Raw genomic sequence first — 144,179 nt, 5'->3', positions numbered from 1 at the left:
GAAAGTCTAGACCTCAGGCTCTGGGGAGCTACACAGGGAGCAAGAACCCAGCATGCTGAATGCCTTTCCTGTGTGGGTCAGTCAACCATATTATTCTGCACTTAATGGAATTTTCTTGCTCCTCTAGTAGAAAAATACCAGTAGCTCAGATGCTGCCTACTACCATAGCTGATAAATCATTCAAAGAGAAGGAAGCAGGAGGGAGAGCCCATGGTCTGGGTTTTTTTTTTTTTTTTTAGATGTGTGTGCTTTTGTTGTTTTTCACCTAAAAAATTTGCTAGGGTCACTTCCAATACTAATCCCAAGATTCCAGAGCCTTCTGAGGTTAAACTCAAGAACAAAGAAGTATTTGTTTTCCAGATGTGATATTAGTGAGCTAAGTTTTGACTCTTGACGAAGGATATAGAATTTTGGGTTCACCTAGTTTTTACTTCCACAATTCCCAAACTTGTTCAGATCCTGGATCTTTAAAAAACAAAACGGTAAAAATAAATAAATAAGCAAATAGTTCAACAACTTGCTAAAATATATCTCCCTCCTCCTTCCATTTATATTCCTGTATAGTAATACCTGGTCTAGCACATAAACTTTTGAGCATGCTTCTTTGCATAGGAGCCTGTTATACTTTGGTATATCACCTGGAACTGCCAAGTTTACATCTGTATAATCCTGATGTTCTCCCATGGACATGCTGAGAGCACTGGTGACTCTAGACTCCAGCTGTCATTTGGGACTTTTGGGGCCAAGGAGAGTTGTCTTGTGTAATATCCACAATGTAGGACCTGTCCCTTGTGTTAATCCTGGACTCTAGCTCAGTGACAGCTTCATTGGCAGTGACTGAGCAGGCTCCCCTGCCAAGCCTGGCCAGATGTTAGCCTGAGAGTCCTCTGCATATGGACTCCTCCTTTCTGGGGAATCCTAATAATTCTTGAATATGAGCACAGCAAGTGGTGTGGGCACGGGCTGGGACTCCACAGACTCACAATGAGTTTGCACAGACATGGAGAACTCATAGGAGGATAGTGCATTATCTCGTAAAGGAAGTGATTTGGACAAGCTCCTGGCTTAATGCTAAGGGAGAGATGGAACTTCTTGGTGCCCTGGCATGAAAGTGCTGCAGCAGGGTACTTTTCTCCCAAAACATCCTTCTTTACCTGACTCATACCAAGAACCAACCATTTGTCATGCCAGGTGTGACAATACATCCTTGACTCACTTATTTTTTATCTTCTCACCACACCTGGAAGGTAGGGAGGGAGACAGCAGGGTGACTTCTTCCAGGCACCATATTTGCCCACCTCTTTCCAAACTAGGCACCCAAAGGACCTGCCTCCTATGGTTCTCGAATGTGAGTGCAGTGTGAGGTATGGACACATACCTGTCCTCTTTGGGTTGAGCCCGTGAACGGAGATGTCACCACTCTGTGGGAGCCATGGTAGAACACGGCGTTATGAAAACAACATGGCTTTTGGGCAAGAAGGCGAGGATAAAAATGGAGTCATTTTCTCTTGCTGAGTCCCCTCTTCCTCATCTGGAAAGCAGAAGATGCCACTCACTGCCTCTCAGGACACTGATGAAGGTCAAGGAGACCTTGTGGATAAAAGTGCTTTGTCAATGTCAAGGACCCTGTAGACAAGGATGATTATTGTTCTCTGTTGAGAGTGGGCACTCTTAGGCAGCATTTAGCAAAACATAGCATCCAGTGAGGAGATTAGCATCTAGGTGAATGATACCCAGGGGAGATGCTGGTACACAGGGAAGGGAATGGTACCCACTGAGGAGGCTGTGCCTAGTGAAGAAGGTCTACCTAGTAGGGAAGTTATACCTGGGGAAGGTGATGACATCCAGGGAGATGGTACACTGGGAAGAGCATGGTACCTAGAAGAGATGGTACCTAGTGGGGAGGCTGGACCTTGGAGAGGCTTATCACCTGATTTGGGTTTGATAGGGACCTAATGCAGAAGTCAAATGAGAAAGAAAGACAGCCTGTATAATTGTTCACATTTAAATAAAAAAAAAAAACAGCAGCATGTCTAAAACCTACAGTCCTCTGCCCACAATTAGGTGTTGTGAGCATCCATTTGTCCACATTGGTTTTAGATTTCTGCCAAGGAACACTAGTTAAAATTAAAGTCAACATTACTGGATCAAACTGTTCTCATATTTTTCCTGCTGGAAATACCTACAATTCCTTTAAGACAATGTTTCAATTTACCACAGAACCAGTGGCATGTTAAAGTGTAATAAAAAACCCAGCATCCTTTTCCTGCCTCCTACTCCTAGTGTTCTGGAAAAGATTGCAGAACACATATGGACCTTTAGTCAAGAGGGATGACTCTTCTTCTATTTTGTGAACCTCCGTCTTTGCTGAAGCGAAGTGCTATGATAAACCTATGGATGCTGAAACGTGAGAAAATGGCAAGGAAGTGGTTGAGTCACAGGTGAATGAATTTGTGGTGTGCTTTCCTATCAAGCTGATATGTCCCACGCTTAAATTAAATGGCCTGTTATTCATGTGGGATCTGGAGTCTTTCATCCAGCCTCTACTTCCATGAGTCTGCATTTGCATCTGTGGTCACAGCTGATATTTGGCAGGTGCATTTCAACCTGTTTAGATACTGGACCACCATCACAAGAGTTGCCAAACACTCACTACGTGGACCCCTCTCGACCTCCCCAAGGGCCTGTGTCCAATCTGATATTACTGATTGCTAAATAGTTGCTACCCCAGTTTGTGGGATAATTAAAACAAATTCTCACCCAACAATGTGGGGACACATATCCTTCTCCTTGGTTTGGAAAAGTTCCCCTGATTCTTTTAGGATGAAAGGGGGCCTTAACTACTATCTTTGTTTGGGTGATTGAGAGGATCAAGTTTAGAGATGATACCCTGTTAACATGATACAAGGATTACAAGAATTAATATCTGCTATCTTTTTTGATACCAAGAAAGTTCCTGGAATAATTCAATAATACAGATATGTGGCTTTAAAAAGAAGTTTGTAAATAGGACAGATGTCATCTGTTCAATGAAAATGGTTTCATTTCCTTTGATCAGAAATCCCTGAGTTTGTGGTCTACTTTTAGAGTCTAGAGACATGTTTGAGGCCAAATTCAGAAAGCAATTCTAATTTGGAGGTTCTCTTAGTCTATTTTTTGATGCTATAACAAAGTACCTGAAACTTGGTGCTGCATAAAGAAAAGATATTTACTTAGCTCATAGTTTTGGAGGCTGAGAGCCCCAAAAAGGGTAGTTTCATGTGTACAGCCTCTGGAGAGAGCCTCACACCAGATGCCATCATGGTGAGAGTGTGTGTGAGAAGGAGAGATCAAATGGTAAAATAGGAAGCCAGAGAGATTTAAGGGCCAGATTTACTGCTTTAAAAACAATTCAGTTTCAGGAAATAACTGGGGGTCTTTGAGAGCTTCACGAATCCCTTCTAGGAACAGTGCTCTCAATGACCTACTCAACTTCCACTAGGCCACACCACTAAAGGTTCCACCCTCACTGAACAGTGCCATACCTCGAACCAAGCTTCCATGAACCTGTGGAGTACAAACCGCATCCCAACCATGGCAGAAGGTCTCACCCTAAACCCACAGCTGATCACTACCCACCCTGGAAATTGCTCATTACTTTCCTTTCCCTTTAATCACATATGGACATTGCAAGAAAACATAGAACGCCTGATGTTACAGTGCTGCATCTTAGCCACCGCAACTCTTCCTTTTGCCTTCCCCAGAGAGACTCTTCTAATGGTTTGGAGTGCACCCTTTCCAACATCTCTAATGCCAACATGTAGAAATAAATTTCAGTGCTTAACATATATAGTATCTCTACTCTGCTTCTTTCTGCTTTCTATACAGTAAACAACTTCTGTAGCAGATGCCATGGTGTGTTCCCCAGGCCCTGCTTCAGAGTGGAGGTGCTCTTCCCCAGTTGTCAGGAACTTGACTGTCATCACATCACATTCAAGCCCCTCCCTTAGTTGAGCCCTTAGTTGAGGTTATACCTTCTCCCACTGGACAGGTGACATCCCAGGGATGCTTAATACAGAGCACAGGAGTTCTGTCCTTACCTGGAAACTGAGTCTCAGTGTTCCAGTGGCCTCAGCTGAGACCACTGTTCCAACTGCACCTCACATTAACTTCTTCTTCTGTCCTCTCCTGCTGGCCTCCACCTAAGAGTCTGTCTCCCAGGAACCAGTCCAAGACAATGACCCTACTTGACAGTATCTCTGGAGGAGTCCACTGTGCAGGCTCTCACAGACAAATATGTGCAGCCTTGTTCTATAACCATGTCTTTTATTCTTTCTAATTTTCAGTGAATTTAATGTTGCTTTCATTTACCAGAAGAAATGATTTTCTTTTGTACTTTTTTCCTTCTAGATCAACACAGAAATCTATTAGAGTCCAACAGAAATATATTAGAGTGACAGATGTAATTTAAATTTTTCTAGCATGACTCATTGAAGATCTTAGAATTCTGTTCAACACAGTTATTTTTAAAGAAATAAATAAATGAAATTAAATTTAATATTCCATGATATCTAATCCAACAGAGCCAAGATGGTATCCTTTCAACATATAGTCAAAATAAAAAATATTGAGATATTTTGAATTCTTTTCGTGTGAAGTCTTTGAAATTCAATGTATATTTTAAACTTAGAGCACATCTCAACTTACACTACCTACATTTCAAAGATTCGATAGCCACGTGTCTGGTGGCTACCATATTCCAAAGGACTGAAAGTCTCCATCAAAACCATATTGTGGGGGGGAGCGGGAGGAGACAGGGGAGGTAAGGGAGTGGTGAGGTGAAGGGGGGAGAAATGACCCAAACATTGTATGCACTTATGAATAAAAGAAAAAAAACCTGTATTTTAGGACCTTTACAAATTGTCTTCTTTATAAAAGCAACAATGGCATTAGCAAAAAAAAAAAAAAAAAAAAAGTCAAAATCAACTTTTACAGAACTCTGGAAATCAATCCAAGGTTCACAGCTATCTGGGAAAACATTTATACAGGAAAGACAGCTGGATCTTGGCAAGAACATGGAGCTTGTGGCCCTGTGACATGCTGTGTCCCGTACCTTCTCCCCAGCACCACAGTTTCCCTTGGAGTCAACACTATATGATCATGACGGAAACCTGTGATCAGTTTCTGCTGGAAGGGACAAAACAGGGTTGGAGTTTTTTCCATGCCTCATTCTTTGAGACTCCTCCTGACCTGGCCTGTCTATTAATCACTGGAAAACCCTACTTGTAAGATTGTCTTTGCATGAGCTGATCCAGGGCTCAGCCAGTGCAAAGAAGTCTTTGTCCAGGGACTTTTGTTGGAGACAGAGTAGATCGTGGAACATTACAGCTGCCTGATGGGAAGAAAGTTGGGACAAACAATAGTCTAACCAAAAATCTTAAAAGGAAAAGCAGGGGGATGAGATGGAGTTAGAGCTGCTGCAAAAAAATCCACCTTTCCTGGGAATCTTAAGGCCGAACAAATGTATAGGATTGTGCACACATTAAGAGAATGTCTGAGAAGGGCCTAGCTCTCACCTCTGGCCGACCTTGAGCACTGCTCAAACAGGAAGTGAAGGTTCAGATAGATTTACAAAGCGCTTAGCAAAATGTTAGAGGTGTCCTCCGAAACATGAAGAGAACTTCTTGGCAAAGACTGGGAGCTTTATTGGTTCTGGTCATGTAAGGAACTGTTTATTGGGTCATTAAGTAACCACTAAGCTAACTGATCAGACTTTAGTGGCTATATTTGTACTCTATAAAATAGACATTTTTATAGAATTCATTTGGAAAAGCCACTAAAGGACAACAAACAGAAATAACAACAGACCCAGGGTAGGATCTGATTTCTAGATTCTCCATGTTTTGAAATTTAAATGTCCAGGTTTCAACAAAAAAATTAAGAGACATACATAGCAACGAAGTATGTCTCACATGCAAGGTGAAAGTGCTCAGTAGAAACTACTTCTGAGCAGCACAGACTATTGGGTTTACGAGGCAATGACTCAGCTATGTTCAATGTAAGTGAAAAAAGAAACTAAAGAAACCATGGTTAAAGAACTGGGGGGAGGGGAAGTCTTATGTATAGAAAATCCTAAGGCATTTACAAAAAAAAATCAATACGCAAAAATCCATTCCATTTCTATATGCTAACAAGGAGCAATACTACGACAAAATCAAGAAGCAATTCCATTTACAATAGCACTCCCAAATACCTAGGGATTGGCTTAGCCAAAGTATAAGATGCTTACACAGAAAACTGTAAAACGCTGAAGAAAGAAATTAAAATCCAACATCTTGTGCTCATGGATTGCAAGGTGCTCCTGAACTGGTTTTCAGGCTCAGTGAAATTCCTATCCAGGTGCTGGGGTTTTTCTTGTTTGTTTGGTTTTTGGTTTTTTTGCAGAAATTGATAAGGTGATAAAATTCATATGGAAGCACAAGGCATTCATAATAACCAAAACAATTTCGATAAAAGAAAAAAGTTAGAGTTAGAGGACTCACGTTTCCTAATTTCAAAACTTAAGCTGTTGTAATCCAGATGGTGTGGTTCTGAACATAAGGGTAGCCCTTGTCTCAAAAATGAGCCAGGTGTGGTTGTCCAAGCCTATAGTCCCAGCTACTTGGGAGGCAAAGAAGGATGATTGCTGTCTGAGGCCATCTTGGGCAAAAAAAAGCAGGAGACCCTACCTGAAAAACAAACTAAGAGCAATAGGATTTGGGGCGTGGTTCAAATGGTAAGGATGCTTGTGTAGCAAATGAAGAGCCCTGAGTTCAATTCCCACTACTGCAAAACAAAACTGAACCATGCTAAGTGAAACATGGCTGATTCTATTTACAGGAGATGTCCAGAATAGGCAAGAAGTAGAGGCAGAAAGTAGAGTTGAGGCTGTCAGGTACGTGGGGAGGGAAGAGAAGGCTGCTAATGGGATGGAGTTTCATTCTGAGGTACAGCTTCGTGACTGTACTAAAACATGCTGGGTTGTATACTTTAAAAGCTAATTTTTAACCTTAAAGCGACAGAGGTCATCATGAGAGGGGGATCAGTAACCAGTGTAAAGATCAGTTAGAGATGAATCAACATGGGTCATAACACATGTGTACACGAAAGCAGTGCTAGGAATATTTCTGTATAGCTTTCCTCAACTCAACTAGCAAAAATGCTTTGTCTTCCTTATTAGGCTTGTGTTTTTTCATCAACAAAATGAGTGATAAGGGCAGAACAGGACCTGCCTGGAACTGAGGCAGGGAGGAGAGGAGAGGGTGGGGAGGGGGGCAGGGGGGAGAAATGACCCAAACAATGTATGCACATGTGAATAAATGAATAATTAAAAAAGGTAATTTTTGTGGTATGTAAGCATACCTCTATTTTTAAAACAATTTTTTGAAATAGGAGAAAATATTATATTCTTTTAAATATTCTGTTTTTAGTGAACCTATTTTAACCCTCATTTCACTATTGACACCAGAATTAAACAGCATAGAACGTCACTTCCCCTCTTTCTTTTTCACAATGTGAGAAATTCAACAGACTTCTCTCTTCCCACTGTCTCTGCAACCCAGACTTTGTTGTTGATGACTATGCAAATGATACACAATTACTACTTGTTGAATGCTAAATTCATGAGCTGTGTTTGTTTTAGATCTTTTTTTTTCTTTCATAAGCTTTGATCTGCTACTTCAAATGATCTCTCTGTTTAGGATTTCTCTTAAATATTATGTCTTCTATTTTAAGCCTCCTTTAAACAATTAAGCGGTATAACCGCACCATTAGTGATTTTTTCATGTGTTGGTTTCTTAATTTTCCTCCTCTTGGAGGTTCACTCTCATTTTTTTGCTTGATTATCCTTTCCATCTTAACTCCTAAATATTGGAGGGCCCCCAAGGATGAGACCTCAGACCTGTTCTCTCTTTATGTACGTGACACCTTCGATGATCTCATCTGGTCCTCATGGCCTTAAACACCACCTCTCACAGGTAATTATCAAATTTATGTCTCCAATCCTAGCCGTTTTCCTGAGTGCCACCCATTAACTTGGCATCTCCATTTGGATGTTCAACAGACATCTCAAAGTTACAATGTCCCAAATCCAACACTTGATTCTCTTCCCATAGCTCTGGTTCTGGCCTTGTCCCTCTCTGTGAATGGCGTTTTAGCGGCCCAGTTACTTGGGTCAAAGAACTTAGAATCAAATTTGTGTCCTCTCTTTTTCTCATATTCTCCAAATGCAATCCATAAAACACCTGTTGGTTCTTCCAGTTCCTCTCCTGATGACCTTATCCAAAGCCCTGTCACATTTTTCCTGGATGGCCACGATAGACTCTCAACCATAGTGATTCTTCCCCTTTCTTCCCTGCATCCTTGTCTCCAAGTTGAAGATAGAGTGATCTTTCTATCGTTTCCCATCTCTCTGAAACACGACCAGAAGGCCTTCCCATGGTCTACAGACCTCAGGAGATTTGTTCACTGTGTGCCTACAGACTGCAGATGGGATGATGATAGGCAGTTTGTCTGTTTTACTTGCTCCTGTAACCCTAGCACCTAGAATAGTGCTGAATGGGTGGTGGTGGTGTTCACCATTTGAGTGGTGAGCAGCCCTGACACTCTTTTGGCTTGTAACCTTAAGCAAATTATTCTTGTCTCAGTTTCTTCATCTATGTAATGGAGATAATAATAGTAGGTAGCTATAGTAGTACTGGAAAGATTAAATGAGATTTTTTTTTGATGTTTAATATCTTTAATCTCATTTTATATTGTTAAACATTGGAAGGTATTCCATAAAGAGTTTGCTTTTAAATTTAGGTCTCCCTTCACTCAAGTGTTAGTTTGGTACATTGGCAATTCCTGGTAGATAACTTGTGACCAAATATCATTTTTGGACCTTTTCTATTATTGTAGTACTGAGGTTACACTGTGAAAGATTAAATGAGATTATAATGTGTTGTTTCAAATAGTATCAATGGAAGCCCTCAATAAATGTTGGCTATTATCATTACTGTTATGTATTAGACTTCTTGATGTTCTATTTCAGATTCCTTTTTTATTTGGTTAGAGTACATCCCTGAGTGACGTTCTTAGAAAAAGTAAAGGGAATGATGGATATTCTCCATTCTTGCATTCCAGGTTTTTCCTGTAATGATAACACATTTGATCCATAGTTAGTGCTTATTATAACACATACTATGTGTTAGCTATTATATTTAGTATATACAAAGTCTTCCCTTTCTTGTCATCCTGATTCATTTTCATTGGATTACTTTTTTTTTTTTGTGGTACTAGAGTTTGAACTCAGGGCCTCACACTTTTGCTAGGCAGGTGCTGTATCACCTGAGCCACCCCCACTCACTTTTTGCTATGGGTTGGCCTTGGTCAGGGATCCTTTTACCTATGCCTCTCCACAGGTAGGAGGATGACGGGTGTGCCCCACCATGCTCAGCTTATTGGTTGAGATGGGAGTCTTGCTAACTTTTCTCCCTGACTGGCTCTGAACCAAGATCCTCTTGACCTCTGTCTCCCCTATAGCTGGGATTACAGGCATGAGCCACTGCACTCAGCTTTGGATTACTCTTGAAGTAACTTCTTCAGAAAAAATATGGGATAAGAGTTAAGCCTACAGTATCTCATCCACTGCAAAGCCCATCTAAATAGTCCTGAAGCCAATTTGATTATCCTCAATAAAGTTGGACTTATCATTCAAAAAGAAAGAATACGGGAGGTATGCAATCTGAGTCTTTGCATATTCAAACATGTTCCCCTTTATGACACACGTGAGTCAGTCTGGATGAGTTAGAGTTGTAGAGTTCCTTCAGAATTCTATCAGTCTTGCTTTACTCTTCTCACATTTAATGAGCATTTCACCCTGTCCTCCATTTCAGTTCTTTGTTTTCTTTCACTTTTGAGATTCAGAAATTTCACCACGACGTGTTTTGCTGCCATCCTCTTTAGTATTTTGCTCACCTTCTGTTTGGTGGGTCCTTTGATGTGACTATTCAAGTCTTTCTTCAGTGCAAGGAAACTCTGTATTATTTATTGGGCTATGCCTTCTCCTCCAAGTGACTGTCTGTTATAACTCATTTAAGTGCCTAACTCAAAGGTCTCATATTTTAGTCTCAAAATGTCCATTTATTTGGCCTTCATTTTTTTTGGACATTTTTCTTGTTATTCCTTCATTAACTTTTAGTATGGTCACTATTAGTGTTCTCATTGAAGTTATTTTGATGTACTTAAAATTTTTTTCATATATGTACTTCTGTAATATTTATTTCTATTATCTTTCCTTTCCCCTGCTCATACCTGTGAGTGTTCCTCCACCCCAAAAGCAGTCCCTCTTTTATGATCATGACATATTACTGTTTTTTTTCTTGGTCTAGATTCTGCATATGAGTAAAAACATATGATATTGGTTTTTCTGAGCTTGGCTTATCTTAAATGATGATCGCCAGTTCCATTCATTCTCTTGCCATAATTTCTTCTTTACGACTGAATAATACTCCATTGTATATGTGTACTGCGTTTTTTATCCAGTCACTGGTTGTTGGGCACCTAGGCTGGTTCCATATCTTGGCTATTGTAAATGGTGCTGCTATAAACATGGGTGTGCAGCTATCTCTCTTGTATATTGATTTACATTCCTTTGAATATATGCCCAAGAGTGGTATAGCAAGATCATATGGCAGTTCTATTTTTAGTTTCTTGAGGTATCCGGAACTGGTAAGTCAAGGACATCAGAAGTAGTTATGGCAAGTCTTAATGCTCACAGATAGTTGAAAAGATGGTGACATGCTGCTCACCAAAACAGAGCTAGACCAAACCATGATGAAATGGTCCAATCCTCCTTCACTCTTTTTCTCTTGTAAAGTTTACAAAGTCCTTCTTAGTCCTTGGACCCTGATAGTGCCTAAATTCACCATCTTTACACTGGTACCTAGTAGAAGAGCAGTTACTGTCCCCTCAGTCCTGTTAGCTCTGTGACATCTACTTGTACAACATTAGCTTCAAGATCTTCTCCCCATTCAGCAAGACTGTCCCATTCTGGTGGAAGATTTTGATAAGCAGGATGACATGGAGCATAAAATTCTGTCATCCACTCCTTGAAGCAACTCCTCCATGATGACGAATCCGTCATTGTAGGCGTGGGAAGCTTCCCTGAAGCAATAGCACCAAGACCGCAGGGAAACCAGGAGACCAGAGTGCCACGGTGGCTACTCTGCTGCCTACTTCGATGTACTTAAAAGATCCAAGATATCTTCTTCATGTTCATAGGTTGTTTTGAGGATGTGAAATCTTCACAAAACTCAATGAGAATGAAAACTAGAATTTTTAAAAGTTCTCTTATGTTTTCTGCAGTTTTTCTGGTGTTTTCCTCATTTCTAGTGACTCTCCAAAATGTGTTTTCCTGTTCCATTGCACCAGACTTGTGCACTGAAGAATTGTATGAGGACTTCTGGAATTTTTTCAAGTTACTCCACACTGCATCACATCTGGACAGGATTTGTCAGAGTTTATAATAGAAGGTTGGGGCTTTTCTTAGTTCCAGTTAAAAGTAACTTTTTTTTCTATTTTTATTTCAGTTTGTCTATTTCCTCTTCTATAGTTTTTATGAACTGTAACTTCACAGTTTCACTTTTACTATGTAAGCATATTAAAGTTACACCTTAAATTTTATAAGAGACTCCAGTGGAGGCTGGTGTAAAAGGCTGATGTTCTTTTGTTACTCAAGTGTTGATATGGAACAGTTTCAATTGTGCTTTGACTGTTTTATCAAAAACCAAAAACCTTTTTTCTTGGACTGAGAGCCTGGCTCAAGTGATAGAGTGCTTGCCTAGCAAGTACAAGGCTCTCAGTTCAAACCCTAGTATTGCCAAAAACAAAAACAAAAACGAAACAAGCAAGCAAGCAAACAAAAAAACCCCATCTTTTTTCTTAACCTCTTGCTTATGACATTTTTCCCATTAATTTTTTTTATTAGGATATACTTGTTGTACAGGGGAAATTCATTGTGACAATTCCAAATAGGCTTATATTGTACATTGGTTAGATCATCCCTACCACCTCTTTGCCTCTACCCGCTCCCTGCCCCACTTACAGCAATTGCAAGAGGTTTCATTGTTCTATTTCATCAACCATATTCCCGCACCTTAATCTATTGTATTTGCCCTTTCCCCTTGTACAAGTTCTCCTCCCCCACACTGAACCTATTTTATAGTCCTGTCTTTTGTTATTAATATCTAAGTCAAGGTGCAAAGGGGTGTCTCAATGTATTCCAGCTGCGGGTGTACTTTACTTTGTCTGTTCAGCACTTTCCATTACTCTCCCTTACCCCTTTACCTCCCACCCCTCGTTTTTCAACAGTTTTCAACCTTATATTCTCTACCTTCACATCTTATGGTATGCGATATTACTGATGCTCCATCATTCTTTTTTCCTTTCCTGAGTTCCACAAAGTAGTTCCACTGTTACAAACTACATCTGAGTTTGTGTATGACCATGCTTGTTTTTGTATATATGTTTATTTTTTGGATCTGTCTTTCACATATGAGAGAAAAACATGTGGCCTTTGTGTTTCTGATCCTGGCAAACTTCACTTAACATGATGTCCTCCAATTGCATCCATTTACCTTCAAACCACATATCATTATTCCTCATGGCTGAGTAATACCCCATTGTGTATATGTACCATAATTTCTTGATCCGTTCATCAGTTGTAGGGCACTGGGTTGTTTCCATAGCTTGACAATTGTGAACAGTGCTGCAATGAACATCGAAGTACAGGTGTCTCTACTGTATCCTGTTTTATGTTCCTTTGGGTAGACGCCCAGGAGTGATATCATTGGATCATATGGCAGTTCTATCTTTAGCTTTTTGAGGAATCCCCATACTGCTTTTCATAGTGGTTGTACAAATTTACATTCTCACCAGCAGTGTATAGGGTTTCTGTTTCACTGCATCCTCTCCAGCATTTGTTGTTCTTATTACCTTTCTACCATTCTAACTGGGGTGAGATGAAATCTTAGTGTGGTTTTGATTTGTGTATCTTTTATAGCCAGGGAAGTTGAACACTTCTTCATGTATTTGCTGGCCATTGGTACCTCTTCCTTTGAGAATTCCCTGTTTAATTCATGTGCCTATTTCTTCTTTGGGGAGTTGATTCTTTGAAAGCTGGGTTTTTTGAGTTCCCTGTAGATTCTGGCTATTAGTCCCTTATTGGATGAGTAGCTGGTGAAGATTTTCTCCCATTCTGTGGGATGTCTCTTGAGTCTAGTGACTGTTTTTTTTTTTGCTGTGCAGAAGCTCTTTAGTTTGATGTAGTTAGATGCTGAGCCTTTTGAGTTTTATGTAGGAAATCACTCCTTATGCATATATGTTCCAGTATTTTCCTACCTCTTCCTGGAGTTGTTTCAAAGTTTCAGCCCTTATATTAAGGACTTTGATCCACTTTGAGTTAATATTGGTACAGGGTGAGAGACAAGGATCTAGTTTTAGTTTTCTGCATGTAGATATCCAGTTTTCTCAGCAACATTTGTTGAAGAGGCTGTCTTTTCTCCATTGTGTGTTTTGGGCTCTTCTGTTGAAGATCAGTTGACTGTAGCCGTGTGGGTTTGTCTGGGTCCTCTATTCTAATCCATTAGTCTTCATATCTGTTTTTGTGCCAGTACCATGCTGTTTTTATTGTTATGGCTCTGTAGTACAGTTTGAAGTCAGGAACTGTGATTCCTCCAGCATTGAACTTTTTGCTCAGAATTGCTTTGGCTAGTCACTGTCTTTTGTGTTTCCGTATGTATTTTAGGATTGATTTTTCTATCTCTGTGCAGAATGTCATTGGGATTTTGATAGGCATTACATTGAACATGCAGATTGCTTTTGGTACTATGGCCATTGTCACAATGTTGATTCTACCAATCCATGAGCATGAAAGGACTTTCCATCTTCTGATGTCTTTGATTTCTCGCTTCAGTGGTTTATGGTTTTCATTGAAAACTTTATTGCAAGGTACTTTATTGTTTTTGAAGCTATTGTAAATGGGATTGTTTCCATGATTTTTTTCTCAGTCTGTTCATTGTGAGTATACAGGAAGGGTACTGATTTCTGTATATTAATTTTGCATCCTGTTACTTTGCCAAAGGAGTTTATGATTTCTAATAGTTTTTTCGGTGGAATTTTTAGGGTCTTTTAGGCATAAGATCATGTCATCTGCAACTAGGGCTAGTGTGATTTCTTCCTTCCTTATTTGAATCCCTTTTATTTCTTGCTCTTGTCTTATTGCTCTGGGTCGGAATTCCAGAACTATATTAAATAGGACTGGGGAAAGTGGGCACCCCCTGTCTTGTTCCTGACTTTAGCAGGAATGGTTTCAGTTGAACTTATATGTATATATTGTAAGATTAATTATTTAACTCCAAATCATGATTTTTTAGATAAGGTTTTACTATGGAACCCAGGATAGCCTCAAAATGGCTATGTAGCTGAGGTTGGCTTTGAACTCATGATCCTTTTGCTTCTGATTGCTGAGTGCTGGGATTACAGGCATGCACCCTCACACCCAGCTCAAATTATGTTTTCTTTTTGACTGAGACATTCTATATAATTATCACCATCCAAGTGGTATGGTAAGTTTGGAAATGTCTTTTTCCTTTCTCTTAAAACACAAGTAGTTTAATCGGGGTGGAGAGATAAAACAATAAAAACTGTGCATAATTAAGGACAAATTGGGACATAGAGATAAAAATACATATGTCTGGAGGAGAGTCAGTGAATATAGGACAGTTGTCAAGTTCTACACGGGAACCATGACACCTTGTTCAGGGCCTTGGTTGAAAGGCAGTGAAATGTCTTCTGTTTTGCCAGATGACAGAAACTACAAGAAAAGGATTTTTGTGGCAGTCAGGCTCTAAGCCTGATTAGATTTAAAGTAGACCAGAGTCAGAAATTTAGAAATGAACATCACTACAGATTCTATAGCTATCCAAAAGACAAAAGGAGATAATAAAGCAACTTTATGCCAAAGATGAAATGGGAACAGAAACGGGAAGTTCTTAGGAAACCTCCACTTATCAAAACAGACTCAGGAGACAAATTACCTGAATAACTTGTAGGAAAATTTAACCTATTTTCTAGAACTTTCTCTCAAAGAAAACTATACCTTGGAGTTTTCAGCAAAGAATTCTAACAAATATGTAAAGAATAAATTATACCAATCTTATATAAACAGTTACAGAAGACGAAAAAAGAAGTATCCACTGGGCACTGATTGCTCACACCTGTAATCCTAGCTACTCAGGAGGCAGAGATCAGGAGGATCCTGGTTCAAGGCCAGCCCCAGGCAAAAAAAGCAAGACCCTATCTTAAAAATACTCAACACTAAAAAAGGTCAGTGGAGTGACTCAAGTGATAAAGTGCCTGCCTTGCAAGCTTGAGGCCCTGAGTTCAAATCCTAGTAATGCCAAAAAAACAAAAAAAGAGAGAGTCCCCAAAATCTTCCATATGAGGAAAGTATAACCTTAATGGCAAAACTTGCCAATGATGTTATGAGAGAGAAAGTCAAGTCAATCACTCTTAGCAACCATAAGCAAAATTCCCAAACGCCAGCCAATCAGATCCAGCTGTGTAAAAGCTAGCATCCTGACCAAACTAAATTTATTCCAGAAATAACATTAGAAAATCAACCAATGCAAGTCAGCACATTAACTAAATAAAGAAAACTGTAACTATCCCAGAGATATAGAAAAATTTTTTGATAAAAATTCATCAATCAGGATAAAAATTTCTTAGAAAATTAGTCATGAAAGAGAATGTCCACAATCCTCTAAAAGGTTATCAAGGAGGACAAATAAAACAGTAATTAACAGCAAACTTGATGGCGAAATGCTGAAAGATTTCCCTTTCAAAATGGGAATGCCTAGGTTCTTAAGGGGCTTACTGTGTGTGTGTGTGTGTGTGTGTGTGTGTGTGTGTGTGTGTGTAGGAAGTGGGTGGGAAAGGAATGTAAGCAAGTAAAGAGTGTCACCACACTGTGTAGTAAACAGAACTACAGAGGTAAACACAGGTGCTGGTGGCAAAGAGGAATGACAGGCAAATCTGAAGGAGTTGGGAAAGGGTGTTTGGGAGGTTCAAAAGTTGCTGAAAATGCAGCTGAGTTGGGAAGGATATACAAGGTTGGGAAAGTAACTTGTCAAAGGCAGGGAGGTGTAGTGCTTTGGGGGAACTGCAAGGCTGTGAGCACAGATGTGTGTGTGGGCACAGGTGTTGATGCATCAAGAGAGACTAAGCTGGATGTGTATGGATGAGCCAACTCCCACACAACCATGAATATTATTGGATATTGCTTCTCCATATCTGCTCTATTTCCCGAAGTAAGCACAAGTTTAGGAGGTTTGCAAATTTTTGGCATACAGCCTGAGTGTTTGGTGGTGCCACTCATAGACTAGAGGGCATGTGACCTACAGGGATGACACTGGCCCTATCTGACTCCTGAGTCTGAATGGAATTTGGAACATGCAGGTAGGAATGTGTACTAGTCACTGAAGATCTGGAACTCAGGAGGCAGGTGGATTGGTAGAAGATAGGAACTTTATCAGGGTCTAGGTAGTGATAGAAACCAAATAGTGCACGAATAGCTTACAGTAGGTACTGCAGTGCTCTTGGGAGTAAATGGAGGAAATCAGCAGGGGTGACCCAATGCTGGTGACTTCGTGATAGTGGAACCAGAATTATGGCTTGGAGGAGCCATTGTCAGATGCAAAAAGTACCTTGACATTTTCACTTTGTAGGGTGAAAGAGTGACCAGAGTGTTGAACGATAAATAGATGAAACCCAGGATAGAATAAGAGGAGAGGAGCGGGCTGAGGCAGGTGGATTAGAACCCAGCAGGAAGTGAGCACAGGAACTCTTTTTTTATATGGTGCCCTGGATGAGGCACAGGGTGGGGTGGCCACCAGGAACCATGAGAATGAGGCAGTTTCTGTATTTGAGTAATTTTCCATACTACTTCCCAGCTTCTCCTTTAAATATTATGCCTCTGAGGCTGTGGCCTTCACCTGCCCTTGCCTGCAATTCTCCAGCCTGCTGTGTCCTACCATATGGCAATTGAGTGATCAGTTGTGTGGTACTGCTGGAGGCCCAGGCCACATACATGTGGGCAAGGCCATGTCTGGATTCATGACTCAAGTTCTTTTGGCACAGAGCCCTATACGATTCAGGCATTTCTAGTCGTCACTATTTCCTCTTCCTATATCTTTTAACCTCTTACCCTAGAAATTTTATTGCTGTTTTTTTAGGTACTGAGATTCAGGCTCAGGCTTCAGTGTTCCCTAGCTCTGGGGTCTGTTCTATACTGCTGGTGCTCTTTTTGGGAAAAACAAAACAAAACAAGACATTGTGGCAACAGAAGATGTTTATGCGAGAATAAATTGTAAAAAGGAAGAATGGAAAAGTGTGTATTGAAACGTCCAAGAGTCAAGGAAGGATTAAGTAGCATTTCTCCTGCAGAAGTTTTAAATAATAGTTGTGGAGGTTCATTTAGGATGTGACATCCTGGTGATTATATGTCAATGGGGAAAACATAATGCAAGATTGTAAAAACAATGTGATTGTAATAACGTAATTAAGAATATGGCTATCCATGACAAATCGAGAAAGAAACGTCTGAAATGACAATAGTGGCTGTGCTTGGAAGGTGGAATTATAAGCAATTAAATAGAAGCTGTAAAGTTTTCACACAGTGAAAGAGCAGGGAAGCTACCAGGCTTATAATTATTATTATAACTTTTCATTTCCTACATTTTCTATAATGAGATTATATCGCTACTACAGTAGAAAAGGCCTATAACAATCTTTTAAACTGCCAAAACCTAGTTTGATAGCTCCCTTCTCTGACTTTTAAGCACTGGGCTCTTTGTCCTGTTCCAACCCAGGCTTCCTGCTCCCTCTGACTCCTGGCACGTATCTGTTTATCTGGGGAGGTTCACAGAGGCTTGGAGCAGGGCCTCCTCTGGGAACCAGACCCCCTCCCTGGGGTGGGGCAGGCAGGCCTCTATCTTGGGATGCTGGCTCTTAAAATGAACGGAAGCAATTAAATAGAGGCTGTAAAGTTTTCACACAGTAAAAGAGCAGGGAAGCTACCAGAAAGTTCTTGAGGTCTATTTCCCACAACACGCTCCTGCAATGTGCTATGAAAACCCCAGGGTGGGGCTCATGAGGGTGGGACACTCAGACTCCTGGGTCATTTTCAAGACTTGCTGGCCACAAGGAACAATGCCAGCAATACTAGGGGGGTATGGCATTAGGAGGAGTCCACTGAGGGTGGCACATCAGTGAGGTAGGCACCTTCCCTTCCTGATAGAGTTTAGGGGCTGGTGTCATAGCTAGAAGTTCTGGCAACAAGAGGGAGGAGAGGGAGAGGACTGGATGACATAGTAAAACAGGGACCTAGACAACAGGAATCCAGCCAACATGTGTCATAGCTAACTCCATCAGTGTGAAGATGTCTGGGGACATAGCTTAAGTGGTAGAGCTCTTGTCTGGAATGTACAAGGCTGTGGGTTCAATCCCCAGAACTACAAAAAAAAAAAATTGAAATCAGGGTGAAGAGGTCCCTCCTAAGGAGAAGGCCACTTTTTCCTGGACAATTCCCATGATGTCGTGCCTCAAGCTGCCTTCTGTCACCCTACAGGGGGTGATGCTGAAGGGACCTCAGGGGGAAAGGAGGTGGGGGCAAAAGTGGTAAAGACCTGTATCCCAAATGGAACCCATGGTCCTGAAGCCTCCTAATGGGTTAACTTTTCTCTTGCAAACTTGATTTTGTTTTCTTTACCTTTGCCAGGCATTCTACATTCTAAAGAAAAGCCACAATGACCAAAAGCCCAAATGATAAAGATATTAATGCTAAAGTCAGCTATTTCAGGAGAAAGGAGTCTTTCTTTAGATTTACAGAACCCAGAATATTTGGTGACGTTCAGAAAAAATTAGAACAGGTGTCAAAGACATGGACCATTGCAGGATTAATGAGGACTCTCGTACTCTCCTGTCTGTCTTCACTGGTGGTTGTTAAACACCATGGTCCTTAGACAGTAGTCCTGACATTACCCCATCAGGCCACTCATTGTAATAAAGTTCTTTCTCTACTACTACCTTGCCTGCCAACTAACTGGCTTAAAATCATACGGCGAGTAGACTGAGGCTTTGCTCTAGCGTTGGGTTAGAGCCCCTTCTCCTCTCATCTCCCTCTCTAGGGATTCTGCCTAGTCAAAGGCTTTAGGTACTACCCTATAGTAGACTCACAGGTTGATAACCTCCACTCAGAGGGTACAGCCCACCCTCTAGAGGAAGTCCCCACTGAAATCTGCCACCAAATGTTTATCAAACAGCATCTCTATGTCAGGGGTCAGGACCCAACTGTGAAAAGACCCAAAATCCAACTCTCTAGAGCTAACTTTCTGTGGTGTTTCTCTCCAAGTCACCTCCAATCTGTTGTGTGCCAAAGGCTAATCTTAGGCCTAATCATAGACACTGTGTGTTTGTGAACTTATTTCGCCTTCACAATAGCCTTTGGGCTAGGGTTATTACTTTCCTCATTTTAGAGAGGAAAACTGATAGAGGGTAAGTGACATGGCTGATGTCACACAGCTGGAGAGCACAGAGATGGGTGGGACCTGACTTGGTTCCAAATACCTCACTCTCTACCAGAATGATACACTGCTCACAAAAAAACCCTTCAATTTCCCTCTCACATTGTTTCCCTGCATGTCACCAGTGTGTGTCCAGTGACATGAGCCCAGAAGTCAGTATTGATACCTTCTATCTGCTGTGGTTTGGATCTTCACTGTCCTCCAAAGGCCTATGTGTTAGTCTTGGTCCCTAGCTTAGCACTACTGGGAGGTGGTAGAAACTTTAAGATATGGGGTTTCTGGGTTCAAGCCCAAGAACTTCCCCTAAAAGTGGTGGGGTCTAGTGATAGGTCTTTGGGTCATTGGAGGTATGTTCTCAGAGGGGAATGTAGGACTCTGTTCTCTTCCTCTCTCTCTGTTTTGTTTTCTGACTGATGAAGAAAGCAGTTTTGCTTCACCACACACTCCTGCCGTGATGCGTTCCTTTGCCACAGGAAAAAGCAAGAAGGCCAAATGATTGTGGATTGAAAGAATCCTCTAAACTGTGAGCCAAAATAAACACTTTTCTTTAAAAGTTAATGATATGGTTTGGATTAAAAGTTTGATCCCCAGTCCATAGTGTGATCACAAAGTGGTGGAATTTTTGTTTTGTTTTCCTGCTGGTGGGGATGGACCCAGGGCCTTCTGCATGCTAGGCAAGTTCTCGAAAACTGAGCTACATCCCCAGTCTGTAGGTGGAAACATTTTAGAGGTGGGGCCTCTTGAAAGGGATTCATGCCCTTGAAAGGGATATTGGGACCCTGACCACTCTTTTTTCTCTTTCTCTTTTTGCCATGAGTTGAGTTTGCCTGCCACACACTTCCCACTATGATGTACTGCCTGGTTACAGGCCCCCAAAGCAACAGTGCAAACTGACCATGGACAAAACCTCCAAAGTAAACCTTTTCCCTTTGGAAGTTACTTATCTCAGGTATTTGATATAGTGCCACAAAACTAACTACAAACCAGTCATCAAGCCTTGCTGATTTTACCTGGAAGTTTTTTTCTCCATGTGGCAGCCATGGTTTTGGTCACCAGTGTGTCCCAGTTCCAGGCACATGGAGTGACCACTCCAGGTGAGTGACTCAGTGAACTTAGGCTTGGCGTGGAAGGATGGGATCCCTGCCCTCAGATGCATCTCTTCAGAGAATGAGCATCTTGGGCAAATCATTACTGAGATGGAATCTCTCGTCAGGTTCAGTAGGTCAGAGTCAAACCAATGATCTATTTTAGAAGATAAAATAAAGAAACACAATAATCCTAACACTTGAGGTGGGGAACAAGTTCATGTAACCTGTATCTGTGTCCTTGTCTGTAGTTCCAATTAGAATGCAAGCTCTCACAGGCAAGGATCATCTTCTTCCCCTCAGCCCTTCAAAGAGTGGCAAGAGGACATTTAATTGTTTCTGGAATGATTGAATGCATGCATGCATAAAAAAGTGTCCTCATCTGAGGAGTCACATGGGAGTGGTCTTCAGCAAGTGGGAGTTTGGAGTCATATCACACTTGGATGTGAGGTTTCTTTCCTCACTGCCCAGTTGGGTAGTTTGAGAACAAAATGCTGAATTTTTTTGAACCTCACTCTTCATTTTTTAAATATGAAAATAAGGATAATTCCCACTTAACTTATTGTGTGAGGATGGGAGGAGGCAGTGTGTGAAAGTGTCTGCCTACCCCTGCACATAGGACCTCAGCCCTTCTGCCCACCCTTCCTCTCAGGAAAAGGTCAAAAGTTATTTATCAGATATGCCCCTTAAGGTCAAGGCCTGGTCAGCAATAGGATGACTTATTGCTGAGTCCAGGGAGCCAAAACAGAGCTCCTTAAAGATCATGTATTTAGCATAGCCAGCTTTTTCTCAGCTTGTAGAGTGCCACTGAGTCAAGTGGAGTCAAGTTTCTCCAGCTGTGGGAAGAAGGGACATTTGGGGAACAATAGTCAATAGGGTTGACAATGTGAACCAATTTCTCCTTTAAAAGGCTGGACCTCTATAGATTTCCTTTATGGCAATATCTGCAAATGGTTCCTAAATACTTAACCATAGAGCAGGCAGGCTTCCTCATGCTTTTCACGTGCTGTGTGTAATGCTCACCCCAACACTATGACTTACGTATGTGACAGACGGGCAAAGCGAGGCACAGAGAAGTTTCAGTTACTTGGTCAGGACCATAGGCAGTCCGACTTTGGCTCCATGCTCAACTACCAACCTCTAACTGCTCTCCAGCAGCCACCTTTAAGAACTTCTCTACCTTGCAACTCCCTAGGACAGCTCTTTCTTGGGAACCACGCATTTGTACTTCATCACCATACTCTTATGCATTCAGGTGAATACCAAAATAGATGTTCAATGAAATTCCTTCTCTTGATCAGAGATGATCAGTGTCTGTGATCACTTGAACTTAGTATGCTTGTCTTAAGGGGACTTACGCCAAGGGCTAGTTGGCTTCCATGGTGGGCAAGGAGAAGCAGAGAGCACTGTCTCCCAGGAGAAAAGATGGAGTGGGGAAGGTGGGGTGGTATCACTCTTCACTAGCACAGTGGAGACAAGATATATACTGTCCTAAGAAGCCAAGATAGTCCTCTGGAGTCCCCAGAACACATCTTGTACCTAGATTCTAGGATTTATTTCAAATCCTATGATATATCTCTGTGTTTGATTTTTCAATGTAAAAAATTACAAAATGATGCTCAACAGGATAGGCCAAAATGTAAAATATAAAAAGACTGTTACAGAGAGCTTTCAATTAACCCTAATCTTACCACAAAGAGATTAGCTGTGGTGTTATGAGAGTGTGCATGTGTTTGTAAAATTTTCCTACACAAACAAGTAATAAAAAGTTGGCATAGGTTTCAATTCAAATTGACAAAAGATGAAACTTGAAAGTCATCCAGATAACACATGATAAGCTGTTATGAAACTAAATCCCAGGTGAAGGGTATAGGCACTTGGGTCCTTTCTTAACATAGCAGACATATTCCAATTAGACTACTCCAACTTTAGCATTCACAGTTGCTCAAGGAAAATCATTCTGGAAGCACCAAGCACCTTGATTCAGATCTGGTCTTCATTTTTCTACCAAGAGCTTAAATCTGTAACTTCATCAAGGACCTGAATCTTCCAGTATGAGTCCAGTAGACTCATTTAGTAAATCTGCTCTTGGTTGGGTGACTGTAACTCCAGAAAAAAACGTAGGGATCAGTGTGGAAGTAGTGACAAGCTAAGTCAAAACCAAAGCATCTCCATATTTTATTGATTCTAAGGGCATGGTGTTTTATATTTTAAAACATTTTAAAAACAATTGTATCAACAATTGTAAATGATAGTGTTTCTTATACTTTAGTGATAATAAAATAATGCTGCAGCTTACCTCTTAAATTCAATGAAATACAGTGCTGTGCCATGATTGAATGTGTCCCCAAGAAAGCATGTGTTGGAAATTTAATCTCTAATGCAATAGTGTTGGGAAATGGGAGAGGTGATTAAGCCATGAGGGCTCTGTCCTCATGAATGGATTAATGCTGTTATGGAGGGAATAGGTTCCTTAAAATACAGCAAGCTTAGGGCTGGGGGTATAGGGGTTGAGTACTTGCTTTGCATGTGTGAGGCCCAATTCAATCCCCAGCACCAACAAACAAACAAAGGACAAGTTTGCCCCCCAACACTTGCATGCTTACATTCTCCCCAACCCCTAAACCTCTACTCTTGCCCTTCTGCCTTCTGCCATTGGATGATGTAACAGGAAGGCCCTCATCATATGTCAGCTCCTTGATCTTGGAGTTTTCAGCCTCCAGAATTTTGAGAAATAATTTCTCTTCTTGTAAGTCACCCAGTCTTTAGTATTCTGTTATAGCTGCCAAAACAGACTAGGATACACTCCTCTAAGTGTATCTTAAGGGTACACTTAAGGTTATCGTAAGGTTAGGGGTAAGTTTTTAGTCATCATTATTATCTATGTATTATTTAAAGACCTTGAAATTAATGTCAATCTAATATATTAGATTTGAAACATTGAAGAGGACGTAATTACTTAAATTTACGGATAGACTTTGAAAGCTGTATTATTGAGGTACAGATTAACTCTATGGCTCAAAAATGATAGAAGTTTATTTTATCCTTATTTAACAGTCAGATAGTGAGTGGTGCAGAGCTGGACGTCAAATAGCTTTGATATTTGAGATCTTCTAAAGAATTGGTTCCTTCTTTCCTGTGACTCTTCATAGCCTATGGTACCATCTTCATCAGCTTGGTTGATGGTGGTTCACCACTACATTCAAGGGAAGTGAAAAGAAGAGAGAGTCCATGAATGGCATGTATATTTACAGAGATGACCTGCTTACAACACACATCATATTTGATCACATTCCATTGGCCCAAACTTAGTCACATGATCACAGATAGCTGCAAAGGAGCCTGGGGAATGTACTCTGTGGTTGGATGGACAAAAGTTCAATTAAAACTCAGGGATTTTAGCTAAAAGAAAAAAGGAAATGAATTAACACTACAAAAACACTTGGAAGTTACCCACCATGAATCCTGAGAAAATTTCTTTCATTAGATTTATTAAATTTAAGTAATTGCTTAAAGACTTAGAAAGATCTCACTTGTCAGGCTTATAAGTTTGTCACGTCAGGTGTTTGAAGCGTTTTAGAGAATCAGATACATTTTAATTTTAAATGTACTAAAATTGAGTAATAGTTTTATAAATAAAGTTAAATATTTAGGAGGATTTACTATGTCAAACTTTAAGAGTTATTTAAATATTAATTACAGAAAAATAAAAGTGATTCATCTTATTTTTTATATAGAAATTTTAGATATCAGAAAGGCTAAGATATTTATTTATATATTTATATTGAATATAAAGGCACTGAAGAACCAAGGTTTTAAACAGTGTGGCTCTAACAACTTGAGTATTAAACAAAACCAGTATTATACCACAAAAAGCTTCTGCAGACATTAAAAATCTGAAGTGACATGTGAAGGGCCTGTCTTAGTCTGCTATGTGCTGCTATGACAGAACACCTGAGATGGGGTCATTTATAATCAGCAGAAATTGATTTTCTCACAGATCTGGAGTCAGGGAAGCACATGATCAAGGTGCTGGTGGGCTTGGTTGTGTGGTAAAGATCTGGGCCCTACTTCAAAGGTGGTTTCTTGGATGCTGCATCTATAGGAGGGGAAGAATGTGGTGCCTTCACATGGTAGGAGGCCAAAGGCAAGCAAAACCAAACCCATGAAACCCTTTGAAAAGAGCATAGAGTCTCTTTCACAAGGAAGGCGCCCTCATAGCCTAATCACCTCTTGAAGGCCCCACCTCTTAATATCATTACTCTGAGTTTTGTAGGACAGAGCCGTTAGTAAGTTTCTTTCATGAGCAGCAAAGCCTGAGGGGGGCATAGTTTCTTACTTCTCCTCTGACCCCATAATCTCATTTGTTTGTTCATATTTGGAGACAGGCTTTTCAGTAGCTCAGGTTGGCCTTGAACTCACAATCCTCTTGCTTCAGCCTACTGAGTGCCAGGCATGTACCACCTGGCCTGCCTCTGTTTTATGTTTTTCTGTTTCAATGTCATAGATCTTATATCTACATTTCTTTGTTTTAATTAGCATATGATAATTGTACAAAATGATAGGTTTCATTAGATGTTTTCACACGTGCATATAACATCATTTGATCCTATTCAGCCTCTACTACCCCTTCTTATTCTCCCTTTTCTCTCCCCTGACCCCCTTTCTCTCCCTAGTAGTTCCTTTTCTAATTTTATGTCCTTTTTAAAATCTAGATTCCACATACAAGAGAAAATATGGCAAAAATTTAGAAACTAAACTTATGATAACCCTCAACACTTGCATGGGTGCAGAAGATATCTACTGGCCTGTCTCTCTAGCCTCTGCTTTGCTGCAAACTACTTCTCCTTACCCATAACCTCCCACATTTACAGATTTTGGAGGTAGATATTGGCAACCATAGTGGTATGATTATGACCTACCCTTTAGACTTGGCTGATTGGCTCAAGGGTGGGAAATTAACCAAAGTTAGGCCCAAGTTAGGCTAATCAGAGTGGCAATTGAAGGAAAACCTCTGAGTATTTTGCCATGTCAGGTGTATGAAGTGTTTTAGAGAATCAGATATATTTTAATTTTAAGTGTATTCAAAATTGAATAATAGTTTTATTATTTGGGAGAATTTACTATGTCAGACTTAAAGTTATTTTGACATTAATTATGGAAAAATTAAAGTGATTAACCTTATTTTTATATAGAAATTGCTAGATATCAGAAAGTCTAAGATATTTAACTAAATATAAAGGCTTTGAAGAACCAAGGTTAGAAGGATTATATGTAGACCAAGGAGCTGAGAATGACTGTTTTTTATTATGTAGTCTGGAAAGCAGAGAAAAGGGCTTTTTACAGAGTCAGAATTAAACTGATAGGAAAGGAAACAAATAGAGGTGGAGAGCAGTTGTAGTCAGTTGGTTGTAATCAGTTCCAAAGACCCAGTCTGCTGCATAGTGCCTTGAGTCCCAAGAGACGTTTCATACACTTATATTTCATTCCCTCTTAAACAAGCTAAAGTCAGTTCCTATTATGTGTGACCAAAAGAATTCTATCTAATCTACATGAAAATACATTACTCATTGTGTGAAGCAAATTCATGTGTTTTGCTTTCAAACGAAATAGTTACTTGGTTGTCTCAATGAGTGGGAAATTCCAGTGTAGATTTGACCTTTGAGTCATGTGCCCTGGTAAGCTCATGAAATAAAATTTACCTACACCCCAGTTCTTTCAGTAATTCTAGCCTGATAATCACTTGTAAAATACCCAATGTATTGATTGGCGATAGCCAATCAATGATGTGTCACCTGTGTAGCATCTCATCACAGTTGTAGTAATTTATAGAAAGGTATTTAAATCAAAGCAGAAACTGCTAGTTTGCCATCTTTTCTCAACTAAAGTTATATTTTCCATCTCCTTTTGAAGGTAGGGCAAAGCCAGAAAAAAGAATAAGATCTGAGTCATAGAATATGAGTAGAAGTGATGGGTACAACTTCTGGGCCACTTTTATTGAGAGCAGAAACAGCCATGCTAGACCACAAGATAAAAGCCATGTGTTATAAATAGAGAGGTGCTGGAAAAAGCCTGATCCCCAACCCTACTTACATTTAACCCTTTCCATGAGAGAGAATTAAACGTTCTTGTTTAAGTCACTGTTACTTTAACTTTTATTTCAGTAGCTGAACCAGTATCCTAACAGAGCATTGTCTTTGCAGTGTTTCCTACCAAAAGGTATTGTAGCCAAAAATAAGACTCCCTTAGCAAATACTGGGTTACAAAGGCCTGACCATGAACAATTGAGCATCCTTGGAAACAAATATCTAAGCCGGTGAGGCAGTGCAGCCTATGTGAGATGAAGAGTGCCCAAAGGAACATGGGACACTTAGCCAAGAAATGAAGCCTCAGGATAGGCCAGAAAGTTGTCTTCAGACACAGGAAGAGCTGATGTGGAAGAAGGGATAGACTTCAGGCCCAGAGGACTGAATGAAGGCCAATGGGTCATGCAAAGAACTGAAGCATTAAGATTCAATGAGTTCAGTCAGTCAAGTTTCTTGACTGCAAGCAACAGAAACAGACTCTGTCTAAACAAATATGAAATGTATTGTAACGATATGTGGGAGAATCACAGAATTGGCTGGGGGACTGCCAAGGAACTAAGAATCACCTGGAGGTTTGGGTACCATGAAGCATAGCCACAGCTGTGGAGCAGGAAGGGTCTGGTCAGCAGAGTGAATGACCCCTAGGTGTTCACATTATTGTGTTGTTCACTTAAGATTAAGAGTCTGGTTGGCTGCTCTTGGGTCATTTTTCCTTCCCTTGAGACTTGTGTGGCATCTCATTACAGTGTGGAGTTGACTCTGGCATGAGAGTCAGGCACTGCCTCCAAGAAGAACCAAGATTCTTGAGACAAATTTCCTGGGCCACCTCCAAAAACCCTTTCAGAGCCCATGAGTTTGTGACAACCATCTCAGGAATGGAAGGGCCTTGTCTCTTCAAGGAAGTTATTTTCTTTACACATGGTCTCCCTTCCATAGACGGTCATAATCTCTGCTGAATGATTCCAGTGAGACAAAGCTCACTACCTCCCAGGCACTTCTTTATGTTAAGATGAAATCAAGGCTGGGAAGTTTAGACACTTTGCCTGGGATTCAAGACCCTCCTCCTCTGGTCCCACTTTGGTAGAGTCTCCTAGAGAAATCTTTCTTCCTGTGAAACCTATTCATTGAATGTCACCATTGTCTGACCCACCAAATCATCTTGTGCTTAGTCTCTTTTCTACTGTCTACCCAAGCACTTCCACTGTTCACATTTCAGCTCAAATTCCTTCCCATCATGCATGGAACATTTGCAAACCATCCCAGCCCAAAGTAATCTCTTCTTGGAAATTTTGCCCATACTCTTCACTAAATATTAATCACTCCCTTTTTATGTGTTTTCTATTTTTTAGACTTGATTCTGAAATCTTGTTGGACAATTTAACTGTGAACACATTTATGTCTTCTCTTGCCTAGAATATAACTTCTTGAGAACATGGGCTATTCCTTATACATCTTTGCATCATCTGTAGAACTTAACAAAATTCCTCCAATGTGGGCCTTTTTTTTTTTTTTTGGCTTCATTGATTTGAATTCCAGAGGTTGGTGTGAACTTCACACCTTATTCAAGAATTGTGAGAGGGAAACAGGGACACTGAGGATAGTTATCAGGCAATGACCTAAAATGACTTTCCTCAAAGAATAACAATGAAGTGAATGATTTACATTTTCATAGTTTTTGAGGTATAATTGATATATAATAAACTGTACAAATTTAAAGTATACAATATGATATTTTGACATATGTATATATGCATGGGATCATTGCCCTAATTAAGATGATATGTGGTACAAATATAATATATATATATCTCCATCATGCCCTCAAAGTTTCCTCATGTCCCTTTGTAATCAATCTGCTTCACTCCTACAGCAAGTACCCATTGATTTGTTTTGTGTCACTGCAAGTTCACATTTTCTAGAATTTTGTATAAACAGAATCATTCATTATGTACTCTTGTCTGTTTTCTTTTACTCAGTGTAATTGGTAGTCATCCATGTTGCTGAATATATCAATAATACATTCATTTTTATTGCTGAGCAGCAGTCCATTGAATTCTTATCCTTTCACCTGTTGATGGTCATGTGAGCTAATTCCAGTTTTTGACTATTGCAAATAAGCCTGCTATGGACATTTTGTACAGATCTTTGTATTGGGTACATGCTTTCATTTATCTCATGTAACTATCCAGGAGGAGCATGGCTGGGTCAGACAGCATATCTAGGTATAACATTTTAAGAAGGTACTAAAATGACGATCACTTCTTACATTCCCATCAGCAGTGTATGCGTGCTTCAGTTGCTACATCTCCTCCCTAACACCTGGTCTTTTGCTTCTTTTTTAATTTCAAGCATCCTGATAGGAATGTAGTATACCTCGTTACAGTTTTAACCTGAATTTTCTTGCAATTAATGATGTTGACTATCTTTCCATGTGCTATGTGACATCCACAGCTGAGTTATTTGCCATCTTCTTTGATTATGTGTCGATATTTTTTGCCCATTTAAAAAACTGAGTTGTGAGAAAAGACAGCCTCTTCAACAAAAACTGCTGGGAAAACTGGTTAGCAGTCTGCCAAAAACTGAAACTAGATCCATGTATTTCACCCCATACCAATATTAACTCAAAATGGATCAAGGATCTTAATATCAGACCACAAACTCTAAAGTTGATACAGGAAAGAGCAGGAAATACTCTGGAATTAATAGGTATAAGTAAGAACTTTCTCAATGGAACCCCAGCAGCACAGCAACTAAGAGATAGCATAGATAAGTGGGACTTCATAAAACTAAAAAGCTTCTGCTCAACAAAAGAAATGGTCTCTAAACTGAAGAGAACACCCACAGAGTGGGAGAAAATATTTGCCAACTATACATCAGACAAAGGACTGATAACCAGAATACATAGGGAACTTAAAAAACTAAATTCTCCCAAAACTAATGAACCAATAAGGAAATGGGCAAGCGAACTAAACAGAACTTTCTCAAAAGAACAAATTCAAATGGCCAAAAAACAAATGAAAAAATGCTCACCATCTCTAGCAATAAAGGAAATGCAAATTAAAACCACACTAAGATTCCACCTCACCCCTGTTAGAATAGCCATCATTAGAAACACCACTAACAACAGGTGTTGTCGAGGATGCGGGGGGGGGGGGAAGGAACCCTCTTACACTGCTGGTGGGAATGTAAACTAGTACAACCACTCTGGAAAAAAATTTGGAGGCTACTTAAAAAGCTAAACATTGATCTACCATTTGATCCAGCAGTACCACTCTTGGGGATGTACCCAAAAGACTGTGACACAGGTTACTCCAGAGGCACCTGCACACCCATGTTTATTGCAGCACTATTCACAACAGCCAAGTTATGGAAACAGCCAAGATGCCCCACTACTGATGAATGGGTCAAGAAAATGTGGTATCTATACACAATGGAATTTTATGCAGCCACGAAGAAGAATGAAATGTTACATTCACTGGTAAATGGATGGAATTAGAGAACATCATTCTGAGTGAGGTTAGCCTGGCCCAAAAGACCAAAAATCGTATGTTCTCCCTCATATGCGGACATTAGATCAAGGGCAAACACAACAAGGGGATTGGACTTTGAGCACAAGATAAAAGCGAGAGCACACAAGGGAGGGGTGAGGATAGGTAAGACACCTAAGAAACTAGATGGCATTTGTTGCCCTCAATGCAGAGAAACTAAAGCAGATACCTTAAAGCAACTGAGGCCAATAGGACAAGGAACTAGAGGAAAGATTAGGTCAAGAAGAATTAACCTAGAAGGTAACACATATGCACAGGAAATCAATTTGAGTCAACTCTCTGTATAGCTATCCTTATCTCAACTGGCAAAAATCCTTGTTCCTTCCTATTATTGCTTATACTCTCTCTTCAACAAAATTAGAGATAGGGGCAAAATAGTTTCTGCCAGGTATCAAGGGGGTGGGGGGGAGAGGGGGGGGTTAGGGAGGGGGTGGGAGAAGTGGGGAGAAATGACCCAAACATTGTATGTACATATGAATAAAAAAGAAAGAAAGAAAGAAAATAAAAAACTGAGTTGTTTTCCTACATTTTTTTTTCTTTTTGCAGTACTGGGGCTTGAACTCAGGGCCTTGTGCTTGCTAGGCAGGCACTCTAGCATTTGAGTCACTCTGCCTAACTGCTGAGTTTTAGTCTCCATATGTATTCTGGAGACAGCATCCTTCTTCAGAGCAGCTCTGTGTGTGTGACAGAAATGAGCCTGGTTTGTACCTCTATTATACCCAGTCATCTATTGGGAGCAGCCTGAGGGACAAGTGGCCTCAATCTTAAGGAGAGACAGCAGCTGGGGATATGAGTGGCCTCTTTTCACATCTGTCATGTCCATGTAATAAGGTATGGTTACTGTGATGATTGAGGAAGAATGCTGACAATACAGACAAGGGATACCTGAGCCATCTTTCAAGATTTGAGAAGGCTTTTAAGGACAGTGACCAAAACTGAGAATGGGCATTAGCAAGATCCTATACACTGATCCTGAAAGTGCAAACTAGTACCACTACTTTGGAATACCATTTGCTAATTATCTGGAAAAGTAGCAGTTATGTGTCCCATGGAAGACAGATTTCCATTCCTGGACCCCGGCCTAAGAGGGATTCTTGCATATGTATCTATAGATATAGTCTGCATGTACCAGAATGTTCCCAGCAGTATTATTTGTAATAGATACTGCCAAAAAAACCAAAACACATCTCTCAGTATCGGAATGGGTAGTGGTTTAGTTGTATGATATAGTATCAACAATGAAAATAAGTTGCATAACTGCATGAACCTCTTAAATATAATGTTGGGGAGGGCAAGACATACAACATTCATAAAACAAGCAGGAATAAGGTAAATAATAAGACTACACAGGAAGGCAAGAAACGAGGGTAGGAGAGAGGTGTGTTTTCATGGAGGTATGGAAGAAGATTCTGTGATGTTTGCTAAATAATTATTCTTTAAACTCCTGTTTCACACAATTTCTCCTTATATGATATAGCTCATAATAAAAAAAGAAAAAGAAAATCAGAACAGGCAAGGTAAAGGGAAAGGTGTTGTCTCCAAGCAGAAAGCAAAGGCCGAGGGAAAATGTATGCAGAACTCTGAAGACATGAGAACATGACGAAATGGTGCCATGAGGAGTGGCCAAGGGGATGGAGCAGGAGGGGCCCCTATAGAAGAAAGGGCCTTACAGACATCATGAAGGAGTTTGGACTTTACCCTAAGGACAATGGGAGCCACAGCAGTATTTAAGATGGGAAGACACTGAATCACATTTGTATTTTCAAAAAGATCCTGTGGTCATGGTAAGCAGGTGAGTGATAGTGAAGTGGGGGAATAGATGGAGGGTAGTCTTGGAGTATGGGCACTTGCCCAGGGCTCTGTCTGAATCCAAACAGAGCTCTGGGTCTACAGCTAGAGTCAAGCTTAGCAGCACTACTCTCAAAGCCTATGGTTGGTTTTTTCATCTTCAGACCCATGGCCTTGCAGTCATGCCAGATGATACATTAGCCTTGCTCATGCTGCATCTGGGGACTTGTCACTTCTTAATCACTGACTCATTAATGACGGGAGGAGAGTCTCCTGTCTCATCGCTCTCTAATGTCAACCAAGCTAATATTTGATGGAGGAGGAAGGTGTCATCTCTGATTCCAGACATCATCTCATTTAGATTCTGAACTGTTTGGAGCAAAGGAGGAAAAAAAATGGATTTGGGGGGTTTTCAAACAATCTGTTATTGAAGAAAGTTAACCCTTTGTAGAAATCATTGAATAGTACTGTATGGAATGACGCTGTGTCTCTAAAATGACTTGTTCTTTTTGCAGTAATATTTTAGGTGAACATCGGGTCAACATGGTCCTTTAAAGTTTTCTTAACCATGTGAACTTCGTTGGGAGCTAAATTCCCAAGATATTTCCTGCATATTCTCCTAAGGACTTAGTAAACCTTGGCTGAAAGTTCAAGATGATTTATTGTGGAAGGTATCATCTGATAGCTTCCAATTATCTTGTAATTTTAGTTGTACCTAAGGGACTTTTTTTCTTCTGGCAGCATACATAGCTGCTGCTATTGTTACCGTGAAGTTTATTTTTAAAAATATGAGCAACTTGAAAAAACACATGTACTACATATGTTGAAATCTTGTTTACTGGCTGGATACATTCTGAACCATAAAATCTTCCTCAGACTTGCTACCCCCTATTATTCAACAGCTTTCAGTACCTATCGTTATGACGTCTACCTGCACAGGTGCAATGTATTTTGATATTGTTGACTTCCTATCATTCTCTTTTCCTTTCCTTCCTCCTCCCAGTTCTATAGAATAGTTTCACTATTACAAACATGTTCTCTATATAAATGTATATATGATCATATTTGTTTTAGTGTGTACATTTATCTTTTGAGTCTATCTTCCACATATGAGAGAGAACACACAGCCTTTGTCTTTCTGAACCTGGCTTACTTCACTTAATGTGATGTCTTCCAGTTCTATCCATTTACCTGCAAACAGCATAATTTCATTCTTCTTCATGGGTGAGTAGACTCCATTGTGTATATATACCACATTTTCTTAATCCATTCATCATTTTTAGGGCATCTGGGCTGTTTCCAAAGGTTGTCTATTGTGAATAGTGCAATAAATAAGGGTGTCTCCATTGTATCCTGACTTACATTTCCTTTTGTATATGCTGAGGAGTGGCATCACTGGATTATATGGTAGTTCTATTTTTAGTTTTTCCAGGAATCTCCATACTGCTTTGCATAATGGTTGTACTAATTTACATTCCCAGTAACAATGCCTGAGGTCAATCTTGTTTGATCATGAGGGTCTTCTCACCTGTTGGACAACACAGGGCCAGGACTAATCAGTCCCAGCAATAGCGGATGGGATGATCTTCATAGAGATGGCCCTTAGAGACAATTCTGATACACTGACCTTTTTACCAGAAGTGCTGACTGGCGGTCATGATACCATCTATCAACATTGCTGGGTCTCTGGATCATTTAGGTGATGCACTAAGTGCAAGCTGTGGGACTACCCTGTTTCTTGCCTTGATTAAAGTCCTGAAGAGAGACTACCTAAATAGTATATCAAAAGATTATAATCTTGCCATGACAATTTATGAAGATGAAAACTCCAAAGAATGAATGAATTGAATTGTAACATAAGTCTTATGAATTAGGAGATGAGGAAATACCAAATGTGGATGTGGTGAGAGCCAAAACTGGTTCAGAATGTTTGAGAATAAACCCATGACCGAAGGATGTTGACATTGAATCAGTCCCCAAATCCTACAGATTGGGTCTTCTAACACTCCTTCCTTCAACCTGCACCAGCACCCATGATGGATGCCTTCTTTGGCTTGCTGCAACAACCTGCGAGGAGGGGCTGTCTGCATTCTGCATTCGGATGTCTCCCTCATCTCCTTCGGTCTTTTCCCCTCTAGCCTTAAAATCCCTTTTTGTGGAGCAGGACTGGCCAGGTGCACCCCTGTGCTGCTGCACCCGAGTAACTGCCCCACAATTTATTTTGTACGGTTCTCCCGGGTGCTTTTGTCTAGGCCTGGCCCAGGAAGCCCCGCCATCTGAGTCCCATGCCCCCATACCCCCCTGCACCTGCCTACAATCCTTTCCTGCTAGTGGCTTTTGTTCCTTTTACTAAATCTAAAATACTTCTATGTGCATTCTTTTGGATTTTGCAGTGGTGGAGAAAGAACATAAAGGTCTTTCCTACCCCAAGTGTTATTGATATAACTTTGAGAACCCTTGTGGGCCTGTGACAGGTTGTCAGGGGATACTTTATAATAGTGTTAGAAGACAAACTAACTCAGCAAGTGGAAATGCAGGAAGTATTTTGTCTTTTCAAGTCATAAAGTTAAAAAAATGTATTAGGGCTCTTTTGCTAAAAATAAGCAAAGATGTAGTGATAAGGAGAATATCTCCCACAAACATTCAATAACTTTTTAATTATGAACAGGGGAGGATGAGACAGGTGAAAATCAGGGAAATTATATTTCAAAGACCCTTTACTTTTCCTTTTTTCTTACAAGTGGAGGGCAAATTTGAATCCCTCTTTCCCCAAACCTTATTTGATCAAAAATTTAAGAATGATATAGAAATTCAAAGACGTTTAAAGGGCTCCCCAAATGCCTTCCCTGAGAATGTATGTTTCATACAGTGTTTCATTCTGCAAGGATGGCAACCAATAGCACATGCAAATGGAGTCAGGTAAAAATTAGTCTAAGTAGTACCTACATGCTTACTGAGAAGAAGAAAAGAATGAAAGGCAAGTGGGCATGACCAAAAAGGGTCTGGAAAGGTGGGCTAGAGGACATATGGGGGTTTAAGAATGTCCAGTGAGTTCACTGGTAAAATAGTTAAAATAAATTTGCAATCTGTGATTTCCATCTGGGTCATTGACTGAGAAACACAGGCAGAGACACCAGGCTTTACAGGCGCAGGTCCTGGGGGGCAGGTAGATGTAGAATAATGCCAATTCTCAATGAAGTGACATTCAGGAGGTGGCATGCCCTTTGACACTAATGGAGGCTTCCCTTACATGTGGGGGAAGATGACAGGCAGGCAAGAGTGATGATCCACAGGTTAAAACATGACTTAGTTCTACTGCAGGATGTTTTTCTCCATTTACTGAAAACTTTCACATGTCTTCACTTTCTGAGGGGTGTATTTAGAGACACAGGCTCCAGGAGCAGCCTTTGTGCTTATCTTACTGCTTCCTAGTGATATGCAGAACTCAGTTTTGGAATACAGGATGATCTGGCACCCTGTGGATTAATCCATTAGCAACAGTCAAAGGGACATCAAAGCACAGAGCACAGGGATAGAGACAACAATCTAGTAAACAAAGGGTTTTTTTCCTGAGTTGTGTCAGCCTAGGGATAGATAATTTACTTCTTTATCAGATTCCTTATCTACAGACTGGGAGATCACTCATATATACTTTCAGCTGCCCATCTGTACTTTTGTTATGGTAGACTAGGATCCTGGAGGGAAACTTCAGAACCAAATTCCAATGCACTTGAATGATAGGAACTCATGTTATGTGAGTGTCTTGCCTTAACTCTTTGGATGCTTTCTTACTTTGGAGACAGGGGCAGGAAGGAAAAAAGCAATCATTAAAGGGGGCCAGAACGGCGAAGGAAAGTTCCAAGAGTGGATGGCAAAGAAGAGACTGTCAAGATTGCAGTAGGGATCTGGAGATGATACCTGGGAAAAAGCTACTAGCAGGGTGAGTGGGAGACCAGAGGTGACGGTGTGGGTGACCCTGTACTGCAAAGGCTGGGAGAAGTCATGGTTAAATGAGGCTGTAGGAAGAAGGAAAGAGAATGACAGCTTGAGAGGGTTAAGAAGGGCTTTTTTTTTTTTTTTGTTTCCTACTGAAAAGAGACATATAGCTGTTAGAAGGCAGAAGGGACAGAAGGAAGAAGCCTGTGCAAAGGGACAGTTGGGCATCCTAGTGAAGACAAGTTGTATGGGTGCTGGGAATGGGGTTTGTGATCACATGCACAGGGCATATAGTTGGGCCTCAATAAAACTTTCAGTTACTCAGTCTGCACTGGTTAGTAAACGCTGGGTGGGGGGGTTGGTTAGGAGTTCTGTATGACTTGGGAAAAGTTACTGAAGATCTATTAAGTATCACTGTTTTGTGTGTGTACAATGGGAGGAGAGGTAATGCCTATCTTTATGGTGAGACTTGAATGTTAATACACACCAAGCACTTAGAATGCTTCTGGATCCTAGTTAGGTCTGGTAATAATAATCTACAAAAACAGCTAAATTTGAGAATTAACAGTGGAAAGTTCAAGGTCAAGTCTCATTATACAGCAATAGAAAATAAGAAGGTAAAATGGTAAACTGACACAGGGCATATGCTGAAGTTCTCTCTCTCTCTTTTTAAAAATAAGACTGGATTTCAACTGCTGTTCTTATTCTTCTTTCCTATTCCGTGCCCCCCTTCCCAATACTTGAGTATTAACCAAAACTTCTAGTTAATCAAATCTTAAACACCATATTAAATGTTTTGTAGACCCTAAGAAGTAATCATTTTTATAAATTAATATGTTGACTATACATAGCATAAAGGTAAAAAATTGTTTTGGAGAATTTAAATTTGCAGTTTTAGTTGTAGGACATTAAATTTAGACCAGTATTCCTCATGACTTTAAGAAAAAAATTTTGTTTAAAAGAAGCCATCAAGAGGGGGTGAATTTAATGAAGATACATTGCAAGCACTTTTGTAAATGTCACCATGTCCCCCAATACAACAGTAATATGATAATAAAAAATAAACGAAAGCAGCCATCAGCAAACATTTGAAGTTTGAAGGAGAAAAAAAGTCAGGGTGGCTGCCCTCTTTCCCCTGTAAGAAATGGAAGAGTCTGTGGGTGGCCAACCGCTTGGGAGGGCTTAGGGGTTCTGACTCCCTAGTGAGGCATTATGCACTGAGTCTAATTTCCTTACACCACTTACTAAATTAGTGGGGGTGGGGAATAGAGAAAGAAGCCAAATCCCCACTCATCCCTGGGAATTAGTTGAAGTCAGCGCATGGTAATGCCTTGGTGTTTGACTTGCATCTAAATCCTACATACATATTTTCCTCATTCTCAGACTGGGCCATGTAACTGACAACAGGAAGGATACTTAAAGTGGGACGTCTTAGACAAGCTGTAATTAACTTCCTTTTTTTGGCGGTACTGGGGTTTGAACTCAGGGCTTCATGATTGGAAGACAGGCGCTCTACCACTTGAACAACTCCACCAGCCCTGTTTTGTGCATTTTCAAGATAGAGTCTAGCAAACTACAGGGCTGGCCTTGAACAGCGATCCTTCTGATCTGAGTAGCTAGGAATACAGGTGTGACCCACAGGTGCCTGGACTTTGATCAACTTCTGATGGTCCAAAAATTCCTTATTTCCTTCTGTTTCTTGCATTAAGTATGCTAGTCTTTTACATCAAAGGTGAACGTAGTTTTACTATTAAAACAGGTAATTTGGATTACGTGTTTGGTTTGTTTAGGACATGAGACAAGTCTAAGAACACAAAGTATTAAAAATCCAGGTATCATAAAAAGTGTGTGTGCAAACATCCTCATCTTATATGGAATATGGAGTTAGGAGGTGAAGGTCTGTGGGTAGGATGACAAAGATGCTCTGTATTTGTGGTTTACATGGAGTACATGGCTAACCCATGGAATAATACCAGCGTCTTGATCTGTTATAGGAGCCCAAAAGTGTAGTGTAATATGGTGCCTAAAACTGGCAGGCACAGCCTTCTAATAGGCTGGATCCAAATTTCCACTACTGTGTATGTGACCTTGGACTAGTTACAGTCTTTCCATGTCTGTATTTCCTAATACCTAATTTCGGGTAGTACTCATCTCACAATGGTTGTGAGGAGTTTAAGACACATACGTACCTAACAGCCTTAGTGTGGTGCCTGATACACAGGAAGTGCTCAATAAATTTTTACCAATTATCATTAAAGTGCTTGAAAGTTACCAATCATTTCATTTTCAGCCCCTTTCAATGGGACAAACAAGGGGCAGAAACAAGTAGATGCAGGGGACTCAATCTTTAAGGAGTGAAGCTAGAGAAAATAGCGCATTTCATACAACCAGTGGCTGGAGGGAGAGGGGAGCTCTGTGCCTGGTTCTGGGGTCAAGAGGGACCAGGTTGTGGGCCTCCCCCAACTCACCATCCTAGACGGCTGCTAAACACAACCCATCCTTCAAACAAACATACGCGCAGAGAGTAGTAGATTCAAAGTACCAGCCTGCTTTTGACTAACACGTTGGTCAGGCCAGGCGCACACAGCAAATGCCCATTTCGCCCCATCCCCACTTAGTGTGGACCAGGCACTGTTCTTCTCGGTTGAGGAACATCAATTCACTCAAAGGCATCCCATCTTCCCGTTCTGCAAAGTCAGCCTGAGCAAGGTCACCAGTCACCGAAGGATGGAGCTGGACCCGACACCGCGCGTGGCGGCCCCTAGCCCGCCACCCTTTGCGGGGCTGGGGTGGGGTGGGGAAGGGGCCATGGTGGCCGCACCAGGATTGCAGGCTGCAGACTGGGAATGAGCCGCACCCCTGGCCGAAGCCGGCGCGGGAAGAAGGAGAGCCCCAGGTCCGATCGCGACCCCACCTTCCGCGGGAAAAGTCCCCTCGCGCCGGGGAGTCGCGGGCGAAGGGCGCGCGCGCAAGGCCGAGACCGCACCGTAGCGCACGCGCACACGCTGGCCCGCGGCCCAGGATGAGACGGAAGGCATGGAAAGTTCCAGCCGGTTCGAGAGCCGTAGGTAGAAGGCGCGGCGGCGGGGGCGGGCCGCACAGCGGCGAAAGCGGGCCGAGGGGGTGTGTGTATGTGCGTGTGCGGTCTGGCCGAGTCTCCCGTGACCGCGTCCGCGCGCCTCATTCCAGCGGCAGGCGCCGGGGGGGTGGGGTGGGGTGATCCCGGCGGGGTCAGCGCCGCGGGGAGCAGGGCCGTGGGAGGCGCGCGGGCGCCGCGATAGGGAGGGGGTGTGGCGTCCGCCTGCGCGGGGGCGTGGCGCGTTAGGGGGCGTGGCTTTCCCTCTGCGCAGCTGCCAGAGTCTTTAAGCCCGGGCTCGCGCGGCTGAAGTGTGCTTTCGCCGCCTGGGAGCTTCTCGGCCCAGTAACCCGCACTTTCCCTGCCTGGTTCCCTGCCTGGTTCCCTGCGTCCCCGCCCCTCCGTGTCTAGGGACCCGGCAGGCTCTGCAGCCGTGCGCCCTGGCGTTCGGGCATGCCCCGCTACGAGCTGGCTTTGATTCTGAAAGCCATGCAGCGGGTAAGTGACCTTCCCTCCCAGCCTGTCTTCCCGCGCGGGTGTTCCCGCCGCCGCTAGGCCGCCGATCCGGGTGGCGGGACCGGAGTCTTCCCCGCGCGGTTCGGTGGGGGCCGGCAGGGAGGGTGGGCGGGCGGAGGGGGCGCGCGTGGGCTGGTCGTTTGGCCCGGCCGTGTGCGCGCGGGAGGCGGGGGTGTGCCTGCGCGTGTACGCGGCCGCGGGCCCTGGGGAAAGACAGGGGAGGGGGGCGGGGCGGCCCTCGGGTCCCGGGCCGCGGGACTCCGGTGGCAGGTCCGCGCGAGGACACGCGTCCGGCCCGGCCCCGGTGTGCGGCCGCCGCTCCTGAAGGTCGTCGCCGGCCCCCTCGCTTGCTCGCCCGCCCGCCCGCCGCCGCCCGCAACGTCCGCGCTCAATAAAATAACCCTCCAAAGCGTGTGTGTGCAGTTACCTACCCCACTCGCTTGTAACCGCTCTCACGTTAAAAAACAATCTTTGACTTCTCTTTTTTTGACTTCAGCGAAAATCCTGCTCCGGGTGCCCTTAGCCCAGTTTCATTCATCCAAGTTGTGGCCTTGCTTGCGCCTCCTGAAGATACTTTACTGCCTGCTTTTGATTGATCTTGAAGTAGGGGCTTTCAGGTTTGGAGGGATGGTGAGAGAACCTGCACCCGTTCACTTCAGGTGATGACGAGGCCGAGGACAGGGGCCGGAGGCAGCTCTTCGTCCTCTGTCTCCTGGTTCAGGCACTCCAAGTCGTCGCCGAAAACCCCCATTCTTCCGAGAATTCGGTAACGTAGAGTGAGTGTGGTGTGTACCCCCCCCCCCCCCCAAATCAGGTATAATAAAATAAGCATTGTACCTCGTCTGAACTTCGGGAACAGCTTTCTACAGCGCTGGGGATGTGGACACATTTTATGTTTGAATAAGCTTTTGTCAGCTTCTAAGAGTAACTTAAGCCTGGAATCATGGTCTAGGCTCTACTGTACAAGTAACAGTCATGGAGCATGGCATCTGGCATCGCTAGGTGTGCTTTGCACATAGCCGGGAAAGAACACCAGAGCGGCTTGAGCGGGTCCGGAGAGGTTGGTCAGGCATGCCATGTGTCCCCAATCTTGCTCTCCCTGCATTTGGAGAAGTTAAGATTGTATTTTCGCCTCTTAATACCCCTCTTTCTCAGCCCAGCTTAAAAAGGATAAGAACGATGGTGGGGGGAGGCAGAGCCCAAAGTATTAAAAAGAGAACACTTCTCATCAAGTGGGATTTTTTTTGGGGGGCCTCCCTTTAACTGTCCTTTTTAGGCAAAGGTGCAGAAGCTGGGAAATGTGACTTCTTACCTTCCTTGTCTTGGAGGTCGCAGATACGTATAATAGTGTTCATTCCATAAACCTGTGAAATGAAGATTTGGCACAACTCCTTGGTTGCAAGTATTTAGCGACAACTCCTTGGTCCCTAAATGTATTTTCTTTGTCATTCTGCTTGTGTATATATATGTGTGTGTGTGTATGTTACGTGTTTATTTTGATATTCTGTAACACTCAGGATTCGCAGTCTTTGATTATGGAGCACAGTTTTTGCTCTAAATAGGTCTAATATAGTTTCACTAAAAAACTTGGTCAAAATCCTTGCCTCAGGGCAGGCTGCAAAAAACCCTCAGAAAGAATTTCCTAGATGATAGTGGGGAGAAGGGCTGAGGGGGAGAGGGAGGAGGTACATTGTAACAGCATGAGTCTTGTTGAGGGATCCTTGACCTAAATAAACTAAGATTAAACAATAACAAACCCACTTTTTTTGTTCAAAAACTTCTCTTTAAGTAGGTTGTAAATGTGTAACAGAATGATAGTTTTTAGACAGTTTTGCTTTCAATTTAGGAAAATTGGATTCTAACAGGATGCATATGTGGAGGGAAAATGAATGGAAAAGTTAGCAGTAGGTTTGTGTAACTGTGAAGTGCCACTGTGGGCTTGCCCTGCTTTTACAGGCTCTGGGAAGCCTCAGTTCCAACCTGGGCAGTGTGTGCTTCTGCTGCAGGAAGGCGTTTGTAAATCCTCAATTCTAAGTCACGTATCTTTCATATTGGTAGATTCTGGAAAGACTACTTGTATTTTAGTTTTGTGGCCCTTTTATATGATGGTATTTTCCCTTCCCTCTTCCCCCTTATCATTTTATGTGTCTTGGAATTGAGGAAATAAGTTATGTTAGTCAAGCTTTGTAGCAAATAAGGGAATTGAAGGACTTTAGCTTTTCCAACCTTATCTTAGACTCCTAGGGCTGTTTTCCTGTTAGTTTTTGTGCCTGGAGAGCATTACTGGTTTCTTTTTTTTGGGGTGGTGGTGGGGTGGTGAGAGTTATTCTCACTCTCAAGTAAATCCTATTTTATTTTATCCTAGTTGATCTCCAGCCTGACTCCTTAAAATTGAACTTAGAGATTTTAAATTTAATGACACCATGTTGGGACTCACATATCTGTTGTAGCAAACTCACCTTTGGAAGTTACCGTGGGATAAGTACTTTCTGAACTACATAATGTGTGTAGTCACTTGAAAGTTCTAATGCCATCTTTTTCTAAGTTTGTGGTTGGGAGTTGACTACAGTGAGTACTTCCATTATAGTGTTGTACTTCCATGTTTATGTATTTATGAGTATAGATGCCAGTCCTCCCACAAAATGCATTTACAGTTGCCATTTAGCTTGACTATTCCCTGTACCTTTCCAGCTGAAAATTGAACCTTGTTCATGCTAGGCAAGCACTCTACCATTTGGCTTGAACTTTGTGTGTGTATAAAAAACTTGTGATTTCTATATTCTCCCTGCTTTGACTTTAGCATAAAAAGTAGGTAAAAGTGTGGTTAAATTCTGGAAATATGACACACCATATTAGTGAATGTTGTGAAGCTAGGGCTTTGAAGGTGATGATAAACCATTTGAAAAAGTAGTGGCTTGGACCACTCTTAGACCGTAGTTAAGTACTGTTTCCCCATGTCAAACAGAGTAAGAAGAGTTTGATTCACTTCTAGAGAACACAGTTTTCAAAGGCTGTAGTGTGGAAGGACATAGCTGCAGAGGGAAGACCAAGGTTGCAGATTCTGAGGCAGTCGCATCCCAAGAAGAAGATCTTTTCTAACAACAAAAGGATGGCCTGTGAGGTGGTAGTCACTTTTCACCTTTACATTGACCCTACCGTGGCAGTCTTCAAGTAGCCAGTAGAAAAGGGGCAGTGTGTTGCGGGTGAGCTGACACTGATAACGCTGGGAAACGGCTGATGTCCTTTGATTTCACTTTGCATTTAGAGTTTTGAGATTGGTTTTTAATTTCAGTTTGGTTAAAATGACCTGCCCAAACATGGATGATAAAGCCACATACTGTGGAGTCTAAAAAAGCTGTAGAAAACTTTGTTCAAATATTTTACACCTGGGATGGGTGTGGAAGAGGAGTTTTGAGGATAAAATGCAGTCCATATTTTTTGGGTACTTAGTTTAGGAACACTGTGTCATGCCTTATTCCATTTGTTCAGGTGCTGATCACAGTTGTATAGTTAGATTTGCAAAAGCCCTGGGAAAATACTTTACCTGAAATCCTATCATCACTCAGCAATATTTACATGAGGATGGTTTGATAATAAATAGCTGAATTGCTAAATGAATGTACAATAAAATAACACTTAATATCTTGTATCTTTTTTTGAAATAGGAATAAAGAACTAGACATTAACACATAATGAACTTCATTAACAGATGAAGTTGTTTTTATATTCAGTATTTCCCCCACCCCCATTTTTGTTTTTAAGGTAGAATCTCCCTCTGTGGCTTAGGCTGGCTTCAAACTCAGTTCTCCAGCTTCAGCATCCCAAGTGCTGGGGATTACAGGCCTCATTTATTTTTAAATTAAATGAAAAGCAGATTGTATTTTACAGTAACTCATTAGTTTGTAGTTGTGTGTGTGTGATACTGGGATTTTGTGCTTGATAGGCAGGTGTTCCACCATTTGAACCACGCCCCCAGCTCATCTAATGTACTGTAGAGTTTTTAAACTTATGACCTGGTTATATTTCAATACAGAAAAATTAGTGATAATGCAGTTTCTAAGATGTAGAAAGCAGTAGGGTTTCTGATGGTGGGTTGAAGAATCTTGTTTTTCTTTATTCAGAAGCCTTTTTGATTAGACAACGTCCCCCGAAATTTTCTGTGTTCTAGAGTTGTATCCAAATTAGGATATTCTGAAGGTAATAAATAAGAAATGTTTGTATTTTAGATACCTTTTGGAGGTGTAGAGTGCTAATGAACTCATGTATGGGGCTGACCAACCCTATGCCATTGTAGCTTGGCTTGCTTTGACAACATTTGGTAACTAAGAAATAGTAAAATATCTATTAGTTGGTGGGAAATTTCCATTTGAATGGAAGCATCTAGCTGTCAGGTAACCTAGTCAGTTTTTCCCCCTCCCTTCTAATGGGCCCTCCCTGAGTTTACTTTGTAAAATAATGATCTCTCTTTGTGCTTTGTCTGCTTGAAAGTATACAGCTTGAAATAGCTTTGTGGGCATTTTTATACTTTGATTTGGTATTAAAGTTTTCTTGGGTTACAGCTTATTGTCACAGCAAGTGATTGAAGAAGGAGTCCTGTTCCTGCCCCTGAGCTAGAGCTAAGGTCCAAGGAGTGGCTTGGGGGTAAGGAGTCCTTCCTCACCAGATGTGGTTTGTATATATGAAGACTGCTTTTCAGAAATTGACATTTTGCCCTGATTTAAAAAAATTGTTCATGAATTGTACATTGATTTCTGATGTTTAGTGTAGGTTTAAAAAATCTAGTTTAAATCTGTATGCTGATTGCTAAGGAATGTTCTCACCTTTTAGATAATAAAATCACCTTCAGAAAATGTTCAAAAGCAATAAATTCTGAAGTAATGATGTTCACCTAGTGCTATTGCTGTTTGTAGTACAGGTAGATCTCGTCTCAAATCTAGAATACACAAGTTTGGTTTAATACTAAGGTGGAAGGAAGGATAGAGAGGATGATACATCGTGTGAAAATCTGTTGGAATTTATTATCAAACTTTTCCCAGTTCACTGAAGAAGACTTTTCTCCTTTGATTCCTTTCTTCCTCTATATATTCCATACTTTTGGCCATAATAAATGATACGCTGATCTCAGAACAAACTGGTAACTGGTATTTTCCTCTGTGTTCAGTGCTGTTTTAGCTTCTTCACTGTCCACTTGGCACAGCAGACTTAACGAATTGAATACTCCCAGACTTGCGTCTGTTAGTGCTTAACATTTCTGTTTATCACGTCTCCATCTTCTGTCATCTGGGGCTGAGTAAATCTTTCTCTTCCTGTAATCTCAGTGTCACATAGCCTCTTTTCTGCCTTGGTTGAACTGTGCATTTTTCTGACTCTTGCAGTTTCTTCTAATACAGTGCGTGGGGTGGGGGGATAGCTAATAACCTTGAATATACTTCTTAGAGTGCAAAAATATTTGTTCTTGAGATACTTTAAAAGAATTAAATTGAGTTGTATTTTTAAATAAGGAAAAAGTGGCATTGAATAGTGATGGCTGATTTCCATACTAGTTGATTGTGTCTACACTGTTGTGAAATTAGGGCACACTTAAAGACATTTAGGATGAAGTCTTGGCATCCGTGGCTTCCTCTGATATCATGCCACCCTTTTTTCAACCTTACCACTCTTATTTATTTCCATTTCATATGCCACGTAAACAAAGCTGTTGCAGATCTTTATGTAGACCATTCCTTTTCATGTTCTTTGGTGCCTGTATCATGTTGCTTGTCTATTTGGAATGCCTTCCCTTTCCACATTACCCCATTTCCTCCATGAAAAGCCTATTCAGGTTCACTTTTACTCACTTGGTTCCTTAAACAAATACCAAGGAACCTACACCATTAGGAGTATAGACCATGATCTTTCCTTTGAGTACAGTGTTTTTCCTCATCACCAGCTCTCTATCTGTTTTGTATTAACAATTAATTGGTGAGTGTATTTTACCTTCTTTGCTGTATTGCAGTTTTCATTTCTGTCTTCTGCTGTGCTTTGTGCATATGATGGATGCTCACTTAGCTGCCTTGTGGGGAGTATTATTCTGATCTCATAACAATTCTTTGTTATGATATAACATGCTGACCTTCTGTGCTAGTAGGTCCCTTTCCAAGTCAGTTCATTTTCCTTGGACAGGGGTGAGTTGTATACTTCCCAGAAGTTATATTGATTTCCAAGACTGTTTTATTGCAGGTAACCTTGTTTTTAAAATAATTTGAATATCATGCAAGCTAGTGAAATTAGTGGAAATTTTTTTCCCCCTGAAAACCAAGGTGAATTCTTTGGAAATACTTGATAAAGGTGAGTCACTACAATAACTGCTGTAGAGTGAGATGTGGCTTGAAGTAATAGGAAGAGTAAAAGTAGTCCAGGGTTCTTTGTATAGATTGCTTTAGGAGGGTCTCTTCAAGCTTTCCATTTCAGTGAAACTGAAGCTGGGAATTGTAGCTGATGAGTTTGTAGATGTGACTTAGAACAAGCTGAAGGACCTTCAATCAGCAAGAAACTTCATGACTGAAGTTTGATGCAACAGTGTAAATCATCGACACCATTCTCCAAAGACTTTTGGCCCCCATGTTAAGGTTGGAAAATGAGTGTACATTTATGTGACAAACTTAAGTAACATATTTATGGTATGTATGTATGTTCTTTTTTAAAACGAATATGATTGGTTAGGGTATAAAAACTTCTGCTGTTTTTTGTTTTTCTTTTCCCAAATGAATAGAACATATCCCAAATGAAGACACTGGTTATGTTGTAGTGGAACAAACAAAGAACTGACATGGGGAGACCAGAAGGAGTGTTAGAGGCAGATGGATCTGGTTTGTGATCCTAGCTCCTGCTTCCTAGTGTTTTTAATTGTTTTGGACCCTCAGTTTCTCATCTGTTGAGTGGGAGTAATACTATTGGAGGGTCTTTGAAGATAAAGTGGGAATGTGACCTTGGAAGTAGTAGGTAAGTTTATTTTACCAGAATCCCAGAATGAATCACACCTGAAATGCAGTTCTTGCTCCCTCAATGAATATTTGATTTAGTGATGTTGGCACTTGACATTCCACTCCAGTTTCTTTGTGCTATGTGTGAGCCTGGTTTCACCAACTCTTTTCTATCCTACTCCCCACAAGAAATCCAAATTTTACAGGAAATCAGATTTTTAAGATGGTGGTCAGATGAAATGTATCTGTAGGTCAGATATAGCTTCCATTGTGTAATTTCTGGTTTAGGTAATTAACTTTATATGGCCTATTTTAAATCTCTTAGCATTTATATAGATAAAGCCCACCTTGTTAACTGGTCTAACAGCTAGTCTAACTGGACTAATAGCTACTCAGTAAATAGCACGTGGTTCTTAAAGCTAATAGTAATCTGTTTCAGACTGTTGGAGTATTTGTGTCTATTTAGGCTAAAGTGCACGGAGTTTGATACACCTGTGTAAGCTGTTAGAAATTGGTATTCACAGTCACTTTTTCTTTGAATGTCTGAGTGGATTGCTTATTTTTAGCATGTATTAGTACAATTTGATTTGTACCCATTGTATTAACCTCTTAGGGGTTTAGAATACTGCTTCTGGGCAAAGATTGCTTTGTCAAGAAAATGTCTTTTGCTCAGCTTGTATCTTTACAGCTCACAGTAGTTGATACTACCTGTCATATAGTCATACTTGGAATGTAGTAGTGCTAGGAAGCAAAATTCAGGTGTTTTTGTAATCAAGAATATAGAATAAGGGGTTGATAAACTTATTTTTGACTGGGTTACGTGTTTCTATAGAATAGAAGCCAAGTTATATCGCAATTAATTTTTTTTTTTTTTTTGTCTTTTACCTTGCTCCCACTCCAGATAACTTGCATCAAATTGCAAATTAAAAACTTCCAGTTCCAGGTTGTTCTTAGCCTATCTTTTGACCTACGGTTCAGGTGATTATTTTGCTTCCCCTAATAATGATTACAGGGCCTCAGTTAGGGGAATCCTTAACCACAGCCACTTTGGGGGTACCTGAATAGAGGCTGGTATATATAAGAGCTTAAAAATGAAATTATAAGTGAAAGCATACACTTAGCAAAACCTCTTCATTCATAAATGTAGCTGCTTTTGCCTCAGAATCAAGAATTCCGGTTTTATTTTTGTTCAGACTTCACTTCTTAAAACATTCTCCTTGACAGCTACTGGCTATAGAATGCTTTAATTTTGTCAGGTGAAGAAACCCAGGTGTAGCTATGGCAGCCAGCTATCTGTATATGGTCCAGTTTGAGAACATTACACTGATTGGGAAAGTAGTGCTGCACTGGAATTTCAAGTGGGAAGAGGCTCCCTGAGTTCTTGTTTCTGTAGAAAAGTGGAGAATCGGTTCACATTGCCAGTGTCTGTTGTCTTCTTCTTTGTTCAGATGACCTTGTATGTAAATTCTTAATATAAAACATGTACTCAGTGATGATTTTGATTCATTTATAAGGTGAGTTTCTGTTAAAAGTTAAGTTTGAGGGCATGCTGTTTACCAGGTATGTTATAGGATAGGTGTACTATCAGTCCTTTCAAGTGTCTGTGGTCCTATTTTTTACTTCCTTCTTGAAAAATTTTATATTCTCCACACCTTGGGGAAAATTACAGCATTTCTAAATTTTCTAGCCAAAATTGTCTGAGGAAACATCCAGTTTGAAAATTTGTTTACAACGTGGCTTTCTGGGAGAGTTAGAATCTGGTCTACCAGGAAAAGGGCTTGTGATTATATTTTCTGCCTCAGTCACATGGAAAGTAAGGAGAAAGTATTCAGTATCTATTCTAGAAACAGTTTTTCTAGGAATGTAAAATTGGAACCAGGTAGGATGAGAGCAGGAAAAACATGAAGGAGAACCACAAGGTTGACTTGGTTGGATGTTTGACTTCTTTAAACCTTATGGTTGTTAAGGATAGAAACATGGTAGCAGCACTTAACCTTAATGTGGGGGCAGGGTGGGAGAGAGGGCTGCTTGTGTAAATACGTAATTAACATACATGCTTTTCTCTGTCTTGAATCCTCAGCATCCTGAGGGTTAGAGCATTTTATATTTTACAAATGCAAAAATTGAAGCAGGAAGGTATCTGGGGTCACAAAGCTCAGTCAGTGACCAAACCAGGATACTAAGGCAATTTCAAGTTAGAAGTTGTGCCTTTGATTACTGCATCTGTAAAAAAGTATACCCTATACTTGTTCAGTTAAAGTCCCATTGAACTGAAGGATATGTTTCACATCTCTTGGGTGTCTTCTGGGTGCCCACGCCACCATGTGTTCGCGGAATATAGTGGTGAAAACATAGAGTTCCAGTGTTCATGGTGCTTTGAAGCTGGCATCGATGGCTCACGTCTGTAATCCTAGCTATTCAGAAGGGAGAGATCAGGAGGATTGCGGTTCAAAGCCAACCTGGTCAAATAGTTTGAGAGACCTTATTTTGAAAAATACCCAACCCAAAAAACAGCTGGAGGAGTGGCTCAAGTGGTAGAATGAGACCTTAAGTTCAAACTCCAGTACTGCCAAAAAGAGTTGAAGAAAGTCAAAGCATGGGATAAGGAGACGATTTGAGCAATTTCCATTTTAGTTTGGGTGCTCAGGCAAGGCAGAAACTAAAGTAAGAGTGAGCCATATTCATTAACTGAGGTAGAAGAATAGAACATGTTCTTGAGGTAGTTACATTAACATGGATTCAGTTCAGCAGACTTTTTTTTTTTAAGGCTCTTTGAAAGAATTGACAGGGCATATTGTTTAATGTTTTTTCCCTCCATAGGACATTAGTACTCTATCTTGATGGATGTTGCCTCAAGGTGCATATTTTCACGTTCTTACAAAGTGTGAATTAAGACTCCAGGCATACATGAATGTAAATAGTTTAATTTAGAGTCTCCGTGACATACCCATCATTCAGCTCCAATAGGTTGAACAGTATTTTACCAGTCTTAATTATCCATATCTCCTTCCCCCTTTTGGAGTATATATTTTCTTCTTACAATTTCAAGCTATTACAAGAGCAGTTCATTTAGTACTTGTATACGTTTTGCCTAGGTCACTAATTGTTAGAATCCACTGTATTTTATCATGTTTTTCAGATGCAACATTTGAGAGTTACAGACCTACTTTTCTTAGGAATATGGGCCTTCTTCCAAATCACAACACAACCTTTACACACAGAATTGGCATTGATAAAATAGTACTACAAAATACTCAATTTATAAAGTAATCAGTTTATATTGAAATTTATACTGTTATTCTCATATATCTTTTAGTTTTTAAAAATATTATATTAAATCCAGGATCATGCATTTAGTTGTTTTGTCTCCTTGAACAGTTCTAAAGCCTTTCCCTTGAATGACGGTGGCACTTTGAAGAGTCCAGGCCCACATTTACAGAGCCCCTCACTTAGGATTTGTCTGTAGTTGCTTTTTCATGATTAGAGACAGGTTAAACACTTTCAGCAGGAATATCCATAGAGATGTCAGTGCATCACAATGGGAGGCATGTGTGTTTGTCTGCTGTTGGAGATATCAAGTAGTCATTTGGTTTAGATGACAGCCACCAGAGTGCTCCATTGTAAAAGTACTTTTTTTCTTTTGTAATAAGTGTTCAATAGAGTAACAAATTTGAAACTGAATATTTTGTTGTCCAACAATCATCCACTGGATTTAGCATCTGTTGGTGATTCTGAATCAGTTATTGCTACAGTGCTTTAAAGTAGACACAGGTATACCATTTTCCTATAAATATTTACTGTGTAGCTCAAAGATACAGTCACAGCACCTTTATCACACCTAACCTCAATTCCTTAACATCTTGTATCCATAATCACATTCCATGAGTTGTCTCTACAGGTGTTTATTTGAATTTAAATTCAAACAAGATCCACAGGTTACATTTACTTGGTGGTCTTTTAAGTTCTAATTTTGCAGTAGCTTTCCTTCCTTACTTTTTGGACTTGGTATTTATGTGTTCTATTTCAGGCGTTTTCTGTACAGTGATAGGTAGAAATTTGATTAAGTTCAGGTTTTGTTTTCAAGAGTACTTAAGTGATTTTGGGGATAGCATCATATCTAAAGGCATACATGACTACCTGTAGAGATAAGATCAATTTTGTAGATACCCATCCATTTAAGTTCTTCAATAAACTTTCACCTAAGGGTTTTAGAATCCCGTATCAGTTGCCCTAGGTGTTTTTTTTTTTTTTTTTTTCATCACTGCATTTTGAACTCTGGGCCCCATGCTTGCTAGGAGTCACTCTGCCAGCTCTTTTTGGTGATGGGTTTTTTTCAAGATAAGTTCTTGAAAACTTATTTCCCTGGGTCTGGCTTTGAACCATGATCCTCCTGATTTCTGCCTCTGTAATAGTTAGGATTTCAGGTGTGAACCACAGTGCCTGGCTGTAGGGCTTGTTAATGGTGATTTTTCTCATTGTGTCATTCCTTTTTGAATCAGTTACGTACATTTTTCCTGATTCATGTTTATTTCCATTTTTTCTATATATCTTCTGAAAAGGGTTGTAAAAGAATATATTTTTCATTTCTACTCCAGAGGAAATGTTCCTGTCCATCAGTGATCCTCTAACATGTCCTCAATATTTTTTTGCTTTTGATGGTACCAGGTATTGAACCTAGGGCCTCATGCTTGCTAGGCAAGTTCTCATTGAGGTACATCCCAACCCCTCAATTTTCTTATCTGTATGTAAATCAGGCACTGTTATGCCTGCCTCTTGCAATTTTTGTGAGGATTAGAGGAGCGCCTACACACGGTGTAAAATGGTGCTTGGCATGGTGTTGGTAAATACTCATTTAAGGAAAGTTTAATGAAACTCCAAACATTTCCCTAGCATGTGGTATTGGGGTTCCATCCCCAATACCAAAATAATAATAATAAGTAACTGAGTTCCTCATGATTTGCAGCTTGTGTGGAGTGAGCTGCAGGTAAGTGCTGCATGCCCGTACCTGCTTGTCCTTTAGACTGTGGAAACAGCCATCTGACAAGAAACACATGCACAGGGAAAGCAGCAGTAAAGTCTGGAACACATCCCAATATGGAGTTAGTACAATGAAGGGAAGTGGGCCCCTCTTGAGGAGGGATGGGGAAGATGATGGCTCCAGATACAGGTTTTTACTGCGTCATGGCTTGCTGAGGATTTTACTCAACAAATTGGAGCTGCTCAAGATGGGGAGTGAGGTGTTCTCTTGCCTCTTGGCCTTTGTAATCTGCCATCTCATGTTGCTTTAAAAAACCCCAAAACTCTTGGTGAGTGATAGTTGGGTAGGATATCAGAAGTATAGCAGTCTTGAAGTGCTTAGTTGTTGATATTTGATTCATTTATTTATCAAACATTTGAGCACCTACATTTTGCAAGATGGTGTCTAGACACTGAGGCCACATCCGTGAGCCCTACAGATAAGATTCTCTGTCCTTGTAGTGTTGACATTCTGGTAGCGAGAAGACAGGAAACATAAAAAGTCTGTAGAGTGTTAGAGAGCTTTATGGAAAATAAAGCAGGCTAGGAGAGATTGAGGTGGTCCAGGAGTTACTTTTTTGAGCAAAGACCTAAAAGAAGAGGGGAGCCAGTCTTGTGGAAATCTGGAGGTGCAGAATGTTGCCTGAAGAGGGAACAGCTAGGCTCAGAGGGGTGTTTGGTACAGTGATTAGAAGAGGGAAATGGCTTGCTCTGTTAATGCTCTGTATGTAGTGGGCCAAAGGCCCAAGACAGTAGCATGGAGACAAGGTAAGAGGCCAGGACAGGCCAGGATGAAATGGAATGGCAATTTGGACCAGGGTGTTAGAAGTTGGTATGATTGTGATAAGTGATGTGATTGTGGATATATTCTAAAAGTATAGCCAGTAGGCTTTGTCAATGGGTGAGTTGCATGTGGGTTGACAGCATGCAAGCAATCAGGGATGACTGATGGTTTGGTCTGAGCAACAGTGAGAGTGACTGACAGGTTTTAGGGAATGAGGCCAAATTATACTCTAAAATAGAAGTCACAAAGGCTTTCCTCAATGATTATGGTCCTTTGGTTTTACTGTGATGCTCACATCTCTAGATCACATATATCTGTAGATCCCTAGCTTATTCTTTTAACCTAATGCCTTACAGATAAGAAGGTTAGCAGGCAAAGATTAGTGTGGATAGGTCCATATGACTTGTAACTGGGTCCCAGGTGTAGAATAGGCCTTGAGACATAAATTTTTTATTCTTTGGTAGAAGGACTAATTAATGCTTATACAGAAAATGAAGGCCAAAGGCCTTTGCCACCCTAATCTAGCTGACTCGTCACTGTGCCCATGCACTGTGTTTACTTACCCGTTGCCTATGCCTGGGATTTCTTTTTGTTAACCTCAGTTTCTCCAGCTATGTATCCATTAACATGTGATCACACATAAATTCTTCAATTGGATTTTTATCATAGATGCTTTTGTAGTCTTTTTGTTAATATTTGTAATATGTGTAGGCCCAGACCGGCCTCAAACTTGTGGTCCTCCTGCCTTAGCTTCCCAAGTGTTGGGATTATAAATATGAATACCATACCTGGCTTGCAAGCACAGACTTTTACACATGCATGATATTGAGTAGTCTTACTGATTTATGTTGTTAATGTTTCTTCTGTTGGTAAAGAAAGGTCCTTCTTACTGGGTGCTGGTGTTTCATGCCTATATAATCCTACCTACTTGGGAGACTGAGGATTGTGGTTTCATATCAGCCTGGGTAAAAAAGAGTTTGTGAGACTGTCATCTCAACAGAAAACTGAATGCGGTGGTGTGTGCCTATCATCCTAGTGAAGACAGGAAGTGTAAAATAGAAGGACTGAAGTCCAGGCTGGCCTGGGCTAGAAGTCCAGAGCAAAACAGAGCAAAAAGGGCTGGAGGTGTGGTTCAAGCCATAGAATACTTGACTCAGTATTGTCCTCATCCCCTCCCCCACCAAAAAAAAGTTTCCTCTCTAGAGCATCAGTAATATCACATATCATAAGATGTAAAGGTAGAGGATATAAGGATGTATTGAAACTGTTGAAAAATGGGGGAAGGGAGGTAAAGGGGTAAGGGAGAGCAAAGTAAAGCACATCCACAGTGGGCATACACTGAGACACCCCTTTGAACATCAACTTAAATATTAATGAAAACCAGTACTGAAAAATAGGCACAGTGGGTGCAGGGGTGGGGCTATTATTGGGAGGGGGAGGGTGAAGGAAGGAGATTAAGGTGATGGTATATGGTTTATGGACTTCATATACCTATATGAAACAGAACTAAATAACCTTGCAATTGCTTGGGAGGGGGCTGAGGGGGAGAGACGATGGGGACAATGTAAATAATGTACAATATAGGTCTAATGGGAATTGTCACTACAAACCCCCGTGTGTAATAAATATTTCCCAATAAAAATTTATTTTAAAAAAAGATAAAATAGTTTCCTCTTTTTGAAGGTGGTATTGCATTATAATTAAGGGCAGACAGATGTTCAGACAGATGTGAGTGCAAATCCTGATGCAAATGCAACTATATTCTGGGGCAAATTACCTCTTTAGTTTCAGTTTTGTGATAGGTAAAATGGCCAATAATTGTCCTTATAATTGCTGTGAGTATTCAAGTAATGCACAAAGCACTAGACATCAGATGTCTTAGTTCAGTAAGGTCAGATTTGCTTTTTTAATCTTATAACTCACTTATCTTTGATAGTCTTTTATAAGCAGATAGTGCTGAACATCTTGAATTCTTCCCACTAAGAGTTACATAAATGTTTCATCATTGAGGTTACTCTTTTAGTTCATATGTTCATTTCTTAAGAAAATAGGTTGTTGGAATTTTCTACTTACACATCATCTAGTATCCACATACAAGTTAAAACCAGTGGTAGTTTCATGGATTTTTCTCCCCATTCCCGAAAGGTCTTATTTCTGAGACATCTTAAAAAAAAAATCAGTTATGAACCATCCTTAATATTGATAAGAAGGTTAAAACGAATATATTTTGAGGGGATGCATGTGGATAAAATGATAAATGTGATTTTTAAACTTAACTTTTCTAGGTGAGTAAGATTTTATTTGAAGAAATGGTTATATAGAAAACAGTCCACCTTTTTCCCCCTTGTGAAAAGTAGAGCTGTTCCGGCTGTGATGGTATTATGGGAGGGAGCTGAAATTACTGAGTGCTCTGCCTTTCCTTCCACCAGTCATGGTACATGTGGTACATGAGGAACTTACGTAAACTCAGTACTATTGGAATATCATTTGAGACCAGTCATAGTTTCCTGTGCCTAATGTACTTTTAAAAACCTGAATAGTCAAAGTTGTAGGTGTATTAAAAATGTTTTGTCAGAGATTTAAAGGTAAACACCTTGAATGTTTAGGGATTGCTGTACAGTTAACCTTTAGTATTGTGTTTAGTGCCACTTGTCATTTAAAATTGGCTGGAGTTTATATCAGTTGTATTAGGAAAACTCATTTTTGCTTTCAAGTGTCCCTGGTAAGCCATATCACATCTGTGCTCCACCTTTTTAAAGTAACAAGGGTTGAGAACAATTGTATTCGCGAACTTAATGATTAGCATCAAGTGTCATTAATTTCCGTTAGTGGACTGTGACCCACGATGACAAAAGTGAAAATGTGTTTGTAAAGTCTGTAAGAATTTATATAAATTTTGTTTTTAGGGTTTTTTTGTATTTTATTCTGAAGTGATGTAAGTAGGAGCCTCTTTAAAATATTTGAGAGATCTGCATATTGAGTACATTACTTAAGTTCTTTTATGTATATAAATACCATTTGTGAAGATCCTCATATACCTGGCACACAGTTGACCTTTAATTTGAAAGGACTGATGTCATCACTTCCAATTCATTCAGGTTGTGGAGAATAAACTGACATTTATTGAGCCTGCTATACTGAACAATATTAGGATCTCTCTGTATGTTAGTCCTTATTCAGTTATTAGGAACTAGGTAGTGGTTGAATTTTACAGGTGAGACAGTTGAGATTTCTAGAGATAAGTTGTTTGCTTAAGATCTTGCAGTTAGGAAGTAACAGCTTAGAAACCAGCTCTTTAGAGTGACTGCTCTCTGGTGAACCAAATGTACCACTTGCATCTCTGTGGTAACCTTTACCTTCTTCCCTTACAGAATCATGGGAATCTGGCTGTAGTGAGTGAGTGCTTTTGTCTTTTGCTCTGTGGGAGAGAGGAGGTGGGGGGGAACAAGCCTTGGACATGTCTGTGCTTTTTCTTGGTTTTTGGTAGGTCACACAAAGTCGATTATAATTTGGGCACTTAGGTTTTCAGAGGTCTCTGTTCTAAACCCTTAAATTATTAGATGGTGTATGAATATTTGGATCAGTGTAGGAGCTGGGCTCATCGAGCCTACCCATGCAGATTGTCGCTTGAGTGTGTGTGCTGAAGACATTTGGTCACTTTTAGGGTCACCATATTTCCACTCTTTGTTAGACCACATATATTGTTGAATTTATTATGACATGAGCACTGAGTCCAGGGATCATTTTCCTTGTTTCCTGTTTGATTCTTATTACAGGTGACATTTCTTTTTAGATACACACAACTTGGATTTTATGGATTGTTCCAGAATGATTTCCAGGTTTGGTAGATAAATAATAGGTCACCCTGGCTGTTAGAAGGGAGATTTGGTCATTATAATCAATCTTATTTTAGTAAACATGTCTTATGTCACCTGAAGGAGTTTAACATCTGATTTAAATTTTTTTTTCCTCTTTCTAGTTGGTCAAACACAGGTATTTATGTATACTTTTCTTTGGATTCTTCATTTGTAATTTAATTCATTCAATTACATAGTGTCAATTGCATTGTAATTCTGTGCAAAATTCCATTAAAACATTACTTTCTGAGGCTGAGTGCCAGTGGTTCATCTGTATCCCAGCTACTCAGAAGGTAGAGATAAGGAAGATCATGGTGCAAATAGTTTGTGAGACCTAATATTAAACATTGCCAACAAAGGGCTGGATAGGCTGGCTCAAGTGGTGGTAGCTGGCCTGCCTAAGTGAACGTGAGACCCCAAGTTCAAACCCCAGTTCTGCCTAACAAACAAACAAACAAACAAAAAATCACATTACTTTCTGAGAAGGAAGTTCTTTCTTTTGGGGGAATCCATTTCCAAACACCTTTGTGTTTGAAGTTTGACTAAGTCTGCTCATTACCATTGGGGAACAATATCTTTATTCTACAAATACTGTTCTTATTGTAGAAACAAGTTTTTAAAATAAATTACCAAGGAGCCAATCCACCTGAACTGTGAAGAATGGAAATATACTTATAAAAATACACTTTAAAAAGCTTCATGTTAGATGAAGAAAAGATTTTTTTTCTTGTGTGTTCTTCTGTAAAATAAAGGAACGCTGGACAGTGTTTATGGTATTTCTGTTAAAGAATGCTTACACCTTTAAAAGAAGAAACTGTACAAAACTTACATTGCCTATTTTATTTGGAACCATTTTGAAGGAGTGTGAAATGAATGCTGGAATTCAAGGCTTTGACAATCTCATGACTAGAGTGTGAAATTTAGTTGCATTGTATTGTAGTGGGTTTTTTTTTGTTGTTGTTGTTAAAGTCTTTCTGCAAAGCAAATTGACCCATTTTTGGTTTTCTTTTTTCTTTTACAGTCTTTAGTAGATACTGGTCTCTGGATATATTTTATTAAGTTGGAAAAGTCTAAAACCTACCCACAGGTGGGTGTGGTGTCCAGTGCCATTGAGAAAAGCGGAGGCAGAAAGTTGAGTTTTGAGCTAGTGATGGGCCACCCCCACCACCTCCCCTGTGGGTAGAACATCTAAGGAAGTTAGGGGTCAGGCCTTGCATGGGAATTTCAGCAGGGAGCAGAATATGGCTTAGATATCTGCCTTACATAAATCATACTTGACAATGAGAAACAATGTTATTGATACTAGCACTGCTTTCTAGTGATAGCAGAAGGAAATGCTTGTTTTGCTTCTTAGTGCTTTGTCTCTGAACAGATAAGCTGCTGCAGCGGCCATAGACACAAACCCAACCTGGCCTTCTTCGAGACAGAGACTGGGTGTTTTCTCACCCTTTGGGAAACTCATGTGGAGCCCCTGGTATTGAGAAAAGCTTACCTCAAAGAAATTCTCTTCACCTGCTTGGAACCAGGCTTACCTATGTAGGGAACAACTGACTAGGGTGTACTTGGCTCTTGGGTAGCAGGGAGAGCTCTGTCAAAGGCAGGATTGCTAACACTTCCGATTGTAATTGAGGACTATCCTTCAAAAAAAAAAATTTAAAAATTTAAAGGTACCCTTTTAAACTAAGTTAACTTTTATTAGTCATCTTCGCTCTTACTAAAAATTTAGTGGTTCTTAAATAATTTCAAAGTATTTCCTTAAAAACTTGAAGGTTTGGGGGAATGAGGAAGGTGGTAATAAATATGACCAACTTTAGTATTGACAAGTATGAAGTGATGATATCAGTTCCAATTTTTTAGGTATGTATTTTGCCTTTGGCAATTTTATATATGCTAACCATTGAGATTGACTTTTAGGAGACAGAATTTTAATTCATTTTCTTAGCATAATTATTGTCCTTAAAAAGTAAAGGTAGGATTCACATTTTCACCTAGGCAGCTTTATGAATTAGACCTAATAACCTAATTTGCCAAGGCGTTAGTTTCAGACATGACTGGCTTTTCTTGCCAGCGAGAAGTGTGTTTTCAAGTTTTTAGTACTATAGTCTGTTTTGAACAGTTTTGAAAAGAGATGGTCTTAGAATCATTTAAAAGATCTCATGTTTACTGTTGATTTTAAAAAGAAAACATCTAGATTTATTAGAAAGCAACCAAATTTTCAAGCATGGAAAAGCATTTATTTTCTGAGTTGACTTAGTAAAAAGAAGAAATCACATAGAATTTAGCATGTGGTATTAGTTTTTATGGTAATGCTTTTCTTTATGATCTGTGAACTGCAATTATAATTAACTTTGAAGATTTAGAATTTGTCTCTATACCAGGAAGAAAACCATCAAATTCGAAAATTTGATTTTAGGTAAATTTAAATGTCTTGCAGAGGGATTACTTTAATCCAGGACTAAACAATTACCAGATGAGTTTTTTGAAAATATCAGTTTTATTTAGGTTTACAAGACACAACAATCAAAATTTTCAGTCTTCCAGAAAACTTTCTTCTCCCTCCTTTCTGCTTCTTATATCCTTAACAAAAAGATATTAAAAGGAAGAAATAATCTATAAAATCAAATCTGAAGTCAGATTCTCTCAGAAATAATGCCCGAAGAAAAGGAAGGGAAGGGAATTAATCTCCCTTTATTTTTAAATCTTTTCCAAGAAGATAAAAGGGTTGTTTTGTATGTTTCTAGCTTTTTGTAGGTTACTGTATAACTATGTATGCATTTTCAGTAGGAATTTAGAAAAGTTTTACAGCAATAGTTTTGTATAGACTGAGCAGTATTTGGTTTTCTGTGTTTAAATTCTCTTGAGTAGATGCTAATATCTAGTAAACACCTGCTGTTCTGTCCAGGACCCTAATTGGCCATACAGTTAGCCTGCAATACTCTTAGGATTTGTAGAATTTGAAGATCTGTTTTTATATCCTTATGAATAATTAGTATTTTTCCCCCTTTAGGATGCTTTAAGATCATGAAGCTGTTCCATACTGAGACTGCCACAGTAAGATAAGAAAGGACAATGTCATGGTGTAGGTAGTTACTTGCTGGAGAAATTAGACCATTTGGTTATGAGTCTGATGATTTTTGTTGTTAGTTGAAAATGATGAATACTATCACTGACTAATTATTAGCTGTGACAGTATGGATTGTTCTTTGCTGTGGAACTAAAGTGTATTTTGAAAGCTTTTTTTCTTTTTATAAAGAATGTCTTGTTGCGCCATGTTTGCTCGATTGAAAAAGTTTCCTCATCGCTTGGTGAGACCCTCCTCTAATTCAATCTTTGTCTTTTGTCTTTGCTGCCTTGCAGGGTTGGTACAGTAGGCTTCACTAGACTTAGCTGCAACTCAGAATTTCTCCTCCAGCACCTGAGTAAATGCTGATGGTCTTGTGGAGAGTGGATTAAAAGTACGAGCTAAGTTCTCAATCCCAGTTAAGAAGCGGAGGAAAATTTAAACTGTCTCCTTCAAAGTTTATCACAACCACCACCATCAAGACAGCAAACCAAAGGACAAAGACTTTGACCTGCTGTGTTACTCTGTGTAGTCCAGTTCACGTATGGTTTACAGACTTGGCTGGGGTTACTAATAAGTAAATACAAAATTGGACACTTCTATCATTTGGACACTTGTATTCACAAGTTACCAGAATGAGGGCTGTACTGGAGACAGCAGACATTGCCATAGTGGCCCTGTATTTTATCCTGGTCATGTGCATTGGTTTTTTTGCCATGTGGAAATCTAATAGAAGCACCGTGAGTGGATACTTCCTAGCAGGGCGCTCTATGACCTGGGTAGCAATTGGTGCCTCTCTGTTTGTGAGCAATATTGGGAGTGAGCACTTCATTGGGCTGGCAGGATCTGGAGCTGCAAGTGGATTTGCAGTGGGCGCCTGGGAATTCAATGCCTTACTGCTTTTGCAACTTCTGGGATGGGTTTTCATCCCAATTTATATCCGGTCAGGGGTATACACTATGCCTGAATACTTGTCCAAGCGATTTGGGGGCCATAGGATTCAGGTCTATTTTGCAGCCTTGTCTCTGATCCTATATATCTTCACCAAGCTCTCAGTGGATCTGTATTCGGGTGCCCTCTTTATCCAGGAGTCTTTGGGTTGGAACCTTTATGTGTCTGTCATCCTACTCATTGGCATGACTGCTTTGCTGACTGTCACTGGAGGCCTTGTTGCGGTGATCTACACAGATACTCTACAGGCTCTGCTTATGATTGTTGGGGCACTCACACTTATGATTATTAGCATGATGGAAGTTGGTGGGTTTGAGGAAGTTAAGAGAAGGTACATGTTGGCCTTACCCAATGTCTCTTCTATTGTGTTGACGTACAACCTTTCAAACACAAATTCTTGTAATGTCTACCCTAAGAAAGAAGCCCTAAAAATGTTGCGGGATCCAACAGATGAAGATGTTCCATGGCCTGGATTCATTCTCGGGCAGACCCCAGCCTCAGTGTGGTACTGGTGTGCTGACCAAGTCATCGTGCAGAGGGTCCTAGCAGCCAAAAACATTGCTCATGCTAAAGGCTCTACTCTTATGGCTGGCTTCCTGAAGCTTCTGCCAATGTTTATCATAGTTGTCCCAGGAATGATTTCCAGGATACTGTTTGCTGATGATATAGCTTGCATCAACCCAGAGCACTGCATGAAAGTGTGTGGAAGCAGAGCTGGGTGCTCCAATATTGCTTATCCACACCTGGTAATGAAGCTGGTTCCTGTGGGCCTTCGGGGCTTGATGATGGCTGTGATGATTGCAGCTCTGATGAGTGACTTGGACTCAATTTTTAACAGTGCCAGTACCATATTTACCCTGGATGTGTACAAACTCATCCGCAAGAGTGCAAGCTCCCGGGAACTAATGATTGTTGGCAGAATATTTGTGGCGTTTATGGTAGTGATCAGCATAGCATGGGTACCAATCATTGTGGAGATGCAAGGAGGCCAGATGTACCTTTACATTCAGGAGGTGGCAGATTATCTGACACCTCCAGTGGCTGCCCTGTTCCTTCTGGCAATTTTCTGGAAGCGCTGCAACGAGCAAGGGGCTTTCTATGGTGGAATGGCTGGCTTTGTTCTTGGAGCTGTCCGTTTGGTACTGGCCTTTACCTACCGTGCCCCAGAGTGTGACCAACCTGATAACAGACCAAGCTTCATCAAAGACATCCATTATATGTATGTGGCCACAGCATTGTTTTGGATCACAGGACTCATTACTGTGATTGTTAGCCTTCTCACGCCTCCTCCCACAAAGGATCAGATTCGTACTACCACCTTTTGGTCTAAGAAGAACCTCGTGTCAAAGGAGAGCTGTTCTCAGAGAGATGAACCGTACAAAATGCAAGAGAAGAGTATTCTGCGATGCAATGAGAATAGTGAGGCCTTGAACCACATCATTCCCAATGGGAAATCTGAAGATAGTATTAAGGGCCTTCAGCCTGAAGATGTTAATCTGTTGGTGACCTGCAGAGAGGAGGGAAACCCAGTGGCTTCCTTGGGTCATTCAGAGGCAGAAACACCAGTAGATGCTTATTCCAATGGGCAAGCAGCTCTGATGGGTGAGAAAGAGAGAAAGAAGGAAACAGAGGATGGAAGCCGGTACTGGAAGTTCATAGACTGGTTTTGTGGCTTTAAAAGTAAGAGCCTCAGCAAGAGGAGTCTCAGAGACCTGATGGATGAAGAGGCTGTTTGTTTACAAATGTTAGAAGAGACTCCACGAGTTAAAGTAATACTAAATATTGGACTTTTTGCTGTGTGTTCACTTGGAATTTTCATGTTTGTTTATTTCTCCTTACCAATTTAAGAATATGGTGAGATACTTTAACTTAAGAAAATACTGGTCTTTGAACAAAAATTATGTAACTGTTGCATCTCTCAGGCATTGTTTATGCTATAGGTTTTAGCCAAATTTTACTTAGCAGAAAATCATCTATTTGCAAGACTTTATTTTCCCAGAGATGAAGGAAAGTAGATCTTCAACTTAAGTGAAGCAAAACAGACTGAACTGTGCAAAAATGAGGTTTAAAATTTTCCATACCAAAGTAAGGAGAGACCAATTATTCTCATAGATTATTGAGAACAGAATACATGTTTAAGGTATCATGAGTAAAGAATGTTGTCTGCACTACTAAGTCTTGGTAGATCTTGTGCTGAAGGAGATTTGCTCATTTCTAAGTTGTTTTTTTTTCCTTTTCTGTCTCTGCAATCCCTACTACCATTAAAAACAAAAAAGAAAACAAAACAAACAAACAAAAAACAAACCCTGAATTCTGAGGCATTGTATGATGAGTTGTGTACTGAAAATCTAATGTCCTTGGTAGTTCAGGACAAGTTAGTTTGCCAGGTTTGGTTTATTAGCATGGGTCTGTGAATTCTGATTGCCAAAAGAAAGGAAAACTATCTTGCTGTAGATATTTTAGTACCACTTACCTATATGTAGAATGTTGGGGGCTTAGTTCCAGTACCTCCCCATTTTTTTTTTCTACTTTCACTGATGTTTAAGTGAACCATACACAAATGACTACCAAGTCTGTCTGTAAAGTTCCTTGTCATTGTGTTATTAAATGATCATGGGGGGAAGTGAAATAAACGTTGCTGATGATCCCCACATTTTTGACTAAATTAAGGTTGCTTTTAAATATAGTTTGAGAATTAACAGCTCCCAAGCAGTGTTTAACCTAGGCTAAACAGTTGATTTATTATACCCTGTCAACTTTCTAGCTTTTTTCTTGTCATTTGATAACCTTCTTTATCAGCCAAATGCCTTCCCAAGTGGATTCAGTTGGGAGATAATATCCAGTATCTTGAAGGAAAATTGACACTGCTTTTGTGCTGGGTTACTCTCCTTACTTAGATTATGATACATTGAGGGCGACATTTTAGAGGGAAAATTTAATTCTGAGATATTTCATTTTTTTTTTCACAAAAGATTTGCCATCTGCACACAGCCTGTACATCTTTGTTGTTATAGTCAGTGTAGAGCATGGGGATGTTTAAAGAAAAAACAAAATACCATCAGTAACAGAAAACTTAGGAGTGCACGCTTGCCATTGGTAGATTATAGTCTTCTGTAAGATGGATAGCATGTTCAAAAGGTGCCATGACAAGAACTTCTGGGTGTAGTAGTATGCTTGTGGAGGATATTGTAGGACTTAGGTAATTATAGGACCCTTATCTTGACATGGTTTGGTGCTCAGTTGCAACATCCCTGGGTAGGAAGGTTTTTCACAGGTGGTTTTTCCTTCGTGAGGACAGGGTACGGATAATATAGTTCTGTGTCCTCAACACTGTTCTTTGTCTTCCACGAAAGATGAGAAAGCTAATTACGTACCTACTTTATTTGACTTTCTTTAAAAACTGATACTTTTTAAAATTGCATGATTTTATTAAGCCTTGTATTCTTTAGGGGAAAATTACTTTTATAGATAATTTTGTAGATTTTGAATCAAAACTCAGTCCTGATGTCTAAATTTTTTGTACTATATAAATAGTTTGTTTATGATGGACATGATTAGTCCAAAATTGATTTTAAGAATTATCAGGTAACATAATGTCTTCCTATCTTCAGGAGGCTTTCTGATGGGCTGAGTCTGTAGATGAAAAAATAATTCATGTGTGAATAGCATGTATTTCTGAGAGCTTAGAGTGCCTTGTATAATTTTTCTCTTCTTAATTTCATTCTTGAGGTTTATAACCTGGAGGCCAAATAGATAGGGACCATCCTTTTCTTGAATGGAGGTTGAGGTTGTGAAATGTCCAAGGCTTCAAAAACTATTTGGGAAGAACAGAAACCAGGTCTCCCAATCTGACCTCAGAGTTTGTCCAGATATGTCTGAACAAATGGCTTGTCCATGGTTTGTGCTATTCGTTTCTCGAAGGAAGCATTCTTCCTTTGAATAACCATTTGGTATAAGGGAAAGTAATAGGGTCTTGGATTTTCCAGATTGGCATTCAGTTTTAGGAATCAACATTTCTTTGAACTCTGAACACACTGCTGTGTAACTCAGCAGTGAGAACTGGCACACTGGCCAGGCAGCCTTCCTATTCCTTCTGTGTATAGCATAAGTGAGTAGGAAGTATTTATGTGGATTTTCTCCCCTTTATTTAATGTTCAGTCCTAATAGTTTGGAGTATTAGGGTCCCCCTACCCTTCTTTCTGCTGTTGTCTTAGTAAGATACATAAGTACATCATCTTGTGTCCATGGGTGTGTATATAGCAGTAGGTCAAGTTTAGAGTACTAATGTCTGTAAATAAGAAATGACTATTAGCATATCCATTAGAATTGTTTATTCTTACCAGTATAAACACCTTTTTATTTAGACTGAAGTCTGTGAAGCTTGTCTTTATTGTTTTTTAGTAACAGATACGTGCTTGAAGCAGTATGTGAATTGCTGATGGCAACTTCCTTCTAGGGGAGTAATCTTCAGTCTATACTTAATTGGAATGATTCTTCCTGGATGATACATGGACTGTCTTAAGCTAGCAAAATGTTCATACTTTACACTAAGTAAATGAATCCTGAGAGATGACATTGATCTCAAAACATTAACGTGTGTTTTTATGTTTGCTCAAGCTCAGCTTCAGAATTGACCAAGAGTGATACTGACTAAATTAGTGGCTAAAAGTCAAAATGAGGTGAGATGAGGACATTGGTCTACAAAGGTAGCAAAGAGTACCATCTTACCAGCTCTGAATGGTATCCTTAGCACCTCAGTTTTTGTCTTCTCAGGCAGTAGTCATCTCCAAATATGATGAGAAGGGCTTATTACACTGGTTTGCAGAATGATTGCTGGCTCTTTGATTGGCTTCTCTCAGAAGACTTGTTCATCTCTCAGGAGATTGTGTTCTACCATCCCACCCCAAGAGTAAGCAGCTTAGCCACTTTCTCCCTCAGCTATCCGTTCCTAGGGAGGTGATCACTTCTTTCTTTGGAGAAGCATCAAGCAAAAGAAGTGGGTGCTGTGTGTGTCTTTTGGCTCCAGTTCAATATATCAGGGCTCCAGCGCTTCCTTTTCACTTGGCCCAAAGGATCCATTGACTTTTTGCACAAAGAGGCTGGCCAGGTTTGTGTAGCCATAGCTCTTAGGGGTGGCACCACAGGACATTATTCACAGGAGCTCTGTGAAACCTCCCATATTAAGAATTGGGTGGGAGTTTTGTTCTCTAACCCAAGGCTAAGCAGTAAATTAACAATCTTGTCCAGGGCATTCAGAGTCTTGAGTTCTACATAAGGAGTCTGGTGGCTTTTTCCTCTGTACCAGATACATGGTCTTCCCTCTTTTTCAATATCATCTACTGTAATCTATGGGTCATTCTCATTCTTTCGACCAAATAAACCAGCCATTAAAGGATTAGGTCCTCAACATTCCCACTTGGCATTATTAGGGTTACTTGATTATGTCATGCTTTACTCCTGTCTCATTTTCATCTGAGGCATTTGTCTGGAAAAGGGACCACATGTAGTGATGAGTCATTATTCCTAGGCTTGTGCTAGAAGCAGGTGTGTACAAGACAATTCCTATTAAGTTGTGTGACTGCAGAGCCTTTCCGGTGCACAATTTTCCTAAGAAATCAGAAAAACAATGAGATATTGACAAGTACTTGGGTCATAAAAGATGCAAACAAGTAAGTAAAAGACAAGCATTAGTTTAAAATCCATAGAGACTTAAGTCATTATTTCTTGAATTTTAGAACTTGAAGCATCTGGTTTAAGCCTCTTTTCATATAAATTACGGTTTCAGGGAATAAGATCCAGCCTGCTGACTCCTACTTTAATGTTAAGTATTGTAAAGTATGAATTTTACAAACTAGAGGTTAAAGTGACTGATTTGTTTTTTGGCAGTATTGGGGTTTGAACTCAGGGCCTCATGATGGCTAGGCAGGCCCTCTATAGCTCGAGCCACACCTCCAGCCCAAAGTGACTGATTTGATAGTGATAATTTAGTAAAAACTGTGTTTTTAGGCTTCAGTATTTGTAAGAGTTCTTACTCTCCTAGGCAAACCTTACAAATGGTATACATTGCTATATGTGTGTGTCTCACCTGCCATTCAGGGAGACTGGTCTTTTCTGTCTCCCTTCATATAGGTTCTTGGTGCTTCACCTGTTCTTTCAACACTTCCAAATTCTTGTTTTGCTGGTTGGTCAGTTTATTTCACTTTCAGGCATATTGTTTTGATGTTCAGAAGTACTACTTTGTCCTGTTACTGAGGACTTAAATCCAAATAATGATTCATTAGAATAGAATTAGGTTTTAAGTGTGCTAAAATTTTATTAGGCTAAAATGTTAAGAGAATAAATGTTTTGAGAATAATTTTCCCAGATTTTTTTTTACTAATAATAAAAGTATTAGTAGTTCAGTATTCTTAAAACTCTACTTTCAAAATTAGGGAGAGAGCAATAGTGAAAATTCATACAAGTCCCTTTGAAATGATGGTGTCAGAATGTAGAAGAGGTAGTGGACTTTGTTTTGCCAGAAAAGCCTTGGTTTTGCAGTAAATAAAGGCTAAAAATTTGAGGGTAATCAGTTGGCATAGAGAGAAACCGTAGACTTGGTTGACTTGGGGCTGTGGACCCCTTTCCTCATTAAGATTATCTTTCTTAATTTGGTATGCTTTTGTCAGACTTTTTCTGTTGCATGCTGTAGCTGCTCAGCTGCTTGGACTCCTAGTAGAGAATTTAGCTAAGGCTCTGAGTAACTCATAGGCTCTGTCAATGCTGAGTCCTACACCATTATTCACTTAGCCATAGAAATGTTTTTATTTAAACATCTTTCTGTCCAGTGCTGGAAATAAGGCTCTACGACTGATGTCATCTTTTAAAATACATTGTGAAGTTGATGTCATTTGTATTTCTGTTTCAACTGTTTTAAAAAGTGGGGTTTAGTTCATTTTTGGGTAAGCACCCAATTTTCCTGGTAATTAGCAGCCGTAACCATTGGCATATATAGCCTTACTCAGAAATGAGTGGAAAAGATTTGGTGTATCTATCATTACTGATGTCATGCACTTTACTTTTTAGGGTAGCATAACATAATCTGTGGCTGTTGATAACTTACCAATGAATTTGGTAAGCTGGATTCTTAGCCTTGCTGAAGAGAGGCATGGTAGAACAGCAGCTGAAGAGCAAGTCAGCACAGTCCATGGTGGTTTCAGATTTCTGCAGGTGCAGAGCAGTGGTTTTGCTATCCTCAGAAAGGCAGAAGAGCACTGTCTGTAACTTGCCCGTGATAATGAAGCCTCCTGTCCTCCCCCCACTTCCAAAGGATTTCTATTCAGTGAACTCCACCGGTAAGGTACATACTACAGTGATTTCAACAGCAACAGATACCTGCAACCTAATGGTATCTTGGTGAATTCACTCTGTTCCCTAGTGCTGCTGGATAAAGGAGTTAGATTTTTTTAGACAAATTAGGTAAATTTTCAATTTATTAATATAGCCTAGACTTCTATAGTAGAATGTTCATATAATTTGCTTTTTTGTTATGATAATTGGAAATTGAAATTAGGCTTCCTGCTGTCATTGAAATACAAGTTATCAAAGGCCAGTATATATGATGTCCATCGTATAGTTTTTGCAAGTTCTGTGTTTGGATTAGTGCCTTCAGGTTGCCAGTATTGACCATGCTAGCTTGCACCTTTCCCTTTCTTAGTAGAAATTTTTTATTTCTTTTTGTTCTTAAATTTTATTATAACTAGTGAAGGAGGAGGTTAAAAGATAAAACCACATATTTACAGACTTTTATGTGTAGTCTTTAGGTTCAAGGAAACAAGGTAGTTCAGTGTTTGTATTGGCAGCTTAATGTTATTTATTTGTCTTTATTTGCTTTTATATCCATAGTTGAAATTTAAAGTTATATAAATCTGAATATTCTTTAATTTTATCATTTTTTTCATTGTAAGTTTGATAAGTGTATCTGAGAACACGTTTGTAACAGTTCATATTCCATGAGAAGGAAAAGGCTAAAGTGAAAGTCCATAGAAAGCACAAAATCGTGTTCACACGTGTGTGTCTCCACACGTACAAAGCACAAGTGCCAGTCATAAACCCACCAAGTATTTTTCTCAAAGCTGTTAGGAAAATCACAGTATTAAGCCCTAGATAATGAGGTTTCTCAGTTACAGGTGAATCCTCAGCGATAAGGGAGTAAAAGTACTCTTAAGTATGTACTGCTTTGATGGAGAGAGAGAGAGAATACAGTTGACAAGAATTTAGTGATTACATTTGGAGTTAAATTGGGGTGTGGGCTCATTCCCAATCTAACAAGCAGGGGACAGACTTTAAGGTTTTTGGTGGGTAGAGCAGGTAACAACCTCCTTTAAGCTGTAGAATCACTGGAATTGTTTTTTTTTTTTTTTTTTTAAATCTTGGCTGGGAAATATTACCTCATCAACAGTGTTCTAAAAAACATGAAGAATTTCACATTTTACTAGGGCAAATACTATTAGTTTTTGTGTAGGTTTGTGTGTGAGATGAAATTATTTTTATTTTCATCATATGCTTGACTGCACTTCTTTTTAATAGAGGAGAAGTGTTCTGGGCATCAAAGTAATTCTGAGATAGATTTGCCAAATGAACTGTGTTGCTTTTCACAGTGGCACTTTGACGCTACTGGATTCTTTTTTACCTGTCTCATTGTCCTCTTCAAGACTAGCTTAGTGGAATACTAAATGTGTATGCAAAAGATGAAGATGTGTTTCTTACACTCAACATTGCGCTTATCCTACGCCTTATTCTCTTCACCTTCACATAGTCCATGTTCACCAAGAATGAATACATAGCTGTCTTGAATTTTGTCCTATGTCAAGATACAACTCTGAATAGCAGAGAAGTGACTACTTTTGTTTCTACTTCTCTGTTTTGTGCATTTATCTTAGGGAAAGCCTTGGTAAATTCTAATATGAAGATTATAGCTGGTAATAGAAGAACACTTTGAGAGAGTGATTCCTCCCTCTGGGAAAAAAGCAAGGCAGATGTTTAGCTACAATATAATTTTAGAACCTAAAATCCTAGGTTTGGATGTGAGGGCTGAGGTGAGAGAAGGCAGGAAATGTAGCAACCTGGAGAAGTTTGAGGAATGTCTTTGGTTTAGCAATATGTGATAATGCAAAGCAGGTAGACTGTTAGTCCTATACAGTATGTATTTTGTACCTTTAATATAGTTGTAAGAGCTTTATGAAAGAATGCTTTTGAATATTTCTCTGGGAGGAACAACTTTCATTTGTAATTCCATGGAAAACTGCTTTAATTAGCCTAGGTGAAAAGTAGTTCTAGCAGTGTAAATATGTATAATTAGAAATTTCTAATTTCACTGTGAGATCTCAGACTTTTGAGTGGCAAACAGATCAACAAGTCTTTTGCTCATGGACTTTTCTGTGGGGTTGTTAAAATGCAAAAGCTTTATTTTTTTTAATAATGACATATTACATTAGTGTCAGATAATGGTATGGAATCTGTTCCTCTGCCTTCCCTTGCCATTGTTGCTTCAGTTTATAGATTGTCAGCAGAGTTTCAAAATAGAGCAGGGATTTGCCTGTTCTTTGCTTGGACATTGTGTTTTCTGTGTCCAGACCTGTGTTGGCAATCACCATATGAACTGTGTCAGGCTTCTCAGTGCTTTTTTTCTTTTTTTGATAAGGTGGATATCAAAAATAGTTGCTGTGCAAAAGTTAGTAGTCTTCTTCAAGAAGAAAACCAATTCCTTTTCTAATAATAGTCCTGTGAAATTGCTTCATTCATTCCTTTATTTTTAAGCCAAATGTCAGCAGGATAACTGCTGCTTTTATCTAGTAATTTTGATATGTAAGTATTAATGCATTTTTAAAAGATCTCCACATTTTAAAATGTTTTTCCCAGTGTCCTGCCTATTATGCTTTGTTCAGATTTTCTGTAAGAGACCAGTCAGTACACTGGGATATGTATGTGTACATGTAGCATTTTAGCTAGGCATTGTAAACCAAATGTGATTAATAATGAAATTGATGAACATTAATTTGTTATTGGTGATTTCAAAACTGATTTCTAATATAACCTTCATTGTCCAGCTTTTTTTGTTTGTTAAAATTTGAGTAATCAGTTCCATCTCATTGATTGTTAAATGTTTCAGTTGCAAACCGAAAGTAGAATTTGGTATAAACCAGGTTACTTCCATATTGAAAGGAAAATAGTTGAAACTGTTTAAACTTGTTAACCATTCATGACAATTCTAACTTAACTGTTCTACTGTATACAATCTGATTTTTTAAATTGTAGACATGTATGATTTTGGTTTAATGTGTTTTTAAGTGTTACTGTTTAAAAAATGAGAAAAAAAATGAAGCAAATCTGCTAAAGAGCTGTCAGTTTTCATTACTGGCTCTGTAAAATACACTGTTCTTTGTGTACTGTGTGTTATTTTGCCAGCTGCTGCATTAGCCTTCAGAAGTATTTGGAAACTTAAGATGAACTACATTTCTTGCAAAGTACATTCCTTTCTGTGGTATTTTGTCCTGTAACTGAAGTACAGTAATTATTTTATGGAGATGTTAGCACTTCTGTACCAACTTTGAATAAAATGAAAAATTTACATTTCTGTGACTGAGTACTTTCAGTATGAACACGTCTATTCCCCCATATTTACAGTGCCTTGTTTCTCAGAGTTGAGGAGGTTGAACCATAGTTTCTTACTTTCTTGGCTCATGAGTGATTTCCAGTGAGTTTGTCTCTACTGGACATTGTCACTTTTAACCTTTGTGAGCACTGACTTACAGTTATTGCTAGGAATAGAGTTACATGTAAAATATGGAATACATAAAAGTATTAATTCTTCTAATTTTGAAATGATTTCAAATGACAGGACAGTTGTAAGAATAGAAGGAAGAATTTTATGAGCCATCTTCATCGAAATTCACCAATAGTTAACATACTGCCATATCTGCTTTGTCATACATTTTCTGAACCTTTTGAGAGAACCATTTCCCCATTCCTCCTAAATTCTTTGAGATACATAGTTTTGAACATAAGGACAGTCACTCATAATCATCAATCTGGAAAGTAACCGATTTTTAATCCAAAGACTATCCAAATGTTTCTGGTTCCAAAAACATTTAGCAACTTAAAAACAGCAACAACAACAACAAAACAGAAAAGCATTTCAGAAGCCAGAGTATTACATTTAGCTTTAAGTCTCTTGTTCCCTTTGATCTGGAACAGTTCCTTGGCTTTTCTTTGTCTTTCATGATATTGGTGTTTTAGAAGTATACAGGCCATTTTGGGAATGACCCTTCTCAATGTGGATTTGTTTCCTCATGACTGGATCTAGACTGCATTTTTGGCAGGAATACAACATAAGTGATGATATGTCCTCAAAGCTTCACATTAGGGGTGTGTAGTGTTGTGGGCTTCCGTTATTGTTGCCATTAACTTTGACACTCTGTCAAGGTAGTGTTTATCTGGTTTCTCCACCATCAAGTTGCTGTTTTCCCCTTTTGTAGTAAGTAATTTGTGAGTGATAATTAGAGGTTTTGTAAGCAACCCATTCCTCATCAAACTTGAACCTCCTAGTTTTAGCTCCTATCAATAAATCTTGTCTAAGTTGTTACTGTGATGATAAAAATGGCTCTCTTCTTAGCTTTTTTTTTTTGGCTGCAGTGAACTCAAGCTTCCCTTTTCTCATTGGTCAGTATGAACTCCAGGATCATTTTAATCAATGGGTTATAGTCCATTTCTGTCATTTTGTTCAAATGTTTCCAGATACAGCTTTTCAGGGTAGTTTTTGTGTGTCCTTTTTCTTTTTTGGCACATTAGTTTTAATGTGCAGGTACAAAATGACACATACAGATTCATAGCATTTACAAGAAGTCATTCAAATAAACTTTTTTCCACAAAACACTTCAGTCAACAAAAATACTTACGTGTAGACCCTACTTCAGCTGTTAGAGCTAATTCAGCAGTTCAGAACTTAATTGATTTATATAGACAACATCTGCATGTGGATGAGTGAAAAGGTTACCAAAAGCCTTGCAAAGCAGTAAGCAAGTCGTCACACACAATGAGTTTTAATATGTACAAAAAGGTCAATTTTTAAATTTTACGGAATCAAAAGGAGACATGTAAACGCAATACTGGAAAGTATGTTGAAGCTAAATAAATTTGCATAAAAAGTGTAAATGTCTGCGTTTCTGCACAACCCAGACTTTTTTTTTTTTAATATGTGTGTTTGTTACATGTTTCCATCAGTTTTTTGAGTACTACTTGTTCCAGGCTCATCTGTGCTTTCCTGTCCCGTTTGGGTTGGGTGTTTAGTAGGGAATGGTCTGGTGTGCTTGCTGCTGTCACGAGGTCCTGATTTTGCCCTTTCAGTACACAGCCAGGAAATCGATAAACTCACCTACTGACTTAGTTATAAACCACACCAGTGGTTTAATTTTGGCCTTCCCTCATTCTGTGTTCCTACTTCCCTTCTCCAACTATGAAAAGCTGATAATACTTACACATTTTTTTTCAACCCTACAACTCCTTAGAATTAAAAAAATTTTTTTTACATGTCTAAAAGTGTTTGGCTGAATATATAGTTCTGGTTTGAGAAGTACTTTCAGAACACAAGGACTAGAAGCTACAAAAATACTAGAAATTTGGAAGCACTTAGACTAGATTTTCTAGCTGCTAGTCTTTTTGCTCCAAAAGTTTCAAAAGACACTTTGAAAATTTGTCTTTCATTGTTCTGGCCCTCTGAGAGCTCTTTGAAGATGGCAACTCAGTAACTTAGTTCTGACATCATGGTTCTCTTTTGTTTAGTTCTTGGACCTCCAATTCTTTTTCTCTTTTCGTCTTTTTTATTTTTCTAGCTGAGTTTCTAAACTTTATCTTGAAACGTTTCTATGGAAAACTTTTTTTTTTTTTTTTTAAGTATAGCCCAGGCTGGTCTTGAACTTGTGATTCTTCTGCCTTATCTTCACTTTGTTGGGTGTTTATCACCACGACTGGCAGTTTTGTTTTGTTTTTTTTTAAAACTATTTCTGTCAGGGTTTTTAAGAATTCTTTTATGTCCTGAATTTTTTTTTTTTATGGATGCTATATCTTGTTATCTCTGACACTAGAGTTTATTCTTCCAACGTTATTTGCTCCAAGACAGTTTCTTTCTGTTCATGTTGGTCCTTGATGGTAAAGGCTTTCCTCAGGTGTGTGCTGATCCCTCACTGTCTACTTATTTTTAAAAAGGTGAACTGGGACACCCTCCAGCTCCAGTGTGTGGTGGAGCTTCATCAGCTTTGAATGTGTGGCCTTCATGGGTAGGTCTTGCAACATTTTTAGAATAAGTCAGATTCTGCAAAGAAAGTTTGAGTAAGGCAGGCAAGGTGATGTAGGTAAAACACTTACCTAGTGTATTTGAGGCCCCGGGTTTCATTCATAGCATCACCAAAAAAACCAACCAAACCAAGAAACCTGAAAGGTAGAAGGCCTCCTGTCATAATTCTGAGATCCAAGTGGGGAAAGAGCACAGGGGTCTCAGCATTCACTCTGCATTTTTACCTTAATCCCTTTTTGGTATGGCACCCCCACTCGGAGCTGTGAGTGTGTCCTCCCATCCAGTCATCTCCCTCTGATGTATCTACGCTAGAAGAAGCCTCCATATACACATCTAGCAACCCAACTGCCCCTTTGACTTTTGACCAACTCAATGTACTTTAGTTTCTTACTTAACCTCCAGTTTCAGAGGTGTTGAGACAGTATATTACCAAATATATATACACCAAATATATATAGTGTTCATGGCCAATTCTTGGTTTTCCCCATGGTTACTTTTTCCACCTACTTCTTTTCTTCTCTAATTTTAATGCTGTTGTCCCTTCCTACATTTTTACAGGGTTACACCTTTAAATAAAATCCTGCACTATGTGTGTCAGAATATTACATTGTATACCTTGACTATATACAAATTTTGTCAGTTACATCACAATAAATGGGAAAGAAACTCTTCATAGAAGTCCTAGTGAGTTTTCTGGAGCATAATTAGGTGCTCTATTGAATCTTCCAACTTGCCTCAAAGTCCTGATATCCACTCTTGAGTTAGTCTTTAAAGGGTGAAATTTCAGAGCTTGCCCATTTCTGCCCTTCCCTGAAAGAATGTTAACTACCAAAAGCAAAGTGAGAGTTTTAAAATTCTATTTATCTTTTAAGTTCAAAGCCACAAAAACTTCATATTTCAAAGGGGCCTTAGTAGAAGCTGTATAGTTGATTCTTTTGTACAGTGCATAAATCCCACCCATCAAAGCATTTTATTGTGAAATGTCACATAGTCCATAAAACAATACAGATGTAGTATACTGGTTAATTTTAGTAGGTTCTATAAACTTACCTTGAACATCGAATTGGTTGAATCATTGTCCCTTGGGCAAATTCAGGGTCAGGTTCATGCAAGAATTTTTTTTTGGTCAACTGATCAATCTGTAACCTTGTTGTCTTAAAGACACCATGTTTAATATATAATGTTGGTTCATTAACAGTGACCTCAAGGCTGACAGCACTACTACTCATTCCTGAATTTAGTTTATCTTCTGTATTTTCTCCTAAAGATATGTCATGTTCTTATGCTTAGAAACCCTAGGCAACACTTCAGTACTACATGTGGGAGTCTTTTTAGACAGAGAAATCACCAACAAAAAGCGCAAATAAAAAAACCTGGCACTAAATAGATTTCAAAAAGACCACTTGTTTATGATATAAGAGTTGAAACAAGAAGGCAGAATGTTGTCTTTTTCACAGATCTCAGCTGGGAATGCATGCAGCAGGTGACACATATTTTCCTTCACTCTGCATGTGTGTGTATCTGCAAATGACTGCAGGAGTGCTGGGAGTATGGATTTGGGGTATTACAAATAAATTTTAGCAAGTCAGCAAGTTGACAATAAATGTGGTTTCCTCAAATGATGAGGATCGACACTAATTGTGAAGCCAGCATGGGTGTCATCACTGTGCACAAGAATGTTGTCAACACCCCTGCCCTGTTACCTGTACATAACAAGACAGTGCAAGGGAGCCAGAGAGTCCTACTTTTATAAAGAGGTAATCCATTAATACATGAATAGATAAATCACCTCCTGAAAGTCCCCCGTCCAAATAGTATTAACATATAAATTTGGTGACACATTCAAACTATAGCAGATATGCATCACAACATGAATTTTTTTTTTTTTTTTTGAGTTAGTGTCTCCCTATATAAGTAGCCCAGGCTGACCTAGAATTCTGGATCCTCCTGCCCTCAACGATGTGCCGCCACCTGGATTGCATCCTTTACAATTTCGGTCTGTTTTTTGTAGACAACTTTGAGGCAGTTGAGGTCCTTGTTCAAGTTGAATTCAGTATTCCAAGCAGACATGACTGATGTTTGGGTTTATAGTGAGAAATAGGTACAACAAGGTGAGGACTGTGGTTCCCTTGCTCTCATTCTTACTCCGATTTGAAATCTCACTGTCACACCCTATGACAGAAAGTTTTCATAGTCTTTCAGAATCTGGGTTTTGTTGCTGTGACATTCCCTGTGCACCCTGGGAGTTGAGCATCTACTGAGTATTTTGTTTTCATCCTAGGAGTTTTTTAGAAGTTTAGAGACACCATTGAGTGTGTCCCTTTTTAAAACTTATCTTTCATCTTATTTATTCCGAGTTCTTTTTTACTCTTTGTGGCTTCCCTCCCCACCCCCAGCAACCCGTACTAGGATACAGGTCCTCATACTTGCTAGGCAGACGCTTGCCACTGTGCCAGCACTGTGTGTGTGTGTGTGTGTGTGTGTGTGTGGTATTTTTGAGATAGAGTCTCACTTTTTGTCAGGCTGGCCTCAAACCTTGATGCTTCTGATCTCTGCTTCTTGAATAGCTAAGATTACAGGCATGAGCCACCAGCACCCGGGCTGTGTCTGTTTTCAATTAACAGAATGTGCCTTAGCTTTGCTATGTATTTGACTTTAAGGAAGAAAATGGCATTGGTTTCCTCTTTGCAATGAAGATTTTATTCTTATATTTTATGACTCCATTTGACCTTTTCTAACCTTTTTTTTTCATTTCATTTTTTTGGTGGCACTGGGTTTTGAACTCAGGGCCTCACACTTGCTAGGCAGGTGCTCTTACCACCTGAGACATTCTACCAGACCTTTTCTGACTTTCTAGTTAGATTAAATAGCTAGAAACTTTTCATTTCTTGACTTTTTGATTTATGTGCTCATCAAATATTTGTTGAACATATATACCATGTGCCAGGTTCTTTGCTTCTTCAGCATTTTGTAAAGATAAATAAGATGCAACTTTGAAGAAGTAGTTTAGGAAAAAGGGCAATCCAAAATAATTACACTTGCAAAGAGTTAAATGAGAGAGATGTCCCTGGGATTACAGAGGAAAGGCACATTTCTAGGAAGTAGCTGAATCTTGATGGATGATTCCTTTGTGCTTTTTATGCCCTTTCTCTTCCCTGCTCTTCAGTGTAGAGCTATCCCTTAAGCGCCATTCTCCTACCTCTTGAATTTAAGCATCACTGCAGGGCTCTAGTGGGTGAGTGCACTTTTGGTCTGTTCAGCAAGGCCTGCAGATCTGACTTTTAGCAAAGTCCATGTTTCTGATTCTATCAATGCATTTTTAAACTTCTCCTTACTTAGTCATTTGATACTTTTACTAAAGTTTGCACTGGCATTTAGAAGAGTCACAGGACTCTGACTAGAGTGGCCTTCATGAACATTTCGTCTCCATCATACCTTCCCTAGCATTCTAGTGCTGTCCCCTGTACTTTGGGAAGAGGTTGAAATATAAGACAACAAAGGCAAGGAACTGGATCATGCATGAAGGAGAGATGTCACCAAGACAGGTAGTTCAAGTTTTATCTACCTGATGCCTGCTCTCGCTATCCATTTCACAAGCTTTGGCATTTCATTTACTGCTGCCATAGTAACCAGGCCTCCTGCCGTTCTTCCTGTTTCCCATCTTTTATTCATCTTACAGTGCTTCTGGAAGGGGGATGGGGAGGCTGGAAATGGACCCAGAAAGAAGATCGTGGACTGTGGAAATTTTGGCCTTGTTTCCAGTATTTACTACAAGTAGCCAACCATTGAGACTGCCATCTCCATTTCATATTCAGGGAGGACTCCAGTGTTACTTTAAGCTAGAGAAGATCATTGTTTAAACCCTTTATAAACTGCAGTCCATTCACCTCTGAAGTGATGAGAAGCAGCTAGCTTCCTATGAATGTGAGCTCACTTTAGTTTGGGAGAACTTTAAAACATCTTAGTGCCCAGGATCTTTGAATCTCAAAGATAAGTTAAATTGAAATATCCAAGGGACAGATGCAACATCTTTGTTTTCAAGCTCCAGTTGATTCCACTGTGTGCAGAGGAATGCCATGGTGACTGCCTTTTTCCTTTGACAACCCACATTCTGAAAGGGATGATTGGCTCTGTGCTAGTGAGCCCACAAAAATGACACGTGAATGATACTCTTTGACTTGAGACTCTAGAAACAGTTGACTAATGAAGGAACTAAACTGTTAACAGTTGAGTTACACAAATTTACTGTTAACCTAGGCATGGAAGTAACTGAAAACTGGCACGAAGTTGGGTCTCCTTGTAATCATGTTTTCCTTGCTGTGTGGGTTCATTTTTAAAATCTATTCCTTTGTAGCCTTTTGAAGCTAGTACTGGCATTGATAGCTCAGCATGGGCTACTTACAGGGGCCCCTGGGATAGGTAAGTGTAATATGACTTAAAGCTTTCAAACTAACCTTGTACCTGAGAAGTTAGTTTACATTCGTCCTACTGTTTTTTTACCTTTGTGAATTCAGTCATGCAGTATCTGACTGAGAAGATGAGCTATGACCTTGCTTTATTTTTCTTGACTTTTGGTTTTAGCATGTCATTAGTCAGTGCTGAACTCAAATCAGTTGCTGAGCCAGTCACCAGACTCTTGCTCCTCTTGATTTTCTTCCATTCTTTTGTGTTCTTTTAATTTTCATCACATAACCCAAAGAATACATTTTCACGTACTTCCCAGTCTTATTCCTGGCTGCATGGCCATAGAATGTGCAAGTTCTTCTTACTTTCCTCAGTACTTTGGCTTTATCAGCCACTGGTGTCAGGGCCAGATTTGTCCTCTCACATCTGCTCTAATTCTGGGACCAGTGATCTCTGAGCTCCTGACTTCTGAATTCCAGTCTTTTCTCTGATTCCCCAAGAGACAAAGTAGCCAGTTGTAACAGCTAGTGCTGCTAGAAGTACCAGTGTGTAGGGTCTTTCAGTAACCTCCTGAAGCCATCTGCTTGCACCTCTTGGTTTATTATATTACCGGAAACCTGTGTGAATATGGAGTCAGAGAATGAGTTTGGAGTGCTCAGGTGTAAATCTGGGAGTTTAACCCAGAATTCACAAATTATGACACTTACCTAGAAAAAGAAAAAGAAACTAAATTTGCCCCAAGGATGTTTGGTTCTTGCCATTTTGGAAAACAGTTTAGCTATTCCCCCCCAAAAACAAAAGATAGGACTTTTATATGATCTAACAGACCCACTTTTGGGAATATAGCCAAAGGAAAGAGATACCTGCATTCCCACATTCTATGGATGGGTGAATGAATAAAGAAAATGTGGTACATATACACAATGGAATTTTATTCAGCCATGAAAAAGAGTGAAGTCCTGCTATTGTGGCAACAAGAGTGAGCTTGGAGGACATAGTAAGTGACATGAGCCAGGCATAGAAAGACAAATACTACATTTTCTTATATAGAAGCTAAGTAAATTGATCTCATAAAGGTAAAGAGGAGGAAATTGGTTTCCAGAGACCAATAAGAGGAATATGCTCCCATGTTATGTAGCACAGTAGGGCTATTAGCTAACAACAGAAAGTGGACATTCCTCTCATTTATTACCTAGGGAAGACTAATAACACTTTGGTGTATCCATAATGTATATACATAGTCCATATATTACTGTAGTCCATCTTCTGAAGCAAACTTGGATGAACTCGAAAGCTGATGTTTCTTTATTATTCGAATGTTTTTATGCCAGTAAGGCTCAACATTGTGTTTTTCAATGGCTGGCTAAGTTCGATCACTGAAAATAATTTATTGAACCAGCCTCTTATTCATGGACAACAAATTTCCATTTATTTACTGTTGTAATGATTTTGTGTTGAGCATTTTTATGGTTAAATCATTGTACAGTTATGATAGTTTGCTCAGTGAAAATTCTTAAAGTAATTGGTGGAATTGAAAATGTACACTTTTTTTTTTTTTTATAATAGTGGGGCTCGAACTCAGGGCCTTCACCTGAGCCACTCCGGCAGCCCTTTTTTTGTGAGATAGGGTCTCGCAAACTATTTGTCTGGGCTGGCCTCGAACTGAGATTCTCCTGATCTCTGTCTCCTGAGTGGCTAGGATTATAGGCATGAGCCACTGGCACCTGGTGAAAGTATACACATTTTAAGTCAATACATATTGTCATATTGCCCTCTAGAAAGTTTATATTTTTATCAACATTATAGGTGGGTGTGTGTGAAGAAACTGAAATCTTAGGCAAAATATTGCCTTGGGTGGAAAAAAAGCAATGGCTTCTACCTATCCCATATACAGTGCTCACGATGATTCTGCCCCAAATACAAATTCCATCAGCCTTTTTCCTGCCCTCCTGTCTCTCTGTTAGTCCAGACCTGCTGTGAGAACACCATAATTAACCCTTTTTTTCTCCTCTTGAAAAGGTGTCCATTTTTCAGGATCTGGCTGGAGACTGCTTTCTCTTGTCAATCATTTAGAAATAGTTCTTCCAAGTTCTTGCAGCGTTTTTCTTTTTCACCTGACTTTTTTTTGGGGGGGTGGGTAGTGTTTGATTTATTCATTAAAAAAAGCCATTCTTATATACAAAACAAGATGGATTTCGTCTTCAAGGGTTGAAAGCACTCTTTAAAAAATTAAAGTCGGGATCACTGGTCACATGGAGTAGTCTCTCACAGAAGCACTTAAGTAAACGAATGTGCCACACTTTCGTCGAAATGGCTCGGGACAGTACCAGAATCACAGGGCTCACTCCTTACAGCTCCAACCCAGCAGACGCGCACTGTGGATGGCGGCGGATGCACTTCTGCATTTGGGCACAGAAGTGAACTACTCTTAAGACCTAGGTGCACAAGGTGTAGGAAATTGCATGTTATAATATCAACAAAAGTCAGCTAGAGTAGACCCTGTGTCACAGCTGAATCAGAATGCTGAGCTGCAAGACTTGAAGTGACTGGGAGACAATCACAATGCAGACGTTGTGATCCTCAATGTCCATCATGGCTTCTGTCCCCACAGTAACCATGGGCATAATGCCAAGGCAGCATTACCTGGCCTGGCTGCAAGGACCAGAGGCCACTGCCTGTATCCAAGAGTAGGCTCGAGCAAGGCCCCTGGTTCTGCCCCAAGAGTCAGGCCACAGAGGGCCATGCAAAGGGCTGGCTTGATTGGTTGGTCGCACCTGACCAGGTCCGGCAGGGCAGGTGTGAGGAAGGCTTGTCCGACTGCTGTTCACCTGACTCTGGCATGGATTTCCACCTGTCTTTTATTTCTGTCTCCTACAAGTGGCTGTCTTCCTGTCTGGAGCACACACGTTTTAAGGGGAGGAACAGCCCCATGGTTGTTCTTTTGAAGATGGGTTTCACAGTGAGCAACTTGAACATAACATGTCTGGGGGGAAGGCACTTTGAGAGGAATGATTCCAGATAAATATTATGTAGAGCCATAACTCATGTTTGGTATTCGGCTGTGCTTGATTCCCCCAAATGGTGTTTTCATAAGCTCAACTTACCTTTCTAATGCCCACGGAATTTGGTTCACCTAGGAGAGATTCAGTTTTTTTCTCTCCATTGCTGGATGTCAGGATGTATGTATGTATCTCCTGTGTTCCATTCAAATTATTTTAAAGTTGCTAAATAAAGGTTTCTAGGTGTTTCCCCCACAATTTAACATCTTAGGGCTATTTAGCTTTAATAATTAAGTCACTACTTGGTAAGTGTGAACTATGAATCTACAGAATTTGATCCAACATTATTTTGAAAATCTAGAGTATTTTTGTTTTGTTTCATACAATAGTGGCTTATGTACTATGAGAAGTTTTCCAATGCATTACAATATTTGTTACTTTCCTAGTATACTTTTATGCTGGCTCCTGGCTCTTCCTCCCACTCCTCTACTTTTTAAAGCCTTTTAATTCTTTGTTCAGTAGTTACTCCATATTTGTCATAAATGGTCTATTAACTGTGATTCATGGGCAAAGTAGTGAGCAGTTAACTTTTCAGAAGTTTTTGTTGACCTTTAAAAAGTTACTTTTGTTGTCAGTCCAAGATACTTGGTGTGTAATAGCCCACTTAGTTTGATGGCGATGCTTAACATATATTTATGTATTTATTTTCTTAGTATTCTAGACTTTCCCTTACCAGATTTTATTCTAATTTTTTAGAATAGCTTCTGTGCTCCATAATTTTTTAATCCTTAATTATCTGGGTGACTTCACCTCTTGTCCAAAGGGTTCTTTGAAGTCAGGGTATTTGATCACAGAGCTCCTGAGGAACCAGTTTCATAGTTGAGCTTTGTGCCTGTACTCTTGTGCCTGCTTAGGCAGGTCTGACACTTCACACGTTTGAGGAAGAGGGCTGTGCATTTCTTTCTCCCATGGTCTGCTAGTGGCTCCCCTTGAGGCCTATTTACCTGTTGAAAGGTTAGTTCTGAACTAACCTTTTCTCTTTTCCAAATGCTGTGAGAATTTTTCTCAGTGCAGAATTTCCAGAGACATCCTCTATCAAAAATTTTAATTTTAAGTGAATATTTTAAAGGAAATAAATCTTTGAATTAAGATTCAGCAAAGAATGGGAAAGGCTTTTGTGTTTACATTTACTCAGGTTTTGATATTTTCTGTCCTGGCTCTACCTCCTCCAAGGGAGGAGGACTCTACCTGCAGTGGGGGTTATGTACCCTAAGGTAAGGAGGGTGAAGCACCAGTAGTGCTTTAGTTGTGGGTTCTGCATGTTCTTAATTTCCAGGTGGGCTGGAAGGATGGTGTTGTGCTAGCTGGATGCTCCAAGAGCCACTGACTCCAAATTCTCTTTGCTATAGAGTCAAATTAAGATAATTTTATTGACAAGTTTCTCTTCTGCTAAATAAATATATTTAGTTATGTTAAACATTGGTCACTGGCCAGTGTTGTTGTTTAAGTTAATCCACAAATTCAACAACCTTACTGAGAGGGGATTTTCTTTGAGGAGCAAATAAAGATTGCCTTCTTTCGATCTTCCCACTGCATCCCTCTCATCTTTATTGTAGAACTTTGCTCATTAGAATCTCTGGAACTGTGGTTTTCAAAGTGGGGTCTGAGGGCTCCCCGAGACTCTGGTAGGGGATTATTATGAAAGCTGTACAGTTGACCCTTGAACGTCCTGCGTTTGGACTGCGGAGATCCATTTATGTGCAAATTATGTCACAAATATCTGCTTAAAATACCACATGATGCAGATCATGATCATGTGCAGTTTGTCTCTGTGCATCTTATTAAAGTGATCACTCATGATTCTAGTACATAACATATGGGCCAATTTACTAATGGTTAACAAACCATTAGTTTAGTTTTTGGGTAATCAAAGTTATTCTTGGATTTTTCAACTTCAGGTGGATGTCAGTGTTTCTAATCCTGTGTTGTTCCAGGATCACCTGTAATGAATAAAATAGCTAGCACATTGGCTTAGCATAAACTCAGGCTGGCACCAACTTTCAACTTTCACTAGTCGTCCACATATTCTTCATCATTATGCACTCACAGCTTCCCTTCAGAATGTCCTTTAGATGACTCAGAATGGTGAGTGTTACCAGAATATAGTGGACTTAGTCTTGGCAAGGGCTTTAGAAGTGGCTGAGTTCACCTCTCACCACTGCAAATACTGATGGCGATGCCATCCTGGATCTATTCATGTGCCTCAAATGATGGGAGAGCCAGTCACATGGCAGCCCACTTCATTTTCACACAGCTGTGTTTTTCAGAGGTGTGCTATTTACAAATAAAGGCTATTTCTCTGTTTTTACCTTTTGATTTCAGTGTACCCTCAAGGCCAATCACAGTAAAATATTTATCTTTTGCAAAATAACCCTGCAAATATTTGGAGTTACCTGTTGGCCTTCTGTACTAGGATTTGAACTCAGAGTCTTGTGCTTGCTAGGCAGGTGCTCTACTACTTGAGCCATGCCCCCGTTGGGTTTTCTTAAAGTTGTCTTTTGTAAGCTAAATGCTAGTAATTAATATCAAAAATTAGGTTTTTTTTTCTGGGATTACTTTTTTAAAATACTGCTAGGTGTGGGGAATGTATACTCAGTGGTTAGAGCACTTAACCTAGCATGCACAAGGCACAGCACTGCACCAAAAAAAAAAAAGTAAAATTTTGGGGTTGTCACTCTGGAAAAAAATTTGGAGGCTACCTAAAAAGCTAAACATTGATCTACCATTTGATCCAGCAGTACCACTCTTGGGGATGTACCCAAAAGACTGTGACACAGGTTACTCCACAGGCACCTGCACACCCATGTTTATTGCGGCACTATTCACAATAGCCAAGTTATGGAAACAGCCAAGATGCCCCACTACTGATGAGTGGATCAACAAAATGTGGTATCTATACACAATGGAATTTTATGCAGCCACGAAGAAGAATGAAATGTTATCATTTTCTGGTAAATGGATGGAATTGGAGAACATCATTCTGAGTGAGGTTAGCCTGGCCCAAAAGACCAAAAATCATATGTTCTCCCTCATATGCAGACATTAGATCAAGGGCAAACACAACAAGGGGATTGAACTTTGATCACAAGATAAAAGCGAGAGCACACAAGAGAGATATGAGGGTAGGTAAGACACCTAAAAAATTAGCTAGCATTTGTTGCCCTCAACGCAGAGAAACTAAAGCAGATTCCTTAAAAGCAACTGAGGCCAATAGGATAAGGGGACCAGGAACTAGAGAAAAGGTTAGATCAAAAAGAATTAACCTAGAAGGTAACACCCACGCACAGGAAATCAATGTGAGTCAATGCCCTGTATAGCTATCCTTATCTCAACCAGCAAAAACCCTTGTTCCTTCCTATTATTGCTTATACTCTCTCTTCAACAAAATTAGAGATAAGGGCAAAATAGTTTCTTCTGGGTATTGAGGGGGTGGGGGGAGAGGGAGGGGGCAGGGTGGGTGGTAAGGGAGGGGGTGGGGGCTAGGGGGAGAAATGACCCAAGCATTGTATGCACATATGAATAATAATAAAAAAAAAACAATTTATAAGAACTACATTAGGGAAGGCAAAATATAAGTTTACTTTTTTCTAAAAAAACAAAAGCTGGCAACAATTTTACCACAGGGGGGGAAAATTTTGGGGGTTGTACTTTATCTTACCTTACCTGCAAATAGAATAATGTTATATTAACACTTATATTCATATGTGTGTTTGAACTTGATATTTTTGAAATGTATAAAATACTTAGTATGGTCATGTACTGCATAACAGTGTTTCCTTCAGCAACAGATTGCATATAAGATCCTGATCTCATAAGATTATATGGCCTGGTGACATCACAGTTGTCTTAGTTTGTGTAAACGTACTCTGATGTTTGCACAACAGTTGCATCACAATGTGTTTCTTAGAATTTATCCCCCATGCATTGCTAAGTGATGTATGACTGCATTTAGTTTCTCGTCAACTAGATGAGTTCTGGGTCTTTTGCAGTATTGATAGTAACAACGCTTTGGTACTGTCTGAAACAAACTGAAAACACTAGTACTGTAATTTTGCTTCAGTATTACAGTCACTACTTTTGCATTGAGCATTGTTCTGTATGAAAAAGTAGCTTCCCATCGTATTAGAGATGGGGAAACTCAGTACTCCTTGAGAAAAGATAGGGGTCAGGAAGCAAGAGATCCTTGGGAAGGTACAATTGATGCATTAATTCACTTAACCACTGCTTCCAGCACCTGTTGCATGATATGGACTTTGTTAGACTTTGGGAATACAGTTGTGTGCAAAATGAACAAAGGTCCTTGGCTCTCCTAAAGCTTACATTCAAGTTAGTGAAAGACTATTTATAGCTTGCCACAGGTGCTATAAATAAATGAATAAATTCCAGGAGTACCTGGAATGGAAGGGGCACTTTGGGTGATGGAAATTCAGAATGGGGGAGGGGGTAACAAGTAGATTTTTCTCACACGTTATATGCCCCCAGGAGATAATTGAGAGTTGCAACGTGAAGGTTGTTTATGTGAAGCCTGTAGAAAAACAGAATTATGGAGAACCACTAATTTAGCAGAAGAGGAACCTGAAGCACGAGTTTAAAAAATCAACAAATTTCAGCAGTTGATCCAGGGCTGTATAACTCATTAGTGAATGAGCATTCTAGGCATATTTTCCTACTTCTTGTTCACATTTATTCATTATCTCTTTGATTTCCCCTACCATATGTCTTGCCAAGATTGTTCCATTGACATTGTGTCATAATCATTGTGTCAGATTAGTCTTGGGAACTGCTTTCAGATGGGTGTGGCAGCTCATAAGAAGCCTATATAATTTCTCTTAGAATAGATGGAATTAAATGGCTCAGAGACCCTGTAAATGAGAATTATGGTAGGAAGATCATTTGATTTCTGTAAACTATATGCTTTTACAAATTGAACATTATGCTGATTAAGCAGAATCACCCCCCACCCCCACCCCAGGTCATGATCTGTAGATTTTACCAAATAAGTAAAATTGAAGTTGGCAGCCTGGGTTAATAAAATTAGGAACTTGTGGATGGAGTGGTGAGTTTTTAGAATTAGTTCTAAGCCCTGTGGTAAGTTGGTCTCCCTGATGACTCATCCTATGGGGGAAATTCACTTTTTGTAACCCATTGGCCAGACTTACAGTTTTATTTGTGCATTTTGGGGTGAGTGGGTTGAGGCCCTGCCAGCTTCCTTGAAGCTTCAATTGTAGAGCAGGGGGTGTGGTATAGGCTTTGGGGCCACATGGTCTCTTTTGTAATTACAGACTCCCTTATGCATAGAAGTAGTATTAGACTCTGTGCAAGCACATGAATTGGCTGTGTGCCAATAAAATTTTACTTGTAAAAATAGCCTAGCCCCACTTGGTTCTTGGACCCTGGTTTTCTGGCCCTGCTTTATTATGATAAAGCAGGATATGAGACACACTGGGCAACCTGTGATATACCAGAGATGTTTTTGCTCCTCCTTCAATCTTTCTTTTTAAACTTTTGGGTAATTTGAAATGAATGTGGCCATTCAAGCAGTCTACAACTTAACCTTGACATACCAAAGTCAAAGTGTGCTTGGATATTTTCCTAAGTTACATTCTTGTTAGGTAGCCTTTCCTCTTTTCTGCATAGATGTAAGAAGAAAATCTTTTATTTCTCAAGCTTTTACTTCAGAAGAGGGTGAGCCCTATTTCATATTGTAAATACTTCAGTTGGAATTTAAACAAGAGGAGATATTGAAATGTGTTTCTTTTTAATCAAGTAAAACTGTTATTAAAATTTATTATTTAGGTAACTAATCAGAAGACCTTAATCTAAGTTTTTTTTAAAAAAAAAATCAATTCTTTATTTGGGTAGACTGTTTGTGCACCATATTATAAGTTAATTCAGTGCCAGGCCAAGAAACAGCATCTTTAATGAAATGAAATACTATCCTGTTAATAAGGAGGCTTCTGCAGAAATACGGAAATGTCTTTGTGAACTAACGGAACAAATGTAAGAAGAATTTAATATTCATGTGATTAGAACTGTGTATGTTTGATACTGTCGTAGGAGAAATTACCATAAACTTTTTACCTAGTTGATGGAAAGAAATTTGACCCTGATTTTATTGTTTTCAAGAAAATTCTGTCTTATCATAAGATTGGTTGAATAGGTAAGTAAGCATTAAAATTTCAGTGGAGACTTTTTAAATCACTAGTGGGCTACAGTATGAAATGAAAGCAAAGATTTTCTAAGCTTTAAGCAAATATATTTATAATGTTTCAGCATTATTTGTCAGAAAATTAATAAAATCGTCAATTTTCTTTGGTTTTCAGAATGCACATTTAAACTTGTTCTGCAGTTTTCTTCTCATTTGACATCAAGTGAGCCACAAGACATAGCATTAAGTTTCCTCCTGCACTTCAAAACCTCCTTGCTTGTGTCCCTTCAAGAAGTGCCCCTGTCTGTGCCCCTGCAGCCTCCTCCCTGGCTGTGCTTTACAGGCTTCCTTGTCTCTGCTCTTCCACTCACCAGCTGCCTTGTTGTGTCATCTCCCAATTCCATATCTGTAAACCTTGCTCTGCTTTGGGGAGGATGAAAATGAAATATGTAACAATAAAGCGCTAGATTAGTGCCAAGCTCATAGCAGTCAGGCAGTAAATCACAGTTGTCTTCATTGTTTATATTTCAAATCCTACATTTTAACTTTTTGACTGGTTCATTTCCCTTTAACTCCTGACTTACATGTTTTGTTTCCAGCAACACTTTCAGACTTGCTTGCCCCTCAAGGTCTGGTTCTTTCTCCACCTTGGAAACCTTTGCCATCTGGCTCAGACCCATCTTGCCAAGTGCCCATGCACCCACCACACTGTGGCTATTTCTTGCTCTCTATCCTCAGCGCCGCATTCAGGAGACTGCCTCTTGGGTTTCTAAGATGAGGCAGGCTCCCAATTTTTCTTGTCCTGTTTGACTACAGGTTTTAAATTTGACTCTGTTGACTGCTGGTCCTCTTGTCAGCCCCCAGATGTTTGTGCTGTCCAGGGTTCTCTTGTGGATCCAACCCCAGTGAGTCCTTCTCCTTGCTTCCTGTAGCCTTCTGTGCGGATGACTGTAGCACATGCATTTCTAACCCACATGTGTTTTGAGCTTAACGTTTTCATCCTGAGAGGTCAACCTAGGGAGCCATGGGCTTGTCCTAAAACCAGTTCATCTTTTACTGCTTCTAGCCAACTTGTCCATATTTCCTGTAGCTGTTAATGACAGTGCCATTCTCTAGCCACCAGATTTTGGTGTCCTCTTTCCCCACATCTTGCCCTCATTCTCAACTTTCACTAGCTGCATTTTTCAGGTTTACCTTTGTAAAGTACTTCCAATTATTTTTGTGTATACATAAGCAAAGAGAAATACCCTAGAAGAAATACCAAAAGGCTTAGAGTTTGTATCTCTGGATGGTGGGGGTTTATATTTGAATTTTGGTTTTTATAATAGACCTCTGTTACTTGTCTCCAACTCCCATCTCTTCTCATCTTTGACCCCACCCTCTGGGACTCCTAGCGCTCTCTCTTCCTGTCTCACACTTTTCCTGCACTTGCTCCCTTTACTTGGCTCATTTGTGGGCTCATCATATTCCCAGTCATTATTTTTAGGGCTCCTTTGTAGCAAGCTCTTCTGAACAAAACCCTTCTCCCAGCTGGATGTGCTGCTTCTTCCATGCACATGGTCCCAGGCCATTCTCCTGTTCTTCCCTCTACTCCTTTTATGTGTTTATGTTAATGGTAAGCTCTGTGAGTTTGGAAATTGGGTCTTATTCATTCTTGCCCCTTTTGGTTAAAACCTCCAAACTTCTTTTTCCCTGCTGGCTATGGTTTTGGTGGAATGGTCAACTAAGATGTTCTGCCAACAGGATGGTCTCCTGGAATTTAAATTTTGAGTCATGAGATACAAGGGCTGGCAGTGATTGGCACTGATTGAGCCTGGCTGAAGTTCTCTGGAGAAGCCATTCACTAGTTAGTTCCTGCCTCCCAGGAAGTGTACAGCTGCTGTGACGCCTGAACTCTCCAGAGCTGGTTCTCCAGCTTTTTCTTTGTATCTTGAGCTCTCTCATAGCCTTATAATAAATGTCTGACTTTATTTTATTTCATTTTATTTAGCCCAAACCAGTTTCTATTGCTTTTATCCAGAGATCCCTAGCAGTAGAGCTATTACGATTGGAACTAATTGCACTTAATAACTCTAGTTCTCACATTGATTTTGATGAGCTTTTTCTTCTCTTTAAAAATGACAACAAAAAACAGCCAGCCACTGCTGCTGCTCTGAAACGTACACTAGAAGCTCTGATGGACCGAGGAGCCATAGTGAGGAACTTGGAAAACCTGGGTGAACGTGCACTTCCTTATAAGATCTCGGCCCACAGCGAGCAGCACTGGAGAGGCGGGTGAGTATCTTCATGAGTGCTGGGTGGAAAATGTCGTTGGGCTCAGTAAACAGTAATGATTAGGACTGGAGCTGTGGTTCAAATGGTAGAGCTCCTTCTTTGCAAGCATGAAGTCATGAGTTCAAACCCCAATCCCACCAAAAAAAACCAAAACAAAACCGAGAATAATTATTAATGTTAGAACTTGTCATAATTTCATGGTCAGATCCCTGTTGTGCTGGTGTTGTACAGGTACATACTTGTGCTGTGGTGCAAATGAGATGCAGTTACGCTGGTCCCTAGACTGTAGTCAGAACAAAACCAGACGTCGCCCGTAGCTGCAAGCATTTAAGCAATTGATGGAGGGAAGGAGGCTTTTCCTGTCAACCTGAGCATTCTCCTCCTTTTCCTTTAACTTTGCCTTTAAAACACCTCAGGGAACTGTGAATTGTCCACATAAGCAGCACATCCTTTGTAAATATGCAGTTGCAGATAAGCAAAATATGCTTTCTGTGACTAATGTACATACCCAGTGCCTAATCCATGAGAGAAAAGTGGTTTTACCTACTGTAACTAGTGATCTCAGTTTCCTATACTGGCATTTTTTCCTACAGGGGTAGAAAATTCCATTCTTTCTCTGGTGCTCAGTGGCTCTGTGTGACCTTGGGCAAGTCATTTTTGTTTTGTGTTTGTTTTCTTTTTTTCCCCTGGGTTATTTTGTTTTATTTTTATTATCATATTGTTGTATTTGGGATACATTGTGACATCTATAAAAGTTCTTACAATATATCATTGTTGAATTCACCCCCTCTATCATTCTCCTTTTTCCTTCCCCCTATTCCTGGAATAGTTTCAACAGGTCTTATTTTTTCCATTTTCAGATACTAGTACATAATATTTCTACCACATTCACCCTCCTACACCCTTTCCTTGTAACCTCCCCCCTCCCACTGAAGCCTCGATAGGACCTGTTTTACCTTCCTGTTCTTTGTTTTTGAAAATAAGACGTTTTTGTTTGTTTAAGATAGCTGTCTAGGATGTTTCATTGTGACATTTTCATGATATACATACGTGTGTGTGTGTGTGTGTGTGTGTGTGTGTGTGTTAAAGCTCAAATTGACTCATCCTCCTCTTCCATCCCCCCTCCTTTTTTTTCTCCTTTCTACCTTAGAAATAACTTCCACTTCTCTGAGGCCAGCTTCCTCAGGCACTGGACATTGTCATGGGGAATCTCTGCAGATGTGCCCTGGGACAGAGTGCTGCTTTAGTCCTGTGGATCTTAGTGTCGTGCAGGTGGACTGCGTTTGAACCTGCTGCCGGGATGTGGCACATTCTGATTGCCTCACCTTGTTTTGTGCTAATGCTCAGCTTCTTGAGAGCACCTCTTAAGAGAGTGCCTGAGTGTTGCTAGGCAACAGGAAATCACAGCGACTGGGCTTCTTCCACAATCATAATGACAATGAAGAATGGAGACTGGGGAGGGAAGCTGTGCTTCTTCCCCCACCCCCTTTTTAAACTTAAACCACAAATAGGTGTGGCTATAACAGCCAAGCTATGGATCCTTTTGCCTTTTTGTTTAAAAAGAGCATACATAGGCTGGGTGTTGATGGCACATGCTTGTAATCCTAGCTATTCAGGAAGGTCATGGTACAGGCAAATAATGTGCGAGACCCTATCTCGGAAAAAAGCCAAAATGAAAACATTTTTCAAGTGGAAGAGTGCCTGCCTAGCAAGCATAAGACCCTGAATTCAAACCCCAGTACCACAAAAAAAAAAGAGCAAGGGGGTGGGAGGACTTATATAATCTGGCCAGGGATAATTAGCTATTGTCAGGTAGAATGCATCAAACTGGGAGACAAGTCCATTTCCTCATCCATGCGGTGCTTGTAGGGCTGTCCAGTTCTCCTCCGCCCTTTTCTGTGACTAGCATTCTGAGGTGGGCACTTCTGCCTGTGCCTGGGCCTTGCTTCTGTTTCTTGTCTAAGGACAGCATTTTGAGAACTGCTGTGTGAATCCTCTTTGTCTCAGGCCTTGGTGTACATGGCTGGGGTGCTACTTCTCTTTATGGATGGAATAAGTTGGGGTTGTGGAAGAGACCTTTGGAAGTGTGTGCAGCATGAGCTCTACTTGCTGGGTGCTGTATTTTACTGAGGACTGGGGTGATCACTTAGTTCATTGGTATTTAAAGACTTTTTTTCAGACTCCTCAGCAAAGGAGGGGCAATACTCTTGCAGTTTACCCGTTTGTATCATGTACTGAAGGGAGGAGGTGTACAGTAGAGTGGGGGAGATTCAGGTTTTATGCTTTTTTTCTGAAACATGTCATTGTCTGGTGTTTATTTGTTGAAGATAAAATTTGAAAAAAAAGTTACCTCTAAAGTATTAGTTTACACAGGTGCTCCAACAAAACCAAAAAGTGGGGTGCACAGTATCAGTTAGATGTGGAAACTTTGCATGATCTAATCCCTTCTAGGGACTCACTCTGGCATATAAATGGTGAGGAGCACTTCAGTAAGACCCTTCATTTATTAGTTTTATTTGATCATGTTACTTTTTATTTTTGTAACACCCATGAATATTCTCCACAGTGGTTTCAGTAAATGAGTGCAAGAAGACTAGTTTGGAGGCTTACCTGGATAAACATTTGACTGATGTGTCCAGATAGCTGCAGGTTAGTCAGGTATTCTCTTGGCTTCAGCCAAACCCTCCATAATCACAAATGCCAGACCCTTTTGTACTAGCATTTTCTTCATTTGGCAAATTCTTCACTTGCATTGCACATGACCAAAAAGGTATTAAGTGGATTCTATGTCACACTGAGCTAGATGCTGTAAAAATGTGCTTTTTAAAAATGGTTAGGAAGAAACAGTGAACTTGTCACTTAGGCATTTAGCATTCAGAGTTTGGCTCATTCTCACAGCCCTGGAGCTATAACATGTACCTGTAATTGCGGCCAGTCACATACTGATTTGAGTCTTGATGTTGGCGTGCAAGAGCCAATGTGTGTTTCAGCTGGCTAGATGCCCTCTGAGAATCCATATTCCATATACCAGGAGGTATGTTATGTCCTAGTGGTATCCACAGGTCTCAGGATGATTCTTGTGATTGTTGTGGGTCTTGGCATTAAGGAGGTCTCAGCCTAATGAAGGACTTGATGCATAGTGCAGAGGGTGTGGAGTGTAGATGACCTGTACAGAAGCTGTGCCAGTTGCAGGACTGACAACCAGGGTTGCTGTCATTCTGACATCCCACCTTCTCTCCCAGATCTGGCGCCCGTTGCACACAGGCCAAGTAGGCTGAAAGAAAAGAGTAGGTAAAAAAGTGCTTAAGAGGTGAGGTCCTACATATTTAGGGTTAACTGGGAAGTCTTCCCAGAGGAGGAGGGTACACTTTGCAAATAGTTACCTAATATTTATTATTACATCAAATCTATTACCAGTTTACACCAAAAATAAAAATGACTAAATATTAATTTGGTCAGTCCCCTCTTTAGAAACAGGTTCTATTCCAGAAATTTGACTGTGTTTATAAGTAGGAACTTGTTTTCTCATTAGAACAACTTGATGTTAAGTTCCCAGACTGGTCCATAGAAATTTACTTTATTTATAACCGCTAAGGGTTAGTAGAATTGGGTTAGCCATTTATGTACTGCTGAGGACCATTTTATTTTTATTCATTTATTCATATGTACATACATTGTTTGGGCCATTTCTTCCCTCTGCTCCCCACCCCCTCTCTCTCCCCGCCATCCCCCTCACTTCCAGGCAGAACCTGTTGCTGAGGACCATTTTAAGCTTATTTTTTGAATTGCTGTTCTATGTTCCACCTGGCAGCAGAGTGGGGCTTGGGTTTGGCCACCCTTTTCAGGGATGGGGAAAATATCTCAGACACATGTAACTTTTATTTATACTATTTTCTGTGTTCCCAAGGGCAATCACATGCTAAGTCAGTTGTCTACCAGGTGATGCTAACTTAGGAACAGAGCAGAGTTGACCAGGTGCCTCTGCTGTAGCTGAGGACTTGGAAACTCCTGGACCAACTTTCGAGTTGAGACTTCTGGCCTCACTCACTACCTGTTGTCACCGGGCAGTGTCTTGAAACTGTAGGAGTACAACTTGGAGCTGGAGACCTTAGAAGTCCTGGGACCCATTCCCAGCTTTGGATTTGCTTTGGTCTCTTTCATGTCTCTTGACTTTCTCCACTCTGTGCCTTCAAATGCTCACCTTGATGCCTTTGTCTACTCGTTAGGAAAGGCAGGTGGTGTGGAAAATCCTTTCTGTATTGCTGGCTTTTTGAAAGGGGAGGAAGTCATACACAATAGGCAGGAGGGAGCAGTGTTCCTTTAGACCCCTGCTAAAAGGAAGCATGTCTCCACTGAGTCTTAGCACCAGCTCCCCTTCACCAGAGCATTGCAGCCTTCCTCCAAGGCTGCGCACCCTTCTTTTGAGGCTCTTTCCACTAGGTGGGGCTGGATGGAGTGATTTTGGGGGCAGGAGAGGGAACTGTAGAAGAAACCACAATCCATGACTTGCTTTTGGGCCTGTGTATGTTGTAGAAGTGTGCCTTGGGTGACTTGTTGGCTCTGCTTACTGGGTTTGTTTTTACTGTTGAAAGATTGGACTGACACGATGCTTATAAGAACTCTTCAGGGGTTTTTGTCTCCTTTGCCCCTTCTTTCCCTGTTCTGTCTCACCTGCTTTAAAATTTGGGTAGGTGCTTAGAGCAGAGTTCTGCTGGCCTACATACAAGATACCCTTCTATTTACGGGTAAGCAGAATGATAAAAATAACTGGTTCTATGGTGAATCAGTGGAATTTTACCGACTTGATCCCCAAATGTGACTGCTGCTTACTCCAAGAGCGCTGGCACCCTTTCCAGAGGAGATTCATTCTCCTCTGTAGTTTTCCCGTTAGCTAACATTTCCATGTTCTTGAGTCAAGGCCAGCATCCTGACCCCATTCTTGCATGGAGGTGCTCTGCAGCCTGTTTCGAGGCAGGGCTGCTGTGTCCTTGGAGGTTTCTTTTAAATGGCAGGGCCCCAAGATTTGTAAGGATTCTCCAGCAGGATTATTGGTTTTTAAAATGTCTGAAACCAAGGAGATATAAAAAGGAATGAGGCTTTTCCATGTAGAGAGGGTGCCCAGGCTTAAAGGTAAATAATTCACTGCATCGGTGAAGCCTGAATCCAGAAGCGTTTAACCAGGCCGTCTAGGAACTGGCATCCAAAGATCTGTTTCCTATCTTTAAAAAGGCTCCAAGATTCTTCAGGGCTGCAGAGCCCTCCTCCCCCTCTCCCCCACCCATTGGGAGCCACTGAGCGCCTCAGTGGAAATTTCCACTTGACTGCTAGGGGCAAGGGGAGGGTGTTTGAGAGAAACAGACAAACAATCTAACTCCTGTTCAAGCAAGCTAGTTTTATAGAAAACTTGTAAATACAGGGTTAAGACAAGAGGAATTAAAAAAACAAAAACAAAAACTTTATATTTAAGAGCACTGTATGAAAACATTTTTTATATCTTACACCCAATGCCTAGAGGAGAGAGACTGGGGGGCTTTAGCCCTGGGCAGCTGCATAGCCTTGTGTCAGGATGGTGACCTAGTGGTGCCAAGGCTCTAGGACCAGTCCCTGGGGAGGAGTGGAAAGGACAGAGTTGTTGGTTCCTCTGTGAGCACCCTGCTGTGGATGGAGTCTTTTTGGCAGCATCATTTTTCAGTATGGGGCATAGTCTGTCCTGGGAAGCCATTTCTCTGAGTCTTAGATCTCTGGCGTTTTGGTCCTTGTAGTGGAGAGTTTTGTAGAGAGTGTCTTAAATCCACAGGAGGGTAAATTGTCAACTTGAAGACTGTTTGAGCAAGTTGTACATAGGAAGAAGTTTACTGTTCTCCAGCTTTTGAACATTGCATCTGTAATGAGAAATGGCTCCTGTACTGGAACTGTTTGGGTCCTATCTCTCCTCAGCTGTTATCTGTCATCTCCTTACTTCCACCTCAGCAGAGTCTGTGTACATGCATGATAAGAGAAGAGGGTTGTTTGGGTAAAGATGATCCCAATCTTTAGATGAAGAGATGCTGTAATTAGAACGGCACAGGGGAAAACATACCTTTAAATGTAAACACTGCTGCGCTTTGTGTTCAGGGTGATGGTAGTGCTTACATCACTCAGGCTACTGGTGAGCACAGATGTTTCCCTTGTGCTGTGCAGCACATGGCCAAAGGTGCTTGGATGTGTGATGTAATTAGATGTTGGATTACTACACTGATTTTTCCAAAATGATCTGCCCCCTTATTTATTGGTTCTATCTCTGATTAGAATAAAAGTGGAGAATAGAAAACTAGCTAATTATACTACTTCATTATTTTCTTATTAGAACATCAACTTTTGGACTTGGCTAGGCAGTTGCACAGTAGTCATAGTTCTAAACTGTTCCACCTTGAGTGAGGAGTTTATAGTAAGGATGGTAGTAAGATAGAGTCTACATGTGTTTGGACTTCTGGTCTTGTCTTTTGATTCTGCTTCGGTTGGTGAGGGCGAAAAGCCAACACTGACTTCCCATTGTGGCTCTGCAATCTTCTTGTTCCTTCCCTCTCCTCCCCTCAGCCAGGACAAGATAAAGACAGGACACAGAACTCTCCAATTTCCCTGGAGACACTCAGACCCTCTTCTAGCCTCCTTCGCTTGAGCTCAGCTCTTCTGAGTTCCATCCATCAGGGTGGTTCAATCCTGGTGCTATCAGGGGAATTTAAGGTCATTTTTCCAATCTAGACCTGGGCTGTCATGGGAAAGGGATCCTTGCAGGCTTCCGGAGTGCTGAGTCCCACAACTCCAAGATTCCGAAGCTGTTTCTTATGTCTGTAAAAAGCCTCATTCTCACTTCTCAGGTCATCTGTAGTTAGCAAAGCCAGTCAGTCCATGGCCACCATGACATTGCCATAGTGTCCAACAGGAGTTGGAGTTTTACTGAATGAAGTAAGGGAAGCCTGGGTTTCTGCCAGCACAGCCCTTGGGACTTCTGTCCTCAGCTATATTTAGAAGGCAGGGCTGTGCACACCACATCACTTCATGCTCCTGAGGACTCCTGAGGACGGGCTGAGGGTAGATCCTCACTAATCAGTTAAGTTTGCCCAGATAGATGGGTAAAGGCTGGAAGGAATTGGTAAGGAATTGGTCAAGTTCCTTACTGTGTGGGAAAGCCATAATGGACTGTTTGCCTGTGTGCCTGGGCCACTAAGGCAGACAGAGAAGGAGTTCGTCCTGGACTTTTGCTTGGTTCCCTCATGTAGAGGAGAGCAGCTTGGTTCCCTGGGAGGAGAGGTGGGGAGGTGAGAGGTTCACCTTTCTGTCAACAGGTGAGTATAGAAAGATCTTCCCATCTCTGGGCTACTTTCCCCCTTCTCTGTTTTGTGGTGTCTTTTTGTGGAAATTTCCATGGTGTACTAAGAAGCCTTGGGAGTGGAAGCGGTCTTTGTCCATATCAGCCCCAGGCACAGATCGGTGGGATGATAAGCATGAAGTGACGGTCACAAGCTGTGGTTGTGGACACAAACTGGTTGGCATTGTGACCAATGCCCTTGTTTAGGTTTGTTTGCTAAAGGCTAAAGGAGTGTCATGGTTTGTGGAGAAGAGCTAAAAGGGCAAAGGTCAGAGGGTTTGGTGGCGGTGGGAAGCCTCCAGAAGCCAAGCTGTAGCCTAATCATTTTGCTCTATCCTTGGCAAGCTCCAGCATGCTGTTGGTAGGTGGCCAGAGATGCGGTAGATGGAGAACCAAGGAGTCAGAGTTCAGAGCTTTGCCTCTTGCTATGTGACCTGGAGCACTTGACTTCATTGCATAAAGGGCTTGGACTATGCTGTCCTTATAGTCCTTCCCAGCATTTACAGTCTGTGATTCTGAATCTCATTTGGTCTGAAAGCTGACAGTAGCTTCCTGTGGGGCAGAAAGACCTGATCTGTTTGAGTCCTGGCTGTGGCCATTTAGTAGTTGAGTGATCTCAGGCTAATGGAACCTTTCTGAATCTCTCTTCCTCAGCAATAGTGGACTGTGAAATCCAGAGGAGGCCAGAGTAGGAAACCACACAGAGAACTCCTAGAGGAGTCATCATCATTGGACAGGATCTGCTGTACTCAAACCAATGCTCAGCTCCACTTCCTCTTCCTCCATTTCCTTAACTGACCTGGAGTGGGGTTTTCACTGCCCTCACCCTTCTTAGAAGCTGTTTGAAAGATATGCAAGCACTCTGAAAATTAGAATGCAGTATAAGACTCTTCTTTTGAAGCTGTGAAGTGTGAGGTTTCTGCCATATCTGGGCCTCTAGCTTCTATCCTCGGGTATTCTTTTCACCCTTACCATAATGTGGTATTGACAAGCTTGGGGTGAGGGAGGAGTGTTTCTTAGGATGGTGAGTGCTGGTGTGTGGTGAGCACTGATGAGGAAGATTGATGAGAGAGGGTTGTGCTGGTTGTTGGCAACTGTAAACACATTCTTTTAGAACATGTTTATGCTCTTAGGCTAGCCCACAAAAGTGCCTCGTTAACGTGTGGTGCAGTCGAATGGAAATGGAAGAAAGCAGTGCTTGCCATTAATGATATTTTAAATAAGACCAAGACAGTCCCAGAATTGGTATTTGAATAAGCTGAATAAGGCAAGTTTCACTCAACAGAATGAAGATGCCTGTGGACTTGCTGGGGTACTTGACACTCCAAGGCTGGCAGTGGTGAGGGCTGTGTTACTAGGAGGCAGAGCAGGCCAGGCTCCTGCTGAGCACTTCCCTCTACCTTGTACTACCTAGCCTTGCCAGCACAGGGCTGCATATGGAATAAAGCGCGAGAGACAAAAGACAAAGAATGTGCATGTGTTCAGAGGAAAACTACTGTTGTTGAGTAAAGTGTGGTGGGGCTGTGAACACAGAGTGAGGCCACAACTCATTCATGGTGCTTTGGAATACTAAGTGAAAGAACAAATGGATGAATAGAAAGAAATACCGGGGCCTGTGTTGGTTGGGAGTGCTCTGCCTGCTACCAGGTGGCCAAAGTGAAATGAATGAATGGGTAAAAGGTTCTGGGGTTGGCATGGACCAAAATGATTTGAGATTGTTTGCACCTATTTTTTAGGCTTGCTTAAGATTTAAGTACCAATAATTGAATGTTAAACATTCATAAGTTGGATGATTGCAACCCTCTACTGTGCTATATAGAGTAGAAGTAAACAAGTAGAATTAAGCCTTGGAAAATTGGTGTGTAGTTTCTAGAGTATGCTTAAATAGCAGTCCATCAGTGAGCAGATATGCAAATCACTGTGTCAAGAAGCTGGCAAGACAGTAGAGGAGTTTACACCATTTTTGTTTCATTTCTCAAGCAACCTAAAGTCTGCACCAGCTGTAATTACACCCTTATTGCCCTACCCCCACCTCACATCCTTTACCAGGTCCTGCCCATTCAGTTCTAAATACTATTTCTAGGTCAACAGCTTTTTATAAAGTCAGAATTGACATAAAATAAACTGCACATATTTAAAGCGTACAACTTAATAAGGCTTGACATGCATGCACCTGTGGAATCACCATAATCAAGCCCATAAGCATACTCATCATCCCACAATCTCCTCTTGCCCCTGGTGGTACCCCGCCTTAGTTCTCCACCCAAAGCAACCACTGTTCTGCTTTCTTTCACTTTTACAGTTATTTATATTTTCTAGGATCTTAGACAGATAGAATCCAACCGTGTACTCTTTTTACTCTGTTTTCTTCACTCAGCATAATTTGAAATTCCTCCACAGTATGTATGAATAGTTCAGTCCTTTTTATTGCTGAGTGGTATACCAATGTCAGTTGGTATGATATGGGTGTACTTTCTAATTTGGAGTTGTTACATGTAAAGCTGCTATGAACATTTGCTCATTAACCAGTATGTGGACATATACTCTAATCTCTCTTTGATTAATATCATCAATGGCTTGATAATGGCAGGTACATGTTTGACTATTTAAGAAAATGCCAAAAAAAATTTTAAGTTGTTTTTGTCACTTGCATTCCTCCTAGTGTGTATGAGGATGTCAATTTCTCTACGTACTTGTCAACACTTTGTATGGTCAGTCTTTTTAATTTTAGCCATTCTAACAGGTTTTAATTTCATTTCACTAATGATTATTAGTTTTAAGCAATTTTTCCTGTGCTTCTTTGCCATTGCATTATTTTTAAATTGAGGGTTTTTTTAAAATTAAGTTTTAAGAGTTCTTTATATTCTAGATAAATATTTTGTTAGACATGTAACTAGTCTGTGGCTTGTCTTTTTGAAGAACAGTTTTTTAATTTTGATGAAGTCTAATTTATCAGGTTTCCTTTGAATGGATTGTGCTTTCTGAATGTTATAGCTGATGAATATTGGCTTAACCCAAGGTTGCAAAGACTTTGTGTTTTTTTTCAAGTTTTATAGCTTGATGTTTTACTCTTCAATCTGTGTTCCGTTTTGAGTTAATTTTCTTGTGTGGTACAAGTACAGAACAAAGTTAACTTCTTTGCACAAAGTTACTGAATTGGTCCAGCACCATTTACTGAAAAGACTGTCCTGTGTCCACTGAAATGCCTTTGTGCCTTTGTCAGAAACCAGTTGTGTACATATGTATAGGTCCATTTCAGAACTCTGATCTTTTAATCCATTTGTATGTCTTACATTGCTTTATAAGTCTTTTGCTATTGTTTTATAAGTCTTGAAATCAGGTGGTGTTAGTCATTCAACTTTATTATTCTTCTTTATCAAAGTCATTTTGGCTGTTGTAGGTCCTTTGTTTTTCCAGATGAACTTAAAAATCAATTTGCGAGGATTTTGACTGAGATTCTATTGAATCTATAGGTCAGTTTGGGGAGAGTCAACATCTAAATAATACAGAGAATTCCTATCCATTGTCAATCTAAATAACACAGATAATCTCCAAAGAATAATATTTATTTAAATAAGAGAACTTTGTAGTGAGAATATGTGTGCCATAGTAAATGCATGTTAGTATGTGCATATTCAAAGAGGTTGAAGTATTCAAAGAGGGAAGTATTTAAAGGCAAAGGGAGGAAATTCACATAAGCTACGTGGTTACAAAGTTCCCTGGCCTTGGAAGACCAAGGCAGAAATGTCAGTCTGGATGCCTTTTATTGCTTTTTCTTGCTTTAATGAATTGGTAAGAAGCTCCAGTGCATGTTGAATAGGTGACAAACATCCTTGTTTGTTCCCAGTCTTAAGGGGAAATCATTCAGACTTTTTATCAGTTGGTGAAATGCTAGTTGTAGGATTTTCAAAGATGCCCTTTATTAGGGTGAAGAAGGAGCCCCTGTATCCCTAGTTTCCTGAGAATTTATATCAGGAATGGCCATGAGATTTTGCTAAATGCTACTATAATTTATATTTATTGAAATTATGTAGTTTTTCTTTTTGTTTGTTAATAACGTGAAATACATTGTATTTGGGGTTTTTTTTTCTCTCAAACGTTAAACCAGTGTTGCATCTTGGGATAAACCCTACTTGGTTGTGTTATGTTGTTCTTTTTATATATTATATAGTAGTCAATTTGCTAAAATTTGGTTTAGGATTTTTTCTTCCTTGTTCATGAGGAATATTGATATGTTCTTTTTCTATGGTGTCTGTCTGGCTTTGGCATAGGGTAACATCAGCTCATAAGAGATGTTGAGATGTGTTTTCCTATTTTCTGGATGAGCTTGTGCTAGTATCAGTAAAGTGCTCTGTACATGTCTGTTGGTTGATGTTGGTGTTCACTTTTCTATATCTTTTGTGGTTTTCTGTGCACTAGTTCTTGATTACTCAGAGAGGTTGTCATTGTGGATTTGTGTCTGTTCAGGTCTGTCCAGTCTTGTTTCCTGTGTCTGGTCTTACACATCTGTGTTGATCAGGTCGTCTTGGTGAACCTATCATTATGAATTCTCTCTTTTATCCCTTAGTAATTTTCTCTGCTCTGAGGGCTACTTTGTGTGATATTACTATATCCACTCTAGCTTTCTCTTGGTTACTGTTTTTGCTTGGCAGTTTTCCTATTAATTATTTGTTTACTTGAATGATTTTTCCCACAAGACTTATCAAAGAGTGAATGATCAGTCAGGAAATTTCCTTGTAAGTTTTTAACCTTCTTTGTATGGAATAATGCATTTTTTGTTTGTTTGTTTGTTTGTTATTTCTTTCCTTGCTGAACTTGCCCATTTTCGGTGTGATTGGTTGTCTGCACACTACCACTGTCAGACTTATTCTGGACTCACCCTTTGCCAGTCTCTGTCCAGGGTACTGGGGATAGCTACAAGTACTTCTTCCTATGACAGTTATGTTTAGTGGAGTGAGACAGACAGGATACAAATATATGTACTGTGCTGTTGCTGATAAAGTGCTGGGAAAGGAATGAAGAATCCCTGAATAGGGCAGGCAGAATGGTGAGGCAAGGAGGGGCTTCTTTAGGAGAAGTCAGAAGGCCTCTGAGAAGCCAACATGTGGACAGAGACATGGGGGAAGTAAGGAATGATGTGTGGGCCTTGAACAAAGAACATTTCCAGCAGAAGGAGCAGTGAGAGCCACGATGTCAGATGGAACTATGCTTGAGAATTCTCAGAAGAGTTTGGCAAGAATATTAGTTATATGGTCCTCTCAACACCTTATGGTCCAACCAGACAGTGTTTGGGAGGCATAAACATTCAGGACAAAGAATGAGGGTGAACAGGGAGGGAGGGTGCTTCTTGCCTTGCAGCATCATCCAGAGGGATCTTCTAAGACCAGTGAACTCTCTGGAGTGCCTAGTGCATCAGTCTGGTAGGAGTAGATGAATCTTACACTTTTTCTTTTCCAAGGTTCAAGTGATTTTCCTTTTATTCCTTGTCAGTTTTTGAACATACAGGGTAAAGTCTAAGATGAGACTCATCCCTTTCCTAATTTTTTTCCTTATTTGTGATGTATGGCTATTCGTGCTGTATGTCTTAGGCATACTAAGTCACTTGTAATATCCTGTGGAAAATTAGAAGACCACCCAGTAGATGTTTTCACAAAGAACAAACAACGACAAAAATCAACAGATGGTTTAAAAATTGAGTCTTGCTCATAGGCCAGTCCTTGCACCCAGACTTGATAATAATCCCACTATATCTGATGTCATACTAAGTCATTTGGCCAAAGTTAAAACCATTGACCAAAATAGTAGAAATGTTGCATTTCAGGATGCAGGAATTCACAGAATTTTACTTTATTGCAGGTATTTCTTGGTGGATTTTTATGCCCCAACAACAACTGTGGACAGCATAATGGAGCACTTGTCTCGAGACATTGATGTGATTAGACCAAATATTGTAAAACACCCTCTGACCCAGGAAGTAAAAGAATGTGAAGGCATTGTCCCGGTCCCACTTGAAGAGAAATTATACTCCACAAAGAAGAGGAAGAAATGAGATAATTCACCTGATGTTAACCTCATGTAATTCTCTCACACTTGAGCAGAGTGGATGAGTAGTTGACAAACGCCTTTATCTAAGTGTGTTGTGGATGCCTCTTGCTTTTTCTAGGGAGTTTTAACTCTTGGTCTTCTGTGCTATAAGGTGGGCGAACTGCTCACTGAGAACTGCTCTTTAATCAGTGGTACCAGCAGATCATCCTTGATTTCATTTTATTAGTGTAATTTCTTTGTCAATGAGGAGTCCTTTTATAAATCATTTGGAAGAACAAAACATAAAACTTCCTTAGATTGCAAGCTAGTCATTCAGACAGTATAACCATGCAAAATAAAAATTGAAGCCCCCTGTGTTAAATGAAAAGCAGAGATCAGAATAATAAACACGATTTTCCGAACCCTGGCTGGCATGTTACTGTTTCCCCCCTTGGTACTGTGCACTCCCCAAGGCCTGGCAGCTCGGGTCTTGCCATGGATGCCTCTTGGTATATGGGCTGGAAGGAGGGAGAGTTCTGTCCCGGACTGCTGGGCATTCTACAAAATTAGGACTTTTTTCTCCCACATGTTTCTAGTCATTGCAGTGAAAACTGCTCTTTGTGAGACAATGTGTATTCGGGCCATTGCCCCTGGCTTCTGCTGCCCCTCAGCCCTGGGCAGTCCTCTTTGAGGAAGTAGTCTCCTGAAAGTGGGATGACTTCTATGATGGGTGAGGATGAAGCTTTTTTTCTGGAAATGGTCCCTTGTATCATATCCTTGGTTTCCCCGAAGCTGGTGGATTAGACAGACTCAAGCAATCCTTCCACCTTGCCAGACAGTGCCCTGTTCAGAGGGCTGTTGCCATACAGATGACAGAGCTGTTGCAGATAAAATTTTGAGTGAAGTGCCGGTTAGTAGAATGTCTGGTTTATTTATACAATCATGTCATCTTAAAGCAGGAAAGGTAAAGAACCGAAGGACAGATGAGCAAGAGAGGTCCATAGAGCAGGAAGCTCCAGACCCAGGGCTGCCTCCCTCTGCAATAGCTGCTGGCTCTGTACTGGTCATCAGTTCGTCACTTTCATTATTCTTAGAGTCCAGCCATCATCCAGCTTCAATTTCTTACAGACAAAAAAAACAAGCTATAAAAAACTTCTTTAAAGAGCAACAGTAAAGTAAAGAGGGTCAGAGAGCACTATAGAGTAGAAATAAAAGGGATAAAGTAGAGATTATGCTACTTCCTATTTCATTAGGAAATGTCCAAAACCACAAGCAAGAGCACAAACTCACAAAGGTGATTTGCATCATGTGTACTTTTACTCAGGTGACACCTTTAAGTTTATTAAGTGCACACTGCATGTCCTCTGTTATGCCACACGTGTTATCTGTTAACCTCATTTGTCCTTTCAGCCCCTTGAGAGTGTTATCCCTGTTTCTCGGATGAGGAAATTGGCTCATTTGACCTTGACCCCACAGCTACCAAGTGACAGCTGGCTAGTCATCCTGATGCTGTCTTGTCTTTTTTGTCCTGCAGTGTTGAGCTTGGCTTTAACTCTTAAATTAAAAAAGCAAGGTGTCTGGTGTCTGAGTGAATTGTTCCCACTCAGGTAGTAGCTTCTGTCCTCGTGGCCTGAGTGTGACATTGGTGCTTTCTTTTCCTGCACTTGCTAGTCCTGAGAAGATGGTTGATGCCATTGGGCATTCCAGGTCATGCAAGTGTTCACAGTGCTATGGCACAGTTAATGTTAGGAAGAAGGCTGGCTAAGTAGGACAGCTGTGCAGTGTGCCACTTTCCCTCCCTGGAAGCACCAAAGGGAAGCTGCCCTATTCTGAGTGCTGACTCATCACTGGACCCTCCACAGCTTATAGCAGCCTATGGCCATCACATGCCTGGTGTTTGAGCAGGGCATATGCAGGTGATTGCTGGGCTGCATGTCTACTGTCACAGCCATCTCCAGTTTTCCTGTCTGGCAGTGGCCTGAGGAGCTATTGTATTTGTTCTGCTCCTTTAGTGAACGAAAATGAACAAAGTGCTGAAGTGCTGTGGTGAATGAGGACAGTCCCTGCCCTCAGTGGTACTGGTCATTGGCTGGAAAGGCAGGAGCAGTGGCTATGGTGCCAAATGGAAAAGTGCTGCTAAGAGCAAGTGCAGCCAGTTTGGGGAAGTGAGACCTGAAGGGCAAGGTGTGGGCAGAGGTGCCTGAGGTCCAAAGTAAAACAGAGTGAAGAGAAGGCATGAGGAATAACAAGGCATGGAGAGGCCAAATCTGGAAGGCCAGGGACCTCTGAGAGGAAAACATGAAGGGATAGGAGGCTGCTGAGATGACAGGAGGTGCAGAAGCTTGAGCAGGTGGGTCTCAAGGCTCATATCCTCCAAAAGGGCATCTCCCTTAGATTTGTCACCTTGACTGTGTGCTGCTTGGGATAGGACCAATGTTACAGAAGGCTGCTTCATCTGACTGATGTTCTTGGCATGCCCCAAATGCACTTCAGGACACCATACCTGGACTTGGGTAAGGAACCTCTCATCGGTATTTAAGAAGTGATGGTTGTGGGGGGCTAATGTAAGTTGTGTTTATCCTCAGGAACCTTTCAACTTTCCCTCAGTCTCAAGTTACTCCTGTCCTTTCTCCCACTAAAACACTTATCTTTGCCAGTCAGCTCTGCCACCTGCCTGGAGGAGAGTAGAGGCCATAGTGGTCCAAAGGTAATGGCCACACGGTGGGTCTGTGGCAGGCTAGAGCAGGAGGGGACCCAGGAAGTAGACAATAAGATGCAGGCTGAGGGTCCAAGAAGCTGGTCTCTGGGGCCCAGAGAAGCTGTCCTCCAGTTGACACAGTTGAAAATCGAAATACTGAAAGCCCAAGCTGAGTTGAGCTGAGTGTGGAAGCATAGGTGTCAGTTCCAGCTCACTGAGGTGCAGGACCACATGCCCAGACAGAACGCAGTGTGGACGTAGTCCTTTTACTCTTCACAGCTAGTGAGACAGATACGCTCACATTACAGATGAGAAATTTGAAGTTCAGAGAAAATAAAAAAGAACTCATCCAAGGCCACACAGGGAGGACTGGGATCAGTAGCCTGCCTGCTTGATTCCAAAGGCCACTTCTGGCCTGCTACACCCTAATAGAGATAGATGCCACTGGCCTTACAGCCCAGATCCTGCTGAGGGTGACTTCCTTCTCTTGGCCCTTCCTGTCCCACACCCAGATCCAAGCTTCAGGCTGGGGAGCCCCTTTGCGTAGGAGGGGAGTGAGTGGAGCTGGTCCTCCTTAGGAGAGTTTTTCATTTGAGGTCTTTGAAGGGGAGTCCCAAGAACAACATTTGTGTTTCCTGGAGGCCATGCCTCCTTTTTCTGCACGTTTCTCCCCTGTGCCATAATTTTCCACAGAGCTTGCTACTCCCTGTTGCTCCAGGGCTGTATTTATAGAGCACACAAGGCAGGTGCTGCTCTGGGATACAGAGATGTAGTGAGCAGGTGTCCCCTGACCACTAGGCATTCACAGGTGGTGGAGGAGGAAATTTTCAGCTCTCTGAAATACCATAAAACAACAAAACCATAATTGAAGTTGAAACCCAGCACTATGGAAACGGGTGGGCTGGGTTCATTAGTACTTAGAATGGGGGTGGGGCTGGGAAATTCTCCAGCAGAATTGACATTTCAGCTGGCATGGGAATAACTAGTGGGGAGCAGCGGTGGGGGATGGAGGTGACAATACTGCAGTGTATTTTGGCAGCTCCTGGTGCAGGTGAGGATGGTGTGGTGGTGGGAAGGAGCAGGGAGTGCTGGAAGTGAGACTGGGAAGTCAGGTGGGATCCAGGTCCCTTCTGCCATAGACACCTCATGGCTGTGAGGGTCTTTTGTAGGGTCATTTTGAAGAGCCAAAAGTAAATCGTGTGCCTGTTAGCTTTATAAAATGTGCCTCCTACTTGAGCAACCCTATGCTGCCTTCATATTGTGAGGAAGGAAATGGTTCTACAGATTATCAAAGAAGAACAAAGGCTGAGATGAGGTTTTCAGATGTCCACAGGAAGGTATTGGGCAGACTGGAGAGTGGAAGTGCATGTACAGTGACCCCCATCTGAGCAGAGTGTTCCATAAAATGTGTGTGGGAGCATTTGAGAAGTACAAATCATTCCATCTTTGTGTGGCTGAGCAGAGAGATTACTGCACTTGGAATGCCACCTGCTACCCCTGCCCTGTCTTCTGCACCTGGGAACAGGCAAATATGATATTGATGGTAGCAAAGTTTCCAGGATTCTTGGTCACCTTGAAAAAAATTCGGTAATGGAATGAATGTAGAACTTGGAGACCAGCTCCACAGCCCTGAATTTGCTGCTCACCAGCCACTTGACCATGGGCAGTCTCTTACTGTCCCTCAGGTTCAGTATCCTTGCATGGAAAATGTGGCCAGTGAACCAGATGGTCTCAAAGAGCCCTTCCAAGTCTATACCTGCGTGGTTTCCTTAGAACTTATTCCTTCTGTGACTCAGGAACCTGGTAGTGGTGGGGAATAAGGAGGCAGGGAATGGTAAAAAGAATGTCTCAGAAGCTAGTTTTTGCACACTTCCTTTTCTAATAAACATAGCTGTTGTTTTCACAGCCTGCCAGTGGATTCTGTGGGACTACCTACTGCTCTAATTCCAAACAGAATAGGCTCTGTACTTAATCACCAGGACACAGCAAAGGGGGCACCAGAGGTCAGCCCAGTCATTTGCTTGATTTGCCAACATTCTGTGTGCTCACTAAAAATTAAGGGACAGAGACTTGGAGCCAGATATAGGCGTAACTCTTCTGAGAGTCCACAGAGAGACACAGAAGAAGCCCGGGGGTGGTGGTGGTGAAGCCACATCACAACTCCCAAATCAATCATGGCCAGGTGCCCTTCCACATTCCCAGCTCCCAATAACCCAGGAAGGCTTGCAAGTTGGACTCCCAGGAGCCATACCTTATCTCCAAAGTGCTCAAGTGCTTTGGGTTCTGGAAAGTGGCCAAATTGGGTGTCTGGATATTGCATCTGAACCCTGTCCCAGGAATACCGGCATCACATTTCCCAGAGAAGGAAATTTTACCTGACATGATTCCTCTGAGAGTGAAAAAGACAGGGATGCATAGTAGATAATGCCAGAAGTAAGGACTGTGCAAAAGGTACTTGACTCTGTTACACATAAGTGGGAGATTCAATTGTTCCCATAAAGCTCCTATTGAGTTTAGCCCCTTTTGTCCAAGTGGATTCCAGAACGGAAGCACCCCATTGTGGAAAACTAGGTATTACTTTTTGACACAAATGTCAAGGTCTGCTAATTGGTACAGTTAATCCTCATTGGTGGGTTCTATATTTACAAATTTGACTACTTGCTAAGATTTATTTGTAACCCCAAATATTCATAGCATCTTTTGTGGTCACTCTTAGATACATGTAGCATGGCAAAAAAAATTAGGGTGACCTGGTAAGTCTGTTCCCTGCCCTGAACAAAGCAATGCTCTGCCTTCTTGTTTCAGCTCTCATACTGTAAACAGGTGTCTTTTTCACATATGTTCAGTGCTGTGATTTTTGCAAGTGTGTTTTTGCATCTGCATTTCATGATTTAAAATAGCTCTCCAGTGTAGTGCTGAAGTGCTCTTTGGTGTTTCCAAGCTCAAAAAGGCTGTCATGTGCCTTGTGGAAAAAATGTATGGCCATTAAGTCTTGTTAAAGCATGAGTTACATTTGCTGTTGGCCTTGAATTCAGTGTTATTGAGTCAACAGTAACATTGCAAATAAGATGTCTTCAAGAAGAAACTCACTTAAAATAGATGCATATACTGATGGGTTGACATTAAGCACTGTAACCAGGGGGTAGCCAAACTCTGTATTTCCCCAGGGATCAATGATTTGATACTCTTTTATTGTTTTATTATTCATATGTGCATACAATGCTTGGGTCATTTCTCCCCCCTGCCTCCACCCCTCCCTTACCACCCACTCCGCCCCCTCCCTCTCACCCCCACCCCCTCAATACCCAGCAGAAACTATTTTGCCCTTATTTCTAATTTTGTTGTAGAGAGAGTATAAGCTATAATAGGAAAGAACAAGGGTTTTTGCTAGTTGAGATAAGGATAGCTATACAGGGAGTTGACTCACATTGATTTCCTGTGCGTGGGTGTTACCTTCTAGGTTAATTCTTCTTGATCTAACCTTTTCTCTAGTTCCTGGTCCCCTTCTCTTATTGGCCTCAGTTGCTTTTAAGGTATCTGCTTTAGTTTTTCTGCGTTAAGGGCAACAAATGCTAGCTAGTTTCTTAGGTGTCTTACCTATCCTCACCCCTCCCTTGTGTGCTCTCGCTTTTATCATGTGCTGAAAGTCCAAGCCCTTGTTGTGTTTGCCCTTGATCTAATGTCCGCATATGAGGGAGAACATACGATTTTTGGTCTTTTGGGCCAGGCTAACCTCACTCAGAATGATGTTCTCCAATTCTATCCATTTACCAGTGAATGATAACATTTCGTTCTTCTTCATGGCTGCATAAAATTCCATTGTGTATAGGTACCACATTTTCTTAATCCATTCGTCAGTGCTGGGGCATCTTGGCTGTTTCCATAACTTGGCTATTGTGAATAGTGCCGCAATAAACATGGGTGTGCAGGTGCCTCTGGAGTAACCTGTGTCACAGTTTTTTGGGTATATCCCCAAGAGTGGTATTGCTGAATCAAATGGTAGAGCAATGTCTAGCTTTTTAAGTAGCCTCCAAATTTTTTTCCAGAGTGGTTGTACTAGTTTACATTCCCACCAGCAGTGTAAGAGGGTTCCTTTTTCCCCTGCATCCTCGCCAACACCTGTTGTTAATGGTGTTTCTAATGATGGCTATTCTAACAGGGGTGAGGTGGAATCTTAGTGTGGTTTTAATTTGCATTTCCTTTATTGCTAGAGATGGTGAGCATTTTTTCATGTGTTTTTTGGGCCATTTGAATTTGTTCTTTTCAGAAAGTTCTGTTTAATTCACTTGCCCATTTCTTTATTGGTTCATTAGTTTTGGGAGAATTTAGTTTTTTAAGTTCCCTATATATTCTGGTTATCAGTCCTTTGTCTGATGTGTAGCTGGCAAATATTTTCTCCCACTCTGTGGGTGTTCTCTTCAGTTTAGAGACCATTTCTTTTGTTGAGCAGAAGCTTTTTAGTTTTATGAAGTCTCATTTATCTATTCTATCTCTTAGTTGCTGTGCTGCTGGGGTTTCGTTGAGAAAGTTCTTACCTATACCTACTAACTCCAGAGTATTTCCTACTCTTTCCTGTATCAACTTTAGAGTTTGGGGTCTGATATTAAGATCCTTGATCCATTTTGAGTTAATATTGGTATAGGGTGATATACATGGATCTAGTTGCAGTTTTTTGCAGACTGCTAACAAGTTTTCCCAGCAGTTTTTGTGGAAGAGGCTGCTATTTCTCCATCGTACATTTTTAGCTCCTTTGTCAAAGACAAGTTAGTTATAGTTGTGTGGCTTCATATCTGGGTCCTCTATTCTGTTCCACTGGTCTTCATGTCTGTTTTTGTGCCAGTACCATGCTGTTTTTATTGTTATTGCTTTGTAATATAGTTTGAAGTCAGGTATTGTGATACGTCCTGCATTGTTCTTTTGACTGAGTATTGCCTTGGCTATTCGTGGCCTCTTGTGTTTCCATATAAATTTCACAGTAGATTTTTCAATCTCTTTAATGAATGTCATTGGAATTTTGATGGGAATTGTATTAAACATGTAGATTATTTTTGGGAGTATTGACATTTTTACTATGTTGATTCTACCAATCCATGAGCATGGGAGATCTCTCCACTTTCTATAGTCTTGCTCAATCTCTTTCTTCAGAAGTTTATAGTTTTCCTTGTAGAGGTCGTTCACATCTTTTGTTAGGTTTACACCTAGGTATTTGATTTTTTTTGAGGCTATTGTAAATGGAATTGTTTTCATGCATTCTTTCTCAGTTTGTTCATTATTAGTGTATAGAAATGCTAATGATTTTTCTATGTTGATTTTATATCCTGCTACCTTGCTGTAGCTATTGATGATGTCTAGGAGCTTCTGAGTAGAGTTTTTTGGGTCTTTAAGGTATAGGATCATGTCGTCTGCAAATAGGGATATTTTGACAGTTTCTTTACCTATTTGTATTCCTTTTATTCCTTCTTCTTGCCTAATTGCTCTGGCTAGGAATTCCAGTACTATGTTGAATAGGAGTGGAGATAGTGGGCATCCTTGTCTGGTTCCTGATTTTAGAGGGAATGGTTTCAGTTTTTCTCCATTAAGTATAATGCTGGCTGTAGGTTTGTCATATATAGCTTTTATAATGTTGAGGTACTTTCCTTCTATTCCTAGTTTTCTTAGAGCTTTTATCATGAAATGATGTTGGATCTTATCAAAGGCTTTTTCTGCATCTATTGAGATGATGAAGTGGTTTTTGTCTTTGCTTTTGTTAATGTGGTTTATTACATTTATTGATTTTCGTATGTTGAACCACCCCTGCATCCCTGGGATGAAGCCTACTTGGTCGTGGTGATAATCTTTTTGATGTGTTGTTGAATTCAGTTTGTCATTATTTTGTTGAGGATTTTTGCGTCAGTGTTCATTAAGGAGATTGACCTATAGTTCTCCTTTTTGGAGGTGTCTTTGCCTGGTTTTGGGATAAGTGTAATACTGGCTTCATAAAAAGTGTTTGGCAGTTTTCCTTTCCTTTCTATGATTTGATATTCTTGAATTCAGTGTTCACTTTATTGTTCCCTGTGTTTGTAATGGCTGTGGAACACAAGTACTGGAAATAAGAACCAACTGTATTTGACTGTGACATTGTGCTTTGGTTTTCTCCTGAGGACGTCTTTCTGTAGTTCTCCAACTTTTATCTGTAATAAAGGAGATTTTTGTCCCCACATTGTTCTTATTCTGCTTGTCTTGTTAGTCTTCCGTCATCCTGCCTCCTCCTATGTGCACCCTCACGTCATTTACCAGGGAGCTAGGACATCTCCATGAGCCAACCACCTTCTCTTTGAAAGAACACTTAGAAAGTACGCGGGCAGAAGAGTTTAGTGATGTGCGCAGAAAGCCAGAACTGTATTAAAGAGCCTGAATACAGCGCTTCATTTCAATGCATATAGTGAAAGCCATAGAAAGGGATAGCAACTCCCCACTTTCAGTGCATGATAGACTTCAAGTCAATTCATTTTAGCTACTTTTAAAACAACTGCAAAGGGTTTTCACAAAGCAAAATCACGAGTATTACAGATGCAGATTTTATGAAGTTAGCGATAGCAAGAGTTTAAAAAGCTTATTCCTCTTCTATGTACATTTCTTGCCAGATCTAAATATAATACTATGGATTAAGTTATTTAATGTGCTTAAGCACAACGTTGAGGAAGTCTATTCAGAACTCCCTCTTACTTCCTAAGTGTAATGACATGGCTTGAGGTTAAGTCTGATGCACCATAGCAGTGATTATTGTGAACTCTCAGCTTGATTCATGCTCTGCTGACTTGCTTAAGATTTGCACATGGATTGAGAAACTAGAAGTGTTCAATTTAAAAAAAAATTCAAGTGGGCCTCCAAGTTCAGAAGACAATATGACAAGCTTGAGGTGGTAGAGTTGAAATCCTCTGTACCCCGTATCTTATTTCTTTCTTTCAGAGAGGTACCCATCATTCTAAAGTCCGTAGCATTTGAACCATGTTTCATATTTTTGCTATACACATATGTAGTTGCAATTTATAATAATTGCTTGGTGGGCTAATTAAAGGGATCATGATAGGTAGCCTTCAGCACGGTGCTTTGTTTTCATTCAGTACTAACATTTTGAGACCTATTGGGTAGATGCTTGTAGACCTAGGTCACTGACATATTTCAGTGTGGCCACCTGGCTCTTTACAGTGTTTTGAGTAATGCTGCAGTGAACTTACTGGTCTATAGAGATCTCATGCAGCCTCTGCAAGTTCTCAGAAGTTGAAGTGCAGACTGAGTGTTTTCATTTTGTCTTCAGTAGTTATTGACATTATTGTTAACTGATTTACATACCCATCAGCAAGATTTAAGAGTTACTGGTGCAGCCACCTCTCAATATATGGTATTATTTTTCCTTCCCCTTCGGTACTGGGGATTGAACTCAGGACCTTGTGCTTGTCTGATACAAACCATTTGAGCCATACCCCCAGCCACTTTACTTTTAGTTTATTTTTCAGATAGGACCTTAGGCTAACTTTGCCCAAGTACTCTAGGACTGTGATCCTCCTCCCGCCCCCTCCTGAGTATCTGGGATTACAGGCATGCACCACCATGCCTGGCCCAGTACTGTGTTTTTTAAAAACCTCGCCAGTATGATGAGTGTCAAGAAGTATCTCTTTTTTTAAACTTGTGTTTTCTTCATTATTAATAAGCATGGACTTATTTTCATGGTAACAGTCATTCTGTTTTTTAATCCCCTATTAATTGCTTGTTTATATTCTTTGCTGGTTTCCTTCCTGGATTGTCTGTCATTTTTTCTGAAGCAAGAATGCTTTCAGAAAAGCATTCCTGCAATATTTTGCCTTTCAGAAAGACAATGCTTACTATACAAGTACAGTACAAAAGAGGGCTTAAGACCACACCACGTTGCCTTACTTTGTCACTGACAGGAGTGAAGAGGGGTCTCAACTTCTACATGCTTCTGGAAACACCCCCTTTCACTCTTGCCTGGCCTGGTGTTCCACTCTCCCACACAGGCTGACTCTGCCTTGAAGGCTTTGGAACTAATACTATGATGCCTTTTGGTCTTGTTGAGGGTCACCACAAGAATTCCAGGACTTCCAGATCCTCCTTACTCTCAGCAACTCAGTCCTGTATTCCGTCCCTGGCACATCTCCCTCTTCAGTCCGGATGCCTGTTCTCATGACCCTCCACCTCTTCAGTAAATATGTTCTTCTCTTGTTGCTCCAACTGAAATTGGGATTCTAAGCCCTTGCTCCCCCGATAGTTCTCTCAGTGGTGACTGTTTTCTCTCCCATGACCTTTTTCCCACTAGGCCTAGAGGTAAGATAGGTGTCCTGCTTGATCTGTACCCCATTCAGATCATTGCCCCTCTTCATTCTAAAATCCTGGCTTGATTTCATGTCATCAGGCTAAATCATTGGGCACAACCGGTCACCAGGCCACATCTTCTCATTCTGTGAAGACTTTAGTTCCCAGCCCACTGTTACTCTTGCTAATCCAAGCTCATGACTCTGGTGATACCTAGTTAGATGATGCTGACCAGTGCCCCGCTCTTGTCTACCTGATCTCTGCTCCTCCGTCTTGCCATCTCTTCTGCTTCAGTTACCTGCCCCCCTGTGGTTATATCTTAGACATTTCAACAACTATGTTATTCAAAATTTTCCAGTTCATTTCTTTTTATAGCCTAGCACCAGCAATCCATCCTCCCAACTCCACTGAGACCTACTAATCCTACTGTCTTTTCATTGTATCTCTCCTCGTGCCATCGCTTCCTCCTCACAGCCAAAATTCCAAGTCAGTCACTACAGCCACTCAACTTCCTTGGTCCTCTCTTCATTATATTCACACTCTCCCTGAAGCCCACACCTCTGCACGTGTGGCTGGAGAATACTCATCCCTGCTGACCGAGCTCATGACCACTAACCACACGTGGATCTTTGGTGCTCCCTGACATACCAGTACTTACCTCGTCTGTCAGTTCTTTCCTTCTTTCCCCTCCTCAATCTTCCAGTACTTCTTTGCTCCTATTATACCCTCAGGTGGTGGCCTTGCTCCCCATTTTACCAGAACAGTGAAGGTAATCATAAGATTTCCACAACTGCTCAAAGCTCATCTGTTCTTGATCTGCAATTGTGGCCTCTGCTTCCCATCCTGAGGTAAGTGTTACAGAGGGTGCACGTCTCCTCTGTGCACAAGGTTCAGTGCCCTTGTACCTCATACCTCCTGTGGGCATCACTCCAGCAAATGTCCCACTGCTTTCCTACATTGGCAAACTCCCCATCAGCAAAAAAACATACTGCTGATTCTTCCTGGAAAGAACTCAAAAGAGTTAACTATGAACCTTGTTACTTCCTCTCTTCTTGTCTCTTTAATGAAAATCCTAGCCAAAGAAAAGCTAAAGTCTGATATTTCATACTGAAGTGTGTCCCCCACTCTCCCTTGAGCTCACTCATGTCAGGTTTTTCCCCACCCAGCTGGTTGTGTGAAGGTCTAAACCACTGTTCCTTCTCAGCCCTTGTTTACTCTCCCATCAGTGGCTCTTAACACAGTCGCTCCATATTCCCCCTTGAAGTGTCTCTTTGATTTGTGTCTAGGACACCAGACCCTGCCTGCTCTGAGTCTGGGCTCCCTTGGGGTCTCCTTTGAGTCCTCCCTATTTCTTCTACTTCATGTTGGAGTATTCCAGGTTCAGCCTCTCCACATTCACTCCTCCAGTGATTTCACCCTATCACTGTTTTTAAATCTATGAATATACTGAGATCCCCCAGCTTTTGTTTTCAGCCTAGATTTCTCTCTGGGCTCCCCAAGGTATCTCCAATAGCCTTTGCACATCTTCCCATGAAAGTTAGGCAGACATCCCAGCTTCACCTGTCCACAGCTTGCGCTCCTGCCTCCTTCCAAGCCCCCAAAGAGGTTTCCTGGCTCCATCCAAAAGTCTTGGAATCATCCTGGACTCCTCACTTTCCTTCACATCCCTCATCTTGGTTCTCTGGGCAAATCCTGTTGCCTCACCTTTAAAACATATCTGGAGTGCAACTACTTCTCATCACCTCCACTGCCACCTCTAGGTCCACCAGCCTCTTTTCTCTCCTAGACCATAAGAAGAGCCTCTTGTTGCAGTTTTGGGGGCTGCCATGACAGATGGCCAAAACACATCCAAGGGCTTGCCATTTTGTTGTTCTCCTGTTGACTGAGCTTATTTCTCTTCCCACCAAATAAGTCAGTGTTGTGAATCCGTTTTATTTTATCTCCTAAACCTAACTGAGCTGCTTTAAGGACTGGTTCTAAGACTGGAGCTGCTTTTGGGTTGAATTGGGTTTGTAGTGATGGTGACAGTCAAATACAGTGAAGGATAAAGCCACCCTGAGCAGAGGGAGAATGTGGACCCTGGGTGTCCACCCATATTTCATGTTAGTGTGTGTAAAAAAGGAGATTACAAAGAATTATGATACAGTCTGCCTCAAAAAAATGGAGAGAGAAGGCCAAACTACTGAGCACATCATATAGGTATAGGTAATTATCTCTGAGAAGGGCGATGATGGGATTTTCTTTCTTCTTCTTTTATTAATATCAACTTCTGGTTTTTTTAAAACAATAGCCATATGCTAAAAACACATTGGAAAAAAATTTCCAGTAACAATGAAGAAAGACTGAGCAGGCAAAATAGTGTGAGAAACAACTCACAGTAAACCTTCCTATGTTTAAGCAATGTGCTCAATGCCAGGCTTTTATTTAGAGAAAACTAAAGTGATTCAGAAGATAGTATGCCTGGTTTGTGAAGTCTTTGTCCCTGGAGCCTGAATCTTCTCTCTCTTAGGAGAGACCGGTTATCATAAGTGATAATAAAATTAAGAAGATCTGGATTATTTAGCCTAACAGAAATCATGGCTTAAAAATTGTCTTTAAGTAAATAGTTTTAGATAAAAACACTGATCAATTGTTAACCATTTTTCACAGAAGACAGAGCGAGAAGAAACAGCCCTGAGTTGATCAAGAGCATGAAGAAGAAACCCTGGCATGGACAGGCAGTGGGCTCTCTCAGTCCCGGGAGGACTAAATATAGAAAACGCCATCTGTCACAGAAGATCTAGGGGAGAGCTCCTGAGAGGGCTGGACAGAAGGTTCCTTGGAGTTCTGATTCTATGATGTCTTGATGAAGGTTTAAATTCACCGAATCCATTCCTGAACGACCTGTTCTGGAACTCGAAGTGTCTGTGTTCTTGGCCAGGACTGGCCTCCAAGATCTGGTAGCCATCTGTATAACTGGAGCGCTGCCAGAATACCACTCCTACTGCCAAATCATGCTGTATACAAACCTGCCAGGTGACCATCATTTTTTGGTCATTAAGCGCCCACAGAGGTATAAATGATACACTTACAGTTCCTCTTTTTCTTTTTTTTCAAGCTCAAGAAGGAATAAGGTTAGAGATTTTGAGATAAGTAGGTTTACATTTTCTCTCTTGAGGGATTGCTAAGAAAACTTATTTAAAACTAAGAAATCAGGCAAAGGCACCTTCTTTTGTGTCTTCTCAATGTCACACTGGAACATCGTTTGACAGGCTCATGAAAGGATAATTTATTTTGAGGCAAACATTCCTGTGTTTGGCTTTATTATTACTAGTTGATAAGACTAGACACATTAAAGCAGTCATGTTAACTTGTTGATTTCTGTCCCTTAGGAAAGATAACCACAAAGGTGACAGTCTCATTCCTGTATAGGGCATTAACCAGCTCCTATCTAACTTGGCTGTCATCCTAACGGTCTATTTTGTTCTTAAATACTGGTAAAATCCCCCAAATGCAATTTGAGTCTCCTTCACTGTCCTACTGGTCCAATGAGATAAATATGCACTTTATATTTGGATAACAGTCATGTGTTTAACTTTTGAGGAAGGAGAGAAAACATTAGGTCCATAGATTTAAGAGCATGGGATGGGTGCTCATGGGTACATGATGAGACAGTATTCAGTCACTGTTTGAAGGAGGATGCGTCAGGTCTCATGAAAGCTTTGACTAGGCAGTCCCTTTGTGAGCAGAGGGAATTGGAATTTTTTAACAGCTAGCTAAGAGCAAGTATGCAAGAAAGGTATGGGTAGAGTCAGGGTCACCAGAGGGAGGAGAAGATTTCTGACTGCCATTATGATTCTGATTCTGAACAGAGAGCCCTGGTGGATGAGAATGTCAAACTAGAGAAGGAGATTTCAGATGCAGAGGAATTCAGGGGAAGACAAGGTCTTGGTGTAACTCTTAGAGAAGCCACTGGAGTGGGTGGGATGCTCACTGGAGTGGGGTGGGAGGTGGAGGGAGCTGAGTGGCTGGGAGTGCAGAAGCCACCTGTAGCAAAGGTAGACTCCTCCCTGATGGTGAACAAACCTTGGTAGTGGCAGCTGGAGTGCCAGGCTCAGCCATGATCTGATGTGGAGGATTTGTGGAGGACAAAGGATGACAGCAATGAAGGAAGGGGGTGTGAAGAGGATGAGAACTGGTGGCCACAGAAGCTAACACTGTGGACCTTGATCAATGATTTCTGAGGTAAGAAACATGAATGAAAGATGGCCATGATAGGCTCAGCCACTGCAAAAATTTGGGTGACCCAACCAGAAGGTTTGGGTCTGTGACTAAGATTGGGGCCTAGACTGCCCCAAGGCACAGAGGCACAGGTTAACCTCAGAAACCAGCCTGTGTGGTGCAGACATCTCATTCTTGGACTTTGGTCTCACAAGGGTTCACAGATGGGGATAGCTGAGGACCAGACTCACCCTCTGAAACCTTCAAAAGCAACACAGAGTATGGGAAGTCTTGGACCTGCAGGACACCATTTCACTCTTCATGGCCATTTGTAGATGCTAAACTCCACTTCTCACTCCCATCCTGGGGCCTAACTTCTGGTCCCCATTGGTGGGTGTTTCTGCCCCCAACTCAAGAGCAGTGAGCTTCTCCCAGGCATCCCTGCTCACTCAATGGGTCTCTGTCACAGCTGCAAATTCTAGCCTTGTCTTTGTCATGGTTTTGTGCCTGTTTGCCTTCAGTTATGGTTTGGTTTTAAAAGGGAAGGGCATATACTATCCCACTCCCTTTTTTCTTTCTCAGATGTAATTTTTTTTCCATTATGGTACATTTGATTCTATTATTCTATATCCTTACATTTGGAATTGTGTAGGAGAAGAAACATATAAGGGAATATTCCCCCACCCCCTGCCTCCTTTGTAGCTGATTGTAGAAAAAAAAAAAAGATGCATCATCCTATTAGTCACTCTGTACCACGACCAACAGAATTACACTTTATGTTCAAAAGAACTCTCTGTGTGAACCTTGTCTACTCAACATGAGTACACATGATATTCAAAGTATGTGTGCGTGGCACCTGGCTATAGTCTCAGCTACTTGGGAGGCTGGGGCAGGAGGAGCACTCGAACTCAGGAGGTTGAGACCAGCCTGGACAACCTAGTGGGATCCTGTGTCAAAAAGGTTCCTAGTATGACTAACCTCATTGTTTCTACGATGGCTGCTGCGGAGGACCATCTTTTATGATTCTGGAAAGATGCTTGAGCATCCTGTCCATTTCACTCTTCTGCCAGTCCTTTCAAACCAGCTGCAAACGTTGCCCAACTCCGGGTATTTTGGTAGAGCTTTTGGTCACGGACACTTTGACTCCCCACATGAGTTCTTCATTGCCCTGGTCTTTGCTTTCTTAGGCCTGGAAAGAGGACAAGGAAAATCTCTCTCCTTGGAATCAGGGAGGTTCCTTAATTGCTCAAGCAGGCTTGCAAAAGAATTGGTTGTATTTCACATGAAGCTTGGTCACGTGTTCTAAATTCCTAGGTTGGAGTCCACACTCTTACTGTTTTCTTGTTTTTATAGCATTGGTCTTACTAGGGACAATATATTCAGAGTATTTTTGACTTTGTGTGAACCCCACAGAGTACACTTATGCAAACTAAGTTGGTTAGATTGTCACTAGGTCATACAATCTTATGAGACCATTGTTATGTATGCGATCTGTCGCTGATCGCAATGTTATGTGTAGCTACACTTAAATAAGGGGCTTATCCTTCTACCCACATTTCTAGGGGAGAAAATGTGTTCACATGGGAGAGCACAGCCTGCCTGAAGTCCCCTGTAGATTAGGGGAAGGACTTTGATTAAACCCTATTGCTTCTATCTCAATTTGTCCAGATAAAATGGAACTAGCTCTTTACAAATGTGTAATGCTGTCCAGGAAAAAGGTGGAATGTTCCATCTTTCTGTAGTTCACTTGCTCTTCAGTTGCTTTAAAAAGCATCCTGTCAATTTGGAGAAGTCAGAACCCTAAAACACTGATGGTAGGACTATAAATTGATACAGCCGCTTTAGAAAATGGTCTGGCAGTCCTCAAAAAAAGTTAAACATAGAGTTAGCACATAACCTGTCAATTCTATGCCTAGGTACATGTACAGAGGGATTGAAAAACATGTCTATACAAAGCACATACACAAATGTTCATGACAGCATTATTCATAATATATGATGTCATAACAGAAATGGGGACAACTCAAATGTCCATAAACAGATGGTCAGACAAATAATGCATGCTCCATCCACGCAGTGGAACATTATTTGCAATAAGAGGAATGCAGTGTTGTTCATGCTACTACATGGACAATCCTTAAAAACAGCACTGAGGTGAAGGAGTCAGTCCCAAAGACGACACGTCACATGACTCCATCTCTATGAGGTGTGCCAAAGAGGCAAATCCACAAAGTACATTATTGGGGGAAGTGGGGAGCCACTGTGAGGATGAGGTTCCTCTCAGAGGTGAAGAAAACTGTTCTAAGATTGGTTGTGTGATGGTTGCCCACTTCTGACTATTACTAAAAGCTATTGAACTGAACACTATGAAAGGGTGGACAGTATGGCCTGTGAATTATATCTCAATAGAGCTGTTATTAAATGGAGGGGATAGGTTTAGAGCTCCTGATATCAACGTGGTAGAAAACAGAGGATGTCAGCTTGTGGGGTCTTCTGAATTTAGTTTCTCCAGGAGATATTGATTATATGGGGCTAAAGCAAGTCAGGACCTCTGACTTGGGATCTTGGGGAGGAGAAACCACAGACACTCCAGACGTCCACTAAGGATAGGTCTTGGACTCACTTCGGCTGTCTGTACAAGTGAACAGAGCCAGGCAGGGTGTCCACATGTTTTTACCTTAGAATCCCATACTCATGTGGGCCACTTCAGATTGACAAGCTGACCCTGTGTAGCATTTTCAGTCTGACCAATCCCAGGATGAAGCAGCTTCTAGGTAGGTGCTGTACCACTTCAGCTACATCCCAACCCTTTGAAGCTAGCTTCTGGGGGAAGTAGCAGCATTGACAGTTTGGAAGTTGAGTTTATCCTGACTTTATTGGGTATTTCCCACAATTGCTTCTCTTTTCTCTGTGCTGTGTTTATAGGCCCCCAAGCTTGCCACCTGTTCTGGTTGTTGTTACTCTTTGTCCCTGGGCTGGCTTTCTTACAAGCCTGTGAGCTTCATCCACTTTTGTACCTGTTTTAGTCTATATGAGCCACCACAACAAGTGACTGCAGTCTGAGTGGCTTAAATAGCAATATATTTTCTCATAGTCCTGGAGTTTAGAAGCTCAAGGTGATGGCAGGCTTTTTGTTCTGAGGCCTCTTTCCTGGGCTTGCTGAGAGTCGCCTTCTTGCTGTGTTCTCACATGGCCTTTCCTCTGTGTACACATCCATGGTGTCTATGTTCAGGTTTCCTCTTAGAAGGGCACCTGATTGAGTTAGGGCCCAACTAATAACCTCATGTAACCAGAACTGCCTCTTTAAAAGACCCATCTAAACACCATCGCATTCTGGATTGGGCTTCAACATATGAACATCAGAGCAGCGTAATTTAGTCCACAACTCACACCTAGAGCTTAGTGAAGACTTTGCTTATAATAGTTACTCAAAAAGGTTAATGGAGAACCTGAATGAAGTATCTGATACCCTTTGACCATTTTGATTTTTAAGAAAATTATGTTGCCTGGGATTTTTCTTTCTAATGGTAAAATAAATGAACTCTTTATTGTCTGTTTTATTTCTTAGTCAGTCATAGGTGTTTTTTTTTTTTTTGTAAACAACTCTATAGTAGTATGAATATATGATTCTCCCTCCACTCCTCCGAAAAACATTACCCTTCTATTGTATGGTGAGGAATGAGTTCTGTGCCTGAGGTCAGATCCAGCCTGCAGCCTCTGTGGCAAAGCTACTGGGTTTTTCATGGCAGACCTATCTGTGTTTGTCCATGAGGAGTTGAATCACATTACTGCATGCTGGATTTACCTTCCTTGGGAATTTAGTTCCCTTTTTATTTCTAAACGCATTTTCATTTCATCACATTTATTTCTGGGCTCTACTGGAAGCTCTGGAAAATTTGAGTTTTTCTAAGAGCACAGAGAAGTGTACTATTCCAATTATGTCAGTTATTTGTAGTTGTTCTTTTAGCTTATAATAATGAAAAGATGGAATTAAAAATTTTTTCCTGTGGCTATTTTATTCTTTCACGTTCTTCATTTCTGGGTTTTGCCTTCGGTCTCCTCATTGAATTTTTGATCTCTGAAGTAGTGATTTTAAATAGCTGTCCAGTGGTATCCAAGTGTACAAAATGAATGGATTCCCTATTCAAATGTGGAATGCCTGCACGTAGAGTCTATGTATAGAATTGAGAGAAACAGAGAGAAAGAGAGAGAGAGAGATGAGGAATTGGGTCCTACAGTGGATGTCATCAAGATGACAGCTTCCAGTGGATTTAGAGTTTCATCGAATTCAACAGTTCACCAGTTCTATCTGGTGAAGCCAAATGACTCTCTTGTCTGCATAATCTCAGTTCCCATTGTAGTTCACAGCCTGGTTGTTCTGAACCACTTGCTTTGACCCACGCTCTCCATGCACTGGTTCTTTTCTGGCTCGTGAGCATGCCTTTCCATCTGCCATTCACTGTGAAGATTTCCTGAACCTAAACTACCCTGGGTGCTCCCCAAGGGCTTCCAAAGATCCTAGTTGCACTTCCTGAGTATGCATAATGGTGGTTTGCAACTGACTATTGATATGTCTGTCCCTTCCTTTTGGCTAAGGGTCTTTTTTGTACCATGGCCCTCGTTGGCAGCTGATGAGCCCTGTGGATCTTATGTTAGAATCATGTTTTCAAATGCATAAGATAGAACACATTGGTTGTAGTCTAGGGCAAGATGGAAGAAGCACATTTCACTCTGTCTTGCAGTGAATGCTGCTATGAAAGTCATACAGAGTGCATACAACAACTGGTTGAAGTCAGCAGATTGGTACAGATGACAGAATCTCAGGTCCTGCTGACCTGGTGGTGAGTTACCATTTTTCTTTTTCCAGAATCACCTGGCCTGGCTTCAGTAGAGCCTGAAACCCAGACATAGGCACAGGCATGAATACAGAAAGCCCCAGGAGAAAACTTCTAGCCTGGTTTGAGGAACAGGAAGGAGGTCTCTTAATACTTAAAAGGAATGGTGAAATCCTGTTTTGTTTCTTTCCTTCATTCTCTTGTGTCCCACTACCCAAGCAATCCTGTGATAGCTGAGATATGAGACCGCCAGGAACCCAAAACTCTGAGGGAGGAATCTTTACTGTGTTCAGAGGAGCAGTTGTTCCCAGAGGGTGGGGAAGCCCCCATTCCTTTTATTTCTCTCTGTCCTCCCATGACTTGTTCCAGGACACAGATACAGTTGTGGGAAGTACACAGTAAAACAGGATAAGTACAGCCCCTGCTTGTGGGCCAAAAGGCCAAAAAGTTGAGCTCCTGGGAACTAGAAAGTACCAGAGAGAGGGAAAAGCCAGGAAAAGCAACCCTATAAAGTTATTTATGGACTTCTGGGTCCCCCACCCACCCAAGTTATGCAAAAGTAGACCCTAAATAACATTCCATTTGCTTTGAGAACTGAACTGCAAACAAACCATTGCCCAGGTTCCAGACTGACCGACCACTGGTCATGATACCTGTGTACAGGGACAGATGAGAAGTCTTGGAAAACAGACCTTCTATATAATCTATAGAAACCTGGTTGAAACTTTTAACATGAATTCAACCAGGTAGAGAACATCCTCTATAGAATTTAATGAGATTGCAAATGTTATACTCATCAAAATGTCACTGTACAATTTTTTAGATTCTCAACACATAGGAAGAATTAGGAAAATCTCAAGTTGTATGAGGAAAGACAACCAACAGATACAAATGCTGAGCTGACAGAGCATTTAAAATGGTTATTATATAAATACTCCCGCATCTAAAGGCAAACATTCTTGAAATCAGTGAAAGAGTAAAAGGTCTTAGAAAAGAAATAGAAGACATAAAGAAGCAGCAAAAAGAAATGTTAGAATATACTAATTATAAACTAACATAACCCCAAATAAAAATTTTACTGGATATACTCAATGGCCAAATGGAGATGACAAAGGAAAGGATGAACTTCAATATAGATAAATAGAAATGATGAAATCTGACCTAGAAGTGGTAATGTGTGTCTATAATCTCACCACTTGGGAGACTGTGACAGGAAAATCATGAGTTCTAGGCCAGCCTGAATACATACCAAGACTCGATGTCAAAAAGCAAAAAGCTAAAACACAAAGAAAGAAATGATGAAATCTAAACAATACAGTGCAAAAAAATTGAAAAATAAAGAAGAACCAAACTTCATGAAGTTTGGTGGGAAAACCCAAAAGTCCAGTAATCTTGTCATAGGAGTCCTAAAAAGAAAGAAGAATGATGATTAAGGCAATTTGAAGAAACAACAGCTCAAAGTTTTCCAAATTTGTAGAAAAGCATAAAACTACAGATTTTGAGAACACTAGGAAATCCCAAACAAAATTCTTGCTCAGACACTCATTATCAAACTGTTGAAAACTGAAACAAAAAAAAGTACTTGAAGCAACCAGAGAACAACACAGTGCTTACAGGGGATGCGATTCGAATGGCTGCAGATTTCTCCAGGAGGAAATGGAACATTTTTATAGTGTTGGAGCAAAGCATTGTCAACCCACAATTCTATAGCCAGTAAAAGTATCCTAAAACACCGTTCTCAGGTGAGGGAATGCTAACAGCTTCATTGTCTCTAGCAAAATAGCTATAGAGGTTCTTCAGACAAATGGGAAATAAGAGCAAAAAAGAAAAAGAAAAAAAATTGGAAAATCAGAAAAACATGAAGAAAAAGCAACAGAAATAGTAAATATACTCTCTCTCTCTCTCTCTCTCTCTCTCTCTCTCAGTACTGGGGATGGAACCAAGCACCTTTTACATGTTAGGCAAATGTGACTGTTCTTCTCTTGAATTCTTTAAAATGCCTGATGGTTGAAAGCAAAAGTGACACCATGGTCTAGTGTTAATGTATGTTGATGCAACAAGTCAGACAACACAAGCAGGAGGATAAAAGAAAGTGCAGTGACATTGCATCATTTGAAGTGGTACACAGACAGTGAAATTTTAAGAATGTATATTTTAATCCCTAGAACACACACTTTAAAATTACATGGAGAGATGTTTAGTAAAAATGCAAGAGATAGAAAAGTAAAAACTGTTCAAATAAACTTAAAAAAGGCAAGAAAAGGTAAAACACAGAAACTAGAAATAGACAAAGAGAAAACAAATAATAAAAATTGTAGTCATAAAATATTAAATATAAATGGACTAAATATGCTAATCAAAAGGTTGTTAGAACAGCTTTTTTGTGGTGCTGGGATTTGAACTCAGAGCCTTATGCTTGCTAGGTACACCATGTGCTTGTGAGCCCTACTCCCGCCCCTTTTTGCTTTGGTTTATTTTTTCTGAGTAGATTCTTGCACCTTTGCTTTGGGACAGCCTTGGACTGCAACTCTCCTACCTCTACGTACTGAGTAGCTGGGATTACAGGTGTGAAGTATCACATTCAAACCAGAACAGATTTTTTAAATGACTCAATTATACAGTGTCTATAAGAAATTCATTTCAAGTGTAGAAGCATAGATAGGCTAAAAAGGAAAGATATTTATATCATATATAATACCAATCTCAAATATATATATTTATTTCTAGAAATACAAATTTCTCTATAGAGAGGAATGAACATATTTCTCTCTATATAAAAATGTGTATCACTAATCAAAAGATATATATCATTAATCAAAAGAAAAAGTGACTATGAGTAATACCAAGGTAGACTCCAGATCACAGAAAATTACCAGGGATATAATGCTTTACATCAAGAAGATACAACGATCCTAAATGGGAATGTGCCAAACAACAGAGCTGGACAATGTGTGACACAAAAACTAATAGAACTGAGCTAAGAAACAGTCAAGTTCACAATTATAGTTGTAGAATTCGACATTCCTCTTTCAGCAATTGATAGACTAAACAGAAAACCAGCATGAGTATATTATATATATTTTAAAAAGCACCATAAACAAAGGCTCTGATGAACGTTACAGCCCAGGCCTCTGAACAGCAGCAGAAGGCACATTCTTCTTGTGTTTGTGTGGAGTCTTCACCACGACTGACCATATCCTGGATCATAAAACACATTCTTAACTCATTTGCAGAATTAACATACAAAGTATGGTCTCTGATCACAATGCAATTAGACTTGAAATTAATAGTGAATAAGAAAATGTCCATATGCTAGGAAATTAAACAGCACGTTTGTAAATAATCCACAGGTCAAAGAGGGAGTCTCACAAAATTTAGAAAATATTTTGAATAAAGATGCAATGTATCAAAATGTGTGGGGCACAGCTAAGGCAATTCTTAGAGGGAAATTCATATTGTTAAAATGCTTGCATTGGGAAATGAGAAAAGTATCAAACAACAATCTAAGTTGCTACCTTAAGAAATGAGAAGACTGAAAAAAAAAACAGAACAAGCAAGGAAAGGGAGTAATAGAAGTAAGAACTAAACCAGTGAAACCGAAAACAGCATGAAAAACAAAGAAAACAATCAATGAAGGAGTTTAATAAAACTGATAAAGGGGACTGGCAGAGTCTCACCTACAATACCAGTTCTACTAATAAATTTGACAATGGATAAAATGGAAAGATTCCACAAAAAACACAAATTACCAAACTCACCCAGGATGACGTGCAGATGACTTGAGTAGCCCTATTACTAATTTTTTTTGTCTCTTGAGAGATTTTATTTTTCTTTGTTCTTTTTTATTATTGTTATAGTGGGGGTACATTGTGACATTTACAAAAATTCTTACATATATCATAATTGAATTCACCCCTTCCATTAATCTTTATCCCCCTTTCCCTCCATTCTTGGAATAGCTTCAATAGGTCTCATTGTTTTAAAACTTGAATTTGCAGTTTAAAACTTCTATAAAAGGACTCTCCAGGCCTGTTGCACCATCCAGAATACAGATAGCATATATTACCAAATATTTTAAAAACAAATACAATTCCAGAAAATAGAAGAGGAGGGACTTTCCAAATTATTTTAGAATGCTGGAAACACCTTGATACCAAAACCAGACAAACATGGAGCAATTTTTAAAAGTACAGATTATCTGTCTTGAACGCATTGCAAAAATCTTCAAAACAGCCAGGCACCAGTGGCTCATGCCTGTAATCCTAGTTACTCAGGAGGCAGAGATCAGGAGGATCATGGTTCAAAGCCAGCGCCAGGCAAATGGTTGTGAGAACCTATCTCAAAAATACCCAACACAAAAAATGTGGAATGTGGTGGAATGGCACAAGTGATAGAGCATCTGCCTAGCAAGCGTGAGGCCCTGAGTTCAAACCCCAGTACCACCAAAAAAAAAAAGTTTCAAAATGTTAGCAAATATCCAGCAATACATAAACATACGAAGAGTTGTTCAGCGCCACTGACCAGCAGAGAAATACCAATTAAAATCCTGATGAGGTGGAGTCACATACCTGTTAGAATGGCAAAAATAAAAAACACTGACAATACTAAGTGCTCACAGTAATACAAAGGCAATTGGAACTCTGACCTGTTGACAATAAAAACACAAAATTGCACAGCAATTTTGCAAGAGTGGCAGCTTCTTATAAATCTAAATACACACTTATCATATGACCTCACAATCCGAAGTGAACCGAAAACTTAGATTCTCGCAAAAATTTTTGTGTGTGAATGTTTATAGTGGCTCTGATCATAATCACCAATAACAGGAAACAACCCAAATGTCCTTCAATGATTGAATGAGTAAATAAACTGTGGTCCATTTTTACAATGGAGTACTACTCAGCAGTAAAAAAAGAACAAACTATTGACACACACAACAACTTGGATGAATCTCAAAGTATTATGCAGAATGAAAGAAGCCAATCTCAAAAGTAAGGCATGGGATATGATTTCATTACACGCGAGGACACCAATGGGAACCTACAGGACCTGACTGAGATGGAACCAGGAATTTCCAGGCGTGAGAGGTTAGTGCGGATAGAATTGTGATTTTTCCTACCCGAATTCACGGACCCCTGACTACTACTTATTAACCATTTGTGGGGAGGGCCTACGGCCCAAGGTTAAAAACTCTGCTGTGCGCTGTCTGTGGTTAATTACCCTTCTAGGCCCCACACCAGTGGACCGGCATATACCGTGCACTCGGTTATTTGGTGAATAAAAGAATAAATAAGCTAGGAAATGATGTAAGCTTGTACCGGTGCACTGGGAGACTCTGAGGACAGATGGATGTCTTTCCTTTAGTCCAACATGTGACCACAGTTGGCATAGTGAGCTGGACTCTAATGACTCCCTTTGCTGTACTTTTCTGCTTGGGCCGCTGACCAAGTTTTTGTCTTGTGTTGTGGTACTTGTACCAATTCTGAGCATTTCTCCAGCTTCTAGCCTCTAGAAGGAACACAATTAAATACAGAAGTCCTTTCTCCAGAATTACACAACTGTCATCACTAAAGGTGATAGAGAACTGCTAGCAATGTACCACTGGGATTAGAGTTTGAGATTTATCAGGCTCTGGGTGACAGGACCTGATAGGGCCAGTGCTGAGATAATGAGATTCCCCCAAAGGGACATCATTCAGACTTAGCGAGGAGTCTGGGGTGAGAGGCAGAACTGATCAAGTCAACAAGGCTCTTTCCATGAGAGGTACACAGTGAGAATTTACAGGGACCTGAAAACTAGGTTGCTATTAGAACTAGAAGACCAGAAGGCTTTCTCACCCAGTCAGGAGTAGTGGCCAGCAGAGAACTCAATCACCAGAAGACTCTAGAAGAGTTGTACTGACTGAATGAATTGATACACTTCACTGACTCTGCCATCTACCAGCAATCTTTTCTGGTGTTTCTGGGAGGCTGTTTCCTAGACCTAAATACAAAGATTGGGAGAGGCTAATGCCTTAGCTGAAGTCAAGTCCAAGATCCCTTGATGGTCAAGCCAATCATTATTTTATACATCAATAAGAAAGAAAAAAAAAAAAAACACTGCCAATAGACTGTGATGGTCGACTTTAATGACAGTCCTGAGTGACACAAGTCGTTCACATCAGATTCCTTGTAAATCAATCTTTCTCCCTCTGAGGGGTTTGGCAATGGGACAAGTATCTCAGCGACAGGATGTCACACAGCTTGCTTAGCTTGTGGGTACCTCCCTTCCAAGGTTTCTAACACACTTGGTTGGTCCTTTGCAAGAAAATGCAGACTCATGACCATTCTTTCTGAACACCCTTCATTGATACCATATTTACATCCCGCTGCTTGGCTTCTGTGCCTTTTTGAGTACAAAATAGCTTGTCATTTCATGTTGAGTCACAGCAATAACTTCTGGAGGACATTTCTAAATGGGAGCTCGACCCTCACATGCGCATATCTCAGTTAAGTGATGTCTATGAACACGGCAATGACCAAGAGGATGAACTTGAAAAGGCAAAGGCAACAATGTCATGACTGCCAGTTGGCTGACAGCTTCTGAAAGTAAGGGTTCAGATGCATCCAGATTTCAGAGATAGCAACAGTGGAAAAGTGGATAGAATCAGTGGAATGCAGTGATTCTGTTGGGATCTGTAACCAGGGAGCAAGTTCTGAACATGTTTCTTGAACATCCTATTTGCTGGGGGAATGTTCTAAGGCTACAGTAATAAACCAACTAGATAACTCCTCTGCCCACATAGAGCTCATACTGAGTGGGGAAAACGGTTAAGGAGCAAACAGACAAGCAATCCTGCTATTCAAAGTGCAATGAAGAAAACAGGAAACTGAGACAGAGCCTCATGGTAGAGAGGGTACAGGGTATACACCCACATTTGTGGAGAGCCCTCTCAAATTTTGCTAAAATAGGCAGTTCCAGGCTTCCTGGCACCATTGGTCACCCTATGGGAATTCTAACTTTGTTTCTTTTTAGTTTAATATTTTCTGACTATTTCTGTGTCTAATGAGGTTTGATACTAAAACTCTAACTCTGACTTTTTTTTCTTTAACTCCCATCCTTTCCTGTTTTCACGAAGAGAGATTAATTCAATAGCTAGGATTAAAATCTTATAATTCTTAAATGTATTCTGTCACTTGACAACGATTAAACTCCTACTTAAAGTCATTTGGGGGCTACAATGTAGGTCCAGGTAGCTCCCAAGGGTGAGAAGACCTGTCCACAAACAGCTAGAAAAAGACAGTATTAAGTTTTTTAAGATGGTGGCATGTGAGCATATCCCCAAAGGCTGTAGCTGGACGAAGGAAGGTGTTTGGTAAAGCAGAGCTGAGGTGGGCAGGGGAAACAGCTTTCCTTCTGTAATTTTATTTTACTTTGGATGAGTAAGACCAATCAAAGGCTCTGAAGAAGGGTAATTTTCTTTGCCTTTGAAATGAATTAAAGGCAAAAACCAATTCCACTGTTTCATGTTGGGAGTCATTTTGGTAAAATGATGTGCCTTCCTGTTTTTTAACTGAAAGACAAGCTGAACTCTAGATTATAAATGCTTCTGTGACTACTGGAAATACAATTTTGTTTTCCTCTTTAAAACAATGAAATATGTATTCTGGGCTTTTCCTTTCCAGCAAGAAGCACCATGGGAAATTATGCAAACACGGTGATCAGGTCAGCTGTGACATCACAATGCAGAATGTCCTTGACTTGCGATGGTCACCTAATGATTATTTGACTTTACCATGGTGTAAAAGTGCTACCCACTCAGGATAAACTATACTTCAGATTTTGAATTTTGATCTTTCCCAGACTAATGATATGCAATGTGATACTCTCAGAATTCGGAGCCACAGGTCCCAGTGAGAATCTGTCCCTGTCACTGTAGTAGTCTCTTCATCCAGTGATTAATTCTTGTTCAATGCTTTTAAACATTCTTCAGGCCCAGTGTGCTGTCAGCTGTGCGCACGGATGGTGGGTACCCATACAACCGTTCTGTTTCTCACTTTCAGTACAATGATAAATTACTGGAGCTATTCAGCACTTAGTTAAAAAACAGGTTGTGTTACAGGACTTTGTCCAACTAAAGGCACGTGAGTGTTTTGAGCATTAAGGTAGCTAGTCTATGATGTGGGTGAGGTGAATTTTATTAGGACATAACCCCATTGTAGGTCTAGGAGAACCTGTTATATTGGCTTTCACAAGGCCTCAGTGAATTCATGTTCGATCCTGGCATTCAGTCTCAGGTTGATGTATAATAACTCATAGATCTATTGTAATATTTTGAAGTTACTGTTTGATTCTTTTCTTGACTCCTTAATCCTTTGCAATTCATTTATTTCTCATATTTCATGAGCACATAATTCCTTTTTTTTTTTTGTGGGAATGGGGTTTGAACTCAGGGCTTTGAGATTACAAAGCAGGTGCTCTACCACTTGAGCCACATCTCAAGTCTATTTTGCTCTGGTTATTTTGGAGATAGAGTCTCACAAACTGTTTTCCCCAGACTGTTCTTGAACCATGATCCTTCCATTCTCAGCCTCCCAAGTAGCTAGGATTGTAGGTGTAAGTCTATAACTTACTTCTTCAATAACTAGTTGTATTGAATACCATGGTCAGTCTTAGAAGCATTATTATCTGAGTCAAGTAATCAAACTTTCCATGTGATCACTCCTGATTTTTATTTATTTATTAAAAAAAGATGTGAGCTGTCATATGGGGATGAGGGCTTTAATTTCTCAACCTATTCAAAATATTTTAGCTTATGTATAATAAGAAAATAAAATGTGAATGTGATGCTGTGTGTGTGCTTGGAGTAGTGGGAAAGGAGACCCAAAAGTCTTAAAGTTTCATAAAATTTGGAAAGAACATTTCAATTAGATATGCTTTACAGTCCCATGTTATTTGAAAGCTCAATAGCTGATGTCAAAAAATAGATTTTCCCTTTCTTTCCAAAGTGAGACAGGGGCCAGTAAGTGACAAAAATAACCACATGCCTTTCTTGGACTCTGTACTCTCACTCCAAAGGGGTTTTTGTGTAGGAACCAACAATTCCTTGGATGGAAACACTGGGTAGGCTAGTCATTATTTTGAGATTTAAGGGACTGCAAATTCTTGGCAGACCTCTGTTGTTTTTCTAGAGTAGTAGGCAAGTAGCTGGAGAAAAAGCAAGGAAGCTGATCCATGCTGTTGGCTTTGGGTTCTACATGAACAAATGAGCCAAGGTGAGTGGCTGTCCTGCTCACTTCCCTCTGTTTTGTGAGATAATGTTCTGGTGACCACAATCATGGTGTCCAGTGTTGATCCCTTGGAAAACAGCAAGCTCTTTCCCTTTGCCTCTGGGCTGTAGGAAGACCTAGGCAATGTCAGCTTGTTGCCAGCACAACCCACCCAGGGGTTAGAAATAGTAGCATTGCTTGCAGAGAGAGAACAATCACTCCATTGTCAGACTCTCTCTTCACTTTTCATGCAAACGCAGGGTTGCTTTGTAGCACAGTTGGAGGTACTGTGCTGGGGATGGTTTGCTCAGGGCAACATTTCCCCTGTGCTTTTTGCTGCTTCTCGCGTTGGAAAATTCCATCGTTTAACACTGGGATTGTATGTCACTATTGCTGAAATCAGAGTGCTGTTCATTTGCTACAAGCATGAGAAATAGCCAGAAAGAAAGGGAGAAGGTAGCATTCCCTTATATAAAGAAAGACTGGATGAGGGTCACAAACCCTCAAGGGATCATGAAAATCTTCCCAGGTTTCCTGTCTTTAGGAGAAAAAAATGCCTATTTAAAAAATTTTAAATAAATAAAAATGCATTTAAGATGGTAGTGATAGTTGTTTGAGCTAGGTGATGTTTTCCAGGGATCCTTCTACTAGCTTCTGTGCCTTTGCATATTGTTGAAATTTTCAATAAGGTAGAGTCTTCAAAATGCACTTGAATACCTTTGTCTTTCATCTCATGGTTTCCAGAGCCCCTGAGTGAATACTTCATAGGTGTGTGTGGCAAGAAGGGCACCTCAACTGAGCACCCTGGGTCTTGGCCTCAGTTAGTTCATCTGTGAACTTTACCCCAAAGATTCTTGCTGTTGGTTGTAGCGTTTCATATCACCTTTATTCTTCGCCACATGTTTCCTCAGTCCATATCCTGAGTGGATCATTTATTTAAGACTAAGCATTAGCAACACAGATGTTGGAAGTCAGGTTAAGAATTCAGTAAATGGCTTCAGGATACTCTTCACTTTATCTGAAGATGGCCTTTGTCTCATCAAGGGCTGTCCCAGCAGGAAGATGCCTCTGGACATAAGGAACCCAGTATTACAGAAAGAAAAGACAATGACAATTATGTCTAATTTTGTTTTTCATGTATAGAGAACAAATGGTTGCACAAAAGTGAATACAAATAGCAGTTGGTTGATACTTGAAGCACAAAATACAAGAATTTCAGACATGAGGTCATAAAAGCAATTTTTGGTGCCAACTGCTAGTTAATTTCAACCTGTATTTTAATCTGAGCATCAAAGAGCTGATACAAAGTAGATTTTATTGATTTCTTCCTTATATCTGGCGGCCTTGAAATAGTTGTCATAGAATTTGTTGTTTAGTCACTACTTTCCAGATCTGGTAGGCACAGAAAAGAGAGAAGTTTCTAGAAATGGGGCATGGAGATTTATGTGATTGTTGGAATTGATAATTCTCCGGTGCCAAAAACAGACACACAAGAGACAGAAAGTCTTGACAAGGCAACTTCTCTTGATCAAGAGGGAGCAAGCATGTGCTCACTCCTGCTAAGCAACATGCAAGCACAAAATGGCTGACAGTGGCTCCTCCTTATATTCCTGATGTCCTGTGCTTGCCCCTCACCTGGGATTTGTCCAGGTCAAAGGTTCACAGTCTTTCCCAATTGGCTAAAAGGCTTGGGGGATGGGTTAGGGCATGCAGTTTGGCAGGCAATGGAGTTGTACAGGAATCCGGAAGAAGAAGCAAGGATCTTTTAAAAATGCAAGTCACTTAAGATGGCGACCTGAGGAATTTTTAAGTAATCTAAGAGGGTAACAAATACTTTGATAGAAAAGATCATTTTTCTTACAGTGATTTAGACATACACTCTTGAAACTTGATGTTAATGTCACATTTGGTTAATTTTTAAACATGTTGACACTTAAAGATTATAGCTAACATGAAATTTATAATATACATCAATAAATAAAAATATTGTTTACTCCCTGTTTCTTCTTTTTCATAATACTTCCTATTGGATCTCTTCTGGTGTGCCCCTCTGCATCTGGCCTACGTTAGGGGCCAGCCACTGCTGAGGCAACCAGCTCTGTACAGGTGTTGCCAGACTGAGCCTCATTTCCCCCCTTCTCTGACACAGTATCCTAGTACTCATGCATGTGCAACCCACATGAATAAACCAACACCTGTGATGACAACCCTTGACCAGAAAGGAATGAGAAGCGAAGGCTATGGCTAAGGCTATGACTAAGGGTCCCCTCTCCCTTTCCCTAGGCTGGAAACTCTGAGGGGCATTCCTTACAGCTTTAGAAGAGCTCCAAGAAGGTGAGATGGAATCCTTTCCCATCTTCCGCCATGTCCCCAATTTCAGTCTGCTGGGACTACTCTCCAAAATCACCTTCCTTGAAATAAGTCCTTGTTGTTCCTTCTGAAGGTGAACCCCAGCTAACATCCTGACATGATACAGTACAATCAAGACATGAATTTGAATTTGGATTGTATTCTTTGTGAATGGGATTCATGGATCAGATGACATTGGTATCACAGCATTTAGAATTTAGAATCATCAAAGTCACCATCCAACTCTGACAAGCTTATGAGCACCTGTGTCATCCATGAAAGTCAGTATAAGATCCCCAAGCTTTGTCAAGCCTAAAGAACATTTTTGGACATATGAGACATCAATGAGAAACCAAACCAAACCAAAGAAGATTCTTTCACAGGCATTCAGAAATTCCTAAGTCCTGTGATTTGTCTGTACTGTTTGTGGGTCTAATTTAAGTGATGTTGAGCAACTGGGAGGAAATTGTGAGTCTCACTTGAGGGCTTAGTCTCTGCCTGCAGGAAAAGGTGGGGATGAGCCAGGGAGGGCTGCTTTGTCCCTGTCATCATCCCTCCCAGGGAGGATGGGCTTGGTCAGCCAGGGTCTGTGGCTGGATGGTCAGGATTCATTCTGAAAATCCAGTTCCCGCCCTGAACTCTCTGTGTTGTGTGATCTTATGTGATCTAAGCCACTGGTTCTCACCTGTACGAGACCATATTTTTTAAAGATGACTTTTCCACTAGGAGGGGGGTTTAGAAGTACCAATTCTTGGGCTCCAACCCAGATCCTCAGCAATTTGTTCTGACAGGCTTTTCAGACCATTCTGAAGTTGGTACAAGTTTGAAAACACTTCCCTTAGCCCTTTTCTTCTCACCCTGGCTTGCAGGTTTTGGGGTCTCCCTGCTGATTCACATTCTTATACACAAAATGCGCCCACAAAACAAAGGTTACTTGATTAGCTAGGAGGTGAAAAAATAAAAGGCTAGAATGGTGTAAGCAGCCACCTGCCTACAAATAGATCATGTCCTAGACTTTGGAAGTCAGCTGTTTGGAATGGCAGCTGTTTTCCTAGGAACATAGATTAGTTCCCATGCCAGCATACAAGGGCATATTAACTACTGAATTTAGCTGAAATATTGCTGTGTCACAATGAAAAGGAGCAGGTCACAATGTTCCTCAAGTATTAGTAACTAACTGAAACATAATAAAACAATAAATGCACCACAGATCCTATTTTATTTATGCTAAAGGTGGTGGTCAAAGGAAATATCAATTTGGGGGTGGGTGAAGAGGGATATGGGGGTTTGTTGAGATACTGAAGGAATTTGTGACCTTTCTCTAGAATGTTGTGTTGCAAATTCCTTTAAGCAGACTTTTAATTTTTTTGTTTTTATTATTATTGTTGTTGTACTGGGAGTACATTATAACATTTACAAAAGTTCTTATGTCATAGTTGAATTCACTCCCTCCATCATTCTCCTGTATCTCCACCCCCCGTTCCTAGAACAGTTTAAACAGGTTTCATTTTTCCATTTTCATACATGAGTGCATAATATTCCACCACATTCACCCTCCTTCACCCTTTCCTTATATCCTCCCCTCCCCACTGGTGCCAACCCCCAAACAGAAACTGTTTTACCTTCCTGTTCTTCGTTTTTGAAAAAAAGACTTTTTTGTTGTTGTTGTTTAAGAGAGCTATACAGGGAGTTTCCTTGTGACATTTCCATGTATATACGTATTATAATATGAATTGGTTCATCTCCTCTATTTTTCGCCTTTCTACCTTAGTCCCCTTCTTATGGTGATTTTAAAAGGTTTAAAAATTCTGTATTAATTCTTGTATAGAAAGTACATCAACCATATTCACCTTCCTAACTACCTTCTTTTACCCTCCTTCTCCCATTAGTGACCTCCCCTTAATGTGACCTGTTTTTCATAATATTGCTTGTATTTGTATTGGGCCTACATTCCACACATGAGAGAGAACATGCGGCCTCTGGCTTTCTGAGCCTGACTAACTTCACTTAAGATGATGTTCTCCAGTTCCATCCATTTACCTGCAAATGATAAAATTTCATTCTTCTTTATGGCTAATAAATTCCATAGTATATAAATGCCACATTTTCTTAATCCATTCTTCAGTTGTAGGGCATCTTGGTTGTTTACATAGCTTGGCTATTATGACTAATGCTGCAATAAACATGGGTGTACAGGTGCCTTTATTGTAACCTGACTTACATTCCTTTGGGTACATCCCTAGGAGTGGTATCAGTGGATCATGTGGCAGTTCTATTTTTAGTTTTTTGAGGAGCCTCCATATACTGTTTTCCATAGTGGTTGTACTAGTTTACATTTGCTAAATTACATTTCCACCAGCAATTTATTGTTGTTTGTGTTCTTAATGGTAGCCACACTACCAGGAGTGAGGTAGAATCTTAACGTGGTTTTGATTTGCATTTCCTTTATGGTCAGGGATGTTGAACATTCTTTCATGTGTTTTTTGACCATTTGGACTTCTTCCTTTTTAAAAACTTTATTCAGTTCATTTGCCCATTTCTTTATTGGGTCATTGATTAAGCAGCCTTTTCCCTTCCAAGTACTAACCAGGCCCGACCCTGCTTAGCTTCTGAGATCAGACGAGATTGGGTGCATTCAGGTAGTATGGCCGTAGACTTAAGCAGTCTTCTAAAATTTGGTTCTGAACTGTTACCTTCTTTATTTTCTGAAGGCAATTTCCCACTAGAAGGGGGATAAAGAATTCTGAGACAAGTTGGCGAGAGTTGGAAAGGAGTGCAGAAAGAGTAAGGGAAGTAAAGGGAGTGGGACTGTGTCTTCTTAGTAACATGAGCACCAACAGAGACAGAATGGACTGGAGTTACAAGTGGCAACAGGTATAGGGCCACGGACAAGGTCAGGATTCTCCTCTGACATTGGCCAGACCCCTTCCCTCCCATTGTATCTATTCTCCGTGGCCCTTAAGTAGTAACATTCTATGTCACCTGAGGCCTTGTCCCCTCCCTGACCAGAAATGGGCAGCTAAATAGAGGCCTTGCCAGTGACCATTGAGTTACTGGAACAGGATAAACTGGCTTAACCTCCTAGAGATTTGAACTAAAAAATACTCAGTGCATTTGTTCAAACATGAGGTGAAGAGTGGGCAAGCTAGATTTCATGTTGCTATGATGAAAGAGCTGAGATAATCAACTTATTTGAGGAAAAGCTTGATTTTGGCTCATAGCTTCAGAGGTTTCAGTCCATGGTCACTCGGCCCTCTTATGGACATGTGACAGAGGAGGTCTACTCACCTGCTGGAGGTTGGGAAGCAAGGAGAAAGGAGAGGCTGGGATCCCAGCATCTCCTTCAAGGGGCACATTCCCAGTGATCTACTTCCTCACACTAGGCCCCACCTCTTAACGTTTTCACTGTCGCCCAATAGCACCCCAAGGTAGCGACCAAGGATGGGTGACATCTCCAAATCATAACAGAAGAGGCACATGGCTGGCCTTGGACACTTCACACGTCACAAATCAATAGCTTATAGCTCGGTTTACTGGGGCAGGTGAAAATAATTCCTTTGTTTTCATGATGCATTGACTCTTCATTTTCTGTTTTTATATCATACAAATTATTAGAGCTGAAAGCTGAATGGCTGGATCTGGGGAAGTGTGATAGCCCTAATGGAATTAATTAATTGAATAATATTCCTGACAAATGACTTCGTTATACCCGCGGGCCTGCGACTTAATTACTGATGCCATTTATCTCTCTATGTGCACCCCAACAATAAGTCACTCATTTCTCATTAACATTGGGTCATCTTCCAAAAGGAAGAAAAGAGGCCACAATATCAGGAAGGGGAAAAGAAAGTGATGTCATTGTTCCTCACCTCATTATCCTGATAAATCATAACAGACTCTGCTAATTAGATGGGCAGCCTTAACAGCTGACTCCAGTCCAACAATTACCTCAGAAAGAACCCTACTGGGAACATTGCCTTCCCTTGGGAGAAGATGAGGGAAGTCTGTCAGGAAAAAAAAGAGGATCCTCACCCCCGTCAGGCCAGGGGATCACAGTGGTCAAGACCAATTTCTAGATGAAAGGGCTGGGGCTGTCTCACGCAGTTGCCTGTGTGGCCCTGGCTGAGTATCTGATGTAGCCCTCCTAATCCATGTCTTAAGGAATGGTCCTTGGTGCTCCAAGAATCCCTAGAGGGATCAGCATCTAATTAACAGAGGAACAGTTGTAAAAAGGACCTGACTTGATCTGGCCAAATTAATTGCTGAGATTTGACTTGTGTTTGGTAACTCAAAACAGTGAATTAGCTACAGCTGGAATACAGCTAATCCCCAGCCTCTCTGCATCTGTGTATAAAACAGACTGGACTCGCTGGGGAACACAGACAAAGAGGGATTTGCAGCAAAGGTAAAAACACATTCTCGTAAGGGAAAGGCTGGGGAGTGAGCATAGTCACAGAGGCAGCTGGATGTCCCCACTTATTGCCTGGGACAATCCTGATTTATACCTGGGGTCATCACAAATTGTTAATAGTGCTCCCTTTCATTGTCTAAAAATATCCAGTTTGGACAATACATTAAATAGTCACTGCATTCCAGTGCCATTTTTAAACTGTCATTTTTTTCTTTTTCTTTGCCAGAAGAGCAGTGTTATAGGTTGTATTGTATCCCCCAAAATACACTGAGGCCCTCATCCCCAGTATCTGTGACTGTGACTTTATTGGGAAATAGTGTCTTTGCAGACAATTCAGTTAAAATGACCGGTGACTTTGTAAAAAGAGGAAATTTGAACTCAGAGAATCACAGGGAGAGTGTCATAGGGAGCTGTAGTAGAGATTGGGATCATACATGGAACACTGGGAATCTCCAGCAAATCACTAGAAGCCCGGGGACAGGCCTGGAACAGATTCTCCTTCAGTTCTCAGATGGGATCAACCTTGCTGGCACCTTGATCTCAGATCTTGACGACTATGAGATAATAAACATCTGTGGTTCAAGCCACCTGTCTGTGGTACTTTGTTACAGCAGCTCTGCCAACTTATCCAGGTGGATACTGGTTGCAGAGTGTCTGATAACACTCAAATTACTCTTAGTTTGTATAGTTGAGCCATCTTAGTGGCAAAAGCTGGCTTTAGGCTAAGGTGAGAAGCTGATTAACCAATCAATACCTGAGTCTCAGCTCACCAGTGCTGGGTGCTGGGAAGAGGGTGCCTGGCCTCAGGGAGTCAATAGCCTGGTGGGAAAGAAGACTGTGCAGGTGAACTTGTACTCCAGTAGTTAAACACAAACAGGTCTCAGCGTGTCCAGGAGGAAAAGAAGTTTACCATGGTAGAGGCACCCCAAACTGGGAAGGAATATCTTGGCTAAGACCTCATAGATTTTAAAAGGCAGAAATAGGGCAACACATGTGGGGGGTTCCAGGGCAAGGGGAGCAAGAAGCCTGGGCACCATCCAGTGGTGGGAGCAGAGAGAACAGCCCTGGGAGGCCTCAGTGGCTTCTCATTCTGTTTTTCAGCCTTCAAAAATCTAAAGCGCACTTACAAGATACCAGACCAAGTGGTGAAGACCAACTTGTGACTTCCATGCAAGCGCTAATGGCCCAGGACTGGGGAACAAAGGTCAGAGCAGTCCTCCAAAACAAGGCCACCATTCCTGTTGCGAGAGCCCAAAGCAGTATGGGAGGAGGGCCTCAGAGGGGGATCTTAAGGAAAAGCCACATGTCATGCCCTAAAAGGGGCAGGGGAATGGGAGAAACCAAAAAATGTGAATCCCTGGTTTAGAAGAGAGGGACCCTTTGGTTCCCAGTATCTATGGCCAATATTTTTCATGTGTCTGGGTTGGAAGAGGTCACAAATCACATCCCAAAATGCTATTTCTAGTAGTACATGATTCTCATTTCTCTGAGGCAGATTTCAAGTTGCTGCTCCTCTCAGTTTCCTTCAGAGGCATGGCAGAACATGCTATGAAACGCCTTTGTGACAGCCTCTTGTATGTGAAGATTCAGACCACACATCCCTGCTCCTGGGTTCACATCCTGGGATCTCAAATCCTACAAACAGCACTTACATGGATGCCATCTTGAATTTAGACTTTCAACCATTGGCCAAAGTCTGGGGAAAAGAAATGACATCCATAGTCTCAATCACAATAGTGCTTTATTTCTGGATGCTGGGTCTGCATGTCATAGGTACAGCGCAATCAAAATGAACAGGACCATTTTCAAGGTGGATTTTTAGGATGGATGTTAAAATCACTGTTTGTCTTCTGTAGTTGACTTCAATTATCTGTCTCTGGTGGGCCCAGGACAAAGAATTTTGGCAGAACAAAATGGGCTTCGACTTCGTAGGCATTTCATGTATTATGTAAGCGTACAGGTCTACATTTCAAAATGAAAAATAACAGTAATAATTAAAGTTTCTCTAGGCTTCTTGTGTGCAAAACAGTCTTGCAAAACCACCTTTGGATGAGCTTTAAGTGTCAGTAAATCAGAAACATGTGGATTTAATTTCCTTTGAAATACACCAGGGGGAGAAGGGGCAGTGGGATTTGGAAGCCAGTTGCTTATGGCTTGCCAAACCCCAAACATCTCACACTCTCTGAGAGCCATTATGCTGGCCCCCTGCAGTATCATCTGGCCAATCCAGTCACTGCACTTCACGCTGTACCCTCTAGATTCTGTCTTATCAGTATGCTGTTCTTCTTTGGGTTCATTTTAGGATGCTGTTCAGACCACCCACATGCTGTAACAGGATTTTGGAAGAGGGACCAATACTGCAATGTGGTGTCAGGTTGACTCCAGTTTTATCTGGACCAGCAGGCCATCTTTTCAGTCATTGCTGTGCCTTGAAAACCTAAACCAACCATAAGAGAGGTTTTCCAGTTTGATTTTTAGGTGGGAAAATATTTTGGGTTTTTGGTGGGTGATAGTGTCAGGTCCCAGATGTAGTAGCTTTCACCATTATCCAGCACTTGTGCTGGATAATGAAACACGTCCCTACTCTGGGAAGACCATAGTTACCTTACCATTAGGCTCCAAGGCAAATGCGGGCCCATAGCCTCTTGGGAAAAAAAAGGAGGTGTTTCACTTAGAGGAGCCAAGTGGTCCAGTGGTTCTGACATCTCTCCAAGGCCCACAGATCCTGGTTTACAAATTTAAAAATAAGATTATGTTATGTTAATAAGGTTTATATCACTCTCTATCCATTTTTTTCCTTCTTGAGATTAGTGCCTCTCTTTTTCTCCTATATTTTCGATGTCTAACCATCCTTTTTGTCCAAAATTTTGATGTACATTAAAAGCAAAGAGTAAATTGATCCTTATTTAGAAAGTACTTTTGGGGGCTGGAGGCATGGCTTGAGCAGTAGCGTGCCTGCCTACCAAATGTGAAGCCCTGAGTTCAAACCCCAGCACTGCCAAAAAAAAAGAAAAATGTTTTAAAAAGTACTTTTTGTATTCAAAACACTTTTGTCTCTGCTGTCTGTCATATTCTCCTTACTTTATTAATGAGGCAGTTGAGTCCATCCACAGCCACACAACTAGTAAGAGCTGGAACCAGACCTTAGGCTGTCAGGTTCCATAAATGGGTGGTCATTCCTGCCCATTGGTACCTCTTACTCCACTGTTAGCTTTACGTGTCACCTTGACTGGGTTATGAGGTGCCTAGATAGTTGGCTAAACATTTTGCTGGGTGTTTTGGGTGAGGTTAACATTCAAATTGGTAAATGAGTACAGATTACCTTCTATGATGTAAGTGGGTCTCATCTAATTTATATTCTGGTCTGAATAGAACAAAAAGACTGAGTAGAAGGGAACTTCTCCTGTTCGACTACATTCAAACTGGGACAAGGGGTCTCTTCCTGCCTTTGGGCTTGAACTCACACATCAGCTCTTTCTGGATCTCCAGCCTATGAGCCTTTAGACTAAAACTCACATCATCAACTGTCCTGATTTTCAGGCCTCCAGACACACACTGGAAATGGACCATTGGTTCTCCTGGGTCCCCAGCCTGCCACCTCACCCTGCAGAACTCGACACATGTCATCCACCACGGTTGCATAAGCCAATTCTTTTTTTTTGTTGGCGCATGTAAAATCCAAGATCATGCAATGTATTAAGTCTGTTATCACTTGTCCCCGGCAAGTGCTCTATTTCCAAGTCTGTTTTGCAAAGTCAGTCTCTCCTCAGGGCTCAGAAGAGGCACAATATTCATCTCAACCCCCTGCTCTCTTCCCAGTATCCACTCCAGCAGGTAGGGCCATAAGATGAGCTGCTAAACATTGAAGTATGTCCTGGTCATGCTTAAGTTCTTTTGTTCATTGAAAGTCAGTGGAAGATTGTTGAAGCAATATTTATAAATCTTCTGTTGCTCTTATCAAGAGGTCAAAAGTTCAGAAAGAGGTAGGTATGGTCTTCTTCTTTGTTTATAAGCAGCAGAGGGAATTATATTTGGAGCCTCAGCAACTGCAAGGTCAACACATAATTCTTCAGTCCCCCTCCTTTCTCTAACCTCCCACCCTGAACATTTTTGTGTTGAAATAGCTGCAGAAAATGGACACAGGAATGAAGCATTTGCCTTTGAGAACATGCTTCCTCTTGAGACATTGAGGCATGCAACCCCTTTCACAAGCCTTCCTCTGGTCCTATAGGAGCTGACAGCTGGCACCAGGAGAGGGAGGGCTGGGATTGATGCTGCAAAGACCTAGTGGCAGGTGGGACCTGATGCCCACAAGTAGAAAGTCCTGGTGTTAATGAACAAAATCTAGCCAATACCTAGGTGGAGACAGAGTTGAGAAGAGAATCCTGACAAGTGGGTGAGATTTACTTTGGTCAAGGGACTGAAAATGTTCTTGTCCTTTAAAAAAAAATTACATTTTTTAATTGACACATAATGGCTATACCTATTTATGGGGTGCAGTGTGGTTTTTTTCATCCTTGTATACATTGTGTAATGATCCAGTCAAGGTATCTAGTGTAGTCCTCACCGCACTCTTTCCCAGCCTCCTAGTCCTAGAACAATATCATTTTCAAAGGCCTAGTGTGTGGCTTCATGCTATGAACTAGTCACTGTGAGTGGTAAAGAAAAATAGATCATTTTCTATTTTAAAAGTGAGCCTCAAACTCACTTGTTCTGCCTGAAGCCAGAAGCGTGTGACCCCCCCCCACCCCCCAGCACCTCTCTAACAGATAATAGGTAGTAGGCCTTACTTTGAAAAGCACTGCTTTTTGTCCCTGCTGGTTGAGTAAGCAGGTTGAACAAGAAATGCCATTTCTCATGGAAATGGTTTCATCTCCATTATTCCCTCACATGGGCTGTGTTCATATAGTAGCCAGACATGGACTCTGGATCAAGGAGGAAAATGGAGATTAGTGAAACGTTTGCTTGAGGAAGACATAAAGCCAAGGGAGCCATCCATTCACATTGACCTTCGAGATAGATACCAAGTAATGTAGCAGTTCAGACCTAATTATTTGTTGAGGGCCAGCAAGAATCGTGTTCTGAATTTTGTAACCATAGGCTGCTCCCTCCCAAGGCCTCAGTATCAGCAGTGTCAAATGCTATTCCCAAGTGGCCAGGTGTCTTTGATGGATCTTGTCGCTGCCTGGTCACATTCCATCCCATCAGTGTTGTCTTCAGCAGCCAGCCAGCCTTTCT

General features: G+C 40.7%; 2 protein-coding genes across 5 annotated transcripts; both read left to right on the top strand.

Annotated features, from left to right (window-relative positions):
- The first annotated feature begins 39,048 nt into the window (after nucleotides 1-39,048).
- Nucleotides 39,049-103,312, top strand: Mrps6 (mitochondrial ribosomal protein S6). 2 transcript variants are annotated; one of them, XM_074072742.1, is made up of 3 exons: nucleotides 39,049-39,147; nucleotides 89,379-89,518; nucleotides 102,723-103,312. In XM_074072742.1, exons 1-3 carry the CDS (start codon nucleotides 39,106-39,108, stop codon nucleotides 102,913-102,915), a joined length of 375 nt encoding a protein of 124 aa, XP_073928843.1. In that variant the 5' UTR covers nucleotides 39,049-39,105; the 3' UTR covers nucleotides 102,916-103,312. The 2 variants fall into 2 exon arrangements, with proteins under 2 accessions (XP_073928843.1, XP_020018366.2); XM_020162777.2 differs by lacking the exon at nucleotides 39,049-39,147 and adding an exon at nucleotides 39,519-39,657.
- Nucleotides 39,111-70,912, top strand: Slc5a3 (solute carrier family 5 member 3). Of its 3 annotated transcripts, none has more exons than XM_074072739.1 (2): nucleotides 39,111-39,151; nucleotides 59,652-70,912. In XM_074072739.1, the coding sequence occupies exon 2, from the start codon at nucleotides 59,991-59,993 to the stop codon at nucleotides 62,151-62,153; it is 2,163 nt and encodes a 720-aa protein (XP_073928840.1). In that variant the 5' UTR covers nucleotides 39,111-39,151; nucleotides 59,652-59,990; the 3' UTR covers nucleotides 62,154-70,912. The 3 variants fall into 3 exon arrangements, with proteins under 3 accessions (XP_073928840.1, XP_020018354.1, XP_073928841.1); XM_020162765.2 differs by lacking the exon at nucleotides 39,111-39,151 and adding an exon at nucleotides 39,519-39,657; XM_074072740.1 differs by lacking the exon at nucleotides 39,111-39,151 and adding an exon at nucleotides 40,039-40,441.
- Nucleotides 103,313-144,179: the final 40,867 nt, after the last annotated feature.

Source organism: Castor canadensis, chromosome 5, assembly GCF_047511655.1.
Source record: "Castor canadensis chromosome 5, mCasCan1.hap1v2, whole genome shotgun sequence".
Taxonomy (NCBI): domain Eukaryota; kingdom Metazoa; phylum Chordata; class Mammalia; order Rodentia; family Castoridae; genus Castor; species Castor canadensis.
This window is presented reverse-complemented; position numbering and strand designations above follow the sequence as displayed.

Bases quoted from the DNA above. Each gene is read 5' to 3' on its own strand.
- Mrps6 (XM_020162777.2), top strand. From the start codon at position 39,613: ATGCCCCGCTACGAGCTGGCTTTGATTCTGAAAGCCATGCAGCGG. The intron at 39,658-89,378 runs GTAAGTGACCTT...AACAAAAAACAG, and splicing joins TTCTGAAAGCCATGCAGCGG to CCAGCCACTGCTGCTGCTCT. The intron at 89,519-102,722 runs GTGAGTATCTTC...ACTTTATTGCAG, and splicing joins GAGCAGCACTGGAGAGGCGG to GTATTTCTTGGTGGATTTTT.
- Slc5a3 (XM_074072739.1), top strand. From the start codon at position 59,991: ATGAGGGCTGTACTGGAGACAGCAGACATTGCCATAGTGGCCCTGTAT.